Here is a 144179-nt window from a genome sequence, read left to right on the forward strand (position 1 = left end):
AGAATATGTGCTCTTGTTCTCATACAATCAAGTACTGCCTGCCAGTGAATAGTATGTAATTGGAGAAGTGGGAGCGCTTAAGTCCCATGAGGTAATTCATTTGTGTCTGTAGCACAAGCACCAAGTCGTAAGCCACCGTGAAGTGCTGCGCTGGCTGGAAAAGAGGCAGTTCATGTTGCTCTTCTAGTTAAAAAACAAAAAAACAACCCACTGGCAAACTCAGGTTTCCAAAGAAAGATTGTGCGATTATTCATACTTGCACAACTCTGTGGATGCATGTTGAAAAGTAGCCACTCTACCTCACATTATAATGGTTAATCGAGCACCCTGGTCATGGGAGGAGAAATGGAGGGCAACCCACAGATTTCCTGCAGGTCAGTCCCTAACTCCTTGAAGTCAAAGTGCAAAGTGAGGGGGAAAACAAGTTCTCCAACATTCAGGTCACTCTCACTGATAAGAGTTCTAAGGCCACTAGACTGGAATATACCTAACTCACTAGCACGCAGAAACAGCAATCACTGGAGGGGACATCATAGGAGTGGTGTAGAAGTACCAGAAGGCTAAGGGAGAAAGTGCTTTAGGACGGTGGGCTGGGCAGTGTGCCAGTGGGTGGGCTAAGCAGATGTTACTGCACCATGATAAAAGCAAGTATGGATTGGCCCCAGGCAGAACATGTAAGCAACCACCTCTTCCTTTCATTGTGTGTTGCAACACAGAAAGCTGATCGTGGAAGGGGTAGGCTCCATCTGAGTTCACCCTGAGTTGCCCGGCGAGGAGGATTCAACCCAGCAAGCCAAATTCTCCTCCCTCCTGCCTACCGTCCTCAGAGAGATCCCTGGCTGGTCTCATCTTTCTCTTGAGGGCTGGGCTCCTGCAACCTCTGTTGGCCCACTTGCCCTCTCTGAAAGATGACCCTGCTGGTGTGCCCACTGCGTGGCTCAGTGGGAAAGGGTGGGTTGGCTCAGTCGAACCACACAGATGGAGGAAGGGGCAAAAGAGGCAGTGGGTGATCCTGGGAGAAGCGGCCCCCAATTCGCTGTACTCACTACCAGTGACACAAGATGCCCCCACCCAGGCAGGAGGACGTTTTCCTGTTAACAACTGTTAACTCTGCTGCCTTGCCAGGCCTCAGCGGACAGTGCTCCTGCCAGCAAGGGGGAGCGGTCTGCCATCGCTCCCGTTCTGCCACCTGAGGTGGAGTGTCGTTTGGCTTCACGGGAGAACCAGCCAGCCATCTGGCTCGCCTGCAGTTGCTCTCCGAGCAGCGTGGACCTGCAGGTGCCAAATGGCTCCACCAAGAATGATTGCAGCAAGTCCATGAGCAGAGGACTCGCCGTCTGCTCTACATCACCCAGAGAGACTGCTGGCGAGTAGACAGTGGCAGCTCTGGTGCTTCCTGCTCGTGCCCACACCTGCCACGTGGGGGAACTCAGCAGAGGAACTGCTGCAGGGAGGCTTTGTAAGGGCCCTTCTCCACCTTCCCAGCTTCTGCTGCAAGGCAGGGAAAGAAAAGAGGGGTCACGATTTGCTGTCTGATCACCTCTCCTCAGCAGCACAAGCTGCTCATTGGCCGCTTGTCCTCAAGTATAAAAATGGCAACACCAAGCCCACTTTTTGGTTCTAAAAAAATCCTTAACATAACTGCAGGAGATTTTACTCCTGTGAACACTTACTTACAGTATATCATAGAAGTGAGTACACCCCTCACATTTTGTAAATATTTTATCTTTTCATGTGAAAACCCTGAAGAAATGACACTTTGCTACAATGTAAAGTAGTGAGTATACAGCTTGTATAACAGTAAATTTTCTGTGCCCTCAAAATAACTCAACACACAGCCATTAATGTCTAAACCGCTGGCAACAAAAATGAGTACACCCCTAAGTGAAACTGTCCAAATTGGGGATTATTAGCCATTTCCCCTCCCCGGTGTCATGTGACTCGTTAGTGTTACAAGGTCTCAGGTATGAATGGGGAGCAGGTGTGTTAAATTTGGTGTTATGGCTCTCACTCTCATACTGGTCACTGGTAGTTCAACATGGCACCTCATGGCAAAGAACTCTCTGAGGATCTAAAAAAAAGAATTGTTGCTCTACATAAAGATGGCCTAGGCTATAAGAAGATCGCCAAGACCCTGAAACTGAGCTGCAACACGGTGGCCAAGACCATACAGCAGTTTAACAGGACAGGTTCCACTCAGAACAGGCCTCGCCATGGTTGACCGAAGAAGTTGAGTGCACGTGTTCAGCGTCATATCCAGAGGCTGGCTTTGGGAAATAGACGTATGAGTGCTGCCAGCATTGCTGCAGAGGTTGAAGGGGTGGTGGGTCACCCTGTCAGTGCTCAGACCATACGCCGCACACTGCATCATATTGGTCTGCAGGGCTGTCGTCCCAGAAGGAAGCCTCTTCTAAAGATGATGCACAAGAAAGCCCGCAAACAGTTTGCTGAAGACAAGCAGACTAAGGACATGGATTAGTGGAACCATGTCCTGTGGTCTAATGAGACCAAGATAAACTTACTTGGTTCAGATGGTGTCGAGCATGTGTGGTGACAACCAGGTGAGGAGTACAAAGACAAGGGTGTCTTGCCTACAGTCAAGCATGGTGGTGGGAGTGTCATGGTCTGGGGCTGCATGAGTGCTGCCGGCACTGGGGAGCTACAGTTCATTGAGGGAACCATGAATGCCAACATGTACTGTGACATACTGAAGCAGAGCATGATCCCCCCCCCCTTCGGAGACTGGACCGCAGGGCAGTATTCCAACATGATAATGACCCCAAACACACCTCCAAGACGACCACTGCCTTGCTAAAGAAGCTGAGGGTAAAGGTGATGGACTGGCCAAGCATGTCTCCAGACCTAAACCCTATCGAGCATCTGTGGGGCATCCTGAAACAGAAGGTGGAGGAGTGCAAGGTCTCTAACATCCACCAGCTCCGTGATGCCGTCATGGAGGAGTGGAAGAGGACTCCAGTGGTAACCTGTGAAGCTCTGGTGAACTCCATGCCCAAGAGGGTTAAGGCAGTGCTGGAAAATAATGGTGGCCACACAAAATATTGACACTTTGGGCCTAATTTGGACAGTTTCACTTAGGCGTGTACTCACTTTTGTTGCCAGTGGTTTAGACATTAATGGCTGTGTGTGGAGTTATTCTGAGGGGACAGCAAATTTACACTGTTCTACAAGCTGTATACTCACTACATTGTAGCAAAGTGTCATTTCTTCAGGGTTGTCACATGAAAAGATAAAATATTTACTAAATGTGAGGGGTGTACTCACTTCTGTGATATACTGTATGTGTAATCTCTACTGAATACTAAGACTTAGATCTGAATAGGTTGCAACTTCAGGTCAAGGTAAATATATGTACTTTCTTATTCCAATTTTATGTAGCATGAAGTTAATTTTAGAAAACCTAAATGTGTGTGCATGTTTTCAATCTTATAATTAGTTTATCTTACATATATTTTTTTAAAAAATGGATTGTGGGGAAAAACTGATGTTATTAAATCAACAGGCATTAGTAAAACATATGTTACATATATTGTCTTCCAGAATTGATAAGTGAACGATTATGTATCCTCAAGAAGTAAGCTGTTGAATGAATAAACTGAAAGCTGTTGATGTTGCGATGCAAGTGGTGCTACGTCCAGGTGGAAATGTTTGCTACTTGGTGCTCCCCACAGCATGTTTGCTTGGAAGTTACCAATGCGTGCACTTTTGCTGATGCTGTTGTATTTTACTACAACTGATTCAATGTTTGTACTCCAAACTTTTTTCCTGAAACTGATTTTTTTAAAAAATGTAAAAGTAAGGTCTTTCCAGAGTAAGGTGATGCGTGGATGGATTACTGCCAATCCCTGAGTTACAAAAGCCCAAGTTACGAACAACCTGTACCTACAGATTCACTGCCAAAAAGCCTATTACTTTAAAGAAATTACTGCAGAAAAATGTCATCACCATAGAGAGGAAGTGAAAGGGGAGCGAAGGAGACCTCCAAAGCATGCCTTTCTGCAAGACCCATCCAGAGAGGGAATCCTCTTTGGCATTTCCTTGCTGCAAAGAGGAGGCACTGATGAGCTTGGGTGGGGAGCAGGGCAGAGATATTCATGGCTTTTCCACTTTCATGGGAGTCCTGCACCCCTAACCCCCCATGAATGTGGAGGGTCAAATCTACGTGATCCGACTTACATACACATTCGACTTAAAGACAAATTTCCATTTTCTCAGGAATGGAACTTGTTTGTAACCCGGGGACTGCCTGTAATTGATTGGACCAGTATCTTGCCTTTCACCAGAGTTCAGTGTTCAATCTACAATAAGCAAAGGGATCACTGGGGTAGCCTCTTTTACCTGGTTTAGCAGTGATAAATGATGCCCCTCCCATTTATTTATTTAGTTATTTGAAACATTTTTATGCCGCCCCCATCGCAATGAAGCCTCGGGGCGGCTCACAGCAGGATACAAAATACATAAATACATACATTTCCTTTATTTGCATCTGGTTGAAGCATTCCCTTTAATAAAGTTAAATGCTGAGTGCCAGTCAGCTCTGCCACATTATCTGCTTAACCTTTGAGCCTGGGCAGTCCTGAGCCTGAAGTCAACAGACCTTTTTAGAGCAGGGTGGGCGACCTGGAGCTCTTACATGTGGCCTTTGGCATAATTTCAGAAGCCCTTCAGATCTTTGGCAGGCGAGTGAAAGGGAAATCAGGAGAGAGTGAAAGTGGTGGCAGAGAGAAAGAAAAGCTCTGTGTGTGTGTGTGTGAGAGAGACAGACAGACAGACAGACAGACAGGTTGCAATGGGTGACCCACCTTTGGTCTTGCTGGCATCTGCCTTGCCCACCATAAACATGCAACCCCTGTCAGGGTCCCTGTGGGGGAAAGGGGGTCACCGGGAAGGGGTCCCCGAACCCTTTGATACACGTTCTGTGCCATGTGCAAAGCAAAAGCTCTCACAGGGAGCGCCTCCTCCCAGACAGAGTGAGGTGGCTGCCTCAGGCAGACTGGTGTTGTGAAACGGGGCAGATCCTTCGTTTTTAAAGTTCATTATATCACTTTGGTTGGATTTCCCCCAACGTGTGCCACAGTAGCTTGGCCTCCTTAACATTCCTCTTGGCCAAGGTGGGCAGGCAGCAACAGGCCTGATTCCTGTGCAGTGGGGAAGGTGTGGGATGACTCCTGACATGGCTGTGTCCCACTGGCCCTCTGTGCAAAGGCCTTAAAGAGCCCCACGCCTCCCAGGCGAAGGCCCCCACTTCCGGGTGTCACACCAGCTGTGCCCAGGCCTGCAGGCCTCCCCCCTCTAGCTGTATGTGTGGAAAGGACAGATAAGAACAGAAGAACAATGTTGGAGCCTTTGTCCAAGGGATTTGTGTTGCTTGGTTTACATTAAAGAAGCAGGAGAGAGGTTGGACTGTAACTGGGGATGCTGGAGAAATCTGCAGTGGATTCTGCACCAAACCAGCCCTTTATGGAATCTGTGGACTTACCAGTGAGGTGTTCACTTTTAGGTGTGAATTGTGCTAAATCCTGTGCACATGTCAGCATTACTGCGTCTGGTGGACATGGACGAACCTAGCATGCATGGATTTGCAGTAGGGCTAATATGCATTAATGCAAATGTGTGCTGGTGACGGAATCAAAACCTGGTGAGAAGGAAGTCCCAGTTCCTTCAGTGAGCAGTGGAGAAAAGGTGCCTGACGACCTGCAAACCGGGCAAACCCTGCGACATCCCTGACTGCAGCACATCTTTTCATAGCTTTGCCAGGTGTAAACTGGATGTGGGAAGGAGCTGCAGCAGCACTGTGCACGTGGGCTCCGTCTTCGTTGATCATGGATTCAGCAGAAGTTCCGAAATGGGCCTTCATGTGCAGAGAGTTCTCCTTTGTGGCTTCTTCAGGGTTCCTGACTGCATGAAGAAACGGTGTGCAAGCCTTCTCCTGAACGCACGCAGCAAGGAGGGAGGGCCCTCCAGGATGGCCTTGCTCCCTGCCAAGCTGTTTTTCAGTGTGCAGAGAAGGTAGTCTCCCTCCATCCATACTCACAGGTATGGCTCCAGAGGAGGGTGTGCTGGGGCTTCAGGGAAGAGGCGATGAAAGAGGCAGAAAGTCCCTTTCTGCAAGCAGTTTCCTTCTGCTGAAGCGATACAGAGACCGCACATTCCCTTCTGCTTCTTGAGTAAACCAGACCTAATTCCCCTGCAGGAGTGGAGTCCTTGGTGGCACCTGGCCTGCATGCTGCCCAGCCTGTCAGACTGTCCGGTCCGAGTCTTGGCATCCTGCCTCTGTAGTCCTGACCTGCCCTGTTCACATATGTGTAGACAGGCCTGTGGGAATGTGGAGACTGAAGGTGGGCGAGGGAGCGTATCCCCTCTGGGTACCTTTTCCTGCATATTCTCCTATTCTCTGGGCACCCGGTTTCCCTACTTTGCTGGCAAAACTTATTTCTCCTTCTCAGCAAAGGTTGCTCAAGGACATTTCTTCTGGCTTAGAAACACTGTAAGAGATATTGGGCATATAGGAGGCTTCCAAAAATAGAGTTTCGGAAGGTCAAGAAAGGCCCTTCTCCTGACCACGAATGCAAAGCTCTGCAGTTTTAGCTTACACTTGCCGTGCATGGAGGGTCCTTTGTGGTGACCGATCCTGCCAGAGCCACACCAGTGCCTTGCCATCCCCATGCATATTGATTCGAAGGTGCCATTGAGCTCAGCGACAGGACTGGCCTCAGGCGTTTTGCTGCTTGAGGCAAAGGACAGTGTGGGACCCTTTCCCCATCCTGTCGCTTCCTGCAATACTTGTGCTATTGCAATATGTGTGATAGTATCACCCACCACCCCTGAAGTCGCACATGAGTTTGGGGCTCCAGGACAGGCTGTGTGGCAAGTACAGCTCTCCTCCAGCAGAGGGGAGCAGCTGGGGTCTTCAGGATAAAGTCAGTGCTGTCCCCTAGGATCTGCTGCCTGAGGCCATTGCTTCACTCTGCCTAATGGTAGGGCTGGACCTGCTCGGTCGGATTTGCTGCTGGATTACTGTAATGTACTGAGCTTTCAATATAAACATTGGCATTTTTAAGAAAGGGGATTAATTTTCTATCTGTGCTGCCAGGCTTACCTGAATGTTTTGCCCTTAGAACAGTCCAGTGAACCCAGGGATGTCTTAACGCATGGGCCTGATGGGCACTTGCCCGTGGGCCCCATACTAATCTGCGTATGTTAACCCTTGGAAAATTGAAAAACTTCCAAAATTAGCAGTAGTTGTAGTTGTCGTAGGGGCCCCAGGACACTGCTTTGCCTGGGGCCCCCACTGCTGTTAAGACGGCCCTGAGTGAACCCACCCACTGCTTTTCTGGCATCTTTGCTAAGATGAGAGAGAAAACGATAAAGGAAGGTTATTTGGCTTGTGGGTGGAATGGCGGTTCAGGGACTTCAGGGCATAGATGAGGCCCAGCATCTCATTTGAAAGTCTGCATGCAGGTTATCCAAGGTTGCAGCCAGCGGAGCCAGAGGGATCAGCTGAGTTCTGCTTGTCTGCTGTCTGGTAGCTCTGCTGAAATATTGATGAGCAACAGAAAGAAGGGAAGATTTGGAGCACATCCCTTTTTTGAATATCACGCATGCACAGCCATGCAGCCATCCTTTTCCACATTTCAAAGGGCAAATTTAGGGCTGAAGCAAGAGCAAAGCAGTTTTGGCTTTCATTTACTTATATTTGCTTTTCAGCATTTCTGGGGAAGCAAACACATCCTTTACTCCACTTGGCTAGCAAGATTATGTGTGCTCTATTTCACAAAAGGAGCACTATGTTGGCAGCAGCTGTGCTGTTATGGCAAAAAATGGGGGAAACTTCAGCCTTTGTAAAAGTAGCACTCACTCTGGACCAAAGAAAGAAAGGGGAAAGCAGCCTTCCCCACTAAAAGAATTAGCTGTATTTAATACAATTGATTCAGAAGGCTGAGAGTGGGGCTTTAAGATGCCCTTACTTCCATCGGCAACTCCAGAGCAGGATTCCTCCCCCCCCCCACTTTTCATACCATTAATTGAGGAAATTAAGCCACTGGCAGCTGTAAAGCAAGTATATTCCATTCCATGGTTGCCTCTGAGCTGATCATTTGGGAAACCGGGGGGGGGGGGGGGGGCTAACCAGATCTACTCTGAGGGTCATCAGCCAATCTGCTCTGGGAAGAAGGCCTAGAGGCAGAACAAGCCCAACATATGTCATGGCATGCCCTCAAGTAGCAGCTTTTCTGATTTGGGGTCTATATAGCACACTTGCAAGAGAGAAAAAAGGGGGAAAGGCCACCATCAGCTTAATCATTAGAGAGCACTATAATAAGTAAATAAGCAAGCATGAGGCCTCAGCCTTGGCAAATGCCCATTTTCTTCTAGCTTCCTCCAGTAAGGGGTTCATTCAGAGTTGAGAGTCCTTGTTGGCCTGATTTCATAACAGCACTCATAAACGTGGCCTGTTTTGGGGCTGTGTGATAAATCTAGTTCGATCGTTGCTGTGGGTGCATGTATTATTTAGCAATGGCTTCGGAGTGCTGTCTGCAAAGTGAACCTCTTCCAGCTCTGCCAGTCAGTTGCGCTTCTTGCTGTTTGCTGAAGTCCCAAGGTCATAACATTGCAGTAAGAATGCAGCAAAATAACATCCAAGAGAGAATCTGAGCCATAAATGCCACATGTAGAATATAGGTTGGACCATGTATTAAAACTAACCTTAATCTCATTTTAACATCAAGTCTGTATCAAGTTATTTCTTGAAAAAATAAAACAACAGTTTAAGATATGAGTCTCTTAATTTTCTCAGGATATAAAACATAAAACCTCATAAAGACAGCCAGTAAGTAACATTTCAGAAAAACTGTCTAAACTGGGGCAGTCCCACATGTGGCCCGTGGGTGGCATGAGGCCCCGGGCCTTCTCGCCGCCTGGAGCACCCCCAGTCCAGACCCCAGCAATGGCATGGGCCTGATGGCAGCAACCTCGCGTGAGGCTGCCGTCCTGTCCAGTTCTCTTCCTGAGGCTCAAGAGGAGAGTGGGTTGGGCCAGCACCCCTTGCCTGCTCCTGCTGACGAGAGATCCCAGGTCCACAGAGTGTTCTCAGAGTGTCCTGAGGTCGTATCCTGGTTTTCTCCCTTGTTCAGGGGTTAATTAAATATATCAATATGAAATATTGTGAACACTTTATGATATGGAAATGTAATTCATTGTGCAGTTTCATGTCAGAGTCCTCATGTGGCCTTTGAGGTATGAGAAGTTGGACCACCCTCATCTGAACCATGAAGTGTCCCTCTCAGATCCTTACCATGTAAGCTGCACAAAAGATATTGAGTTCATTTGCTTGTGATGCTGACCCATTCCAACAATAAGCCATAGTGAGTTCGCTGTTAGAAGAGCAACCCATAATGAGCCCAGCAGATGTTCAGGCTTCCTGTGGGATGTTGGCCATCTCTTCCCCACCTGGGCACTTCCATGGGAGGAGCAGGTCTTTCCTCCAGGCCATTTTTGGCTTGCTGCAGTTCTTTCTCTTTTATTTTTCCCCCCAGTTGATCACAGAAATTGCCTTCAGGACAGTTTTTGTAATCCCCCTATTGGCAGTTTTGAGCCATCCCCTCAAACCACCCCAGTGGCACTCTGGAAGGCATGCCCTGCCTCTTAAACAAATGTGCACAATTCTTTGGCTGGGGTCACCTTTGGGTGGGGGGCAGGATCCGAGAAGCAAGATCCTGTAACTCGTGGGCCATTTCGGTGTGTCCCTCCATGTGTCTGCCAAACACACAGAAGGGGCAAGACTGCCCCCTCCTGGCCTGCCATGGCACTGCCACACCTTGCTGGCTACAGGCAAGGCCTTCACATATTTCAGACTGCTCTGCAGTGAAACTCCACAAATGCGCCCAGTGCTCAGATAACTTAATTCTAGCCTGGCTACTCATGTTCCGGATGATAATTTCTGCTAATGAGCCACTTAGGTAAGACCAGTGATTTTGACCGAGTCTTTTGCACATAAGATGCCTGACTTTTTGCAATTAAAGGTAACACAAAGATTTAAAAATCGGAACCACAGAACTTGCGGTAATTTGTTGGATTACAGCTAGTGGATCAAATGGACCTCTCACTGTTTCAGTCTTTATAAAATGATGTCATAGGAGGCAGAAGCATGGAAAAAGTACATAACACAGGTTCAGGTACTTAACACTGCTTTCTTGGGCTTTGGTGCTCTGAGTCTAATCTCTTAGAACTGCTTCTCTTACAACCCCGGGGCATACTTGTCTCTGGTACTGTTGCATTGAGACTGGGACAGTATTGAATCCAGAGAATATCTTGAGTCTACACAGACTCATATTCTGGGCCTTTAAATCTCATGGGGGAAAAGGACTGAAGGCTACAAAAGAAAAAATCCAAGAGAACAGGAGGAAATAAATGGGTTGTGGGTATACACATCTTAACCATGTGATTGCTTTAAAATGTTTAGATTGTCTTAAGTTCCCAAGCGTATTTGCATGGAAGCAAAACTTCTCAGTCCAACCTATGACTGTGGGTACGGTCCTATGCATTTTTGGACAGAGAAAGTCCTAAACTGCCAGCATTTCTCATCCGGTCATGTTGACTGGGAGATGCTGGGAGTTGCAGGGCTTTTCCCCTGGAACTGCATTCAAGCCTTCTGCTGAAAGAAGTCCAACACTCCTGGACTGATAGAAGTAATAGGTGTGAAAGGATGATTTGAAACAAGGGAGTAAAGAGATTTAAAAGGGTAACAAAGAAAATTACTTAGCCCAAAGGAGGGGAGGGGCTAAAATCAGATAGCACAAGGTATGGGGAAACAGGCATGTAGACAGGAGGGCCAAATGCTTCCTGATTGTTTATTGACAAGCTGGGCAGAACAAAATGAGCCTATTGTAGCCCACCAGGGGCAGGGCTGGATTGGGAAGAAGGGCCGGTGTTGGGGCAGTGTGGGGTAGGCGGGCAGAAAGAGTGTAAACTCTCAGTACCCTATTAGCCAATTAGGGGAAAGGAGGAGGGAACAAGTGGCCAGGAGCAGGGTTCAAAAGGGGTGTGTGAACATGTGCTCAGGTGAACAGAAAAATGGGAAGGAAACCATTCTTTTCTGTTCCCTTCATTTAAAAAGAACTCTCTGCAAGCCTGGACTATTTTTCTCTTCCGATGGAAAGGAAGGAGTGTTCATAACAGAAGCGCCTGCTCTGCTGCAACCTCCTGTTTCAGGAAAGCAGGTCTGGGAATGATCTGGGCCTGCAATACTGGAAAAGAATAATTGCAGGTGGAGCTGCACAGTACTGATCTAGGTAGACCGATGGGAAGCTGTTCAAGGCAGCTTTGTATGCATGTGGCCAATCAGTGATACCAAATCATGAGCTCAGAAACATAGGAACAGATGGGGTCTTCCAGGCCATCTAGTCTGACCCCCAGCTCCAGCCAGCTCCACTCATGACATGCCTACCAAGTGCAGCGGGGTTGCTTCCTCTCCAGACCAGTACACATCTTCTCGCCCAGCAGGGCTGGATCTCTCCACCAGCTCCCATTCTGGCCCATCCCTGCCAGGTTCTCTGCATTCTGGGGATCCCAAGGGGCTGTAATGCAGACACCCCTCTACAGCCTTGTTATCCATAAGACTTTAGACTCAGGCTATGCTGGCTTCTTGACTTGAGCCTCCGTGCCTGCTTCACTTTTAAAAAACATCTTGACTGATAAAGTATCACAGACTCATAGCATAGTAGAGTTGGAAGGTCCCAAGAAGGCCATTGGGTCCAACCCGCAGCTGGTGCAAGACACCAAGTTTCATTGAGTTAAAGTGGAGATCTCAAAAGCCTACATTTTTTTTTTTTTTTGTGACTGTTGAGTTGCCTTTGATTTTTTAAAAAGGTAAATAACTTGTTGGACCCTTCCATATGGGCAGCATCTGGTGATCCTCTGACTGTCCCATATATTGGGGAACAGGCAGCGATGAGGCAAACATTCACTGCTACTGAGGCACAAGCAAAGGCAAGGCAGTGGAACCAAACGCCGTCCTGTTTAAGGTTGGAATTGGTGCAGTAAAGGGCAACAAGGATGGTGGCTGGTTTGCAGGGTAAGCCATATGAGAAGAGGCGGAACGAGCTGGGTCATTTCATTAGATCCAGTGTGGGATAGTGGTTAGAAAGTTGGATTGGGACTCAGGTGATCCGGATTCTACTCCCTGCTCAGCCATAGAGCTCACTGGGTCAGATGCCACAATGTGCTGCTGTTTGGGCTTGGGTACCTCCACATGTCTGACACAAAGTAAATGGCTTATTAACAATGTTTGCAACCCTCTCATGATCTTAATGGGTTGGAAAGCATCAAGAGAGAAAATTACCTTACAGAACTACCCAGATTGTTCTGGAAAAGGCAGTCGTGGGCCGTTAGGAACTGCCTCACCAAAGAAGGGGCCCAGATTAGTAACACCTGAATACATGCATAGCCTGGTTGGGAATGGGTGTGAAATAAATTGGGCTACAAGTGATCAGTTGTCTCCCTGATAGTTTCTTTGGCAGTCCATCTATCCATCTTAAGCAGGCTGCAAAAAGGCTCTTTTGATTTTCAAGCAGGGTTTCCAGCTGACAGCCAGAAGGAAAAATGGTCCCATTGAAGCCACTTGCCACCCTCATGCTTTGAGGGTGACTATAAAAATGCTGAACACCACTGCTGCTTGAGCAAAAGTTATCCTACTGGTTTACTTAGCACACGCTAGAACCTACCAATGTGCATTCGGAGCCAGGCGGCTACGCCAGCCCTCCCCAGCGCATCATCTGAGAAGGGTGTGGAATCCGCAGCCACTGCAGAATGCCGCAGCCAGATGGCTGCCAGCGCCCAGGGCAGTGATCCTGTTACGGCTTCCTTTTCTGTGAAGCTTTGGGCACGTCTGCCTCGATCCCAAGTCCTCTGTAACTTAGTTAACTAAACCTAAGCACATGCAACCAAACTGTTCCCATATAGTATACCCTTTTGTTTATCCACACCTCCTCTGTTGCTTCCGTTTTCAGATTTTAGACTGTCAGTTCCTTGGGGCAAAGTTCTGTCCTTTCCTATTCTGTAAAGCTACAAGGCAACACTGGTACCTTGGCTCATTTATTTCCAAAGCATGAAACAAATATTTTTGTTCCCCTTCCTTGCTTTTGAAAATGGGTTGCAGTGCTGATGTGGCTTCTTCTGCTATCACTATACCTTATTTATCATGTATTGTTCATGTGCGTATTATTTTGTTGGGATTTTTTTAAAAAAATTGATGTTTTCATTTTATAAGCTTCTTTGAAGGCTTTTTGGGGTGGAGGGGGCATGCAAGGCAGCCTGAAACACATATTTAAAGATAGATTTCAGATGTTGCAGATTACAGGAGGGGTTTTGCCCAAGGTGCTGCTATATGGATGTGCTGAGGAGGGCTCATTTACAGAGGAGATGTACTTGCTGCCTCCCTAGGTTGCATAAACCTTCCCTGCCTGTCATTTTATAAACAAAGCACTTTTCACATTTCAAAATACCTTTTGAAACAAAATACATTTCAAGAGATCTTTCTCAGTTCCCAGTTGCCTTTCTGGGCAATTTCCTCAAACACATCATGTCCAAAACATACTGTTTGTTGCAAATTCCTTTACCAAAAATCCCGCCTCAAGCCACATAGCAGATGGGTAGCCAGGAAGGGCCAACTCAAGAGACATTCCTTCTAAATGCTGGAATAGAAATAGGCATTCAGGAATGTGGCTCATGGAACAAGGCTCAAGGATGAACAAAACATCAGAGGGTGAATAGCATTATGTCAATGGGGCCATCATTTCTCCTTGTCTTTTTGTTTTAGAGTGAGGGGTGCTGGAAATCCAAACTTTGACTCAAGGATGTTAATGTTCCTCAATGGTCCCCCTTCAGGGATGGGGCCTTCTGAGCAGATTTTGTAATCAAAGCAGCTGTTTCTGCAATTGGAATAGCAGTGAAGCACAAAATCTGCTGCCTTTTTCCAGGTCAGCTTATGGGTCCAGTTTAGGTTGGCCACTTGTGAATCATCAAAAGAAGGGTGCATGCATCACTAACACGAGGGCAGCTAATTGCCTAAGATTTGCATGTATGGAGGCAAATGTAGAAACACTGTGCTTCACTGCAGGGTAAAATGACCTGACCTGGGTGCCTCCTGCTTGCTGTTGTTGTTAGTTGTGAAGTTGCATCGACCCATCACGACCCCATGGGCAACATTCCTCCAGGCCTTCCTGTCCTCCCCCATCCCAGGGAGTCAACTTAAGTTCACACCAACTGCTTCAGTGACTCCATCTAGCCACCTCATTCTCTGCTGTCCCCTTCTCCTTTTGCCATCAATTATTCCCAGCATTAGGCTCTTCTCCAGTGAATCCTTCCTTCTCATTAGGTGGTCAAAGTGTTTGAGTTTCATCTTCAGTATCTGGCCTTCTAATTTGCACCATTGCTCAGGTGCAAATTCTTGATGGGCCATTGTTCTTACAGTTCTCTCTCTTTGTCCTGGGCACTGATGACTGCCCTTCCAATAGGACACCTTCAAACAGAGGACAGTACTTCTGCAGCCTTCTAGTGGAGGTCAGTCCCCTGTGAAGGAGGGCACATGGCCACCATCTTGCCCCATCTTCTCTGCTCTGACTGCTAGCAGTTTACCATGTCCTTGGACATGGAGAGGTAAGAGCTTGCTGATGGTGAAGAATCATGGGTTGCAGGCCTCCCTTCTTTCTGGGGAGCTGATGTGCTGGAGAAAACCTGTTGCCATGGAAGCAGGTGGCTAGCATATTTGTAAAGATACCAACTATTATAAAGATGCCCTCAGACTTGTCCAAGGAATCCAAATCCAGCTAAGGCTGCCCATGAACTTCCTACTGCTGGAGGAAGTGGAGATCATCTAACTCTATGGTGGAGTCTTTTTTAGACAGAGTGCATTAGTGCAAATGGTTTGAAAGCAGCAACTATAAATAAACCTTATACTTCTTCTGTGAGTACACTGTGTGCTTGTCATTGCATTCGTAGCAAAATATGGAGACAATTTTATCTCTTTTACGGGGGCTTCATTTAAGAAACACTGCAATGCAACTCCTCCCCACCCATGTCAGAGGCAGTCCAGGCAATGCAAGGATTATAGATAAAAAGGTATTTAGGAAAAACTGTGTGCCCTGCATATGGCCTTCAAGCTTCAAGTTGCATTCAGGCATCAGCAGGCATCAGGTTGTAGTCAGACATTCACATTTAACTGCAAGACAAATGCAAACACAACGCTGTTGCATTGAAACCATCCTGAATGCAAACTGGTAACCTGTGCAACCCAAAAGAACATTGCAAGAAAGTGGGTAAGACAGTCCCATCAGCACTTCATCTCTGCTGTTCTGTTTCCTTCAACATCACTGGTACCCAGGTGAGGAACACATGCCCGCACCACAGGAATGTGCCAAAACACAAAAGAAGGGAGAGGTGCGCAGTACCTGCGGTGTAATAGGGCATCCTCCTCTTTGAAATCCTCGAGGATGTCTTGGCTTTCTTAGGACGTCAGTGGCGGCAAAGATGGCTGCAGGAGTCAGATGAGGCCTCCGTGTAGAGGCCCAAAATGATCCAGTCCATGTCAGGGCCAGGCGGAGATGGGCCCAAGCATTTTGTCAGGATTCCCATCATGCCACAGATACTCGTGGCATGTAGCAGCACCTAACAACGAACGCTGCTGTTTGTCGCAGCATGAATGACACTGTTTGGTCAGCTAATAAGCATATGATACAAATCGGTGAGCTGCTGTCTTGACGTGCTCTCTTGGGTCATCTGTCAGGGATTGCATCCTGTTGGAAAGCCAGGCCAAAACCAGAAATGGGTGGGGTCACCTCTGTGCTCCCCTCCTGGTGGTCTGCTGGAGAAGACCTCACTCTTGCCAGAGGTCTGAACTGACTGCTATCAGAAAATTTGGGCGATTGGATCATTAGGTGGGAGCAGGCATGTTGCCCCCCCTGGGTATAAATGGAGAGCGACAGTAACAACTAGCCTGCCACACTCACAGTACCTTGTTTGCAGAATGAACAATGCAATCATGTGAGGTTGCAAGCAGGATCTTTTTAAAAAAGTGCTCTCTGGAGTTAAAAATTACACAAGAGGTTTTACAGTATAATTTATTTCACCTGTTTAATACTGCCTGGATTTCATGGCTGTATAGTATCATATAAAATAAAGTAAAAATTCATATGGTCAGCTTAAAAGGTATAGGTCTGAGATGCTTTGAGTTTTAAAATGCAGACAGCTTGAATGGGCTGAGAAGCAAACAGACTTTCCATGAAATGCTTTCAGCTTCATGTTGTATGCGTCAGCCTGGGCAAATCAATCTACATTCTGCATTGGTATGGACAGAGAAGAGGGAAACATTTTCTCTTTCTCCCGTAACACTTGAACCCAGGGTCATTTCATAAAGCTGATTGGTGGGAGGTTTAGAACAGATAAAAGGAAGCACTTCTTTGTGCAGCATATATGGAATTTGCTGCCATGGGAAGTGATGGCCTCCAATCTGGATGACTTTAAAATGGGATTGAGCAGATCCATGAGGGAGGAGGCTATCGGTAGCCCCTAGCCTTGCTGGCTGTGTGCTGCTTCCTTGACCAGAGGTGGCCTGCCTGGATACACTGGTTGCTAAGGAGCTTGGGCAGGAGGGGGTCTTGCACCCATCCTGCTTGGGGGACCCTGTGGGCAGCTGGTTTGCCAGCATGTGTGGAGAGTGCTGGACTAGCTAGGCCTTTGAACCAATCCACTGTGGCTTTTCCTATGAAACATCCAACCTATTCTCAAGGCATTTGATGCATTGCACTAATCCAGCATCAGACACACACTCAGAGCTTTGGTGATTAACTTAAGGTATTTTGAACATGATTTGCAGACAGACATCAATTTCATTAAAAGCAGCAATGCAGCTGTTTTCTTCCTGGTCTGTGCTCCCCTGACAAAGGCGCTCCACCCCAATACATACTGGGCTCATGAATTAAAAAAACTGACACCTTTGAGACTGTATTTTCATTCTGTTTGTTTTGGCACTTCCTTTCCACTTTTGTGTTTTCCATGCCAGTTAATAAATTGTTTTTAAAAATTAATCTTGTGTTCACATGCGCCATTCAAAAGGTAGACTATGAAAGCCTCAGCACATGGGCAAGAACAGTACAAGAGAGCTGCCTCTTGGACAGTCTGTGTTGCTATGACTCCTGTTGTGAATGGTTACATTTCATTTTTAGAAAGTCACTTCAATAAACATCACCTCCTTGGAGCAAGGATTTGTTTCCATGGTAGGAAGGGGCTCTGCTTTCCTTTTCAGGATTGTGTTTGTGCCACAAGGGACAGATGGCTTTACAGCAACACAACGGAAAGGCAGAGACTGTCACAATATTTCATAGCTATGTGGCATGAGCGCTTAGCTTTATGAATCTGTGCACAGAACCAGTGTTTTGTCCAACATGAGCAGCTTAATTTGAAAGAAGCCCACAAATATTCAACATGAACTGGTAAAAGCCAGAATACATCATTTTCTTGGAGACTTTCTGAAAAGGAAAACACTACATTGCTTTCCAGAAGTGTACAGCCCAATGTTAAAGTATTACTGTGGCCAGCACCAAGATAAAATTATTACATTGATACCAATCCTTTCTTCCTCTCAAAAGCAACCCAAGGCAGCTTACAAAGTTCTCCTCTCAATTTCATCCTCACAATAACAACCCTGTGTGATGGCTTAGGCTGAGAGGGAGTAAGTGGCCCCAGGTCACCAGTGGATTGCATGGTTGAGCGGGGATTAGGACCTCCACAGCATCGCCGCTGGATCTTAAGAGATGCTTGGGTTAATACAGAGAACGACTCTCCAAAAGCATGCCAAGGAGAGCTACAGAGAGTTTTGGACAGCACCCTGATCTAAACCTGGAAGTCAGTTCAATCGCCACAGCATTGGTTGGCTACATTGATTCTCCCCCTCCCCAGCTGCCCAACAAGTGGTAGGTAGAAGCCGAATCTTCCAAGGGTATTCAAGGGCTGCCGATACCAAACCCACTGCAGGAGTCCATCAGAGTCATTACCAAGGCATAGATGGTCATCAGGTCCTCACACTCCAGAAAAGGCCACACTTCGAATTAGAAGACCTCTTACTGGAATCACTGGAATTAGAAGACTGCCTGTCACCTGAGGATGTATCAACAGCAGCAGTGCTACAGAGCTTTTCCAGCTGTTGCACATGCTTCATACTGAAAACCATTTGCCCTACTGAGTGTCATGTTGCCTAGTCAGTGCATATTTGCCCTCATATGGAATCATAGTTGCCAGTGATAAGGACAAAGACTACAGCCCTGTGTCAAATGCAAAAAACAAACACACTCATCCTCAGAGTTGGACATCAGTACTATATTGATGAGATTTCAGAGTCCAGGTCACTGGGTCAATAGTCCCAGTAGCCAGATTAAGGGAACACAGAGCAATGCTATTAAATATGCTGCTTATGGTAATTATTAGGGGTGGCTCCTTCAGGAGCACTGCATTTTTAATGAAATGCCTACAAACTGCATTCCCTCATGAGACGGTACTGTTATCACTGCAGTAATTGGGGGAAGACCATTAAAGGATATTATGGCTCTCCTGTGGATGAGATATGCAGCTCAGGAACAATTAAGCCAATGGAGCGGGAAAGTGTTAATTCTATCTTTGCAGTCAAAAGACACCTCGCATGCTCCCCCTCCCCAATCTTTATTATGCTTCCTCAAAGTTTCTCTTTCACAGGGCTTCTGGGTGAGATGCCCTGACTTGCACAGACTATATACATTTTAAGGCACTTTTGACCAAATCAAGAGAACTGTACTTTAAACTTAATATAAGGGTGAGATGGTGGGATCTCAAGTATGTTGGAACCACTCTGGATTATTTTATACTATTGATTTTATGGTCTTGTGAGGACCCCTGTAGGTAGCTGTATGCATTGCTTCGAACTTTTCTTCAGTCCTATGTAGTACTTGATTTACGACCACTTACATGTTTCTGATATTTTCAGCAAACTGTTTGCCAATCCTGAGAAAACAAAGCAAAAAATTCTAAGCATGTAATGTTACATTTTACTCACTTAAATCACAGCATCATGACGACTATGGCAATAAAACTGTGTACATCTGCTGTTCTGGTACTAAATACATCAAGCAGTATCCTATTGTTTGTGCATTAGGAGTAATTATTTGCATAAAGGAGATTTTTGCGGTTTTGCAAGCCCAGTGAAATAAGCAGAAATGCTTGCTTCTGGAGGTCAGCAGAGTTTAAAGGAGAGAATTCCACTGACTATCCCAATCTAGAAATGATACTTTCCATTCCTTTTCAGGGATTTTAGAACCATAAAATCCATCTTGTTCCAGTGGGAGTGTAGCAGTATAGACTACTGTCCATTGTCTTGTAAATAAGATCTTTTAAAAATAGGAAACGAGTTTAACTAAAAAGAATAAAATGATCATCTGTAAGCATGCATTTTGTTTAAAATCTTTTAAAAATGCTACAGTAGGTAGTGCCAGTCTAGAGTGGGCCCAGGTGCTGCCGCCATTCTCTAGTCTTTTCAGGCCTCCACGGGCTCTAGGGGCATGGCAAGGAGTCTTCCAATCCCAGAGCCTGGCCCTAGCTGCACCATTGGTTGGGACACAGCCATTTAGGGTCTCACAGTGCGAAATCATAGTAAGGTCTCTACAGTTTCTGTCACCAGAAAGGTGGTTAAAATTTCTGCAGCAACTTCAGAACAGTCAATCTAGAATCCATCACTAGATTCAGATCTGATCAAAGTGAATGCAGACTTTGTAAAACATGGACACTAGGCTTCCAGGCAGAGCAGCAAATCAATGACAATCCTAGGACAGAGGCTGCATGACAAGGGTAGAACCCATTCCTCTTTGTAAGGCCTTTGCAATATTCTAATTTCAGTGACTCACTTCTGATAAGCATCAGTAGCGTACTTCCACAGGCTTCAGAATGTTCTTCTCATTATGTAATTATGGCAACATTTCAGACATTCAGAGGCAGTTCAAGGTTTCTCCCTGCCATGAATATTTAGTAAGTTCCTGTGGCTTTTGTTTGCAGTAGTAATGAGAACACTGAACATTACAAATACTAGCAGGGCAGCAATAGAAGGGCAGCAATAGAAGCCTAATATATTAATACTGTTATTGTTTTAATTTATTGTTTATTTTATTTGATGTTGTGAGCCGCCCCGAGGCTTCGGCAAGGGGCAGCATAGAAATGTTTTAATAAACAAACAAATAAATAATACATTTAAATGTGATTTGTTATTATGGACTTCTAAAAATTATTCAGATGTATAAACACAATTTTGTTTCTTGAGCTTTGGTGCTTGCTCTGGGTTAAAGTCACAAAATAGACACCCTATAGCATTAACAAGACGACTACAGAATTCAGGTTTATTCTACAGCTTTTCATCAATGCCAGTGATACAAGCTATGAGTTTCTATTAAATACAAATTCTGCTTCAGATTCCAAAGACTGTATGGGTTAACCAAAAACAAACCCAAGCTACCATCACTCAATAGTTTTGGACCATGCTCAAGTACTCAGTGTAGGTAGGACGGCAAGGATAGAGAAGTGCTCTCTAAAGAAAGTGTGCATGAAAATTGTTATCGCCATCTCCTAATAGGAAAAATCTTAGGGTTCTTGTTTGTCAAATAATTAAAAATGACATTCAAAGTGCTTAGGTCTGCTTGGGAATATTTCTACAACTATGGTTTTCTTCAAAACCTTGTACATTTACAACAATCCAAAATATCAGGAAGGAGATGCTTTACCAAATGACCGTCCCTCTAGTTACCTTTCCGAACAATAATTTCAACTAAACCCAGCTTTATAATTCACATCCGCTAATTATTGCTCCAAGAATTGTGCAAAGTATTTTTTCTTATACCTCCGCAGCTGCAAGATCAACTAGAATGTGTGCATGTCAATGTAGCCTTCAAGCCTAACCAAAGGAGTTCTTAATCTGAGAATGTGTTGAAGGAGTTTAAACATGCAGGCAAATACTAACTTTGCTGAAGAGGTGATGCTCAAAGATATGTGTAGTTCAAATCTATCACCGGTACAATGCCAACAAGATCATTAGAATTAATTACACTTCCTTGAGTAGCTTACCCAAGGATACAAGTAATCACATACTACCAGAGCCATATTTCAGAGCCAAATGGAATTCCCATAGCAGCATCAGTTTTTATTATCATGATTAATTGCAGCTTTTCACAAATCACTTAATCTTTTGGGTCTAACATCAAAACAACATGTTTTCCTTTTCTGTAGCAGACAGCAACATGCAGCCTCTTTGAAAAGGCAAGCAGCGTCAAGTTTAAAAATAATGCCTTACATCTACTCCATAATATTTTCATATAGATACAGTGGCCTGCTCAATATTCTGATTGTTGCAAAATTTCAAATCAATGAAATGCACTGTGTAAGCATGTACATACATACACACTCTTACACAAGGAGAAACTCTTCTGATTCAAACTGGTGAGTACTAGAACGCATGAACACTGAAGATGGGAAGCAATTCTTCATGCCAGTACACTTTAAATTAGTAATACAATTCCAGTTCCCTTAATAATCCTTTCTGGGCATGAACACAGTTGCTATATTTCCACTGAATTCCAACCACTGCCACTAAAAGCCATAGTTTATGAGGGAATAAATCATTCATGAAATGTCAATACATCTCATTGCACATTATCTAAGCGATTTGATTGGTCCTAGGAAAAACCGTTAATGAGGAAGACATTAAGACAACAAAATATAAGGAGTCTGACTCCATGGACTATATAAAACAAGTTTACTTTGTTTTAATAAGTCAAGTATTTAATACATGGCAGGTACATCTTAGGTAAGAGTGAATTGTCTCCTGTTTGGACCAGAATGTGGTACAGATTCCAAATATATCTAAAGTACTGTAAATTCACTCTTCAATGATTATCTAGTCGCCAAATATAGCGCTAACAGTCATCAGGAGAGAACTGAGAAAAGCACATTAAAGATAGTTCTTTTTTAAAGATATAAAAAGTTATTACTTCTGTAAGCTTAAGCTTACTTTAAAAATTATTTTTCGCTTCCAAACTAATGTCATACTTAAAAAAAAAACCTGCAGTAGCACACACACTCAAAGGAAAACATGCAATTAATGGCTAGTAAAAATCCTGCATAAAATTTTGCACTTTCTGTCATGTGTGTCTCCTTTGAACACCAAACTTTTTCAGTGCATTGGCTGTTGATTTGTAGGGAAACCTGGCAAAAACACATCTTAGAGCATCTATGCTCTTAGGGAATTTGAGGCAAAACACTCCCTCCATTATATTTAAAATGTTAAACTTGTTTCTAGAAGTACAAACAGAATTCAATAAAATGCCAGGATACAGTGAAGAAAGAAATGTTAAGTTCTACCCTGTGTGATACACTTTAAAAAACTAGACAAACAATCTTGGATTTTATTAATACACCCTTTTAAAGTTTTATTTCTGAAAGCAGCTCTTTACGAAAATCAAAAGCAGTTCCTGAGTAACTGCAGTAAACAGTGTCTTTTTATATATAGACTTTTTTTTGCCACTTAGCTCTTCTGGTTTGGTTCCTTTTAACGCCCTAGTTTTCAAGTTTGACCTCTTTCCAAAAAGTCTGCAGGTTCAGTTAGCATCATTTTCAACAGTCCACATGATGCTGACTTTCCCTGCAATGTCTGTAAGATCTACACACTGAGTAGTTGTGTTCCTACAGCTATTGCAAATTCTTCCCACTCATAAATTTTGCCATCACTATGTCTTCACGTCTTTTTCAGCATACGCCGGGACTGCCAGGTGTGGAATTTATTGTAGGCTGTCTGCAGCATCTCTTCTATGTGACTTATCAGCTGAAAGAGATATAAGGCTTGTTACAACTAACAATAAAATTTATCAATAAGTTGATCAACATCGAAGACTTTTATTCCACCCTTACTTCTAATTACAAAAAGAAATAAATGACCCAGATACTCGTGACATTACAGTGTAGAATGCTAGGATGAAGGTATCATTTCTAGGTGGGTTTATTTCCCGTGTTCCAGGTATTTTTACTGGCCAACAATTACCCAGCGATAGTAAACACAAGTAATATGTAGCTAGCAAGTTAGAAAAGAATTTTAAAGAACTTGCACAGAAGGGAACAACTTTATTCTTATCTTGGACCATAATAACCAAAGTGTAATAGAGAGAAGAAAGCCCCCAGTGGAGAATCAAACACTTGATTCCAGCTGTTTTTCTCTCTGGGGAAAGTTCTACTCAGAATGCTCCTTCCTGTTAGTGGAAGGGGAGAAGAGAGGCGATCTTCATCAACTTCCCCCCTTGTTCTGCAATCCCTAGCACCACCTCTCATCCCTGTTCCAGAGGATCCCCCAATCTTCCAGAACATACTTCAGGGGACATAAAATAGCAGTAGCTGAAGATTGCCCCCTCTCCCTCAATACTAGCAGCAGAAATGCCCTACTTATTCAGAAACCTTTCCTGGATGCATGGAACCAGACTCTCCATGGAAAGAAGAACCTGGATCCAAGCCAGAATTTATTCAGTTATGAAAGAGCAGAGAGCACCATCATGACACAGTTTAGAGGCAGGATAGTGATTCCACAAGGTCTTTAGTTACATCTCATTGAGTTCAACAAGATGACAGAGCTGTCCATTTTATCATGTGTTAGAATCAGGTAGATACAGCTCTTTTTAAAAATAAGATTGCTCATTCCAGAAATTGTTTCTGTAGGTCTAATTGTTTACTGTAGAAAAGAAAGTTAATAAAAAAACCTCCAGATCTGTAAAGTTAATGAAACCTGTTCTGTATAGCTCTGAAGCTCCTTAACGTTGTCATTGGATCTTCCTAACAATGGGCAATGATTATTTGTATGCTACAGTAAAGGGGTGGCCAGACTTGCTCAACAGAATTGCCACACACAGTAAATGTCAGATGGTTGAAAACTGCAGGCAGGTGTCCGTGGGTGGCACGCAGGCGCCTGTGGGCAGTGGAGGGGTGGCAAGTGGGCGCCCACAGCAGTGAGTGGCAAGCTGCAAAATAAACTAAAGAGCCGCTTTGGCCACTCCTGCAATAGTACCCTACAATAAAGGACACTACCCTTAATACTAGATTTTTAAGGTGGGTAAGAGAATGGAGTGGCTTTTCTTTTCTTACATTTGTGCTTAAATACTGTCTTCGAATTTTATCTTGGAATGGACAGAGTTTTGTAACTTGAAATTTTTCCAAACTACTCCTCATTTTCACAACCTAAGAGAACGAGAGAAAATAAAATGTTAAATGAAACTCTTTTGCTTTAAGAACTTAGTTCTTTCACATTTCTAATAATGCAAATTTATTTACTGTAAATATCACTACATGTTCTTCTTGAATGGGAAAGCATACTACACTCTTGCTCAGCATGCTACAAGTTTTTAAAAGTTATTCTTTAAACTTGTATAAAAATTAAAATGTGTCTGCTTAATATGCAATGTACTTATATATAATACCTTCATATATTGAAATAATTTCTATAGCATTTTACTTGTACCTCTTAATTTTCAAAGTTCCCTTGAAAATCTAAGTAGACAATACCACATTTTTGGAAGCTATCTAAAAATATGTTTGCTTTGAATAGTTAGGTGCTATATCAGGAGTCCTTTTGTCAATTCTACAGATGGCTATACATAAAAGTTTTCATTGTGTCCCCCAGTAATAGATGTTTTTATGTGACACACTATTCATTCTAGGGAGAATTTTCATTATTAATCAACAGGTCCCAGCACATGAAGCTGAGGCGTACTTTGCTACAGAATAGAATGCTGCAGTGTTCGTAAAGTGGTGATAAGCAAAGCCTTATAGCATAACCTTCCTACCTTCTCTTCTAGGAATGGTGTGTTAACAGGAAAGCAGGACCAGAAGTGTCGTAACAGCTCTCCAACTGCCACATACAAGTGCTTCAGTTCAGACTGAACATCATTTGGCACCATCTCTGTCGTTTGAAAGAAACGGGGATAAGTTCCATTTATAATGGAATCTGTCCACTCAGAAATCAGCTGCAATGCAAGAGGATCCCTTACAAGTACAAAGCCATTCCCCCCACTTCCCTCAAATCAATAGCTTGGTTCTCATGACTGTAGAGAGGAAATAAGCCTCTGAGGCTTATTTTCCCCACTGTGATCTGGAAACTGGATCATTATATTTATTCGTTCTGTTGTGTCCCAATCTTCTTCCATGATGCCTAATAGTTCTTGAGTGTTGCATTAACACCTGATGCATAACCTGAAGTAGCACAGTTACATGGAGCAGTACACCATAAACACACGCAGCAATTTGTAAGTACTCTGAGTGCTATAGAGCAGAAAAGGTTTGTCAGCAAACTATTGGAATGTCCTAAGTGAACCAATCAGAACAAGTACTCTGTCAAACCTTGGACTGCACCACTAGTCATACCTATCAATTCTGTTCACTAGCCATGCATACTAATAAGAACTCGCCTACAATGCCCACATGGCCACATGAGACTATTCTGGATATTTGCTAATGCAGAAGCAAGAAAGGCACCATGCACTTACGATTTATGGCTTGCTGTGTTCCACCCTGCATAAGTGCTCCTCCAGGTGACAGGGCTGTGATAGTACTACTTGCAGCACCGCTTGAGAGAACCTTGAAAGGCACAAGACATTTTCAGTCACTTTAACTGCACAAACAAAGGCGCAATTTACACTGTCAGGGCTTATATAAACAGGCATAATCACTATATGCCACACTATTTTTGCTATACGGAACAAATTTTACTTTAGTGATATATTATACTGACAACTCCAGATATACTCCCAAGTAAATATATCATATTTATAGAGGCCTTACAGCTATAAATATTCTCAGGGCATTTTATAATAATATCAATATAAATGTAAGACACTTCTAAAACAATTCAAATCTAACCAAATGAAATGAAAAGCTAAATCAGAAATCAGCCTAATAAGAAATAGGACAAGCAAGCAAGGAGTTAAGTCCCCAAACCACCAGAAATTAGTATGCTTAAGCACAGTGTATTTGAATTTTCACTGCCTGCATGCTAAGCCTCTGAAGGTGGGAGAAGAAGGGAGAAGAGAACAGTATCATGGGGGCCAGGTGCACAAAAAGCAAAGGAAGGACTGGCAAAGCACTATGACGTTTATAATTCAGCCGTGACATCCTAAATGAAGCAGCTCATTATGATGTGTGGCCATGTATCAAATTAGTCTGGTTCCAATATACCTATGAGACCACCTTCCCCATATATCCCCTCCTAACCTCTGGAACTGACTGAACCTAACAATATCACTCATACTGTAAAGCAGGGGTCTCAAACTCAACTTACCTGGGGGCCGCTGGAAGCAGAGTCTGGGTGAGGCTGGACCGCATCAAGTATTCCACCACCGCAGTGGGGGTGGGCCGCTCATCCCATGGCCGGCCCGGGCGCCGCCGGCGCTTTGAAGGCCGCAGGGCCCCTCCCCCGGGCCCCGCCCATCCCGGCAATTGGCCCGCGGGCCCTGAGTTTGAGACCCCTGCTGTAAAGGCTTTGATAAAGTTATACATGCACTTTCTGAGGATTCTCTTTAAAGAGAAGTGAGTTTGTCCTGGGAGCAATCTTTCTTGTTGTTTTTGGGTTTACAGTGGAAGGCTTGGTTCACATTAACTATCCTCCATGCAAACACTGGCATTTCCAGGTGGGGTTAAGAAAGACTGTCTGAAACTGTAGAGAGTCTCTATCAGGTACCATACGCAATCACAAGCTAGAAAACCCAATAGTGTGAACTAGTTTGTTTCCATATAAGCCCAAATACACAAAACTGGCAAATGCACATTCTTCTAGCCATTTCTGCCTCCTCTGCTGTTCCTCTTGTTGCTCTATATTAAAATTTCCATTATAATCTTCGTGGTGCAGAGATCTGCTCAATTGTGTTGCATACAGTGCAAAGCACACTGTTTGCACAAAAGATAAATAAAGCTGGGGTTACGCATGTGGCTGTTACAATTTTCAAGACTAAAGTGGCTTAAACTATATCTGCTGAGATTATGCAAATCATGAAATCTATTTTTTTAAGTTCACTTCCTAGCTTAATATATTATGCTTGTTAAAAAAATAATTCTGGAACTATTTCACAATATGTAAAGGAGAAGGAATATAAAATGCCTTCCACAAGAATATCCAACAGCTGAACAGCTTCAGTGGCATTAAATCCTCAAAGTACATGAATGCTCAGACTCCAGGTTGGATTATTTTTTTAACAAAACAAACACATTTATTTTACCTGAGTTAGTTTGGGTACGTAGACTTCCATTTCTTCTCTAATACTATACAAAGAATTAATAATATCATGGCTAGTTGCATATTGCTGTGACTGAATTGGTGTTGGACCATGATAATACCTGTCGATCACAGAAAAGTTTATCATTAACTTTCTAGGAACAAGAAATTAATTCTCAGTGATTAAAAATGCCTTTAGGCACCATCTCCTGTGGTGAGGACACTTTTTTGTTTTGTTATAAAAGCTGCATATTGGTTTTTTGGCACCACAAACAAAAATAATCCCCTCTATTGCAAGACATCAATGAAATCTATTAGAAGTTAGGCATTTATATATATTTCATTGTAATCATATATTTGTTTATTCAATTTTTTATGCTGCCCCACCAAATCATAGGCTTTCTAGGTGGCTTATAACATGTTAAACTCCAACAACATAAAACAATACAAGCACAATATAACATTAAATTACAATGACCAATCATCATCATCATCATCATGAGAATTAGGTAAAATCAAAACAGAGAAAAAGTAGAATGAAATGCTCAATTATTTACACACACACACATACCCACACCCAAGAATAGAACATAAAACATTAAAATAAATAAATCTCTCATTTAAGATCATGTCCTGTTGGCATCAGCATAAAAAATAATACATAAAAATTCAGTATTAAAATACTGTTAAACAAAGAAGCCTTTAGGTGATGCCTAAAAGTCAAAAGAGTAGGTGCCAACTGGACCTTGAGTGGAATTCAATTGCAAAGTTGGGGTGCTGTGCTGGAAAAAGCCTTTCTCCTTGAAAACTCCCCCCTTACTTCATTAGGGGGAGGACCACAGTGAACAGGCTGGTACATATGAAGTAAGGTGCTGCCTCCAATAACCCAAACCTGAATGTTATCATGAGCTCTTTGAATTGGGCTCAGACGGCAACCAGCAGCCAGTGTAACCTGTGTAGGACCGGCATGATATGCTCGTGAACGTTGGTCCTAATCTGCAGGCATGCTGGCCCATTTTGGACAAGTTGCAAGGTCCGGAACATTTACAAAGGCAGCCTCAGAGAAAGTGCATTACAGTAAAAAGTGGGAGGTTACTAGTACAAGGATAACTGTGGCAAGGCTCCGCTCATCTAAGTAGGGACACGGCTGATAAATCAGCCAGAGCTGAGAAAAAGTGCTCCTGCAAACCATGCCAACAACTGACAACTTGAAATCCAAGAGTACTCCAAGGCTACGAATCTTATCTTTTAGGCAGAACATTACCCCACCCAGAATAAGTTGAAAACTCCCCAGTTGAACAGACAGACTCCCCACCAAAAGTATCTCCATCTTATCTGGAATGAGCTGCATCTCACTGGCTTACATCCAGCCCATTACTGAGTTCTGAACAGTCACTGTCTCACCTGGGGATGATGGAAATGATGACCTCCCCCAGCAGTTTCATGCAGATCACAGAATCATAGAGTTGGAAGGGGCCATGAAGGCCATCGCGTCCATTTGCAGATAGTCAGCCAGGTAGGAGCAGAACCACTGCAAAGTAATGCCCAACTCCCAGCTTAGCCAACCTCTCCAGAAGGACACCATGGTTGATGACATTGAAAACCACTGAGAGGTTCAGGAGACTCAACATGGTTGCGCTCCCCCAACCTTTCTCCCAGCATAGGTCATCCCACAGGGAGACCAAGGCAGTTTCCATTCCAAAACCAAGTCTAAAGCACAAATGAAATGGGTCTAGATCAGTGATGCCAAACTTAGAAACCGAGTGCCCATGCTGCAACCCAAAACCCACTTATTTATCGCAAAGTGCCAACACTGCAATAAAACCTGAATACTGAGGTTTTAATTCAGAAAAAAAACCCTCACAGCCAGTCCAAGAAAAAAAAAAATCCTTGGCAGCGCACTGACTGGCCATGCGAAAGCTTGGACAAGTTGCAGCTAATGAATTGCAGCTTGTGACCTCATTGCCTAGCGCTGCTACTCCTTTCCGAGCATGCGCATGGACCCTGTGTGCGCTGTTATCTGATGCTCGGCTGCTGGGGCAATGCTGGGGCGACTTGGCTCGCGTGCCGACAGAGAAGGCTCTGCGTGCCCGCTGCAGCACACGTGCCATAGGTTCGCCACCACTGGTCTAGATAATCAGTTCCTCCAGGAGAGCCTGGAACTGCCTGGTCACAACCTGCTCAATCACCTTGTCCAAAAAGGGGAAGTCAGCAATTGGTCACATTGACTGGATCCAGGGTAGGTTTCTTAAGGAGTGGTGCAATAATCTCTGTTTTTAAAGTGGAAGGCACCACTCCCTCTCTAAAAGAGGCATTAACAGCCTCCTGGACCCAGACTCAAATGCTCTCTACAGATTTTCCTACCAACCAGGAAGGGCAAGGATCAAGCGAGCAGGTCAGATCCAAGCACTCTGTCCACATCATCAGGCTGCAAAAGCTGAAACTCATCCAGTAGAATGGAACAAGACGGCACACTGGAAACCTCTGCTGATGGAACTGGAATAAATGTGGAGTCCATGTTGCTACGACTTCAAGCGATTTTATCCTCAAAGTGTCATGAAAATTCCTCACGGCATGCATCTGAGGGTTCAATCAAATATCCTTCAGGGCTAGAGTGCAACAAGCCCTGAACCACACAGAATAGCTCTGCTGGGCAACACAATGAGGACACGATGCTGGCAGCAAAAGAATGTTTCCTTGCTGCCTTCACCGCCACGGAATAGGCTTGATAATGAGTACTACGCCACGTTTGGCTGGATTTGTTTCGAGTTCTCCACCATCTGTGCTCTAGCTGTCTTCCCTCTCGCTTCACTGTCCTCAGCTCTGGCATATACCAAGGAGTCATTTGGGCTCTGCAGGAGGGAAGAGGGCACTTGGGGGCGATCGTGTCAATTGCTCAGGCCATTTCTGTATTCCACAGAATGACCTGAGTGTCAACAGGAATGCCTCCCATGCCAGTTGGAAAATCCCTCAGAGCTGCTTGGAATTTGAACTCATTTGAAAAAGGTGTGCTTGTGCCATTTAATATTAAACTCTGAGACAGTTATTCAGTGCTGCTGTGGTGAGACCCACCAATAGACCAGAAAGCTAGTACGTCCTTGAGCTGAACTGCTTGTTGCCGGACAGATCAGTGGAGATCTTTTCTGTTCATTCGGCTAACCTACCCTGTTTTGGAAATGACTACTTTGCCTCAATTCAAGTTGTGGTGCTAGTTTCCTGCTGAGCCAGCATTGGGTCCCACTGTGACTGTAAAACAGACTTCTATATAGGTTCAGGTCCAAAGTATGTACACCCAGAATTCAAATTTACACTTGAATAGATAAAAATCTATTCAAAGGACTTAAAACAGCACTGTGCTATATTAGGCAGTACAGTCTCTTGTGACACTTCCCACAAGCTCTTCTTGTGTGTCAGCAGCACCTTGGAGCAGCATCCAGCAAACATGAAAGACTGCTGATAAAAAAATGGTCGCAAATGGAATTTGGCAGAGGAAGAGAAGGGAAGCAGGATGGTCCTGACAGACTGGCTCCTTCTGCCTCTTCCTCATCTGTCATCCAGTTGTAATCACTCCATCAGGCAAGATTAAGTGTTTCTATTTCAGATGGTCAGTAACTTCAAGAGTATGTTAATCTGAGTCATCTCCTTTTCCTTTTGTCTTGTGTCTTTTATACAGTAAACCCAGCAGAGGGGACTGTATTAATTCATCTGTAAGCTGCTCTGGGAGGCTTTTGCTTTAAACAGTGTACTTGAATCTATATTCACACAGCTGTGAGGATTTCAGCCAGAGAAATTAGCATTCTGAAGATGCTAACAGACAAACAAAAGTGATAAAGCATTGCATGGGCCAATGAAAAAATTACAATAACTTAAAATTTCTTCAGTTAACTTGGAAAGTGAGAAATAGAGTTGCGTTCAAAGACTTTTAAGTGGAAGAAAAATAGTTGCTAGTGCTATTCCACATATTCTTGTAGATGAGAACATACAATTTTGAACTGTTATACAACACTTCTCCCAGCAGTTGTTACGCATTTGCTCATTCCAGCTCTTGAACAACAAAAATATATTTGAATTTAGCTTCATTTCCCTCATAGGGAAAATGTCTGGTGACAATGTAAACAATCCTTCCAAAAGAGGAAAAAAGTTTCACTATTCAGAAAGGCACCTCTGGATCCAACTCAAAGATGTTCTAGCTTTTCATTTTCTCTATTTCTCCACTGTGCATCTGGTAAGTTTTAAGCATGAAGGCAGGAACTTTACTTTTTGCCATACAATACATAATTGAATGCCCTGTACTCTTCAGTATACTTCAGTTAAAAGAATTTTTTTTCCTGAAATGAACAGAAAAAGCCAGCAGGGAAAAATGCTCTTTTCAAGCAACAACGTTTTCACTGTTATTATAAAAGAACCAAAGCATGGTATTTTTGCTACAGAACATACCTATCTGATTTCTTTAAGTTTAGTGCAATAGTTTTAATGCTGTTGTTGTTTTCCAAATCTTCATATTCAATGGACTCTTGCAGCTTTACCTAGAAGATAGATGTAGTCAGAGCTTTGATAAGGATGTAGCAGTTACATTCTGCAGGAAGGGACAGAATCTGCATGCTGTTCATTTAGAAGATACACAGGCAGCTTTACCTTTTTTACTGGCGGCTGAAAGAAATCAGAATCCCTGGAATTTCCATCCATACTGCTGGTCTCACTGTAGTGATCATTTTGTGCTTCTCTGAAAACCGTGAGTTCAACATTGTATTAATTTCTTGTTAACCATTCAGCACAAGTTTGATTAGAGTTCAGATTAGAATTAAAGCCCCTGATCCCTGTGCACACACAGACAGAACTCTTATATGCGCATGGACTGGTGTGAGTGGGTGGGTTGGTGGGCAGGTACTTCCCCAGCAAAGGTGGAGTGGGAGCACTGAAGCAGAGGATGGAGCTGACAAGTTCTTTGACAAGCACAGAATAGTCTGGCAAATTTAAAGGCCATCCCATTTGCGCAAATCATGTGACCTAAAATGCATCTATATGTTTCATGTGTGCAAAAAATATGGGCATTTGCAGAATTGGAAAAAAAAATTGCTGAAATCCACCACTGCTTATCAGAATAGAAACACTGTGAAATCCTGTTAAGCTTAAACAGAATTATGTATCCTAGTGATGAAGTTTAGCAGGTGGTTTGTGTCCTGCCATAGTGACTGTATCTCCATTTAGATGTAATAAACCATGAGCAACATTTAATGTTGTGCAATAGGGCTTCTGTCCTTGCAGAATCAGAACAACCTTGCAGCTTATTAAATGATCAGGAAGGTTTTCCTTACAGCCCTAGAATTCTCATGTCTAGTTCTGTGCTGAAACTTACTGTTTCCTGAGGCCAGCTGCAAGAACCATGGCACTGTGATGGTTAAAGCGTTTTATAATGGCAGCATTGCTACTCTCCTTTATTGATTTTGCAGAGTTGGAAGTGGAAGGTGCCAAAGAAATACCATAACCCTGAAAAGGAAGCAAATATGAAATGTCTGAGTATTCTATGTCATGGTTGATGAGAGAAAAAAAAATGTAAGCAAGAATTACTGGTCTACTGACTTTATGATGGGGTCTAGAGCAGGGGCTGTGACAAATGCACTTAGGTCGCTTACAGAGACTCATTGTTTTGTGCTTGACTGAAGCCATCAAAGCAGAGATATTTCAGCTAAGCAATGCAATGTAACTGAATGGTTAAATGCCTCTGGAACCCACTCCCTATGTCAAAACTCTGCCATACAAGGCAAGACAAATTGACAGCTATACACTGTTCCCAATAAACAATTGAATTTTCAACAGTAGTTCCTCTCAGGCGCAATACTTTACAGTATTCTGACCTCATGCTTTCCTGAACTGTCAAGCTACAACTTCCCTCATTCCTAGCCAGCAGGGAAATGGCACACTACCTGTGTATTATAGGAACCGCAGCCAACACATCAGGAGGGTGTGAGGTTGGGAAGAATGATGTATAGGATGACTTTTAAGGAAATCAGATCCCAAACTTTTAATTACTCATCCCTTCTTCAAGTGTACATAATTAAGCCTGGTTTTCTGAGGGAGTTATTATGCTTTTAGTGTCCAAATCATGATTCATTACTTTCAAGTAATCAGGAAATTGGTTGCAGTCAAGAAAACCACCCCAATTTTCAATTGAGTCAAAGGGAAATATGAAAAACAAGCCCTTTCCGAATACAAAAGCTCATGCAATATATTGCTGATAGGCAATTTCTCTCATGACTGTGTTTTAGAAGCACACTAGATATTACTTTAGGCTACCAATACATTCAACCTCTTAGCAGTTTACTGACCTCTTACGTAGTCTAAATAGGGGCACTTGCTTAAGTACTTGGGCCTTGCAGGATCAGGCAAATACCCACTTACTCTAGCATTCTTTGCAAGATGTAGCACTAGGAATCTTGACCCAAAATCAGCTAGATATCCACCAGCAGTGCACACTCTACCGGGATTCACAGTTTTTACAGATTTTCGTGGTCACGAGGACTATGTACCTCCTCATATACTTGGCACTAGAGTGCCAGACCAGTAGAACTAATGCCTAATTCATATATTATGCAATTATACATTTATAATTTTAAATCTCCTGTACTTACTTCATCTAAGGATTTATCTTCCAAAGCTGTTAAATCTAATAAAGGATTTTTCACTCCTTGAGACACTATTGTTCTTAAACCTAGGAGGAGAAGAAAAAAATCTAAAGCTTGCATTTGCAAGTCTGTATACCATATTGAGACAGGCCCTTTGAACTCTCAGTAAAATCATAAGCTTGGTAAGTAGGGCAGAGCAGTAATTAAACCTGCACAATACCAAACAGTGATGTTTAAGTCTCTATGCATGACCACTTCCATAACGAATTATAAAGGTACTGGGTCAGTAATGAGGCTGCAATAAGCCTCGATACCTCACCATGACCACAAGGGGTGGATTCACACATCATGGAAACCAATCACAGTAAATTATCACAGTGAGTTCATCTGAAGTAGCAAGCAGCCACAATGAGCCTGCCAGACAATTGGGCTCATCATGGTTTGCTGTCTTCCCTCTCATTTCTCCAGGCTGTATACTGTGGGATATTGTAGAGAGGAATGAGGTTTCTCTCTTTGACAAACATCAGCCAACTTCAGCCTGCCACAGCTATCAAGCAGTCTTTGGTGCCCAAACAGGGCTCACATCCTGAAGTGCAGCAAAGAAAGTGCAGGGGAGCTGAAAATGCCCAGGTTCTGCCTCTAAGACCTTTGGGGATAGAGGTAGGAGGAGCCAGGACCTATCTTGACAGCTGCATCAAACTGGGGCAGCTGACAGCCACGTTCTCAGGCTAGCTGCTTGGCAAGAGCAGCGACCGTCACTGTTGCTAGGCAGTTCTCTTGTTCTGGAGTGGCTGTATTGTCCAAGTTTAGACAACAAAGAAGCAACTGTGGTAGGGAGAAATGCTGGAACAGACCATTGTGTCTACCTGTGCTTGTGAATCACAGTAAGTCACAATGGTTCGTCTCTGCAACTGGGCTCAGAAGGTGCTACTATCTACATTAATTTCATTGCCTCTGGGATCTACCCGCAATGTCTAAATTCAAGCACTAAGGCAAAAGAAATGGAGAGCTGCATACTGTTCCCAATAAATATTTTAGAAGTTTCAACAGCAGCTCCTCTTTATGTTGTTTGAAGCTCACAAATAAGTCTAGAAAACACAATGCATGATTACCCAGAGAAAACAAAATAATGACATACCCTTTTCATCCATTTTGGCACATTCTGCAAAAAGGTCTTTTGATCCTGCATTCAGCCGGTCCCTATGGAAATAGTGAGACTGGAAAAATCGCGTCCAGAACTCTTTCTCCGTCATATTGTGAGGAACATTTTCTGCATATTTCAGTTTCACTGGAAACACAACAGTTATAAAAACTTAGAAACTATAGGGCCATTTCAAATTCATTATTTAAAATGCTCTTACACTAATCTGCATATCAGATTTGCATATAATGAGTACAAAGTGTACAACATGTCAAAACATGGACAGCATCCTCTACTGCCAACCAAGGGCAGACAGACTTAAGGAGGGTAGGGCAGGCTATGTGACAAAGAATTCTGTTGTCTGACACTGCTTACAGCTTTGTCTGATACCTGCTTGCTACCATCTCAAACTTTGACATGGCAGCACACGAACTCCTATGAGCAATGCCTGTTGGACCATATGCCCTGGGTTGCCTCCACTTGCTCAGTTTGTCAAGGACCTTTCCCACTGCTGCCTTCTCTACTGGGAGAGGCACCTAGTTAACACCAGCCAGGTCAGGCCAAGAATATATTAACCATCATGATTCGGAAAAGTACGAACAGTTGAGAAGACTAGGAACTGGACTGCTGCTGTATACCGTCAGCTGGCTCAGGGAGTCTAATGGTTAGACCAGCAGTGCAAAGAGTATAATATTCATTCAACAGCTAGCAGGACGCACTAACAGAAATTTAGCTCAGAAATTGTCTTATCTCTAACCAAAAAAACCCTCATTCTAGATTAACTCTTTGCACCATCCTGTATTTGCCATTTAATACTACTAACCGGGTGATGCAATTGCAAGGTTCCAGAGAACAACTAGTGGACCACATCTATTACTTGGGAACAATGAATTCTGATATGATGTGTTCGAGTGTGCAATTTAAATTAATTCTGCCCTTGATTTATAGCTATTTATATAAGATTAATGATTCTGAGAGCTCCATGGATACTTGGCAAGTGAGACACATACTTTAAAGTACATGCCTTTAAATAAACAGGAACTGGAACCAAACTTCAAAACAGAGACTATGTTATAAATTCTAGTGCCAACTCAGCAGGATTCCGGAGCCCAAGGTCTTGGGAGTCACCCTCCTCCTTTTGTGATAAATTTTGGGTGTTATCAGAAATTATGGCCTCAACAATGTTAGATAGTGGAAATGGCTTGTTAACAACTGACACCTGAAGTAAATAATTGGCTCCAAGGATTGGGAAATGGGCCATCTCTCCCTGGTCACCTGACCAGTGGTAGCGAGGGATAAAGGACAGAGTACAGTGACACTTTTGTTCCTATCTGCGACCTATCCTCTGTGTCAAAGAATGCTGTGACACCTTGCATATTGTGACTCTGTCAAAGGTAGAGTTTCTGTGTATAGCTCAGAAGAGGGTTAGCTTTGTTATTTTGGGTCCAACTGGTTCAACAAGCTCCCAGGACTGGGAGGTATTTGGTGGGCAGCAACGTGTAACTTGTACAATTGCTGCTCTTCAGCTTCCCTCCTTCTTTCACCCTTCCCCTGTTTTATTCTTTTAGCTGTAATGTTTTAGCATCCTCCACCCCTATGTTTTACCCTTTTAATAAACTTGTTTGTTCTCCACACTTGGGCTGTCCTGTGCTGAATCCACCATCTGGTCTGGGAATTGAGGGACCGGGGAATTTCTGGGAGGGAATTTGCCCAGTTGGTCAAGGGAAAGGGGAATCCCGGACTCCTTTCTGCTGCACCTAATGCCAAGTTAACAGTAGAAGAGCCTCTAATACTCTAGTGATACTAATAGTTAGGATGGGAAACAACCCTTTACAGAGGTCCCTTTTAATAGAATTGGAATGCTAAACCTCTTTCCTTTTTGTCCTCTCAAGGAAGTCATCTGAGGCCAAGTCTTCTTAACTAACTGGTGGGGTTTAAGGAAGAGAAGAGTATGAGTGAAGAAGAGCAGGGGAAGTCCTCTTTCTATCTTCATTCCCTTACTTCCTCTAGAGACCCATTTCTCAACTGGAATTATCCCTAAGTACCACACCACCACTAATTATTCCTTTGCCTTTCCAAATTACAACCAAGCTGGAATACAAGAGGTAGAAGAGATCAAAGCACACAAAGAACTTTTTTGTGCTCCACTGATTTATCTCTCTTCTCTTTTAGAAGTGAGATTATGACATGGAGAGACACAATAAACTTTAGACACTAAGACAGTTTCCAACCTTCAGTTTAGGAGCGTGTATTTCACTTATAAAACAATTCAAGCACAGTTGCCCAGTACTCACACTTGATAATCTTGAATTAATAATCACAAGCAACAACTTCATAAGAAATATAACTGTTAAGTACATCATTGAATCTTGATTTATTCAACTTAGAGGACACTCAACGGAGGAAAGTGGAAGGTCACTTTTGCAAATTTCCTTCTGTTGCAGCCATGTGTGTTGGTTGAAAATCTCCTCCAGATATTGGGGGGGTGGGGGTGGGGCTCCTAAAGCACTCTTCTGAAGGGTGCAAGTGATGGCAGCAGAAGGAAGGAATCAGCAAAGGTTGCTCCCCTCCTGATAGATAAACCATCTTGCATAGGCACAAAGAACGTTTTCATCTGCAGATCACAAAATCTGGATTAACCCATAGCTACAGTACTAGAAGTGTGACCAAATATACCAACATGCAAAGATTCAAAGGTCTAATTGAAGAGGAAATGCCTCCAAATGAATTTGGAAAGTGCAAAGCAAACTCGAAAGATAGCAGAGATGCTACAAATGCAAATATAAAATTCAGTATCATTGGTTATTTACCTGCTGGATAAGTCCTAAATATAGATTCAATGATATCTGAAGTCAAATTATATCTCAGGCCATTGCACCCATCTGTTTGAGGTCGAACATCAGCCTGCAAGAAAAAAATAGAAATATTTAAAAAAATATTGTTTGGTCATTATCACATGGAACCAGTACCTATGCTAAAAAGTGTGCTAACAGAGTCGAAGTGTTGGATCATCCTGCACTACATATCTGATTTATACTGAGAAGCAGAATTTAAACATGTCAGTGCCTAAATGCAGCAGCTTGGGTTCTCATGACAGGTTGTGAGCATTGTAGGGAGGGTGCACAAGTACGAGGCTATTTCCACATTTCCACCATGCAAGCCACCACTAGATGATGATGTTTGGTATATAGACTGCATTTCTGGATTTTTCAAAAGAAAATTATTCATTTTGTGAGGCTCAAACATCGGTATTTTAAATCTGTTCTTTAATTTTTCCGGGACATTTTAATGGAATCCATATTCCCCAACTTTCATCTGAGCCCATATGAACCTATCTCTCTTACTTGGAATAGATTTTTTTCTTTTTCGTTCCTTCGTTTTCCTTTCGTATAAACTGCTGAATACCTCAAAACTTAACTGAATGGGTAAGAAATTTTAGAAGGAATACAATACTTGATTGGTATTATAGTTAATTCTTTTAGGGCACAATCCAAAACATAGGCCCATGATCCTCCAAACTTCGAGGATTATAGGCATCCTGTGTAGGGTGGAAGAAGCAGAGAGGTGAAGGGTGCCTCCATGTTCCTTGCACCATGCAAACCACTGAGGCAGCCTTAAAGTGTGTGCCTCAAGAGTGTGAGAAGAGACTGAGGCACTGCCAGGATACTGCATACACAGTAACCCCACTCCAAAAAGTCTATCTCTGAGGTTGTTCTTGCAACCACTGAGCCAGTGTAGGTGGGTGGAATGTGCTCTGAGTTTGGAGCTCCAGGTGCCAACTCACAGCAAGTTTCTGAGATAAGAGCTGGGACTTAAAATAATCCCAGACTCCATTTAGCAGCCAGAGTATTGTGCTGTTAATTATTTTTACATAAATTGTGATCTCCCTTTACATTTTATATAATTGACTCTTCTTTGAAATTAAGCATGAGTTACTTGAGACAAACAGTTCGGTATTTGTCCAGTTCTTAGTGTGAAACTACTTTCCTAGTTTCTCAGCTGTGTAGAAATTAACAACTATTAAAAATTGTCAGTTGAATTAAATATCCCTCCTCCTCTTGACTAACATAATGGCTTACAAAATCAAGTATATTTGTATAAGAACCAATTATGTGACAAAATATATTAGATACTTAGTTAAAGTACTGGGTGTGGAAGAATCAAACATCAAATAGCCAAGAGAACAGGACAGACTTCCACCTGGTGCTAAAAGCGCCAGCCAACATGCCATTGGTAAAGTGTCTGTCACCGCAGAAGACTCTGTCCTCAGCAACAACTTGCCTAATCTCTGAAGCCTCTAAAGATGGTAACTGATGGGTAGGTTCAGGCCAAGGATGGTGGTTCTTCAAATACCACGGCCCAAGCCCACTGAGCACTTAAAAAGTACTAAAGGCATCTTAAATAGAGCTTGGAGTATCTGGGAGCTAATGAAGAAAAGTGAAGAACAGAATGTGTTCACAGTGGTAGGTCCCAGTCAACAGTATAGCCACTGCATTCTGAATCAGTTGATTTTTCCAATGTTCTCCAAGGGAAATCCAATACACAACACATTAAGTAATCTTGTAGTCAGGATGCTATGATGGCACAGGTAACTGTGGTGAAGTCACCTTGCTCTGGGAATGAATTACACCAGCCAAAGCTGGTGAAGGACACCACAAGCTACTGATGTCATGATTATGTAACACAATACAAAGTATACCAAGAACTTGAAAAACCTATAGCAAATATATTTCAAGTATCAATGACATAGAACATTAAAAGTATGTTAGACTTTTTTACTATTCTCTTTTTATTTCCTTTTAAAGAAATTGGTGTGGCATCCACAATAATGATGCCCTGCTTATAAAAACATTTTCTACGTCCTGCAGTTCTGCTGCAAAATAAAGGGTCTAAGACAAGAGAAAGATGGTAGAATTAGAGACTGCTATAGAAATGTCAATATAGGTACTCAAAGATATTGAAAGTTGTAGGATGGAGGTTCTGTATGTGCAGAGGAGATTTTGTGTGCTTGTTTGTGCGGAACTGGCTGGGCTTGCTTACTCTTACCTGGGCACTGTCAGACCCCACACTGTATCATCAAGGCAACCTGAGCCCTCCCTATCATGGAGCTCATTGAGACTATCTGTGCTGGGGCAGCTGCAAACAGCAACAATGTAAATAACAGCACCAGCCAACACACACTTAAGGCTTGTGTGGAAGAGGGAGAAGGAAGATAGGAGGAAAAGTAGACAGGCACTAGATAAAGCAGATAGGTGAGGGGGAGGCAGAGAAGAAATGGCAAGTGGACAGAGACCCAAACAAAAGGCTAGTGAGGTAGGATACAAAGGAAGAAAGGCTTCTTATATGGGAAAGCCCAGCTACCACTCCTCTGGACTCTTGTCTGAAGCTGTTGAGAGAAGAGACCTCTCCCTCTGCCTACATTACCCCTTTAAGAGCAAACTTCAAAAAAGGGTTTCAGTGGACTTCATTGCCCTGGGCTGGGGGGGTTAGTATGTTCTTGTGCAAGGTAGCAGGGAGAGAGCTGAAAATGGTTTAGCAGCTACGGACACTGTTTCTCCTCATGCATTTGGCAAAGACTACTGTGGGTGGATTATTTACCTGCCTGGTATCAGTTCATACTGTAAGTAAAGGTGGAGAGATTTTTCCCAACAAATGAGCTATTCCTCTTATGTCCTGCTTGGAGACTACCAATGTTATGAGTACAACAATCCTATTACTTTTTGAGCTAAAGCAAATTCTTAGTTGCTGTCTCTCTCAAGGAGTCAACAAGTTTGTGTGACATAGTAACCTACCTTGTAAATAAGCCACACAGTGTAACTTGTCTGCAGAACCACCCAAAGTGTGTCTAACGGATGTTCAGGTTATTCTCCCCTCCCTTTTCACCACCAGTCCTCCAGCTGGTATCCCAGGAGGCTCTGTACCAGAAACTGCCTTATCATCCCCCTACTCTGATTGCAACCCTGTTTATGTTTGTTCTCCTCGGCCTTTTTTGAAGTCTCATGTTGCCACCAGTGAAAGTTGCTCTGCCAACATCCAAGAAGCATTTTGGAGCAACTTTATTGGCATGTTAACCTTAAAAAATGGGGGGGGGGTGAGCAAATGCCTTCATAATGTTATGGTCTTTTGAAATTACACAAATGCACACTTGCAGCTGTCAAAAATATATGCAGTCTCAATTGGTCTACCACCTCATCAGCTACAGTTGTCAAACTGTAACAGAATAATAAGGTAAGAGAATAGAGTTGACAGCTTTTAACTGTCAAGATGTCAACCAGAACAACTTACAAATTGGGGAAAAATACTGCAAAGCTAAGTGCACCAAAAGGGGGTAGCCTGTAGATTCCCCCCTCAGCAAGATAATTCACTGAGTTTTAAATGTTACACTGACACTTCTCAATGCTCAACAACTTTGGGACAATTCCTAAGTGTCCATCTAGTCTAGAAAGGAAAGAATTAAAGTTCACTCCCTTTTCATTGCTCCTTCTCAGAGCCATTTAAAAGTGGGAAGGGGGTACCTCAGGATCATCACTGTGCTTAAACAGGTTGTCAAAGCGGCTTGTTGCCCAAAAGCTAGTTATCTACAATGGGTTGCCATGTCATGCAAACGCAGTTAATGAAGCGAGGAAATTCTGATGTGCCTTTGACATAAGACTCATACATACTGTGCCACAGTTCTTCCCAAAACTTTTGCACCTGAAATATGAAAACTTAATGGACTGTGTTTCAATGAAGAATGAAACACTAGCTGACAAAAGATATTAAAAGAACCTCTGTATGCACAAAGAACTGCACAGACATATGCATCAAACTTTTGGAATCCAAGCCATAGTTTTTCCACCTTGGCTAAAACATAACAGGCACCCACAGTTCAATAACATGTAGTTTATGACAATACATGTGTTTGTGCACATTCACATGAGATCCTATGTATGTATATACTGTTGTGCATGAAATATGTATTTCAATATAGCAGGATTTTAATTATAGTAGAATTTAAAAGCAAAACTGTTTTTGCACTAGCTACACTCACTTCAGAAGACTAACAATTGTGGCTTAGACTCTAGTTGCAATTCAAGTAAAATTCCATGTGAAAAAGTTTTTCCTATCAAAAGCCATGCATGTACCTAGAATAAGTAAAATATGTATAAGTAAAACCATACATGTAACATACCAGAAAAGCAGCTGAAATGCCCACTTCCTGCTTATTAGTTACTGTAGCATTATCCATGGCATTTATGCTTAGACGGTTGGACCAGAATTCCTCAGCACTGATCACTTGACTCACAACAAGGTCTTTATAAAGTTGGAACAAAAGAGGATCTTCCTGAAGCATTCTGGGAAGAGAATTTTACAGACAGATTCAAACATTGAATTGGTCTCTAGGAACTAGAGTTTCTGTGCAATTTATAAGATAACAGCAATGACAATATTTTGGGTACTAAAGGAGTTAAACAAGTCACTAACTTTTTTCAAAATTGAGATGATATCCAGTAGTGTCAACTACTAGAACAAAATTTCTACTTGTAGAAGTTCGTGTCATGTCTGTGCAAGTGTCAAATCCAGCAGTTTGATTCCAGTTGTGCAGAATGATGCACAAGCCATTACAACTTTATTAAAACTGGTGGTGTTTGCATTAATTGTGCTAGTTCTGATAGTAGTTGGACATGATGGTGGAACAACAGAAATTATTGCGATGTTTTTGGTAGCAAATCACTGGATATAACTCAAAGTATCAATTATGTTCATAAAACACAACATCCTACAATCAGGGTTGTGTGCAGGTTGACATGGAACCATTGATTGGTATGTTGTGTGCACCCAGCTGTTTCTTAAACAAGAACAACACAGATTTCACAACCCAAAATAAACTTTGGGTCATCTTCATGGGTTGGTTGCAGTTAAAGTTTTTTTTTTTTTTAAAGGACAGCTGGGTTTACACAATGCACTTGTAGTTCAACTCATTCTCAACCCTGAGTGTGGGTTGCTGTGTTGTGTGAACCCAGATTATGTATGATAAAATAGTCTAAGAATGAAGGAAACTACATTTCCCTCATATCACTTAGGAATCCTAAGAATGCAGCACAATCCTTAGCACATCAACTGTAGAGTTTTATTGGTCTTGCTCCTTAGCAAGTACATTTAAGATTACAGCTTCTGGTTCTGAAGATATGAAACACTGAGGGGATAATAATATTATGTCTCAGGAATACTACTTTTTTCTCTTCTTAACCAACTGTCACCTACAGGCAATTTAATGAATTAATGCAGTGATGAATTCTGCTTATTTATTTTACAAAATAACTGCTTTCTACCATTTCAAATTCTGAAATAGTTTTGAGCTTTAAAACAAATCTCTAGAATTGTTTGCCTAACATCTGTTCCAAACTTAGCTGCTATGAAGTATAAATGAGAATTTATACTTGCTATGTTGTGTTGCATTTCTGACTTCCAGTTTGAAGGACCAGGAACAAGCAATTTGCTCCTGTGTTTCTCTTCCCTATGGTTTGAGTAAACCAGGAGGGGACACACCAGGGTTTCAAATTTGACACATGGTTTCTAAATGTATTCTTCAGTTTCATATCAACAAAAACACAATTAAATTGTAATACTATACAAGTCAACTAAAGAGTTCAATGGGACTTTCTTCCAGGTTATAGGTCTGCAACCTTTTTTTTTTCGCCACTGTTACCAAGCAATTTTTGAATATCCATTATACTGACCTTCTATGTGCTTCTTAAGGGTTTCCTAAAAATAGATGGCTTAAGTGGAAGCCTTTCAGAAGAATTTCACTACAGAGTTGATGTGATACTGCAAGCCCAGATACTCAAGATATAATATTATGTTTTTACTAAACCAATGAAACCTGATTCAATAAAAGCTAGTATACTCTACATTGCAGAATCAATGAACAGCAATGTGTCTCTAACTACAGAGACCAGTTTCATCTCTTCCATGTCAAAGAGATATATGTCCTATGCCATTAGTGAAGCAACTATGCTTCTGGAAAACAATTAGAGACAGGAACCCCAATGTTTTAACTATAACACTCTTGGCATTTCTGCAGAACAACTTCAACAAACTAAGAACAGACATTAGATGGTATGAACATTATTTTTCATTAGCCATCTTACCTGTTTTTTTCCTCAAGTTCTTTATTGGCTTTCCTCTTGAACTTGGGTAATAGCTGCTGAAGAAGATCCTTTACTGCATCTCTCTCTTTTACTGCGGTACTTTCATTAGAGAAATGGAAGTTGGTTGTATCTCCTGCATGCAGTACCAACTGAAGCTGAATCTTAGCTTTTCCTTCAGGACTGATTTTCTGACCTATATTTAAAGAAAGTAATTTACACAACAGAAGTTCCCCAAAAAACTACTCATGTGTAACAATAAAGTAACTGCCTTAAAACTGCCTCTTGTTTTTACTGCATTGTTTTTTGACTTACATTGTAACAGCTTTAATTTGTTGAAAGTACCGTGCTTCCCCGAAAATAAGACCTATCCTGAAAATAAGACCTAGTACTATTTTTGGTACTTGCTAAAATAAAAGACCTACCCCAAAAATAAGACCTAGCTGCGTTTATTCCCAGGGCTAGTGGGGAACATAAAGAGCCTTTTTAAACTTTATTTTTAACTTAACTTTAACTTAATGCACTGTGCGGAGGAAACAGGTTTATGCAGCTCTGCTCCCTCCGCTCCCTGTGGAGCAAGCAGAGCCACATAAGCCGATGCTTCCTCTATAGCGCCAACTCCTGTCACAGGCGGAGTGATACCAAATGTACTCCACCTGTGACAGGAGCCGGCTTATGCGGCTCTGCTCCCTCCGTGGTACAGAGAGCTAATAAAGAGTGTTGCAGGGGATGTGGCAGTTGATTATTGATGATGGTTACTGATGATTAACAAAACCCTTTTCCCTTACTGATAATTAACAAAAAACTTTTCAGTCAGCACCTGGCACCTGCCCACAGGAGTTGGCGCTATAGAGAAGCCAGGCAGTGGAAGGAGCGGAGCTGCATGAGTCAATGCTTCCTCTATAGTGCTCGCACCTGTCACAGGTGGAGTGATACCAAATGCCCTCCGCCTGTGAGGAGCCGATAGTGAAAACACACATCGCTCATTCTGGCCAGCAATTGGTTACCAAATTGCTCTTGGGAAGGTATGGCACCCCTGATTGCCCTGATCACCCTAGTCTTAACTTTGCCATTCACTTTGCCAATCACTCCTGCCATTCACTCCTATTGTACAGTCTTCGACCTGTACAATATTATGGTATTATGGTATGGTACAATATTTAATGGTAGATTTAACCAGAATATTATTTTGACCTCCAGACGAGTGCAAAAAGAAAGAACTATTCCATCGAGTACAAGAAAAGAATCATAGAGGACTCGTGTGGCAAGAATACAGCTTACTGCAAAGAGAAGTTGAATCTCCGATTGGTCCAAAAATGGTGAGCAGATTACTGTGTTTCCCCGAAAATAAGACCTAGTGTGTTTTTGTGAGCCAGAAAAAATATAAGACAGTGTCTTATTTTCGGGGAAACACGGTAATACTGAACACTGTGATTCAATAAATGCACAGTTCACATAATCAAAAATCAACCCTGATGGACACTGGTTAGACAGATGGCTTTCCTAATAATTCTGCCTAAAATCACCCTAGGGCAGTGGTGGCAAACCTATGGCATGTGTGCCGCAGTGGGCACGCAGAGCCCTCTCTGTCGGCACACGAGCAGAGTCACCCCAGCATAGCTCCAGCAGCCAAGCATCAGATAACAGTGCACACAGGGGCCATGCGCATGCTCAGAAAGGAGTAGCGACGCCAGGCGATGACATCACAAGCCGTGACTCGTCTGGGCTTTTGAATGGCCGGTCAGTGCACTGCCAAGGAGATATATATATATATATTTGCTTGGATTGTCTGTGAGTTTTAATACATTCATTTTTATTAACACAAGATTTTAGCTTCGAGTTTTCTTAAGAAAAATTGAAATTTAATATCTAAGATTTAGTAAACAGATGTTCTAATTAAGAGACTGAGATTCTTTTAATATTGTGCTGTCCCCCTGGCATATTTGAATCTGCATTGCTGGCACTTTGTGATAAATAAGTGGGTTCTGGGTTGCAGTTTGGGCACTCGGCCTCTAAAAGGTTTGCCATCACTGCCCTAGGGGAAAGTCTGTGGATCGTATTTAACTTATTCTAGTCCCCTATTCACATAAGTCATAGACTCTTATCGAGTTATAGTCCATCTTCATAATTGCATATAATTCCACAAGCACTGGAGAGTCCAGTGCTGGAAACTGCTCATATAAGCACTACCAATTATTTTTCACAAGTGCCGCCCATGGCTTACAGAACAGAAATTTGGCCATTTGATAAACTGTTGTCAGCACCATGACAAAACAGCTGCAGTGGGGGCATGGCAAAGCACATGTATCCTGCCAGAAGCATGAATACAAAGCAGAGATGGGGGCCTGAATCCTAACACTCTAACTCAGGTTGCATTAAAAATGCAAAAAGTTTTGAACTTCACCCCTCAGCATTCTTAATCATTGAATCCAAAGTCCAGAACATCTGGAAATTCATTTCTGCCCATCCTTTCACTAATCAGCTCCTTTAAATCAACAGGTTTCAGTACCAACAGAAATTGATTTCAGTTTTCAGCACTCACAAAAACTGATCCACCACCAGCCAAGGGGAGTGCTAACTAGAGACCTTGGCTCATGCCAAGGAAAGAGCTGGTCACACTCTGGTGCCTTACAGGCCCCAAACTGCTTATACTTGCTCAAGACAGATAAATGGTAAATTTGCATTGAGCTTGATCTGAGTAAAATGGCTCATTTGTTCTACCCTCACTCCAACTCCTCAACATAACATATACTGCCACAAAAGATTATCTGACACCCCAGTCTAATTTATTTTAATTCATAACCACCTGGAGATAATCCACTGTGAAATCCAATGTTGTCTGCCAACCAGTCAACAGGCACTATGGGTGGATCAGATTTTCCCTTCCCACTGCAGCTCCCCACCCCAAGTTACTGCGCAATTTGCAAAGGTTTGGAGCAGAGTTGATCTGGGTGCCAAGGGAAGTAGATGGAGTAGACATCGTATTATGAAACACTGGCCAATATGCATAAACTGATATACAAAGGAGCTCAGTATTTAATAAGGTTTTAACTTTCTTTGACTGGGATCCTGTCTTTCTTGTATGTTTCAGTACTCGATGAAAGTGGCATGATGAGATAGGTATTAGGCATTCACTAGAGAGTTTTTACTTACATTTTATGTCTGCATACATATGGCTGATTGTGAATCGATCTTTTCCCTCAGGTGCCCAGGCTATTCTTTCAGCCATAAGATAAAGAGCCCCATCTTGTTTCTTTTGACGCACCTTCTTTACTACTAGTAGAACTTCTTCAGAAGATGTTGCCATTGTGGCTGTAGGATCCTGCATTAAAAAAGCAATGCAGTATTCTTTTATTTTTTTTTTAAATGGGTAGTATTCAAACTTGCTTCCTAAGTTTTAAAAGTTTTTAAAAGTTAAAAGTTAATATATTAAAGTTAAGTTTTAATATAGCATTTCCCATTAGCGAACAGAAGTGACTTGTGACAATGTGTTTGATAATTCTTATGAGAAGCCTGTTATTAAGTTAATATTTTTTGTCTTTTAATCAAGTTAATAACTGGAAGTGAACAATTTGAATAAACATGGGCATAATCTAGGAACACCAGAACTGACCAGCTCCCCATTTTTTTTTTATCCACCCCCTTTTCCCTTTCGAATAACATCAAGTTGGAAAGTCAGATGCTACTTTAAGAGCAGGACAAACATACACTTTCTTGATACTGGTGGGGTGTTTCTTCTGTATGATTTATATCCAAGAAAAGAATGTTTCATTGCTATTTGAGGATCATGCTTTCTGAACTATATAAAGGACAGACAAAATAGCTAGCCTCCACACTAAGACAGAGCTGACAAATGGCATTTTCAGATTCTGAATGCAAAAAAGTGAGCATCCAGGTCTGAGATCTGGTGACATAGTGGTTAGGAGTGTCAGACTGAGGATATCTGGTCACTAGTTCCTACCTGACCACAAATCTCATTGAATAACTTTGGATCAATCACTGACTCTACTGATATATGTATTATCCCATCAATCCATGCCTTCAAATAGGGTTTTTAATCCAAATAGTTTCTAATTCCTTTCTTTATTTCAATATTTATTTTAACAGTATTATGCTGAGCTTACTAATGATCACTTAATAATCGTGATTGTTCATAATTTTATTCTTATTGGGCTTTATAAACACAGTCAGTATTTATACCATTCACAGGGATTTTCGAGTAACACCTTAATTGCAGAAACATGAACAGTTAATAGAGTTTATGAAACAATGAAAGATATCTCTTTGTGTTCGATACGTTTAATGCTATAAATATTGGTTGATGGTACTATATAGTTAAACTTCAGGAATATGAAAGTTTTGTTGGACTTAACTACTTTATTATAATAACTCTGACTCCTGTAATTCTGGATGGATGTTATGGGAAGATTTAATACGAATTAAGGTGCTGAATCTGCTGGGATTGTGAAAATCTACATTGTTGCAGCATTCAATAACTATTTAGAAAACCCCTAAACCTCTGCCAAGTTTATTTTCTGGAAGGTCCAGTGATAAAAATCAATAAAGCTGCAAATGTTCAAATGTAGGGGAAAGGTGATTTCTTTGCATTTGAGGCCATGATGCCACAGAAACATGCTTAAGATACAATGTACATCTGCAAATATTTTGTAAGGACATATGGTCCAATTCTACATACCTCTAAAAGAAAGATGAACCAATTTCTTTGTTCTCTGAACTAAAGCTGATTACCCAGTTAACTGCAGATTACAACAAGGATGTTGCAAAAAGTGGAAGCCCCATGTCAATTCCACCCTTTCATTCTGGAATGCATAAAAAAAACTTACTGATGCCCTGGTGTCATCATAACTTGCATTTTTCTACCCTGCTTCATTTCACTGCCTGCTTCAGGTGCAGCACAGGCAGGGAAATACATAACAATCAAATATAAACACAGATAGAGTTGATGACATATTCTGTAGAGACAGAAAGCTCGACAAGGGGCTGTTGGTTTTAAAGATGCTTTTATCTTCAAAGTATCCAATATGAGGCTAGCATTAACATGAACTACACTGTACAAAGTCATCCCAAGCACAAAGCCAATAGTGCTTACTGGCATAATGTTTCCATGGAAAACCAGTCATACCACTAAATCATATTGACATTGTCCTAGGGGTGACTTCCACTAGCACAATGTAATTTATGTTAGCACTTGTGTTGAGTTGGATAGTATCCTTAGATGGAAGCTCACATGAGTGTAGATGGTTCCTGAAATAACCAGGCCCTGCACCATTCAGAAACTGAAAGATTAGAATCACCACTTTAACTGAATCAAAAAACAAGTAGGCAGCCCCATGCAGAGGATCAAGTGAAGTTCCCAAACTGGCTTTAAAGTAAAATGAATGATTGCAGATATTCATTTTTCAGTCTTTCATCAAACATTTCTACAGGCAAATTATGATAGCATTATTTTACCTTGAAAAACCAAACAATAAAACTTCTTAAAGGCAAATGAAAATGTTTGAATGGCTGAATGAAAAGACAATTTTAAATAGCTAACCCAAGTTTTATGTTTTCTTAACGTAAGTCTTCAACAAAAGATTTCCCAAGGTCACTTTGCCCAATTTGAATATCCCATCAAGGTTATCATTTTGTGCAGGATGTGTGTGTGTGTGTGTGTGTTTACTTCTCTAAAAGGTTACAGCACAATCCTAATGCAATGTTTGCAAAACCCTACGCTCATCCAATGCAGAGCAGCAGGACATTACTAAAAATCATCTCCCCCTCCTTTCTGGAACAGAATTCCAATTATGGGATTCACTCAATAGGAGAAGCAAAGTTTGGTTCTGCAACTGACACACTCAAAATATCAAAGGCTCAGGCCAATTGGTGTTATATGCATTCCTGTCACTATCGCTACTCCATTTCCTAAACTTTGTTATTCCACATGGACAGTTTTACATTAGCTCAACAATGGAAAATACATTATGAATCAAAGGGTTGGACAGGGCCATTTGGTCACAAAGCAGGACATCATTGGCCTCAAGAAGAAATTATCAGCATTACAAATACACCAAAATTCCCTTTTTGCTAATGATTTCAATTCACTGTGACAGTAAAAAGAAAACATTTTCTACCATAGTTTGAGAAAGAAATATTTTAGATTACTTTCTTTATATCGTAAGACTTCAGTGGAGATTTATGAAAACCTGTTAGGAAAAATCCTTTGGCTGGTAGTCACTGTTGGATTACCCATAGGAAAAAGCGCTGTCAAGCCACAGGAAAAAGCAAAGCCCCTGCTATAACCTCAGAACAATCTTTAAAGGTTGCAGAGGGGACTCTGCCTATGAAGAGATTCTCTGCACTCTCTAAGTTGGTATGGTTCTTTCAGCACCTACTGAGGCCCTGGAGCCCTGAAGACTCCTAGGGACAGAAGCTGGAGGGCGGGTGTTCTGATGGGAAGGAAAGGGAGAGGTGATGCCAGCTTTCGCCAAATCCAGGCAGTGCCTCAGGCTCCTCCTTCTGTTTTTGGGGAGAAAGGAAACATTCAGATGACTGAAATTGTTTTTGGGGGAAAGGGGCACGCAGGGATCATCTTTATGGGCATCCAGCTGAGTTCTTCCTGTGTTCACCTTCTGAGTTCAGAAGTTTATGGGCAGCCACATGGGACTGTGTCCTCAGCAGGGTAGATTTGATATAAATCATGATTTAAATAACTTATCAATAAGACTACATTTAAATCCTGGTTTTCTACACAATTTGCATACACGTCTGTCTCACCCATAGGTAGAGGAACTTCATTAAAATATTCCCAAACTGGGTCTCTTTTACAGCCTGCCACCAGTATAGGTTTTCTCCTCCCGGAAAAGAATAATATGATAAACCTCAGGCTAGACACAAAGAGATAAAGACTTGGACTATTCCATTCAAAAGGGTTCACTTTTATTTTTTACTGCCCCTCCCTCATCACAGTTCTTGGGCAGATCTATTCTACTCCAACAATCTTTTTCTAATCATTTTTTTAAAAGCTCAAGAGGTAAGGGATTGACTCTGTGTACATAGATTTGCAAAGGAACAATTGGATTAAGGTCTTTTTCTCAACTCTGTATGTTTACTTTAAAACATTATTGCTGTGAAGAGGAGGTATGTGATCTCTGCAGGCACAAATTCACAGCTTTCTGCAAAACCGAGCATCTGTGATATCTTCTAGATAGAAAAATTGCCCAGTAATCTTACAGAAACCTCTGGAAGAGCATGATATTGTGAATGGATTAATGGATTAATTAACAAAAAAATTAAAAACTGCATAAAAATACAGCCTCGTGCTATATAATTAAGAACAGAACTTTATTTCATGATGAATAACCTTTGGACTAGCATGTATCTTAAATAAGAAACTATCTTTAGATATTTCCTCAAAAAGCATTTTATCCAAAAAAATCTGATTTAAATAAAAAAATCTGATTTTTAATTTTTAAAAAATCATTGTTTTTTATCCACCTTGGTCCTTAGGCCCCCCAAAATTGTCTGTGGAGACACAAGATTATTTGGAGCTCCACCCATGGGAACTCTGGACTGCGACTCCCAACTTGGAACCTATGCACCACCCACCCTTGCTGCTGGAGTAGAAAGACCCATGCTGGATGCCTGAGTGAGACTTGAAATCAGTCTCAGGGGGTGCACGGGGTGAGGATGAGGCAGGGCTGATACAGCCAAACAGCACCCCAATTTCTTTCCTTCTCACTCTGCAGAGCTTCATCTAGATGGTCAAAAAATGGCTAACTAGATGAAATGTAGGGTGTAGAGTGGCAGAAATTGCCCTAGCACCCCATGCCATATACTAGATGCACATTAGCCTTCAAGCTTTAAGTATAGAGGACACTGGATTGTACCCTTAGGTACAATCTTTGGCCAATGTAAGATTGCTTCAATGCAAGTTTTGGCAACAAGCAAACAAAAAAGCCCCCACCCCCCTCCAGGCTTTAGGTCACAAAGCTATAAAGGGCAGTAGGCAACCTACGTCCTTCAGAATGGCTTGGGCAACTTCTCCCATAATCCCTGAACAGAGACAGTGCAGGCTGGAGCTTATGGAAATTATGGTGCTCTTTAGAAGCATTAAACTATATTACCTATTAATGTGTCAGCCAGTAGGCTGAAAGCTGCTTTAATGGTTATTCACTAAGATCACTGGAGTTTAAGTCAGATGAGTGGTTAGACACAAGAGTCTTCATAGCTGTAGCACCCTGTTATGGAATCTCTCCCCCAGGAGACTAGCTTACTGCCTATATTATTTGGTGCCAATCAAATAGTTTCCCCTTCTCCTGGGCATTTTAGATACAGATTTTACAGTATTTTCTTGTAGAGTACTGTACTAAAATAACTATTTTTGCAAATTCTATATTTATGCACTTATTACATTTCTATACCACCCAGTGGGTGAAGATCTCTGGGCTTCTCTGCATATTATTTTCTAGGCCAATTATTGCTTTTCTTGCATACTACTTTTACTCTTTTATTGTTTAATCCAGATAACTTTTGTTTATAGATGAACTAAAAATATTGTACATTTTGAATAAATGTACTATACATTAAGATCGATTGTTTGCATTATTGAGATGAATTATTCCCAAATCCCAAAACTGACAAAATCTTATATTTCAATTCTGTTATAATCTCCAGATCTCTTGAAAGCCTACAAAAAGTTTGCTCCCCGCCCCCCGCCCGCAAACATGCTTTTGGGGGAGAATGCATGAACTGACTTTTGCAACAGTGATTCACACAGCAAAATACAAGGATTTAAAAATGATGCATCATCCTATATTCCTTAGCACCCATGTCCTTCTCTACAAAATTCTGTCCCTACTCTATTAAACCATTCCTCACATAAATGAGGGAACCCAGTTGGGGTGCATATAATCTCACAATACTTCTCCTCAAGCAACCTCTACCAAAAAACCTAGCAAACAGAAGTACTGATCCCTCATTTGCCAAATATACTTTAAGAAGATCAAAGAAGGATGTATGTTTTCCTCCATGATTTTTCTTTAAATGGGAAGTTTATTAGCTACTTACCTGATAAATGCTGAAGTATCTGGTAATACAGCCACCAAAGGCAACTGTTTTTTCTGGAAACACTGGTTTTCTTTCGTTAATTTTATACTTTGCACTGCACAACCATGAAAATAAAATGCAAGTATACTTCTCAAATATATTTGTCAGAACACTAGTCTGTTCATCCCCAAGATTATGCTCTACAGTTTCAGGGTCTAGGTCTCAAATCCCTTAACCATCAACACATCACCCTATCAATTCATTAACCGACCCTTTCCTTTTACTTATGCTACAATTGACACAGTTCTTGACGAAGGGCCAGAAAAAAAGAAGAATGAGAAAGCAAACAAGCTAGTCAAGAAGCCTCTACTTCCTTGTAGAGGTCTACAAGGGTATTGTCTACAATATAAAGCAGGACAAAAGAAAAATAATACTCAGATGAAAAGCGAAAACTATTCAGAGATGGAAAGTGAGACGCTTAAGAAAAACGTGCTCCCTCACCTTGTCAAACTAGATTCATACTGTATCTTCCAGGTGCCTATAATGCACACCCCGCCCAATCCCATGCACCACAGGGAGTCTAACGCATTAGCAATGAGAAAGAAAAACCCCATCCAGTCTCACCTCGCTTCCCCGCCCCAGTGGAAATAAGCGAGACGGGCCTCCCGCCCCGGAACCACTGAGTCCAGATACGCTCCCTACCGTGAGCACAGCTCCGGAGAGCCCGGGGTGTTACTACTAGTTCCTCTTGTTCCTGCAGGAGATACAGACACGCTCTCTTCAAAAGAACCAGGGCACCGAAGCCCAAACGCCTCCTCGCTCACAGCGCAAAGAACTCCTAGCCGCCGTTGCCGCCGCCTCCTCCCGGGCCATGGGGCGGCCAGGCAGCTCGGCAGAGGAGCACGTGACCGGAAACAGAAAGCTAACCCACACCAGGAGCAAGACCACGTCACGTGACAGAAGAAGCTAATACCACGGCCATGACACTTACCTGCTCACGTGATGAAACCTGTCAGTCGCCAGGGCCCTTTCCAGGTCACGTGAAGGCCTGCTTGCATCGCCGCCGCCATGACAGTGTCCTGGGGAAAAAAAGTGGGGGGGAGGGTGACGGTACAATAACAACACGGCTGCGCCTGCCTCATTCCTTACGAGACTGTTCCTTACGAGTCCGGTACAGCGGGCGACTTCGCTTCTTTTTTTCCCCATCCGTTCTTCTTTCGGTATCTCAGACGGGCCCGGATCCGTTCTAGGTCGTCGTCGTCAGCGCCGCGCTGGGGGGGGAGGGGGATCTTGCCTGAGCAACGGTCCGAAGGAGGGGGGAGCGAGGGGAGGGGAGAAGAGTGCGCGCCTTCGTCACGTGACGGAGTGCGAGAAGGGGGCGGCTGCGGGGTGACGTGACAGCGTGTCAATCTCGCGGGGGGCGGGCGCGCCGGAGTGGAAGCACGCGGAGAGGCCGGCGCGAGGTGCAGTCACGCGCTGCCTGGGTGCCTTCAGGGGCGGAGTGGGGCGGCTGTCGCTGGGCTAGTCTTCGGCCGAGAGTGGGAGTGAGCGGAGAGGCCGCGCAAATTGCGAGGGTGCCGCACCCTCCCTTTGCTTCATTTTTCTGTACCGAGGCGATTTAAGAACGGAGAGCCTGCAACCGGCCGAAAACTATATTCGGCATTGTTTGGGTGTGGGTTGGAAGAACTTCTTTTAAGGTACCGCTACTTCGGTTGAGAATTTGTGTTGGGTATGCAGGAGTCCTCTTCATGGGCTTGCTCTTGCAGCTTGGTTGTATATAACTGAAGTTGTTCCCTGTCTCATGCACACTTTATCTTACGCTATTGTTTATTACTCCGTAGATTGAAATTCTGGTCGTGATGTATACACGATATAAAGAGGAGACAATTCCTTATTTGACCAAGACACTTAGCCATCCCCAAATTGTAGTGCAAGCCTGTCTTTAAACTTAAACCAAAGTGCAGTTCGCTTTTTTTCTGTATCAGTCGCATCTCTGGAGCAGTCCTTTTGAGACTGCTCTGGGCTAGAAATCCTTTTAGAGATCGCTGTAGGAGATAAGACACTTCATGTCACTATTATCTAATGAGGGATGTAAGGAAATTCAAACTTATTCAGCCTGCTTTTGTGCCTTTGATCTGAAAAAGTAACTGTAAGAAAAGAACTGGAAGCACATTTCTCGCTGGATATGGTTCTTATGTGATGGCAAAGGTTCAGAAATCACACCCTCCCCCAGCTTGGAGAAAGGTTGGTTAATTCTGGCCTTTTCCAACTCTACTATTTTGTGATTGACCAGATCTTGTTGGAAAGCAGCAAGAATAGGTTGTTTCCTTAACCTATCTTGAATCTTAGGATAAATCTTTATTAAATTTGCACACTTCTTTTCAATACACTAAGAATTAATGGTTGCTAACAAGTTGAAAAACTATATACAGTAACAGCTAAGCTGAATATTGCAAGGAAGGCAAAGACTGGCCCTTTACTGTTGTGCTCAGGTCTTTGAGGTACTCTTGGTGGAGTCAAGATTTTATCCTTGCACCAAGATTAGTAGCAAGCAAAAATTTCGTCTAGCTACTGTGGCCTGCTAAATTTGTGTGTGCTTGTGTTAAGATTTGAATGTTCTTGCTTCTTAGTTCTTCGCTGAACACAAGCTACAAAAGCAGCCTAAATAAGGAACTATTTTGCACATCCTTTTTCTCTAGCAACTTTAACATTGTAAGGGGGTTTTTGTAGCCAATATGTTCCTCTTTTAAGAAAATGAACTATTTTCAGTTAGGTAGCTTAAGAAGCCAACCACAATGGAAAATATTTTTGAGCACTACTAAGACATGTTTTGACAATCAGCAAGAAGCAATACTTAAATTATTTATCAAAGAGAGAAAGTTGATCTATATAGAATATATGCTGCTGGTCATAAAAAATGTTCAAAGCAGTTTATGTACCAGAAAGCAGCTCACAAACATGTTGATTGTTTACAGTCTGAGCCAGGGCAAACTTCTATAAGTATTTCTGCCTTGAACAAAGAAACAGATTTACCTCAGTTTACACCTGAAAGCACCTGTTTTTCACTCATGCAAACAGATTTGGATAAGACTAGTCCAAGCTGCTGGCTTATGGAAGTTGAAATCCTCATAAGAAGGAACTTGATGGAGCTGACTTTCTTCCTCACTGATGTCGGTGATGGCTTCAACAAATAGTAACCGGACCACCAGATTAGATTTAGAAGTAGACAAGATAACATTGAGTGGACATGGAGGACACAGCTGTTTCTGCTGTCAGGTGTTCTTCATGCAGCTAATGGAACAAAAGTAGCTGCATATAGGCAAGAATGTTGTTGGTCTTTCATGGATATATTAGCAATGCTAGATCCTGTGTAATAAAAGCAGAAATGAATATTTAGGAAACCAACTTTTACTTGAAGCAGTGAAGGAATCGTATTTTATATTTAATTCCTATAGGTGGGAGTGAATATGAAGCAGTAACTGACTTGTAGGAGTCCCTTGTAACTGAAACCGATGATGTCTATGCCAGTTATACCTGAATCTTGCAGCCATGTATTGGCAGAGTTTGAATGCTTCAATCCACTGCTCTCTGCTCTCAGGCTGGATTCTAGTCGTCTAAAGGTATGTTTGAGTTATGGTTGGAATTATGATGTTGATGTACTCATACAGCATTTACAGTTTCCATATATTTGTAATCCATGGCAGTTGATGTAAGGTCCTACAGGTTTTTGGATGGCAACTCCAAGCATTCCTGAAAATTGGCACCATTGAGGCTGATAGGAGATGAAGTCCTAAACATCTGGTGGGCATCAATTTAGTGAAGACTGGTCCTGGAAATGTTAGATGTTTAATACATTCATAGGCAAAATCAGTCTATTGTACAATCTTAATAGAAGTTTTGCAGCTAAGGCAGGGGGAGTTTTTAAGCAAAGAAAATAATTAAAAAGCAAAAGGAAATGTTATGCTTTGAGGATTGGCAGGGGAGATCTTCATGGTGAACCATTTTTCTCTTATTTTTCAAAAAAAATTGAAAAAAATTCTCTTAACCATATTATTCTCATGTTCTTTATGTTCTTGATTTAATAAAGTAGGAGGGAACATGTGATATTGTACTGATTTGAGTGGGAAATGGGAAATTGTTTGCTATAGCCTATATAGCATATTGGTAGGTTCCATTTACTGATTAAATTTATATCCTGCTTTTCCACCAAGAATGACATTCCAGTTGGCTAACAGTGATAATACCAATTAAAACAGAACTCTAAACAAATAACATGAAAAAATTAAAATTAGTTAAACTTGTTTTTAAGTTTGATCAAGTTAAGATTCTGACAATTCAATGAACTGTTTGACTTTGCAATAAGCTATTGTTAACATTGCAAGAACATGCCTCAGTGAAAACTGGGCCTGCATATTGTACTTTTGCCCCTTGGAGAAGGACTTCAAAAGCTTTTTTTTCTCTTTTAGATTAATCTTTAAAACCTGGTTTTTAATTTTATCCAGCAGGTGTATGGTTAGTGATCAAAGAGCTGGAACTACAGCTCAAAAAATAGAAAAGCAAGGGAGCTTTGGTGGGTCACAACTAGCAGAGGCACTGAACAGCTAATATATTGGCATCCCAAACTGCCTTCCCTTGCTTCCCACCAGAATGTCCCCTTTGCCCCCTTTCTGAGGCTAAATTTCTCATACAAGTAACTTGTACGGCTCTTTCTGCAGTGGCTCTGTGGAGGATATTCTGGGGTTGGATCACTGACTCCCTGTGGGTTGGAGCACTCTGTCCGATCTCGGGTTTTACAGGTTTCTTAACTACTCGCCTATTTCAGCAGATTTCAACTCTCTTCCCATAATGCTGTTGGAGCATATTCACTCTTAACTTTGGCCTTTTTTCTTGCTTTGTCTCTGCCTACAAATAGGCAAATGGGGTATGAAAGCTGAAGGTGAAAAGCTGAAAATATGTGTGTGTTCAGGTTGAAAATAGTTATATACATTAATGGCTTTACCATCAATTTAGTCTAAATTAATAGAGATCTGTAATTTGAACACATGAAATCCTGTTCTAAATATCAGCTCTATATAGTTGGTTAGTGACCAGTGGCATTTCTCGATGGAGGGCTCCTACTGCTAAAAAAAAAAATAAAATACAAGGCATTAGGCAGGTGCAGGTGTTCTGTCCCTTTTTCGTGAACAGTTTTTTCCTGATAAGAAACAAGGCAGAAACTGTTCAAAAACAAAACATTATCTGGTTTAAAGTTCCATGAATAAGTTTGGGTGATGCACAGTAAAACTTTTGGAAGTATCCCAGGCCAGAAAATGGCTGCATTGGAGGAAGAAGGTATGCATAAATCCATGTAATGCACAAGTTCATGCAATACTAACATCCATATAATACTAACTGGTGAAGAGCTACATGCAAAATGTGCCATTCATTTAAAATTGAGAGAAAATTTTATTTATTTATTTATTTATTTATTTAGGAGACTTCTATGCCGCCCCATTCGCCGAAGCCTCAGGTCGGCTCACAAATATAAATAAACTTCCTTAAAATAATATAAATTAACAGTATAAATTAAGTCGCCCTGGCCAAAGAATAAAATGAATAAATACTATTAACAATTAAAATGACATTTGAATAAAAAGGTCTTCGCCTGGTGCTGAAAAACAAATAACGACGGCTCCAGGCGGACCTCTCTGGGGAGCACATTCCATAGATTGGGCGCCACTGCAGAGAAAGCCCTCCTCCGAGTACCTACCCTCCTAATGTCTTGTTATTGTGCTAAGAAGCCCCTGGTTCTCTTATAATGGCTTGGTAGTAAGAGTGATTAAGTTCCTCATGTCTGCTGGGGTTTTCCCCTTGAAAGTGGAAGTAAAACTATCCATGATAGCAATATTTTTATGCAGCAGTGTGATGATTTCTTACTGTATCCTTTTTTTTGAAGTGCACATGCATAGCAGTTTCTCGAAAATGGTTGGCATTGGGTAGTTCAGGTGGTGGCCTGAACCTCATTCACAAGGAGAGCTGGAAACAGAGGCTTTTTCTCAATCATAAGGTAAGATTGAAGGGAAACTTTAAGAAATCTCAGGCTAAGAAAGATGTGTAACCTTCAGAAGCTGAGAATCTTCATTAAAACATCCAATAGTGAATGAGTAAAACTTTCATTTAAATATGTAAAACTTCTTTGAGTACTGCAACAGAAATAGCGCTCAATCTTTTTGGTTGCTTGTTTGGTTATTAAATGGCTGAGAAAATCCTTTTACAATGTGAATAGTAGCTAGTTTAGAAACAGTAACTAGAACTGAATCAAGGAGCTGGTGAACTGGTAAAAACATGTTTAAAAGAGGCTGGGAGTGAGTAATCAGTATGGAAGATTTTGTATAGCAGCTGTGGGTTGGAGATTTTTAAGGAAGTGAATGTTAATAGGACCAATTTGATGACTTTGTCTTGGTAGGAAGGTGCCATTTCCCGTGTTGCATTTTGCTTGCATGATGAGGACTATGTTGCTGTAGCTACAAGGTGAGAATGCTTTTTTTAAATCTCTTGTCTCTGGTTATAGTACTGGGCTATTATGCCTCTGATAAAAAGAATTGAGATCATGAACATGAGGAAAGAGATGAAGGAAATGTACAGCTTGTGCATTTTCTTACATCTGTTCATATTTTTTCCCTCTTTCTTCTCTCTTGTGTGCAAGGGAGGAGGCTAGACACTTCCACTGACTGCATCTGACAGATTGTGATTTATGCAACTGCATTTTCAGATCCTGGTTTGGAGAGAAATTGTGGTTTGCACAAGTCATTATTTACTGCAATTGAATAAACTGTGGTTTGCACCAAAACTAGAAATGGAATCTTTCCATCTACTCCCCTTGTGTGCAACTGAGGGAGGGAGAGGGACAGCAGAACCCAAGGTTCCCATCAAATTTAGTCTTGTCACTGGAAGCAGTTCAATGTCTCCTAAGTGGTCTTCCAAGTTAAGGATGGGAAAGATGCATTACATTGCTGATTTGAAATCTATGTCTGTTTCTTGGAGTTATTTACAAATATTATTCTTGTAAATGTGGAAAATAAGTTCTAAACTTTTAAAATACACTGGGTTGGAACTCCTTTCTAGAAGAAGTCTCATTTCTGTTATTAAAAGGAGTTCCTTCTATTCTCAGGGTTACAGTCCTCAGTGCCTCCACATCCCACCCTGTTGGAAGTTTCTTCAGCCCTCCAAAACAGTTTTCATGAGGCTGCAAGAACAAGGAGAAATCAGGCCCCCACCTTCAGTGGAAGTTTTCTATGACCCAAATTCCATTCCTGGGAACATTCAGTGAAAACTATTAAAGGTCATTAGGAAGCTGGATGCATTGTTCATATTTAAAGTGAATTTTCTTCCCCAAACATAAAGCTTTAGAATTGCCTCACTTTGTTAATGTTATGGTTTTATTGTATATGTGAATGTTTTTTGATGCATTACCTGTTTAGCATCCTGGAATCCATTGGATGAAGGGTAATATAAACATGTTAAAAGTAAACAACAGTGTAAAGCTACCTTGGGTTCCTTGCAAGAATTAGTAAATTAGAGTTGAGATAGTATATAAATGCAGTGCCCTAATAATGATGATAAACATTTTTCAGTCAAGGCCTTGTTGTTGTCTGGGAATTGAATCAGGAACGTCGTGGGAAGCCAGAGCGGATTTATGTTTCTTCTGAGCACAAAGGCAGAAAAATAACAGCTCTTTGTTGGGATACTAGTGCACTTCGTGTTTTTGTTGGTGATCATGTGGGGAAAGTGTCTGCTATCAAGGCTAATACATCTAAACAAGGAAAGGTAAAATGTTTTGAGTGAGATATTCAACAAAAGAGCATTTCCACAGATCATGGCTGGCCTCTGGTCACCCAGAACCTATCCCCCTTCTTGCTGCATGGTCAGGAGAGAAGGGCTAGGACTAGTACCTTGTTCTGTGCTTCTGACAATGTTTGGTGTGCCTCAGAAGTGAAGGCTTGGCACCAGGCTGAGCTTGGCAGGCACAGTACTTCCGTGATAACAGAAGGGCGGTGTGGTTCCTTCCAATCGGCTCTAGGCTCAGGAAGTCTTCTAGGGCTTACCATATTTGCTAGAGTGAGGAGAAAGTATTGGCATGATGAGTGTAACTAGAACACAAGTGGGCTTTTAAACTGTATATATGGTTTTTGTTAGGCATGTATGCCCAAGGAGGCATTTTGAATAAGAATAAACATGTCTTCCCAAAAGGAGTAGTTTTGAATAATAATCAAAAGGTTTCCATATAGAAATGAATACTCAGACCTGCTTGATTTGATACATGTAGCAAGGTGTCTTAGCATTCTTGAGAATTTTCCTTTTATTATAAGACCAGAAAAATTATAAAGTCTGTAGCATGATAATGTATGCTTTGTTATAAAAAGCAAAAACATTGCAGAATTCTGGAAGCTGCTACATAGTACATGTTTTTCTTTTCATCCAGTGTGTGTTGATATTTAAATATGTGTTTTCATTGATCATTAAACATTGGTGGCAAGTACAGCTCCAGAGTTCTTCTCTCCATTTCAAAAATAAAATGAAGCTAGATGAATTTTTTGTAGTGCATAGAGTTTTTTTGTTCTCGGCTCCAAGTAATCAGTTTAGAGCATTTTTTTTTCATGAAAGGAGTTCTGTTATTTCTGAAATGACCCTTTGTCTGTTGCTTTTTTAATTCCTCTAGGCAACTACTGCATTTGTGATGTTTCCTGTTCAGATTGTAACCACTGTTGACTCTCGAGTTGTTCAGCTTGATTATTTGGATGGAAGGTTGCTTATTTCTTCTCTTACTCGTTCTTACTTATGTGACACAGAGAGGTAATTAAGACAGCATAAAATATTTGTTGTGCAAATGTAATGTCTCATTAATCATTTGCGGGCCTACTTTTTAAATTATTTTGTGTCTTTCAAAGTTCCTTTCAACAATTTAATTTTTACTACTATCATTTCTCCTGCCTACTGATTCCTTGGGTGTTGCAATGGTTTTCCTGCGTACCCATTTACATTGTGCAACTATCCCTTCCAAAGGTTTTTAAAGCTTTGTTTTTGCTTTTCACTTACCTTGTTCAACACATGTTCAACACATGTTTATTGATGTGAGCCGCCCCGAGGCTTCGGCGAATGGGGCGGCATAAAAATGTTTTAATAAATAAATAAAAATAAATAAATGTTTTTTCCTAAAGATTCACTCTTTTTGATAAAATAGGGAAAAGTTTTGGAAAATTGGCAATAAGGAAAGAGATGGTGAATATGGAGCTTGCTTCTTCCCAGTTGGAAAGAGTTGTGGAAGCCAACAGCCACTGATATACTGTGCACGTCCTGGTTCAAGGATGTGGGAGGTGAACTTTGAAGGGGAGGTGCTAAGTACGCATCAGTTCAAACAACTTCTGTCAGTGCCTGCTCTCCCTGTTGTTACTCTAAGGTATTGGTCTTGATATTGAATCACTGGATCTTTCTTTCTTTCTTTCTTAAATTTGTTTAAAGGCCATTAGCATCACACTCTGGGCAGCAGTTACAATAAAATTGCCAGTAAGTAACATAAATAAACATACAATTAAAATAAATAAGGTAAATTGATTCAGTGCAAATTGATTTAAAAATAATTAAGTGGTGCCACAAGTGCACTGGAAAAAAAGTTTTTGTCAGGCACCCAAAACTCAGCAGAGTAGGTACCTGATGGTAATGTTTTCCATTCTTTGAGTGCCACCACCGAAAAAGCCCTGCTCCTCGCAACCTCCGTTTTAAGCTGCTTGAGGAGAGGAACTTGTAGGAGGGCCTCTGTTGATGAACTTAGAAGACAGGCAGGAATACATGGAGTAAGTGCTCCCTAAGACAATGTGGTTCAAAGCTGTTTAGGGCTTTATCTGCCATATTCAAGGTATTGAATTTAGTCTGGGCTGGAACAGGCAGCTGGTGCAGCTGACAAAGGAGAGGCATAATATGTTCATAAGAACTAGTCTTTTTCAGAACTGCCATGCTCTGTTTGGGATCATCTGAAGATTTTTTTTTCTCATTTCTTCTTCGTTTTGGTTCCTACAGTGGTGGTAGAGATGCTTTTCTTTGCTGGATATATCCAGATCATGTGGCTGGATAGAAAGCCCTTGTCCTGATAACAGTCAAGACTCTTCCTATTTATTTATTTAATCTGTTTTTATACTGCCCAATAACCAAAAGGCTCTCTTCTGTGCTTCTTTCCATTAAGAGTGGTGCTATATTTTGGGGGAGTTGCGGAGATACCTAGAGCAGATTCTGCTGGAAGAGCATGTGATGGACTCTTGCTTAAGGAGTCCAGCATGTGAAAGCCTGGAACCTGGTGACTGTGGCTCCTTACATGCTGTGTAAATAGCAAAACCTGAGTACCTGCCCAGCAGTTAGTCATTTCTGAAAAGTGCCATGCATATGGTTTGACTGTGCAGGCATCCTTTTACACAAGTGACTGCGCAGACGTGAATTTGGTTCCTGCCAACAGCCATATGCAAGCATCTGGCTCTCCGGATGCTTTGGCCTATAACAGCCATCAGCATAGGCACTGGTGAAGGTCATGGGAGTTAAAGGCAAAATGTTTGGAGGGCCATGAGTTTCCCATTCTTGCGCTAGACCAAGTACATATAAGAATATCAACAAGAGTTCCTTTGAAAGAAAACTGTATAAAACTTTGTTGTAAAAATGTAGTACAGTTCTTTCTTGTGACTTTGACATTTTGCATTTTAACAAATAATATAAAGACTGTGTTTTATCAATTGGGCTAATACACAAATGATGTTTCTTTTTAAAGGGAGGATCCAGCATATACTGTTTCTGGCTGCTCTCCCCAGTCTTTGGCTTTCCCCAGGCTGCTTTATTTAAGGTAAATATGTAAATAGTCGCTAAATATTTTAGCAGCAGTACTTCAGTGCAACTGCAGATTAAATTTAATTAACATATTCTCAATTCATGTTAAGTTCTCTCCTTCACAACATGTTGATAACGATTGTATTTGCATTGCAGCAGTACTCCTGCAAGGCAGCATATATTCTTCTGTCACCCTCTCTTTTGTCCTCAGAAAGACCTTGACATAATTTCAGCTCAGTGGTCAAAATCTAGTGGGGCACGCATGCCTTTGCTGCTTCCCATTCACCCCCTACTACTTTTCCACCCCACTTATTCTTTTCTGCAGCAGGTGGATTTCACTATACGTGGGAGGCCCCATTTATACAAAGGAGATGTAGGACTCCTAGAAGAAGCTCTGAAATGTGAAGAAACATTTGTTTCTTGGAGGAGGCAGGTTAGTGAGCTCCCTTGGGCAAGCACTCCTAGTACTCCAGAAATGAGTGTTTCTGTTCGTTTTGGGTTGTCCCTAGTAGTGCTCTTGTGGTAAGTTTTAGGCCCCACTTGTGACAAGGATTCTTTGGGTAGCAGGATAAGTGGGGCCAAGTATCTAGTTCAGGGGTCCTCAAACCTTTTGAAAAGGGGGCCAGTTGAAAGGCTGCGGTGACCATTGCGGGCTGGTGAGGTGGGGGTACCATCAGGCACACGCGAGGCGGCACTGGGTGTGCGCAGTGGTGGCTCGCTCGCTCAGAGATCTCTCAGCGAGTCCAAAACCATCTCCGAGCGAGCGAGCCACCACCTCCCCACCCACTCTGTGAGACAGCAGTGAGTGCATGCATACAGGAGGCAGGCGGCGGCTTGCTCACTCAAAGACCATCTCCAAGCGAGCAAGCCACCACCTCCCCGCCTGTGCAGCAAGCACGCATGTGGGTGGGGAACAGCGGCATGGGCCGGATGGAAGGCCATGGTGGGCCGAATCCATCCTGCGGGCCATAGTTTGAGGACCCATGATCTAGTTGGATGCTGCCCAGTGATGGTGACTGGTCCAAATGACCTAGTAAGCTTTACGAGAGTGAATTTTGATTTGAACCCAGGTCTTAAAGTCTTCAGTTAGTCCGGCATTTTGACCACCACGATATTGCCAATTAATTCATGCAAACAGCTTAAGTGAATGTTACTGTAATTGCAGGCAATTGTTCTTTTTTGTTTGAAATAAACATATTGCTTTAGCAACAAGTATTACATGACGACCAACCAATAACATGGTAATTTCTTTACAACCTCTTTACTGTAATCATATAAAACTGTTTTTCACATTACTCTTTTTACAGTACATATCTGTGCAGGTTTACTTGGCAGGAAAAGGGCAGCCTTAATGTGTGGCCATGAATATTATTTGTCTGCCTTGTTTTTGTGGGGCATTCTTTCCATCAGTTACTCCTAAAGGAAGGCAAGGCTTCCTTTCCAAAATGTCAAGTGTTTTCCTTTTGTTTGAACACTTAAAACCATGTGACAGCTTTGGTGGTAATGAACTTCTGCATCATGTTTCTGCTTAATCTTTTTCTTTACAGTGAGCACTGTGTAATGACATGGACAGAAAGAGGCATTTATATTTTTATCCCCCAAAATGTCCAAGTTTTGCTCTGGAGTGAAATAAAAGGTAAATTGCATGTTCTGTAGTGTACTTGATTCTTAAAAGCTCATTTTATGTGCTTTTAAAATTATGCATATTTTTGTAAGTCCAAAAGTCTATAAGGCTCACTTCTAAACATCCAGTACTTATGTGATAAATTATATCTAGTAAAATTTTGAAACTTAATTGAAAATGGTGAGAAATAATACCATCTCTATGTGAACTTTTACAGAACAGCTAAACAGGGCTGTCATGAATAGGACATTTTGGAAGGCTTTTATTCATAGCGTCACCCTAAGTCAGAGATGACTTGATGACACATACCAGCAAGCAAACTTAGAGCCCAATGGATGTGTTTCGGCAGATCTTTTACTAATCAAGAGTGTAATCATTTGGAATTGATGTTTGTGGGCAGAGCTGGTGGTGATTGCCAAAGAAATGACATTATGTTAACCTTAACCCTTCTTTTTGACCTCCTTTTACTTATCCTTGTGGTTCTGAAGGTAATACTTATACCTAAATGGACATTAGGCACATCGTAACAGGCTACTTTGCATGTCAGAACAGCAAATTGTGGGTAGTAAACAGCCTGTGACTGGCCCTATTTGATGTGCTCTGCCTCAATGCTGCCTCCAGTGTCTGTAAAAACTTCTGGTTGGTGCTGATTGAGCATGAAATGTGGATCCAGACCAATGGATTGTTTGGAGCTAAACAAACCAACAGTTAGCCCATGTTGTGGGCCCAAATAATCCATGTTGTCATGCTCAACAACCTTTGATCAGAGTGCTCTTTTACAGAAATAGGCAGAGCAGATCCTCCCAAATGGTGAGTTAAGAAACCTATAATTTGCCTCTGTAAATGTGAACTGGGCAATTGTTCTTTTTAATCCTATTTTTTGTTTAGCCTGTCTGTGATTTGTGACCAAGATGACCTTTTGATAGCTGACACAGTTGCACTTCAACTGAGAGAAGTTTTTAAGGTTTACTTGAATAGCTGATACAAGTTAGTCCTCACATGCAAGAATGTCTTCCAGTAATTCAATGTACTTGGATGTGTGTATCAGCATTAAAGGTATGCTATTACATAGAAAAGCATGGATGAAGAATTTTTGGCCACTGTGTGCTTCTTGGGAACTGCTACACACAATGCAGATCACATATTAGACTTCCCTAAATGTTTGCTTTTTTTCTTAACAGCCATGTATGGTAAACATGTAAAGTAGTCCTCTGCATGCTTTAGAATCCAGTGCTGATAATCACAACATGTAACTGGGAAAGCCTATAGATACCATTACAAAGGAAGTTGTTATTAGCTATCCTGAAAGAGGGGAAATTATCTTATTAGCCTTCATGTGTTTGTAAGGACAATATCTTGATAATGGAAGAAATGTTTTTTCATTGAACTGTAAAATTTGTAACCGTTGTTATTTGTTTTTCGGTGCCAGGCGAAGACCTTTTTATTCAAACGTTATTTTAATTGTTAATATTTATGTATTTATTTATTGGCCAGGTTGACTCAAATTGTATTGTTTTTATATTGTGTTTATTTATTATTGTGAGCCGCCCCAAGGCTTCGGCGAATGGGGCGGCATAGAAGCTTCCTGAATGAATGAATGAGTTGGCAATAATGGAGAGCTGTATTCAGACTGACGTTTCTGATAATCTCTTTTGCCTAGATATCCATGATATTGTGGTTTACAAGAATGAACTCTTTTGTTTACACACTACTGGAAAAGTCTCGCATCTCTTCCTCCTGCCAGTTGAAAGATGCATAGAACGCTTGCTTAGGAGAAACTTCTGGAATCTTGCAGCCAGAATCTGTTGTCTTTTCCAGAATTCTATTTTATTGTGTCGGGTAATCCAAATAATTACCTTCTGTAAACACATTCAAACAGATGTCTTCTGTTAAAGGAATTTCAAAGGAATTCTGAGAAATAATCAGTCTTGCAGTATAAATGTTAACTGTTGTCATACTAGCTTAGACACTAACTTAAGATAATTCATATAAGGTAAGCTTCCCGTCCACTGTTCTCCCTACAGCCTTTGCCAAGAGGTTAGGGAGCTTGCTTGAAGAGAATGTGCTATTGGGTGCAAAGGATTGCTGAGGAGAGCACAGTATGGTGCAAAGTGTAGGGGATTGCTAGGGAGATGAGAATTGCCCTCATTTTCCCCCTTCCCAGCAAGGCCGTATGTGTCATGCTACATTGCTCAAGACGACCTCCACCCTCTGCAGAGGCTTTTTGCTGTTCACAAGTTGCTGCAACAGACCCGGTTCTCTAAAAATGCCTCTTTAACCTTGTCTGTATTTGAAACCTGACATATATTGTGCTGGGGAGACCTTGTCACCTCAGACAGAATTGCCCCTGGCAGGGCAAATGCTGCATATGAAAGGTCTTTGTTTGACTGATTTCCCCAGTGGGTTTGAATCAAAATAAGAATAGATTTGAGCCTTGAGCCTGTACAGGTAATATAAGACTTAATCTTTGACCATGTCAGAGTATGATAGTAAAATCTGCATGACAATGCTTGGCCTGTTTGAGGGTATAAATTTCAAATCAGCATAAAAAAGCTTGTTCTTAATGGATTTTAATGCTTTTTCCCTGTGGTTTTGGTGCCAACTCTTGTCTTTCAAAAGAAATGCCCCATAGTTAACCTCCTTTTTGTACCTTTGTGCCTGAAATATGGGGGACAATTTTTTACTAGGCTGAATTTGACAATGTCCTAGGAGGACTAGATTGTAGATATACTTTGAGTAAACTGCACAAGAAAATGTCCAGGTACACTACAGAAAGGGATGAACATAAATTTATTTATCCCTAGATCCAAGCCATTGTGTCATGTTACAGAAGTAATAAGTGTTAACTGCTTTCATATAAAGTAGTGCTCCTCCATTGTTTTAACACATTAGTAGCTTATATTTAGTAAATTTTATTGGTTTAATCAGACTTGCATCTTGTTCATTGTTAGGCAAGGAAAGTTCTTCCCATAGATAAGCTAGAACATTTGAAATCACAGTTGGATCTTGCAACACAGAGTGATATCATTGCTCAACTTGAAGAACTGATTTCAAAACTTGAACCTTTGGATTCTGCATGCAGTAGCAGGAGAAGCAGCATTTCTTCACATGTAAGCATATTCCTGTATAAAATGTTAGATAAAAGATAAAACTTGACTGCTGACTTTTCATTACCCATGTTATCTTTTCTTTAAAATATGCTACTTACTAGCCATGCATCATTGGATGTTTTTAGCTATTCAAACATGTAATTGATTTTTTATAATAGAATTGATAACATTAGTTCTGTTTTATGTTCCAAGATACTTCTGGTGTGATAAAAACATAAGTTCTGTACTATATCAGACCAAAGTCTAGCATTCTGTTCATGCAGTAGCCAGCCTGCTTTGGGAACCCAAGAGTGCAACTTGAATACAGCTGTACCCTCCTGCCTGGTTCACCTGGCAACTGCTGTAGCAAGGTGTACTGCCTGTGATACTAGCCCTTAATATTCTTCTACTTATGAGTTTGTGCATGAATCCCCTGTTAAAGCTATCCAAACCATGGATATCACGACTACATTCTGAATTCCACCGTTTCACTATGTGCCATGTGAAGAGCTATGTCAAATTTGCTCACACAATGTGCTACAGAGAATTTTTATATTATGATTATTTTGCCCATAAAATATAGTTGGCCCTCCACATTCACAAGGGTTAGGGCCGCAGGACCCCACAAATGTAGAAAAACCATGAATATCTCTAGACAGCCCCCCCAATTAAGTGGTTAACACTTAATACTGTTAACCATACATGTACTGGTTTGCTTCTTTCTTTCTCACTATGCATGTGTTTGTGTCTTTGTGCCCACTGGTGTAGCTGCAGCAATGGCTTCACAAATTTTCCTTTTTAATTCATATACTGTATATACCAGCATATAAGGTGATTTGCATATAAGATGTTGATATTTTGGGCTGTTTTTCTGGTGTTTTTCACCTTATATGCTGATATATATGGGTATTTTTCTGAAGCATGCTTCCTGATCACTTGTTCCACATGTTATTACCATATATATTGGCATATAAGGTGACCCCCATTTTTGCTTTGCTATTTCTTATAAGCTGATATATACAGTAATAAAGTGTGAAGCAGGCAATTGGGAAGTATTTTTCAGAAAAATGCCTGTATATTGGGTGTATAAGGTGACTTGCAAATAAGACAAGGCCACAAAACTCCAAAAGAATTCCCATTTAATTCCCAAACCTGTGAATAATCAAATCCATGAAAATTTAACCCATGAAAGTTGAGGTTTGACTGTAGTGTGAAAGCATGAAGCATTTACTTTTTGCAAAGCTGAATCTTCTGTTTTTGTGCACAATGGAACACTCAGATGCCATTAAATCTGCTGCATTTAATTGCATGTACACATCTACTGTGTTTTCTTATCATGCATATATAAGAGTATTATTATACTGTTGATCTCTAGAAATAACAAAGGACCATTCCATCTCTGACTGTGCCCATAATGTTCATTTATTTAAATAGAAAAGTTTAAAAATGTAATGCAATCAGTGGGCCTTAAATCACCCTTGTTTTTGGCTAAACCAAAGCATAAGTCATTTGGTATATAACAAATTCTAGATGTTGCTATTTAAGGTCAGGACTTTAAAGCTTATATTATGATTTCTTAATAGGAAAGTTTCAGTGTATTAGATTCTGGAATTTATCGTGTTATTAGTCGAAGAGGCAGTCAGTCTGATGAAGATTCTTGCTCCTTACATAGCCAAACCCTATCAGAAGATGAAAGACTGAAAGAATTTCATGCACACCAGGAGGAAGAACAACTGGAACTTGGTAGTATAAATTTTTCTTAAATACTTTTATGCACATACAGGAAATGGCCAGGTATTTGCTATAGGCTCTGAAAGCAGAGCTGCTTATTCCAGTCATAGCTCCAGTAGAGGCTCCTACAAATTTCGATTGCTTGTGTTGCAATAGTTCTGAATGTTGGTTGTGTTATCGACTCTAAAACATAAGGATAAATAACAGTGAGAACAACATCTCTAAAGGCAGAATCCAGGAGAGAGACTGACAAACCCCTGAACTCAGAAGATTATCAGCATCCAGCACGAAGTCAGAGGAGCGAAAGATGCATTCTGCACCTTCCCATTCATCCTACTCTGCCGTTTTACTAATTGGACATTTTTAACTATCCAGTTGGGGAACTCCAGGGGAGGAAGGAAAGGGGGGGAAATAGCTATTTCAGTTTCTCCCTCCCTTCCCAACGCTCATTTTAACCCCTATCCAAAGTCAGTTTTCTGACCTCAGAGCAGAATTCTTTCTGTATTGGGGAGGGCGACTAGAGGTTGGAGCATTATGTTTGATCACAGAACTGGGAATCTGAATGATCCTGTGCCCCTCCCCTCCCTGAAGCCCTAGTGCCATAGGATCTTTCATTAAATTAGTCTTGATGATTTATAGATTTGCACAAACAAAACACTATTTTGGTTCCTTTATCCCTTAGTTCAAGTTGCAGTTTTGTTGTGAGTGCTTTAAAACCAGGTTAAAATAAGCTGAACAATAAATAGTTTCCCCAGAGGGGGAAAATATGCAAAGTTGTTAACATTGGAGGTGCAAAATGCAGGGCCACTTCCTATGCTCCTTGAAAAGCATGACAATTACAATTGGCTAGTCTCTGGCATCCCAAAGAAGGCAAAACATCTGGTTGAGGACATAGCATCTGGTCTCTCCTAAACATGAGCTGTCAATTCATTCCACTTATTAAATTTTTAATTTTGTTTGTTAGACAATGTATCTCATGCTTCTGTGGTGGTCGACACTGATCGGAATGAACCTTTTCTTCCATTCAATATTCCATTGTCATTTCGTTCTCCATCTCCTCTCGTCTCTCTTCAAGCGGTTAAGGACAGGTAAAATCATGTGTGAATTCCCTACCCATTACATCATCCTTTTTATTTTGTCAAATCATTAAACATAACTTGTTAATCTATATGCCTAGCTTTTACAAGCTAGCTAGATGTCTCTTCAGTCATTAGAAAGGTATTCAAGAACAGTGAAGTGGTCTTTGCATTTTGCCCATGAACCTGCAGCTTTAAAGTATGGGTAGTGTTTCTGCAAAGTGTTTAAATGTCTTTAACTATATCCAGTCAGCATGGCACATTCAGTCCTAGTCATTGCTGGTCTGGAAAGGGTGAATTCCTGAAGCTAGAGAGTGTAGGATTCATTTTCTTTGCCATAGGAAAAAAGGCAAGTTTTTACAATCAGTAGAAACAACTTTTTGGGCATGTGCCAAGGAAGGCCTTTCTTGATGCAGGACTTAAGCCATTCAGAATCACGACAGCAGATCTGAAATGGGATTGGACCAGTGTGTTAGTAGATAAGATAAACTGAAGGCCCCACCCCAGACAATGACCATTATTCATTGCTGCCTCAAAGGCCACATTTGAAAATTTTGGGAACCAAATTTATTTTTAGGAAAAATCATATCTGTAGAAAACAGTTCTGGGACAAGTTGCAAGCCTAGTCAGAGAAAACATGATGAAAGGAACCATAAAATGTCATGTGGTATGTAGACAATCAGATGAGTCTATCTCAGCATAGGAGAACTGACCCCAGAACTGCCAAATAATTATTCAGTAAAAATCAAATTTCTAATACCATTGAGAAGAACAGATCTAACTCTGTTTATGCTGTGAAATTTTCCTTTTCTACAGCAGTTGTGCCTTCTAAAAACTGCTCCAAAAAGTTGAGGGATTCCTAGCAGTGGTGTGGGATTGGGAATGGGAAACTCCAGTAGGATAGGGAAATTGGAAAAGTTTGGTAAGGAAAGTGGAAGTACCTTTCTGCTTATGCAAGATACTTTTGGATTTACATTTTTAAATCCTATTCAGTAACCAAAAATGAGGGAACCAAAATTGCACAGTAAATGTATAGATCTCATCAAGAAATCAGATGTGAAACATTGCACTAAACCTTCTTTGCTTTGGGGGCCAATAGGAATATTTCCATTTCAATGCTATTTACAATAGAAATTTTCAGATTTTCTGAGGAAAACAAGCTGGAATGCTTTTTATGTGTATTGTTAAAAAACCTCTGTTTTCTGTATGAAATGAGTGGCTTCATAAAGGGGTAAATTTAATTAACCTTTGTCTAGATTCATCTGTTCATGTATATCCCTTACTGGTTATATTTGTTTGTATATATGAAGCCTATACCCTTGATATTAAGCATTTTGGTACAGTACACCCATAAATGATCTTTAATTTCTTTTCTGCTCAGATTGACAGGCTAGAGGAGTAACTGAGAGAAAAATTTGACCTTTCTCCTTTGAAAATATAAATGCTGGTAGTTATTTGGATTTTCGCTGTGAAAACAGATCAGTATAACTATTGGCTTCTATATTTTCAGAAGGATTGTAGACATTGGGTTGGTTTACAAGCTCAAGTAAGCCACCATGGCGTATTTAAACCACAGTGGACTGAGGCATATATCAGTGTGTGCAGGTGGTGATTCTGAATTTTCAAGCTGCAGCTTGTCATGTTGTCTGAATCTGGATTGCATGTTTGGTGTGCATAACTCATGGCCTGTTCTAGGGTCGTGGCATTAAAAACTGCTCAGTGCAGGCTACAAGTCATGGTGAGTGTGGTGATCCTGTGGAGTGGGTCAGTGTTTCTTCATTACAGAGCTCTTTAGTGCAACCCATTTAATAAATTTTAATCTTGTGAAGTGTGCGGTAATGTCTCCAGCATGCTGTTTTCAGGCAGTTAAATATGCAGACTTGAGGGCTTTTCCATCATACACTGCATTTTATCATTTTTCTTCCACTCTTCATTTCATTGGACATAGGAATTTGAAAGCTTTCTGGGCATTTGAAAGCTTGCTCACTACTTTGTGAGTTGTATTAGCTCCTAATAAAGTATCCAGTCAATATTCTGGGTTATTTTTGCACATTAGGAACAATACAAATGTTACAATATGCTTAACATTTATTAAACATATTAATATTAAAATAGTTTGCACAGTGTAGAAACAATGCATGTAAACCTGAATACCTCTGCCAGCTGCCTGATCATATTTAACTTTGTTCATTCAAACACAGTGTGAAGTCCTGAGATATGAAGGAAACTTAACAGAAATTAATTTCTAGCAATCTGTTCAGGATTGGAACATTCTCATCAGCTGTATGGGTGGTATTTCATAAAGATCTTGACTAGTATTTAAATTTTTCACATAGTAGCTCAGATTTCCCTGAACATACAGCTTAAATTTAGCAGTTGGCTTATGTGAACTACTAAATCTTTAACCGTAAAACCTGCATATTTTCTCCAGTGTTGCTTTGGCTTAACAATAAAAAACATTGGATTGAAAGCTCCACCCAAGTCAGCAAAAAGACTTAGATTTAGCTTTTCTTTGCATATTTCTATTACCTCAGTCAGCTTATGTATCTGAAGAGAACAGTGAAATCTCATGCCAATAATTAACTGTTGAAATACCATGCAGCACCTTGGTCTGTCTTATGGTCCTGAACTTGCTGGTGATCATACAATGTTCATATTTGATATTTAGTGTTTCTAGTTTTGTACGCAAAACCACAGAGAAGATTGAAAAGATGGGTACCCTTCATGTGAATCCTGATAAAATGAGACAGGACATAAAAGCTGAAGAAGAACCACCACCAGAAATGAACTCTAGCATTGTAGCACCGCCTCAGGAGAAAGAGTGAGTAAAAGCTAATTTTAGCTGTGCAAAATCCATTTCAGTAAGATCATAAGGCAGAAAAGCTACTTCTTTATCAGTTGGCTACTAGGGCCTATGCTTTGGGTTAATGCTTGCTGCACTTTCATGAAGATGCATACCTGAAGTACCAATTTCCATTAACATGCTAAAATGCCGCCATAACACAACTTGTTACTGGAACAGTTACTGAAATTCAGGCATGCATTGGAATTTATGGTATGGAGCACAAAGCTTAGAAAAAGAAGACAGACATACTTGATAATAGAAATATAAGTACTATGTTCAGAACTCTCCTGCGAATTCTTGGTCATTGTTTTTAGGTAAGACTGAAATGCTATATTTGTAATGCAAGAGACTCAGTAAGCAAATAAATGGTGAAGTGAGAGAATTGAAAATCATTTACTGCTTCGGATTGATTTTACAGAAGCTACAGATGTTTACTAAACAAAATTTGGGGGTGAAGGGGAAGGAATTAAAAAATCCTCCCATTTGCTAAAAAGTGTTATCTTTCAAGGGTTGAACTACAGAGCCATCTGCCAGAAGAGGACCACCTCAGAGAACTCAGGACAGCAACTATAGAGACTCTGTAAGTAAGACAGCAAGTGCTTTGAGGATAACACAGCTGGACAGAGTGGGGGAACCATGTATGTTGCCCCAAGCTTTGAAGAAAGGGGAAGGTCAATGGAATAAATTTGTAGAATATGTGAAGATGGATCCAGATTTGTCCCCATTCTGGTCTTTTGGTTTACAACTCCTATTATCTCTCCCCCATTAGCCTTTTTTGCTAAGTCTGATGGTGTTGTGGTTTAATGTATTCTGGAAGATCAGAAAGTCTTCTATGGGAAACCTCCAAGTGTTGGCATTTTATCAGTGATATGTCAGATAGAGATAAAAATAGCAGTTGTGAGTTGCAAATGTAAAAACACATGGAAAAAGTATAAATATGTTGGATTCTTAGAGTACATAGAATTACTTGAATATCCAGAAATAATGCAAAGGAAAGAAAATAGTGTACCTGGATAACAGCTGTCTTAGTTGAGCAAACTAAGTGCTAACTAACTGTAGTGTTAGTTCAGCAGTGTATTTTGACAGTAGTTTTGTTCTGGTATTTAACAAGTTATAAGTTGAATATCTCTTAATTTTTTACAGGGCAAGACTCCAGGATCCACTAGTTTTGTTACAACCACAGTGCTTGAGGACAGTTTTGCTGGACTGGGTTCCATTTCTAGAAGAAGCATTTCGATTCAAGGCAGTTGCCAATTTAGATGATAGTTTATCTAAGTTAGACAGAGAAATGCCTTTGCAACCAGAGGAAGAGCATGTTTTTGAAGAAAATGTGGAACCAGATCAACATAATGAACTTGCAGTTGAGGAACAGAAACCATCCTTGACAACAAACTGTGAAAATGCTGCACCTGAACAACAGGAAGACATTTTGGAAGAAAATACTGAGTCAAGTAATCAGATTAACAAAATACTGTGCAATCAGATAAGTAGATCAGAGATAGATTTAAACCAGTCTTTTCAGATTTGTCCTCCATGTTTCATAGCACAAAACATTCAGAAGGATCTGGTAGAGCTGACAACTTTATGTTTTGAATCAAACATTTACGAATATTCACAAATAAATGGGGAACAGGGTGCGCAGCCAGAAGATTCCTGTGCTTTGGCTTGTAGATTCATAAAGGACTATTTTTTTCTACTGGATTTGGAAAGGCTGAAGAAATGTATCTTAACTTACCATAGCAATCACCCCAAGGTCTGGGAAACATATATGGAAGGACTAAAAGGTAAGTAATTCAGTGTATTTTGCATCTGTTACAATGTGAAATCATGTCTCCCAAGTGTAACATTAGAGTACTTCACACACTTTCTCTAATTCCAGTGCTTAAACATGGGTAATTTTTAAAAAATATTTACTAAATCGCATTGGGTTCAATGTAATATTTTTATTCCACATCCCTAAATTGAGTTCACTCAGGATCATTCTGTATATGGAAGGGGTGCATGATAGTTTCCATTTCCTTTCTCTGCAGCCCCAGTACTTTCTCCCCTGCTGTCCCAGAGGGTGCATCAACTCTCCAAAGCAGATTTTTGGGGGAACATATGGGACTGCAAGGGAAAGGTCGAGTGCCTGCCCCTTTAAAGGAGGCGGTAATACGACCGGTCCTGAAGAAAGCGTCACTGGATCCAGAGATGGCCACTAACTATAGACCTGTGGCCAACATTCCCGTTTCTGGGCAAGGTGTTGGAGCGAGTGGTGGCAGGACAACTCCAAGCACTCTTGGATGAAACTGATTATCTGGATCCTTTTCAGTCCAGCTTCAGACCCGGGTACAGTACTGAATCTGCCTTGGTCGCCCTGTACGACGACCTGTGCAGGGAGAAGGACAGGGGGAGTACATCCCTGTTGGTTCTTCTGGACCTCTCGGCGGCTTTCGATACCATCGACCATGGTATCCTTCTGGATAGACTTGCGGGATTGGGGGTTGGAGGCACTGCTTTGCAGTGGTTACGCTCCTATCTTTACGGTCGATTCCAGAAGGTAGTGCTGGGGGACCATGTCTCTACGTCATGGCAGCTATGCCATGGGGTACCACAGGGCTCCATTCTATCCCCTCTGCTATTTAACATCTATATGAAACCGCTGGGAGAGGTCATCAGGAGGTGTGGGCTGCGGAATCATCAATACGCTGATGATACCCAGCTTTACCTCTCGTTCTCCACTAATCCAGGTGAGGCAGTGGCTGTGCTGAACCGGTGCTTGGCCGAGGTAAGGGAATGGATGAGGGCCAATAAACTGAAACTCAACCCAGACAAGACGGAGGTCCTGTTGGTTGGCGGATCGGGTTTCGGAGAGGGTGGATTTGACCTGGTCCTGAATGGTGCAACACTCCCTCTTAGGGATAAGGTCCGCAGCTTAGGAGTACTCCTCGACCCGGAGCTTTCTTTGGAAGCTCAGGTGACAGCAGTGGCGAGGAACGCCTTCCTTCAGCTTTGGCTGATTAATCAGCTGCGCCCCTACCTGGAGTACGACTGCCTGGCGACGGTGACACACGCGCTGGTGACTTCCCGCCTAGACTTCTGTAACGTGCTTTACGTGGGGCTTCCCCTGAAGACAGTCCGAACACTTCAATTGGTGCAAAATAGAGCTGCCAGGTTGCTGACGGGGACGGGGCATTATGCTCACATGACTCCAGTCCTCCGTCAGCTTCACTGGCTTCCCATTGAAGCCCGGGCCCAATTCAAGGTGTTGATTATGACCTACAAAGCCCTAAACGGCTTGGGTCCTGGCTACCTGAACGAGCGCTTACGTCCGTATATGCCCGACCGCCCTTTGAGATCTGCGGGAGAGTCCCTTCTCCGGGAACCCTCCATGAAAGAAATTAGGAGAGTAAGTACCCGGAGGAGGGCTTTCTCTGCGGTGGCGCCCAACCTATGGAATTCACTCCCCAAAGAGGTCCGCCTGGCACCGTCGTTATGGGTTTTTCGGCGCCAGGTAAAGACCTTTTTATTTAAACATCATTTCAATTGTTAAAACATATGATCTGGCCTGGGCAACTTCTTCTTCCTTCTCTTTCTCATCCTATATTTTTATTTTATACTGATAATTTTAATTTTGTATTTGTAAATCAATGTATTTTTTGTATTTTTATATTTAATGGTAATTTATTATGTACTATTGTATTTCAATGTATTTTATCATGTTGTAAGCCGCCCCGAGGTTTCGGCAAGGGGCGGCATAGAAATGTTATAATAATAATAATAATAATAATAATAATAATAATAATAATAATAATAATAATAATAATAAAAAAGGGGGAATCAGTAAAGAATAAAATTATTCCAGTGAATCAAAAGGTTACTGCTGAAGAAAGGAACACTTTTCCATCTACTGGAGGGTTTTGCTAGATCCAGTGCATTAACTGAATTTCACTTGTTAATTCATCCAGACTATCTCAAATGAATTTCTCAGGTTTACCCTTATTGGTATGATAAACACTTTCTTGCTTAATAAATGCTATTTTGGGTTTCAGAACTGACCCTGACTAGCCCAGTCACTATTGCATTGGAAAATGGCGATATGTTTAAAACAATGAAATTGCTAGTTGATCTGGGTCCCTGGAATGCTCCTGTGTTGCTGGCACATGCTCAGAGGTACAACCTTTTTACTTGTTTGAATGGATCTTATTGAATCTTAGGTCAGTAAAGTAGTTCCTCAGTTAGTACTGCTTCTGTCTGTAGAAGTGGGAGGGGGCCAAGTCTCCCTTTCTCTGAAGCCCCCTACATATATTCAGAATCTTTTTCAGAGCATAGGAGACCCTGCAGAGCAGATTTTCAAGGGGTGCATGGGACCAAGGGGAGAAAAGAGGAAGAAAGTCCTATTTGAGTGAATGTACATTTTGGTACGGATGTCCCCACTCTTTCTTTTATTCGTTTTAAAATTTAGGTTCAGGCAAGCTTCACTATTATTGTGATAGGCAGAAAATTCGTATTCGTAGTATTAGTTTAGTTGATGTGGGTGAATTGATAATGTACAAAATGAATTATATTTCTGAGAAGAATTGTTTTGACTAACTGTCTTCTGTGTCTATCTCTCCTTTATAGACTCTATGAAAAATTTGGAGAAACTTCTCTAAGGCCCCTGATCAAGTTTTATCCCTCTATTTTGCCTTCTGACATCAAACAAATTTGTAAAAGCAATCCTGAGCATTTTCTAGCATATTTAGACAGTCTAATCAAATCAAAGCCTGAAGATGAATGGTATATATTGTGCTCTCTTATTCTGGGGAAGTGAGCTTAAGGATGGGATGCTAGGGAATGATAATGAAAATATTCGTCCCATTTTAACTAATATTGGCCTTTCAGTGAAAAGGAAAAGCTTTGAAATGGGTACTATTAGCAGAAAAGCTGTAAACATCAGAATTAAAGGTATTTGGCACCTTTTTAATAGAACTAAGCTTGGCATATAATAAAGCAATAAATATTTGCCTCTGTTTTGTTGCCTCCTAATCATGGAATTAGAATGTCTAAAAAGGCAACACTACTTAAAATATTAAAATACGTTGTAGTAAGCTAAAGCTAGTCTCAGTTGCTTAGCTGTTGTAAATATTCTTTTTTGCCAGTAAGCAAGCAAGCAAGCAGACAAGATGTCTGTGATGGGATGGTAGACAAAAGTTTTAAATAAGTAAATAAATTTTCAGTTTTGTTACAAGAGTAATTTTTTACTACTGATCTTTTTCTAGGCTTTCTTTCCTTAGATCTCTTCTGTATCCTGAATCACTACATTTAGATTGGTTATGCTTGGCAGTTTCACATGATGCCCCCCAGAAAGAAAGTACAATGGATGCCCAAGGAAATCCACGGTATGAGTTGCAGTTATCCAGGCTTGCTGTTTATACACACTTTTTGAAATCTGTCTTCTAGGATTTATATTTGATATTCAGATCATATTGTCAAATACTGAATTAATAAGCAGAATATGCATGAACTTCATGAACTTGGTTGCAATGCTTCTGCTTTGTTCTTCCCTTTGTGCTAACAGAGAAACAAACCAGGGAACTGCAATTAACCAGGGTTTCTTGCTACATGTGAACCCAGAACTGTGCCTAATAACTTCTGGAAGCCAACTTTTTATCATGGTTTTATTTATTTATTTGAACAGTCTATTTCTGCACCAGTATGTACCAGAGTTTGTAGCCAATTCCAACAATTAAAATAATAAAGACAGCAATGAAAGAGATACAAACTGAAAGCAGTACAGTAAGTGAAATAAAGCACTGCAGTGGCTAAATCCAAACATCTAACCAAGACAACAGTTTTTACTTGTCTGACATCACCTTGGCCTTTAGACGTCTTCTATACCTTTACTGGTGAATCCTATTTTTCTTGGCACTGCTGGGGCACCTGTACATACTCCCAGTCCTGCTCTGATCACGTGTCTTTTTCTCATGCTGCTAGACTTCCATGAAATTCTGATACTTGCATAAGTTTGGAATCTGCTTCTTCCTTCTTTTCCATCTCAGCAGCAAACTGTTGAGCTTGAGGGACAAACCTGGGTGAGCTGCAAGGTGTTGTAATTTGGAATAAGTGCTCTGACAGCTAACAGCAGTGATCCCATATTCAGACCAGAAGTCCATGAACATGTAATATTTCCATATAGCTATAATGGCTATCATAGTTAACTTCTAAATCCTGACTTGTATTCTTTGCACATGGGAGCATTTCTAGAATAGAATTCCACTCAGAATGTTCTTGGCAGTAGGAAGAGCTGCCAAAATCATATTTCCTTTTACAAATCTTTGGTATGACTGCACTTGGAATACTGTGTTCAGTTCTAGTCATCTTACTTGAAAAAGGATGATATTGACATGGAAAAAGTACAGAGAAGGGCATAAAAATGATCAGGGGACTAAAGCAGCACCCCTATGAGGAGTGGCTGCAACAGTGGGACTGTTCAGCTTAGAAGAAAGGAGTAAAGGGAGACACAACTGAGGTGTTTAAAATAATGCATGGTGCGGAGAAAGAGACATTTGTCTCCTTCTCCCATAACACTTGAACCCACGGTCATCCCATGAAGCTAATTGGTAGGAGCTTTAGGATAGAGAAAGGAAGTACTTCTTCATACAGCATATAGTTAAACTGTGGAATTCACTGCCCTGGGAGGTGGTGATGTCTGGCAATCTGGATGGCTTTAAAATGGGATTGGACAGATTTATGAGCCAGAGGTGGCTACTAGCCTTGCCTCGCTATGTGCTACCCCCTTTAGCAGAGGTGGCATGCCTTCATACACCAGTTGCTGAGGAAGTTGGGCAGGAGGAGATTTTTTACCCATCCTGCCTGAGGGATCCTGCAGGCAGCTGGTCTACCACCATGTGTGCAGAGTGCTGGACTGGGTGGACCTTTGGGGTGATCCATGGTTTTTTTATGTTTTAAAGACCTGAGGAGATGGAATCTGTTGATATTTTCCCCATTCCACCCAGCATTACCTCTGATTCTAACCTTTGACACTGTCCTAGAGAGTTCTTGAATCCTCTGGCACAGATTCTCTTGGTTTTGGTGATGGCATAGGGCATTTTAATTGACAGACTTTGTCCCTAGAGGGATTTACCCACAGCAGCTTCCACAGACAGAAGCTTACCTGCTTATGGGAAACAGAATATGGATCCAATGCAGTAACCATGGTTCCCAGCCAAACAAAATAGGAAGTTATGTTTATCTCTGACTTTGTGGATTATTTCCTTGTCTGTCTGAAAGAAGCAAAGGGCTATTTGTGTGCACTTAAGTTCATTCATATTCTAGCTCATTAAACCAGATTTGCTTGGCTGAGTGTTGCTATTTATGAGGTTCCCCAGGAGCACTTTTGCTAATCTTGATAGAGCTGATGTAGAAGTCATAACAGGTAATTAATTTGGATACTTTGCAATGAGTGAGTGGATATAGTTCTCTGATTGTCTTTAAGAACCCTTCAAGCAATAGTTTTATTTTGGACACTTCCAAACTGATTCTTTTTTCTTTCTTCTTAATCATTCTGGTTTTGTCCTTTCATGGTATTTTGGTCCAATAATTTAGGACATTACTGAGGAAAGATCCTTTTCATATTGTTAGTGGGGGGATAAGAATTGAAACACGGTGGCATTTTAGTAGTTCTTTATACAAGGGTCTCAAGAGAAAGTTTTGTTTCTTGACTTTTGTCTTTAATATTTCAGGCCACGTTCACATTTGTTTACCTGGGGATATAATCAACTGATTTTACTGTTGCTTAAGCTCCCAGCTGACACTGTAACAAAAGAGAAGATGTCTGATATCTGCAAAAGCTATGGGTAATGTAGAAGTTCTTAGTAAAATAACTGTTGTTCTTGAAACTTTGTTATAACAGCACATGTTTTTCCTTTGTGTTTTGTTCCATACTGCAATAGTCTGCTCTGCTCACACAACTCATCTTCAGTTGTCCAGGATGTGTGTTATGCATGTGCCCAACCATGCTCTCCCTGCATGTTCCAATAGCCAGTGAATTGCTAGTTGGAGTACCTGCTTGCCTCTGAGCTTTCAGGTTGCCTGCCTGCCTGGTGCCTGTCTGTCCCTCCTGCCGCCGCCTGTTACAGCAATGAGAAGCAATAATGAAGCAACAATTATGTTGCAGTTAAAGCTTTATCTGTCTCCTCTTTCTCTCCCTCCTTCCCTCCCTCCCTCCCTCATATTCCCTGGAAACCCTTCAACCCTTTCAAAAGGCAGTGTCTTTATTACCAGTATATATAAATTAGCCATTGCTGGAGTAGCAATCATAGCCCAGGTGTGGATAGCATTTTAACAAGAAGGCTATGAGTTCTGATCTCTGCAGAATAGGAGAACAAAGAAGTGATCTTCTTTCCTTTTCTTCCTTTGTGTAAAACATTAAACTAAATTCCACATGGAGGCTGACAAGCTGTAAGAAATGAACAAAGTTTACGTATTAGGAGCACAGTGCTGAAAATGTTAGGTATACGTAAATTCTATATCCTGTAAATGTTGGATTTAGGTGCATAGCTATGAAGTTGTGTTCCTTTGATTTCAGTTAGGCCAGCATTATCTTGCTTCTGCCCTATTTTCTAAATTTATAATGAATTTTTAAAAGACTGAATGTAGAGAAATATTTCAAAGGACAATAATCATGAAAGTTTATTATACACTCACAGCCCACCAAAATGTAAGGAGCATCTTGTAAGGCGCAAATAAATATGAAGAGTACATTTACTAGTGGATCTTACTGCATCAGCTTTTTGTATTGTATGTTAAGGGAAGAATCACTCCTTAATTCAGTAGAAGTGGGGTTGTTTCGGGGTGGGGAGGTCCCTTGAACATAAACATGAAAAAAGAACAGGAAATTCTTGGAATACCTTAGTGTTGGGTTGCTTGTTGTTTCAGAATCAAACAATAGCTTGAACCCCTTTCTCCAAATTTGGCAACATATGCTTAGCCTGTGACCTAAACTCTGAATCTCTGCTCAAATGGGGAAGGCAGATGAAGTTATTTGTCTTGTCATGGAAGTTTGTAGTAAATTATAATGCCAATCAGGTTATAATTACTTACAGTAAGTTTAAGTATTTATTTTGATGTATGGAACTCTATGTAATATTGTTATAGCTACTGGCCTGGATATCTTTCTCTCTGTTTGGAGCTGGACAGAAGAACTGAAACACTTACTAATATTATTCATTTGGATGATATGAACTTGTTGGATAGAGAACGTGGTTAGTATAACTTACTTTGATTCTGGAATGAAATACCACATAATCTAACTGGCCTTTACATTTATTCTTTAATATTTTATTGATGTCAATACAATATGGTTCAATGCAACAGAAATGTACTACAAATACAAAAATAAGCTGGATAGCATTTTAATGTCCAATAGATCACCCAATGTATTTCAGATAGAGAGAAAATAATAAACATTTGAGTATTTGTCATCCACTTCCTCCTAAATGTATGTAAGGAATTAATATAAAAATAGGCTGCCTCTACTAGGATTTTGCAATCCCCCATTGATTGATTGTGAATTTTGAAAAACCTGATACTCACCTGCATGAACAGAGCAGCCCTAAAGTAGTGGGTAGGTCCTATGTTGGAAGAATCACCATGTCCTAAGTGTTGCTATCTCGCACCAGCTAGGGCAGAAGGGAAGGTGGTGACAGTTTTTAATTCCTTTCCACTGGAAGCAATTTACTAAATAAGCTTTCAGGATCACATATTTTCCAGCTATGTTTGGGGTGTGTGTTAAAATGATAGGACATGTGGCCCTGTGAATTTTTGGTCACCCTGAAACTGGTCTAGCTTTGCACATTCCAGTTTGCTGTCAGGGCAACTATAGTAGCAGAAAGGTTTGCCACAATCCACAGGTGACCTCCATGTATAGACTCCCTGTCTGTAGGTGGGTCAGTGACTACGGCATCCATTGGGCCCTCAGCAGATCTCCTGATAGGCATAGAATTGCTTTGTAAATCAGGGGGGTGTTTTTTTGTTTTCTTACAGATTTATGTTCTGTACTATATCTTAGAGATAATATTTTTATGAGCCATTTTATATGCAATTCTAAAATCCAGCAGATGTGACTAATTAAAGCAACCATAGTAGGTTGAACATAAAATAAGGAAGGGGTCTCTATTTTGAGTGCTGGAAGATAATAAAAAGAGAGACAAGGAATGAACATAAGCAAAATGTGAACAAATTATGGAACTCTTAAATATGAGAATTGAATATGGTCCTGTTTATCATGTACACTTGCTTTTGTTAACTAGAAATGTTCCTTATTTTTTTTTAATAAATCAAGTAACTGTCAAATTTCCCTTGACCTGTGGGCTGTTCTATATGTGTTAACTGTGGGTTAAGATATTTGTGCTAAGGGATGCAGCTGGCGCAGTGGTTTAAACTGCTGTGCTGCTATGCTCGTTGATCAAAAGGTCCCCTGTTTGAATCTGCACAATGGGTTTATTTATTCATTTCATAAATAAAAGTAAGAATTTCACCAAATATAGAATGAGCAATATAACTCTTATTTGTGGAAAACTAAGCTTGTATATTAAACAAACTACAGTATCTTAGCTGTGTGTACATTTTCAATAGCATTCTGTTACCCTACACATCTTGTGATACATCAAGTGGAAGACAGGCCTTTAGCCTTGCTTTGTGATCTGCCAGGTGCTGGACAACCCTCCTATTTTTGTAGTCTCTGGTAGGCAGCAAAACTGAGTGACTTTTGGTTGGTTGCTGTACATGGCTTCTGGACTGTGTTTATGATGGTGGTTACAAGCTGAACAGGCCTGCTATAGTGCAACATACAACTGCCACTAAAATGGATAGGACTGGGTAAGTCAGAATTTTAAAAAGAGAGAAAAAATGTTAAGCAGATTAATCAGAAACATTCTATCCATGAAAATAATCATGTAATCTATGTGTGGTTACGAAGTTATTTTAACAAATGCACAAACATAAAATGATACCAGCTAATTGATACTTTCCATAAATACTTTTCTCATAATTTTTTTGTCTTTAGGGGCAATTCCAGAGACAATGGAAGAATGGAAGTTTCTTCTTTGCTTTGTGAAAAGTCATCATGATAGTGCTTTTCATCCTGCTATGCAAAATGGCGGTGCTGTTACCAACGGTGTTCCAGATTGGTCAACTTGTATTACTGTTGAAAATGTGGGTCTCTTGTTGGCAAGAGTAATCGGGCCAGATTGTGCTTTGCAGCTGTTGCAGGAATGTGGCCTGATGGCTGAATTATCCCAAAGATTTGTCAAGGTCTGTGAGATACTAAGAATTGCTGACAAAAGGCAAAGGTAGGTCTTGTGGGAATGGAATCTCATTGGATGTGTCCAGACATTTTATTAAGCCATGATTTAGTGTTACCATGTATAGCCATGAGCCTTAGGCAGCCTTGCATGCTCCCTCTTTCCTTCTTGTCTTATGATTGGAAACTTCTAAGCAATTGCAGTTAATTGATCCTGTCAAATTATGATTTGCAAAACTGTGTTGAAACCAGGATTTAAGCCATATCTCTGGAAGGAAGATAATTGGATTTCATGAGGCTTACTAGCATGTACTTTTAAAGGCAGGTATTGCTTCTAATTCAGCAGCATTAAAAGGACAGGAAAGTACAAGTCCTGTGAAACAACTCATGAGCTGCACTAATTTGTAGTGTAGAAAAAGTGTGTCACATTTTTATGGGTCAATCAATTTGATGAAACACCTTGCTGTTTAAGATTAACCTTTATTTCTTTATATTTTTTTTCTCTTCACTTTTGTTTCAGAGCCCTGATTCAGTCCATGTTGGAAAGATGTGACCGATTTTTGTGGTCTCAGCAAGCATAGCAAACAATTCTGGAATGTAATGAATGTTATAAGAAACATATTCTTCCTGTCTAGGCAAAGGTGAATTTGGTCAGATTCACATAAAATCCTAATGAACCTACATTTTCTATTGGCTTTTCATCAGTCAGTATTTGAGAGTATATTCCTAATTGCTTATTAAATCTGACAACGCAGCAGGAATATGTGTATTTGTTAAGTGCGCTGAGCGATCAAACTTAATTTTGAGATAAAAATGGTGTTCCCTGTATATAGAAAGAAATTGTTCACATTCAGAATGTAAATTGTAAATTCTAGTGATACCAGAAACATAAACTGACTTGCATAACATCTCAAGCAGATTGCCACTTGGTTTGCAAGAAGCTGCACTTAAATGAATGTATGTAATTGCATGGTTCTTTACTTCTATGATGGAAAAGTCAACATGAACCTTTCAAGTTAAATAGAAGAATCCAGTAATTGATTGATTTTGTGTTGTTGATTTTGTGCAGTGTTAAATTAAGCATGAAAATATATTAAATATATGGTCTTCCAAATATATAGCACTACAAAATTCCACTACTTTATTAAAAAATTGAAGCAGTAATCAATGAAGTTGAGATGATAGTGGTTAAATATGAATGAAAATAGGCAGTGACAGAATGTGTATATGTTATAAGCTATTTAACATTGCAACCTTTAAAGGATTACATATTATGACAAACATCTTCCCCTGCACCACCAATTATTTATAAAATATGCTAAAAAGTATCTAAACATTTATGGAAAAATCTTTTGTACTTTTTCTTGTTTGTGTCCTTGCAAAATGAAGACCTTCATGTATAGTTCAAGGGGGCTTAAAGGATTGCATTGTAAAACTGGGATAGTGATCCTTTGAGTTGAGAAAGGTTGAGTTCTTTTTACAGTTGCATTATTGTATTGTTTCAGAAACAAGGTATTTAAAAATCCCTTAAATACTTGTCTTTATGTTGGCTATCTGACTACAAAATATTTATGATTGGTTTTCCATGTGCAAATTAAGGCTATTCAGTTTATGATGCTTTGTTTTTTATGCTTGCTAATTGCTTGGATCCAAAATAATTGAAGGCTATTTCTGTTTACACAAATTGACTTTTCTTCTTCCACGGCTGGAAAAGGCCATTAATGGGGCAATGGGGAGAGGACAATCCATATTGGTTTTTCAGGGAATGGAAGGAGGTGCCAATGGGAGGCTGTGTTAAAATTGGTAAATCTCTCTACATTGTACTGCATGGTATACATTGAGATGGTTTGTATCCAGATCAGTTATACTTTAGAGGTATGGCATGTAGAGCTATGTAGTTCTGCGCATTACTAATAGTTATTGAAATTGGGTAATTAGGGATAGGGAAAGGTTATAGATGTCTATTATTATTGCATTCCAAGTGAGTCTTCTGCTGAAATCCAAAACTGCACAATTACATATCTTCAGGCTTTAATATTCAGCATGTAAGGGCATGCATCTTATACTACCACTAATGCAGTATTGTCCGTAGCTGTTCTAAATCACTAAGCATAAAATAAAGTACCTTATTTTGAGGTCTTGTTTGTCTATGCCACAACCTCAAGTGTTCTATTTGCCACATGCAGGAGTTTGATGCCAGGATCATCTCTTTTCTTAGACTGTTGCTGTTCCCTTGAGTTTTGGGGCTGACTTCATTGCTATTATGAAGGCTGTTTCCAGAAAGGGTGGTTCAGAAACCTGCCGTGTGTGTAAATCTCAGCATACTTAGTTTTGAATCTGGGTTCTACTGTGCAACTGAGTGTCTACTACCACACATTTCATTTGGAATAAATAGGGTTCATTTTAAGATAATTACCAGTGACAGAGTTCATGAAATAGTATTTTTCAAACAAGAACCTGTGCAGCAGCACATGGTATGCAACTGCTAAATGCTAATGAAAACTTATATTTTGTACTTTGTTATATCATATTTGTATTTTTACAATAAATATTTGACTTCTAATCATACACTATTTTATGGATACTGTTAGTAGCATTGCTTGTAACCAATCAGCCTCAGTTTTAGTTAATGTGGAACTTAATAAAATTAATATAATCATTACTTGTTTGTGCCTTTAAAAACATTGGGAATAAAGAATGTTGGCCAAATATTTCATTATCATTGTTATTTCAATTGTATGTGTCTGTTCCCATTGCAAAAAAGCCATCTCAAAGCAACTTACACAAACACTAAAGAAATCCATAATTAAATATAAAAGCACAGATGGAATCAATATAAACACAATCAGCACAATAATATGGATAAAACAAATAACACAAAACATAATTTAAACAATGAAATACGAGAAGTGTTCAAATACACAATTTTTCTTCCACTTAAAAGTGGAAGAGTGTGAACACCAATTATTTTGCCATAATGAATGCCAAAATACCTGGAAAAAATAGATAGTCTGCATCTATGGCCAAAAAGGTAACAGTTGGGTTCAGGAAACACAATATCCTACATTTAAATGTTGGGTGTGGGTGGTTGTTGAACTGTAGGTGGTTGAAACATAGGTTATCTTGTTGGAACCCAGTCATGATAACAGATCATGATTCCTTGTTTGTTTGTTTATATTTCTATCCCACCCATCAGCCCAAAGGCTTCCTGGCCAGTTTGCAAAATAAAAATAGAATAATTGATATAAATGATCATTATAAAATTACAATTATAGTTCGTATAAATACAATAATATAACTCACCCACCAAACTGCTGTTAAATCTAGAGTTACAGTAATAAAATACCATAAAATAGAAATAAAAGTCTATTAAAATATTGGGAATTTTTTTTTCACCTGGCGCCAAAATGAGCCAAGAGTGGGTGCCAGGTGCGCCTCTTTGGAAAGCTGATTCCACGGATGGAGTGTCACAACCGAGAAGGCCCTTTCTCTGGTAGACACTCCTTGCTTCTGTCAGAGCAGGGCATGATTCAAAGTGCTAACGTTGACATTTAAATCAAATTGGTAACCAGTGTAATTGATAGATGACTGCTGGATGTTTATGTCAGCCAGTCCCCGTTAGCAACCTCACTGTTCTACTTTGAATCGGTTGAAGTCTCCAGACAGTTTTCAAAAGCAGCCCCATGTAATGTGGGTTATAATAGTCCAGGTGAATAGTTACCAGAGCATGGGTAACTGTTACTAGGCCCTGCCTGTCCAGAGAGGGTCCTAGTTAGTCTAAGCCTAAGCTGATGAAAGGTGCTTCTTATCACTGAGTTCACTTCTGACTCTAATGACAATTCAGGTCCTAGGAGCACCCCCAAACTCTGAATTCTGTCCTTTAGGGGGATTACAGCACCATCCAGGATAGGTTGAATATTTCCCAACTGGGCAGATGAACCACCTACCAACAGCCCTGGATAGAGCTTGTCTGGATAGAATCTCAGTTTATTGGCCCTCCTCCCAGTCCATTACCAGACCCGAGTGAGTCCAAAAGCTCTGAGGCGGGCCGGATAAATGAGCACGGAGGGCCGTAGCTTGAGGACCCATGCCTTTGTGTGTGCCTGACCTGCCTTAAAGGTCATTTGCGGTTAGTAGGGTAGTCAGTGACTCTGTCCCATTGCCAGTCGAATCTTCAAGACCCAGTCCAGCTGGCTTCACTATATGGAATGCAGACAGGATGGCACCTTCTCTTTGCCATGGGCAGCAAAATGTCTTGGGTTAGACCTGCTTCACATTTGGTCTCTGATTTGCCTTCTGGTTAAGTTTATAGGATTGCTCCATATGTTGAACTTGCAGGATTGTCTCTTGCCAGCACTGTAGGAGCAGAGGCATTGCATCATGGCTGCTGGATCTGGGAAGCTGCGAGAGGGAGAGGTAATAGTAAATACATATTTTTAACCGAAGCACATATGTATTAGCCAATGCAGGTTTTGCACTGAAATTACTTAGGCGAGATCTGCAGTGTACATTTGTTGTTGTTACATTCCCTCAAGTCATCAGTGATTTATGGCGACCTTATGAATAAATGCCCCCAGAATGTCATCCTTGACAGTCCTGCTCAGCTCTTGTAAACTCAAGGCTGTAGCTTCCTTCTAATTATCTCATAGTTGGTCTCCCCCTCCTTCTTCTATCTTTGGGTTTTCCTCGCAATACTATCCTCTCCAGTGTGTCTTGACCTCTCATGAAGCAGCCTTAGCATACCATCTTGATTTCTGGTTTGCTTCCAAGTGCAAGCAAGCAAAGAAATACAGCTGTGTTTATGCATAAATAAAAGCATTATTCCGTTTCTCAAAGTCTGGAGGGAGGCTGAAGCGTTTAAAACTTGTAATTATGTCCCTACATGAACAAACAATGCCCACCTGGCTTCTCGCTCTTCCTCACCCACATGCACATACACGATTAAAACCACAACAAAAACGGTGCATTTCTGTGTGAGACACTCTGAGAGGTCGGGCGGGCGGGCGAGGGCGCTACTGAGCCTGCCAGAGTCCCCCAGGCCCGTTCTGCTGAGACGCTGCGCAGGGAAAACGTGTCGGCTGCCCGGGCCCGTTTCTGGCTCGCTCTCCTTTTGGGAGGAGAAAGGGAGGTTTCTTCTGCAAGAGGGAAGGCTGGAGGCGGTTCCTGGCCCGCGCCGAAGCCGCCTCTGCTTCTGTGGGGCGGTGAAGGTTTGTCGCCGCCCCGTACCGCGGCGCGCACGCAGTACTCGCGGCCGCGGCCTGACGGTGCTCATAAGCCGTTTCCGGCCGCCGTGCGAGGAAGGCGGGAAGGGAGGTGGGGTGCGGAGCCCGTAGGAAGCGAAACAGCAGCTGCCCATTGTCCGCCACCAGACGGGCGGGAAGAGATAAGGCCTGGGGGGCTAAAGCGGAAGCGGGACAGAGAAGGGGGAGTATCACGGGGATGAGGAACAGGGTGGGGGCGAGCTCTCGCTGTGGGTACGAAAAGGGGATTGCGGGGGTGTGCAGGTTGCCGACGGAGGGTTGCCCCTGTCGAAAATTTCGACTGCCGGAGAGCTTGCCAGGACAAATTGTATGTGCAGCAGAGTCCCAGAACTTGTTTGCAGTGCCACGGTTCAGCTAGGAAAACACGTGCAGCAGTCTCAAGCAGAGTTTTCCTTTTAATGATACGTGTCGCGTTAGTTTCTTTCTGCCTTCCACTTCCCCCAGTACAGGGAAAGAGTATGACTTCTCGTAATGTCTGAGCCCCAGAAGCTTTCATATTACGAACTAAAGTAGGGGACATTTTGCAAGTAAAGTTGGTGAAATTCTTCCCCTGCCGTTGAAATTTTAGACCTGTATTTCGTTATCCTTTTCTACTCTGATTTGCGTTTGTCTGCACCTGAGCATAGTGAACTGTCCTATCCTTGCCTATTGTACAGAGTAAAGAAGTGTTCCTTATTTCAGGCTATACTAGAGGGAGAATGGGTGTTGCTAGCTCCAGCGACATAACTCTGGCCATTATGAACTTTAAGTTATTTAAAATAGAGAAATTGGATCTCCCCCACCCCCCTCTGCTGAAGAACATGGGAGGGGGCACTATGTGAATAGCACATGTATTTGTCTCTATGATTTCTTTGTTTTCATGTTATTTCCTATGTGCAGGAGTGAGTGTGAAATTTGGTACCAACACTATGTACAATTTTAGTGGTTTTGTCAGCATCTGAACTGGCTTTTGAGGTTTGGGTAAAAGACACAAGTTTATACTGTTGGAGAGGGAAGTATTATAAGGCTTTGCTTTTGGAGTGAGAGAAGGCCTAAGAGGCATAGACATACATACATTGGCAAATCAAATTAAGAATCTCAACTTATAAGTGGGCTGTTATTAGGGAAAAAGGGGTTGGATATGCCTTTGCTATTTTAAATATCTTTTGGTTTTTTCCCCCATTAGGAACCTTTTTTTAATGGTGGACTGGCAGCTAGACTGAATTAGTCAAATATGGACAGGAATCCATCACCACCTTCCAGTGATTCAGAAGAAGAGGTGGTAGTCGCTGGGGACTCTATTGGAAATACAGTGTATAGTAAACACTGGCTGTTCACCGTCCTGACAAAACTAATTGAGGTATGCTAAATATATGGGGTAGTCTGTCTTACTTGGAACAATTGAGAACTCCATGGCATGAAACTTGTAGGGATAAACTAGATGTGATGGTGGCGAACAGCTAGTTCAAATGATTGCTGCAGCCTATGGTGGGTTTTATTGCACACTAATACCTGTTCTGAATATTCATGCTACAATGGATAGTGACCACAGCTTATCATGACATCCACACCCAGCAAGGGTGGGTTGTTGAGATTAATAAACCATCCAGAACTCTAAAGCACACTATGGGTTTTGGGTGGTTTGTTACCTTGTGGGATACAGATTGTCACAACAAACCATGGTGACTGCCTGTCATGGCTTGGATATTCAGAAGGGTGGCTGGTATGTCCCACAACCCACATTAGCTTGAATAAGCCAAGCTGATTATGCGAATTCTGTGAATATATTGCTAGATTATAATTTCGGCCTAACATTGCCTAAAAATGAATATCTCTGTGTTGTATAGATACATAGGTATAAACATAATATATATAGAATATTTATATTACAAATACATTACATGAATTACAAACGTATTATGAAATGTAATATATCAAATTTATAAAATACACAAAATGGCCTCTTAATGCTTATGGCCTCTTAAAAGGTAAATCTTTTCCTATATTTTATAAGAAGCTTAGGTGGCATTACCTGTGTGATGTTTTATTATATTGAAGGCCTAGTTGTATATTACACAAATGTATTTGCCACTTTCCATAGAGGTATCATTGTAGTGAACATAAAATACACTGGTATCCAAGTACTGATAAAAACAACAGTACAGATTAAGAAAAATACCTCTGCTATGTGCTAAATACCATAGCTAGCTGGGTCATGTTTCAGAGAAATCCTATGAAAAGAGGCAATTAAGAAGTTATCTAAACGCCAGGACTGTAGGAGGCTGTCGATTGTCAATTAGTAAAGTATTCTAGAAGGTGGATGCTGAAACATTAAACTGCAAGTAGCACCCTTCGAAGTGGTAGCAGAGATCAGGCAGGGACAGTAGGGATGAGATGTTCTATTTCAAACATGTGCTGTGTTCCTGCATCTCATTTATTTCTTACTATGGTCTGTAGGCTGCTTTGATGATATTATTCCAGTGTTTTTCCGTCTACACTGGCTCCCAGTCCCTTACTGAGCCCAGTTCAAGATGTACTGTTCTAAACATCTTGGGGGCAGATTACTGAAGGATTTATTTCTTTTCTATTTGCCAGCCTAGACAGGATGCCCCTGTCAAATGAAGTTGGGCAGGTGGTTCCAAGAGAAGGGGCCTTTTCAGTGGGGCTGCCCTGATTGTAAAATGCCTTTGTCAGAGAGGTTCTCTGAGAATCTTTGTTGTGGACTTATGGGCACCAGGTGAAATTGCTCAGGTATTTTATGACCTTTGTCATAAAGATCATTGTAAGGTTGATTTACAATCCCCAGTATATTTCTGTGAATATTGTCATTTTGGCTGGTTTCATTTAAGTTGGTTAGTACTGTAGAATGTTTCTGTATGTGTTTGATATTTAGGTTTTCATGTTGCTATTTTAAGTTTTGTAAACTACCTGGGGGTCTGTATTCAGCCAGCACAGCATACATGTTGAAATAAATAAAGGCAAAATTATGTTTTCAATATTCTGTATAGTACAGTATTAGTACTGTTTGGAAATAATAGGCATTTTTTTGGCTCTGGGCAATTTCTTAAGGAAGGCTAAAACTGTCACCTAAATTTTTCACATTTTAAACTTATTTAAACAGAACAGCATTATTTGGAGCAGATGTTTGATTTTGAATTTTGCACTAATTGACAGCTTTCATAAGTTATATGGTAGGCTCTAAGTCTACTTAGAGTATTAACTTGGCAATAGAATGGTATTGAGTTTAGTAGGATCTGCTTCCTTGATCCAAAGAGTGTCCCTCAAGTTGTACAGAAATTCAAAATAGTTGTGTGTATGAATGTAACACAAATGTAGCAGAAATTGTTCAGCTTAACAGCATTCTAATGCTGAGAAGACAGTTACTGGTATCTAACTTCCTGCTTAACTGTCCACTGTTAAGTGTGGAATGTGGCCTACTTTCTCTAGCAAACAATGTGCAGAAGGCAGGATCAGTGTATGGATGGGCCAGGCCAAAGTGACCAGTGACGGAGTTTGCTCTTGCAGGTATTATAAAATCGTAGAAAAATAGAGTTGGAAGGGGCCAAGAAGGGCATTGGGTCCAACTGACCTGCTGTTGTTGCTCACCATCCCACTCAGATGATTGTCCAGCTTCGCCCTGAATGTGTCTGGCATGGGAGAGCCCACAACCTCCCTAGGCAACTGGTCCCACTGTCATAGTGCTCTGGCAATTAGGAAACTTCTCAAATCTAGCCTGAATCTGGGTCATTGCAACTTGAATTGAGTATTCTGTGTCCGACACTCTGATATGAGCAAGAAGAGACCTTGTCCTTCTCCATGTGACACTTAGAAAGTGATATCATGACCCCCTCAGTCATCTCTCCTCAAGGCTGAACATACCCAGTTCTCTCAAGTCTCCTCATAAGGCAGTGTTTCCAAACCCTGGATCATTTTTGTTGCCTTCTTCTGGACCCTTTCTAATTGTTCTGCATCTTTCTTATAAGCCGCCCCGAGGCTTCGGCGAATGGGGCGGCATAAAAATGTTTTAATAATAAAAATAAATATATCTTGGTGCTCAGAACTGGACACAGTATTCTAGATGAGGTCTGACAAGTAAAGATTATAGGAAAATGATTATTTCTCATGTTTTGGAAGTGGTAATTCTACTAATACATCCCAAAATAGCATTTGCCCCTTTTGTGGCTGCATCACATCATTTGCTCATATGTAGCTGTTGTCCACAATAACTCCAAGGTTTTTTTTTCTTTTCAGTTCTGTTGAGAGAGTTATTCCCATCTTGTATAGATGAATTTGATTTCTTTTTCCTAGGTGAAGGACCTGGCATTTGTCCTTGTTGAATATCATTCTCTTGCTTTCAGCCCAGCATTCAAGTTTATCAAGATTGCTCTGAATTTTCATTTTGTCTTCCAGAGTGAAATGTATAAAAACATTTGGATTGTTAATGGCTGGTGCTGGTCTCTTATGAAGGAAGAGTGGGTTGCTCTGTATTGTTGGGTGCACACTTCAGTAAAGAGCTTTTATTTGTTTGAATCTTGCTGGTGGCTTGTTGTTTTTTGCAGTTAGAAAAATGAACTTTCAGCCCGATCAGGGTTAGACTCCCTGACACTGGTAAGTATACTTGACAACATTCACTGTGGTACTTTGGTTCCTCAGTCAAAGTGCTCTTTTTATTCTCCTTATAAGGTTATTAGCTCAAAGGAGGGTGATTCTGAACAGAACAATGCCAAAGAACTGGTGGAACTGGATGAAGATATGGAGAATGACATTTGTAAAGTATGGGACATGTCAATGGATAAGGTATTGGTCATTTTTGATGTATCATTGAGTGCTGAAATTATCTCTGGATATTTTTATCAAAGAGAGGAGGTGTACATAGTACTGCCTGGCAACAGAGTCCCATTACCGAAATGTTTCAACAGTGGTGCTGTGTTCTGAGGTTTTAGTGCAATTTTAGTAAATTGGGATGAAGTGGGGGTTTAGGACTAGGTTAATAATTTAGAATACTTTCTAAAATAGACATTTAGCACACTTGATGGACAGAGGGCTCTGACTTCAGGGCCCTAAATTTTTCTAACACCTTACTGGCAAGAGGCAGGCAGGGCAGTATGACAGCAGAGGTTTTTAGACTCCTGGTCCTCAAGTTTTATTGTTTTCAATTACATGGGTATCTTGGTGGTCAGGGACTGGAATTGAGAGCCATGTCTCTCCTTCCTCCACACCATCCATACAGCTAGCTTCTTCCCTTCTGTCCTTTCTTCAAAGTTGCTGAGAGGAGTTGCTGTGGAGTTTTCCACAGTGGCCATTGAGGGAATTTCTTCTTCCTGAAGCCATAGAGGTGTCTGCGGCCTCTGAGTTAAGGGAAGGCTCTGCAATCCTGGGACAAGCAGGGACTATAGGATTGTCCTTTTGATGTAGGAAGCCCTCAGCTGAGACAGTATGAACATGAGAGGGTATTGCTTTTGGACTTAAATTCAGGATTAGTAAGTTGTATACTATGTATGTAAAAATGTGTCAGCTGTCCCAATTCTGTGAATCATGGAAACTTGCTACTTTCACAGCAGAAAAACTAGAAGGAAGCTGATCGGCTTTTAAAAATAGATCTTTCATAACTTGTAGTTTACCCTGAAATGGAATCAATTTTTTTTTTTATATCAGAGATGCATGCTTACATAGCATAGGCTTCAGAAGTAAGAATGTAGCAGATACCTTTGAATGAGAAGTTTTCAGCCATATTAGAGAACTAGAGAAAAAATTACTTATAGTTTAATATAAATAGTAGTTGCTTGAAAAGTTAGCCTATTTTTAAAGAGAGATTTAAATTCCAATTCTCATGTAACTATTATTTACTTATTATTTTTCTTATTTTCAGGATGTTGCTTTATTTCTGCAAGAATTTAATGCCCTTGATATATTTATAGGTGTGTTTGCCAAATCTAAATGCCCTCGGCTCATTGTAAGTCCTATTCTGAATTTGTGATCTGTTTATTAATAACATTTTGTTCTTCTGAATTTTTGTGCCTATGTAGACAGAGGTGTTGCTAAGATCGGATGTTGCTGCAGGCCCAGAGTTCCACTTCAGGCAGGGCCTCCAAGAGATCCCCACATAGCTACAGCTTTAGAGTGCCCTTCCATGAGCTCTCTGTTTAGCTTCCCCCCACTGTCATTCTGCAAATTTTATTTTTTCATGTTTTCAGGAGACAACAGATTAAGGGCGATCTTTACCTTTTTGTTCCTATGTATTCTTTTAATCGTATTTTTGTCTGATGTGTGCATTATTTTTACTTTAGACAATTTATGTTTTTTGCTGTTGTTGCTGTTAATATTTTTGAGGAACTGAAATCCCAAAGGAATGCAAGGTGAAAAGTAATATAAAAGTTTCCTAAATAAATCAGAGTTTTTCTAGGTGCAATCCTATGGCTGTTGGATGCTGCCAAGGCAGCCCCCATTGAGGCTGGGATGCTGAATTTGAAGCATGGCTTTTCTGCCCTCAGAACCTACATTGGGGAGTGGGGTGTTGCAGAGGGTGGGGAGGGAAAGAGTGAGGCATGGCTGTCCTACAAGAAACCCTGCTGGTGCTTCTGGCTTGTCTCCTCATGAGCCAGTGCATAGCACTTGGGCAGCCAAAATTGGCTGTTTATGTATTTTGCAGGGAAGAGGAATACTGGGGCAATCCTTGCCTGGATGTTCTTTCCATTCTTCATTGGATGCCTGTAGTCCTCCCACTTCAGTTACACTGAATGGCTTTATTTTATTATTTAGTGTTGTCCCCCATGTTTCAGCTAAGAGATTCCTCCAGAGCTGCATGGAATTAAAATCCTGGAAATGATACCATATAATTAGGGAAATGTTGGTGTGTTTGTACATTTTTTCTAGCCTCTGGAAGTTGGTGATGTAATGCTGGTTCTTCCTCTGGAGGGAGGAGGTGCAGGTAAATGCAGGAACTGGCTGATGGTATAGATACCAGCCCATAAAACTAGCCATTTCTGCTGATCTGCATTCTGTCCTGTGGTAGATATCAGTATGTTCAATTGCACTACAGTGGAAAGTAGTGGTGGAAAGGTTTGATCTTCGTGTGAAATGGAGTCCTTGATTAGTCAATGCACTAAATAAAACTTCTAGAAGCATCTGGATCTGGTCTGTCGGAAGAAGGTGTCTCTCTACTCTGATTTCATATGGCTGTTCAAAGTCAAATGAGGGTTCTGTGTGTGCTTGACCAGAGACAGATAATGAAAGGGGATAAATCCCTGCATCTTTTGGTCCTTACTATCATTTTTGTTGGCAGTTCTTTTCTTAGCTAGCTTTATGTGAGCTGTAGTCATTCTGTTCTGTGGCTAACTCAATTGTATTTGGCATTTCAGGAAATCTGTGTGGGAATACTGGGAAATATGGCCTGTTGCCAAGACATATGCATGTCCATTAGTAAAAAAGAGGTGCTTGGGTAAGTGGCATTTTCTTGATTTCTTAATTTTTATGAGAGAGTGAATGTGGATTAGGCGTAATTAGGAAATGATTTGAAAATAATACTTCCAGTATCTTACCACCCTCATGCAAATATATTGTGCAACCACACTTGGAATGCTTTGTACAATTCTGGCTCCTGCACGCAATAAAAGGATATGGTAGAGTTAGAAACTAAGTCCAGAAAAGGACAGCTTAAAAGGTCAGTGGGCTAGATGAAACCCCTTATGAGAAAGGATTAGAACATCTGGGTCTGTTTAACTTAGAAGGAGAGGGTGTGATGGGAGATATGATAGAGTAATATAAAATCGCACATGGTGTGGAGAGAGTGACATTTTTCTCTTTTTCTCATAATACTAGAACTTCCAGTCATCCCATGTAGCTGATTGGTGAGAGAATGGCTTCTGTTCTTAATGACTGTGTACTAACTCCAGTGTCAAGAACAGTATACCCATGTACACAGTCTCCTGTACTCTTTCCTGTTTGGCGCTTTCCCACAGGCAGCTGTTTGGCCCCTAAACAAAAGGCTGAGCAAGATGGACCCTTGGTCTGATCCATCATGGCTGCTGTTACGTCCTTAGGATTTGGCACCTTAAGTTCTTCAGGCTCTAGTTTCTGCTCTTACACCTGTTAAAGCCCTGTTGACGGACATGGGTCCTTAATAGAATGAAAGGAAGACCAGTAGCTGGTGTTAACATTGGTGAAGTTGGAAAGGAGCATCAGTAGTTATAAGGGCAAGTGGATGTAAGATAGGTCAGGAAGTCTTTGAGTCTGGTGAATAAGAAGCTATAGTGATAGCTTTTGCTCTGGATTGGCAGGGGTCAGAGTCAGAATGTAAGGGCCATGAGTAATTGAGGGGGAAATCATACATCGAGACCTTATATTTTATGTTTTGTTGTGTGGGGTGCAGAAAGGAGGAGGGAGAGCTAGGAATGGTTGAGAGAGTGTCTTAGGAAATGGCAAAATTAAAAGGTGCTTGTTCGAAGGAGGGCAAGAGCAATGAAGAAAGAAAATATGGTTTAAATTGAAAATAAGGAAGATAAAAGAGGAGAAAGGTACTTTGGTAAAAAGGAGCGAGAGGAAGTAATCATGTAATAGTATTGGGAAAGTTTAGGTAGGACTGGAAAAGGGCCCAGGTAGTTCTAAAATTTAGTCTTTGGGGAGTTAGCATTAATTAATTAATTCATTAATGAGGCACGTAGTAGAACTTGTCTTGGGTAAAATGTTAGCTGGGCATTTTAGCAGGGTTGTCTGGGTGTCTGCCTGAGTGGATAATGTTATGGACCAAGCTGAAAACACACATGTATGTGGCCATCCGTCCAAGCTTGAGATTTTCAAATGATAGAATAGTGAAATGATCGCTCTCACTGTCATTGGTTTTGATGTGTGTTCAGATGCACCTGCGCACACCCGGTGCTTATTTTTCCCTCTGGTGAGGCCAGGGCAGCTTTCGCTTACCTTCATGTTGTTGACAGTCGTACCTCCCAGCCTTGAAGACTGTCAGTTTTTGTTGTGGGTGAGCTGTAGCATGTTTCCTCAGTGATCTTTCACTCTTTCTTTTGATAATCATATATTCTCAGAAAGCACAGGAAGACCTGTGCTATCTACTAACATCTATCTACTGTTGCTGTTCCAAAGCTCCCTTTGGTTTATGGAACTAATTATACGGTCTGGATCTTGGACAGTTTATTGTGTTCGATCAGATGTTTTAGCTTTGCTGTGTGAAAGAGAATATATGGTTGTGTAGTTGACAAAAACAGTTTATTCTTTAATTAGAGAAAACACATGTGATGGAGCATTTTCTTTGAATGCCAGAAGTCCCAGGTTTAGTCCACAATATCCCCAGGTAAGGCAGAAACCCCCCTGACTGGCGCTCCAGAGAATCACTGCCAATCAGTATAGGCAGTGCTGAGTTAGGTGACCAGTGGTCTGGTCTGACTGAATATAAGGCAGCTTGTTGCATTCCTGTTCCCTGATCTGCCCACTGTAACTGTAATTACAATGGCTGATGTCGTTGTAATTGCTGTTATCATTCCTTCCTGCAGCTAAGGCAGGGCTGGTGTAGTGGAATCGCTAAACAGTATCAGAACAACCATAGGCAAGTACTTTGTGGAGTCTGGCCTAAGTGACCTTGCTAAAGGCTACTCAGCAAATTGGTGTAATTCAGAGTGATAGGTCTGTGTCTTTTATGATTGTATAACGGTGTTGTTGTAATGTGTGCCCCCCGACTATACCAGCTTTCTAATTTTGCAGTGATCCATTTCTGAAATATGTGTTTAGGAGATGATGATGTCTGTTTGAGCAAAGATTCAGAAGTGATGGGAAATTAGTCCTTGCTGTCTCCTCTTTGATAGCATGTTTAGATGATATTAGCAGTGTGTTTTTACTTTTCCAGACAAATGGTGCTGCAGCGTTTATGTGATTCTGATTCCCCAACTCTGCTTGAAACAAGCAGGTAAGCTATTTGTTAAAATATCTCAACACCGAACACTGCTAGGTATTGTGCTCTAATGCATATAAATAAAGGATTAGTTCGCCCCTCTTTTGTTTTCTAAATTTGGGGTTTATTCCTTTCTTTGCTTCCTCTGGAGTTAGTACTACAGAACTTGGTAGAAATCCTAAGTTTTCCCAGTTCTTATTCTTCCCATACTTAAATGTCACAGCTGAATTAATTTCATTTATCTTAAGTAAGATTTATAGTTTAATTGTATATCTAATAGGCTTGTTTCATTTACACAATTGCAAGAAAAAAATTAAGATTGCATTCCTATACATGTTTACTTGGAAATAAGTTCCATTGAGCTCAGCGTAGTTTAATTCTCTGCATTTGAATGATTGCATCCTGAATCTGTTTTTTTTTAAATCCCATGTCAGTTAAATTTACATTTTCTCTTTAGGTTGTTGCTGACTTGCCTCTGCCAATCTGAAGTGGCCAGTATTTGGGTGGAAAGAATCCAAGAAAGTCCATCAGTATATGACTGTATCTGTTTTATCATGTCTAGTTCTACAAATGGTAGGTTACCTAATCATTTGAAGAATTGATTTGTCAGATCAATGGTTTTAATAAAAAGGGTACAAGCTTTCCCTACAACTGAAGGAAGGAACAAAATAATTCCCAGTATGCAAGCATACTTCTGCATCAGTTCCAGTTCCACCAGGTCCAGTTTTTCTCTGCCCCACGTGGCTTTTTTTATAAAGCACATGCAACTTGATCATTGAGGGTGCAACCCTCTTGGTTGCCACGCGTTAGATGGAGACTGCCAATGTTGGCAGGGCAGGAGGAACAACAGAGGCCATTTTGTTTCTCTGTCCTCTTTTTATTTTTTATTTTGTATTTATTTATTAAAACATTTTTATGCCGCCCCATTCGCCGAAGCCTCGGGGCGGCTTACAACAATAAATTAATATAAACATTAAAAATCCAAAAAATACAATATAAAATAAGCCGCCCTGGCCAGATAAAATCAGTTAATACTAACAGTTAAAATACCGCTTAAATAAAAAGGTTTTTGCCTGGCGCCGAAAAGCAAATAACGACGGCGCCAGGCAGACCTCTCTGGGGAGCATGTTCCATAAGTTGGGCACCACCGCAGAGAAAGCCCTCCTCCGAGTAGCCACCCTCCTAATTTCCTTCCCGGAGGGTTCCCGGAGAAGGGCCTCTCCCGCTGATCTCAAGGGGCAGCTGGGCATATATGGACGTAAGCGCTCCTTCAGGTAACCAGGACCCAAGCCATTTAGGGCTTTATAGGTCATTGCCAACACCTTGAATTGGGCCCGGACTTCAATGGGAAGCCAGTGAAGCTGACGGAGAACTGGAGTCATGTGACCATAACGCCCAGTCCCCGTCAGCAGCCTGGCAGCTCTATTTTGAACCAACTGAAGTATCCGGACCGTCTTCAAGGGTAGCCCCACATAGAGCACGTTACAGAAGTCAAGACGGGAAGTCACCAGTGCATGTGTCACTGTCGCCAGGCAGTCGTTCTCCAGGTAGGGGCGCAGCTGATGAATCAGCCGAAGCTGGAGGAAAGCGCTCCTCGCCACTGCTGTTACCTGAGCTTCCAGTGAGAGCTCCGGGTCGAGGAGCACTCCCAAGCTGCGGACCTTGTCCCTAGGAGGGAGTGCAACCCCGTTCAGGGCAAGGGTCACTTCACCCTCTCCGAAGCCCGATCCGCCAACCAACAGGACCTTCGTCTTGTCTGGATTGAGCTTCAGTTTATTGGCCCTCATCCAGCCCATTACCTCGGCCAGGCACCGGTTCAGTACAGCCACTGCCTCACCTGGATTGGTGGAAAACGAGAGGTAGAGCTGGGTATCATCAGCGTACTGATGATTCCGCAGCCCACACCTCCTGATGACCTCTCCCAGCGGTTTCATGTAGATGTTAAACAGCAAAGGGGACAAAATGGACCCCTGCGGTACTCCATGGCATAGCTGCCATGGCACAGAGCCATAGTCCCCCAGCACCACCTTCTGGAACCGGCCGTTGAGATAGGAGCGGAACCACTGCAAAGCAGTGCCTCCGACCCCCAATCCCGCAAGCCTATCCAGAAGGATACCATGGTCGATGGTATCGAAAGCCGCTGAGAGGTCCAGGAGAACCAACAGGGACGCACTCCCCCTGTCCTTCTCCCTGCACAGGTCATCGTACAGGGCGACCAAGGCAGATTCAGTACCGTACCCGGGTCTGAAGCCGGACTGAAATGGGTCCCGATAATCAGTTTCATCCAAGAGTGCTTGGAGTTGTCCCGCCACCACTCGCTCTAACACCTTGCCCAGAGGTTTTTAAAACCTTTCTACTCAATGAGCCTCTGAGCCCATTGAGTGAAGTTGCACTGGCAATTGATGAGTAGTGCTGAGAGGCTGCAGAATACAATGAATCTCGGCCTCTCCTCCTCCCAACCCTACCTGCTCTCCAGCATGCCTTTTTTCCTCTCTCTGTCCTCAAGAGGAGCTATCTGTAGTAGTTGGGAGCAGGTAAAGATGAGGATCTGAACTGGAACTTTCAGCCTAAGGTTGCAGCTCTGCCTGTTTATGTATTTATTTTCTCTGCTGCCCAATTACTGAAGCTGTCTGGGTGGTGTCAGCAACATGACCTTGGAGGTGAAAATCTTTAATATCCTATGCCTCCCCGCCCCCCAACAATGTTCTGGGGGCCATAGCATTGCACCCTTAACTCTTGCCTTCAAATGAGATTCACACATCCCCATCTGAACAGTGTTCATTAAGGCATGAGCTGTAGCTGCCAGCATTCTGATATGGAAGTTGAATAAAAATAATTTCCACTCGTATACTAAATTTGGTCTTTTTTATTATACCCTGTTTATTTAAATTCATGGTGTTGGCCTGCTGCTCAGAACTCACTTGAGTGCACATGCTTACTGCTGAATACCAGATTTTGGGGTTGTTCAGTTTTAAATGCTACAGTGCCTTGCAGGAGTATTCATGTCCCTTTGATTTTCCACATTTTATTGTGTTACAACCTGAAATTGAAATGGATTCAATAGGCATTGTTACCACTTGATGTACACAAAAGTCTGAACTCTGTGAAGGTACAAACTATTGTGTCACAAAACTTAAATAAACAAAACCAAACTTGCACTTGTTGGTTGTGTAAGTGTTCAGCCACTTTGCTGTAATAGGCGTAATAAGCCCTGGGGCAACACGCTGCCTATCTAATTAATCATTATTATTAATGCATACATCCAGAAGAAACTATACTAAAATCTTGAAAGAATGTTAAAGTTTTGCTTTATAACATGTGACCGAAAGTATTTTTGGTGGTATTAGTCCATCAGTATTGAAATTATTTTTAATTTTTATTACAGTGGAGTTGCTGGTGAAAATTGGTGAAGTGGTTGATAAATTGTTTGATTTAGATGAAGAATTGATGTTAAACTGGATTAAAAGGAGTTCTCAGCCATCAGTGAGGCAGCTTACAGATGATTCTTCCGATGAGCTTCCGGATTTCAAGATTGTACCTTGTCTGCTTGAAGCTACAAAACAAGTCTGGTATGTCTGTGGCTGTACATACATGGATATATATATGAATCGGTGTTACAGCTCCTTCACATTGTACTGTGTTGGAAAAAAGTAAGCAAAAATGTAAAACAAGTGATCAAATATATCTGTTCTTATTCCTGGCTTTTTTACCATTTATTACACTCCCCCCCCCACCAACCTTTCCCAAGAAGCTTGAAATAACGTACATGATTCTTCCTTCTCAGTTTCTCATAATATTAATCCTGTCCGGTACAGTAGGTTGATTGGCCCGTGGTCATTCAATGAACTTCATTGCTGTGTGGAAGTTCAAACTGAAGCTTTTTCTGGTCCTGCTCTCACTTTTGACTGATTAAACCACATCAGCTTTCACCTTTTGAGAAGGATCTTTGAAGTCACTTTTATAAAGGATTTCTTATACATTCACAAGAAAAATATATACCTGATTAAGCAGAGTGGGGATATTTTATTAGTAGAGACTTTTTGGCATGCTTGCACCCAGTTTTGATTATCTAAAATGCTCTTCAAAAAGTTCCATAGGTGAGTTGGTCTTTGGAAGTAATTTAACCACAGAAGTTGCTGCAGAAGGAAGCTCATATGCTGTTACCTTTAGTAACTTACTACTGATTCTGCAGCAGTTCTCTGTGTTAGATATCTTGGATACCAGTCACAATTGAGCCTTCTGCATGAAGCAAGTTTGTGCTGATGCTTTGCTTGCTTGCTTGTTCTGCTACTGTCATGACAAGCTGTAGAAATATGCAGTTGCTCTTAGCAGCACTCTATTCACAAGGCTTAGGGACCGTTTGGACCTTCAGCTTATGTGGGACACAATATGGCTTGAAGGCTTCTGTGTTGTAAAGTCCATGGTCCACCTGGATGCCCACACAAAGGAACACAAAATAACATGGATATCCTATTTATAATAGGAATATGCCGCTATATGCCTTTCTCTAGGTTTATTTTTAATGGTTGGTGAGATTTATTCACTTAAGTGGGGAACTTATTTAAGTATTACTGGAAATGGAAACCTGAATAAACATGTCTGTTTAGCCAGCTTGGGAGTAATTGACAGAGTGGTTAGATAGAAATATTTTGATAAATCTATCTTGCATACGCACAAGGATTGAATGGTAATAGTTCTGAACTGAATTTGTAATTCTTGACTGCAGCTCAGATAACAATTCAGAAGGACTTGATGTCTATATGCATATTCTACAGCTGCTCACTACTGTGGATGAAGGCATTCAAGCAATTGGTAATATTTCTGACTTGTACTTACATTGTGACTGTATCTGTAAATAGTCCTTTGGTCAAGATTTTGGTCACATGTTGACTGACTGGCATTTGTCTCGTTCTCAAGTACATTCTCCTGATAGTGGAAAAGAAAGTTGGAGTCTGCTGTATAATCTTCTTTGCCATGAACTCTGCCAGCCGGATGATCCACCAATTATTGTTCAAGAACAAAAGACAGTGTTAGCTTCGATTTTATCTGTGCTCTCAGCCATCTTTGCTTCACAGACTGAACAGGAGTATGTCAAGATGGAGAAAAGCAAGTTTTTTTCCTACTTATAAAAATTTAAACCCTTAAACTATGTTCCTTAAAATGTTAGAGTATAACGGTGTTATAGAGAGAAAAATTTTCAGTAGTGCAGGAAGGGTCATACTGGTTGATGGGGAATGAGGAAAATTTACAGGAATGTGCTCATCCAGCTGTAGCAAAATTATCTTTATTATTACATTGCATTTTTACCCCGCCTTTCTTGTGAGGAACTCAAGGCAGCTTATAAGGTTCTCCTCTCTGTTTTATCCTCACAACAACAATCCTGTGAGGTAGGTTAGGCTGAAAATATGTCTCTGGCCCAAAATTGCACAATGGATTTCATGGCTAAGAGTGGGCTAGAACCCAGATTTCCTGAGTCCCAGTCCAACACAGTAACCACAACACCACGCTGGCGCCCTCTCACCAATTTGTAAATGGTAACTGTGTGACTTTCCAGTTTATATAACTTTGCCATGTTGCTGGGTCCTCTCCCTTTATAAGGGCTTGTGCTTCTTTGTGGGTGAGGGCACGATGGCCATTTTGCCCCATGGAAATCCTTTAGTTGTATTTGTGATAAAGCATGTAAAAGTAAGTGTTGATTTTCTATCAGAATATTCACATGTCAAGGCCTTTTGTTCTGTTCGCTATCATAGACTGCCCATGCCACCTCATATCAGCACATAAAGTTTGTTTTTACCTGTTTTGTATATCAGATATGCCTCTAATTGAAAGCTTGATTAGAGTCTTGCAAAACTTGGATGAATGTGGAAAGAGATCTAGAGACAGCTCCAGTGAATCCAAGTCAGAGAAGGCTGAGAAGCTGGGAACAACTGAGGAAGATTTCCATTTAAAAATATTGAAGGACATTTGTTGTGAGCTACTCTCCCATATGCTTCAGGAGTTATCAAAGGTAAACATCATACAAGCTTCCAGGGGTAGAAGAGATGGTACTCAACCTTCTTTTCAGTTCACCCTGGCCTTTTCACCATTGCGATGATCCCCACAATCCTTTGGTCAGCTTTGAAACATCTTGTTTTCCAAGGTGTGGGGACTGGATTTCATCAAATGTGGATGCTTTCACAGCACTACTTCACCACATCAGAAATGATGGGGAAACTTCTCTTGCATGTGGCAGACTTGGATTTAAAAGCAATTATGTGAACTGAAACTCTATTTTGATGTAGCTGATTTAAATACTTACAAAGTAGAGGACAAGATGTTTTCAACTAGTTAAAACTTTTGTTCTCTTTATGAACATTTTAACTTATTTTGGTTGAAGGAGAATGTACACCTGTCCTCTTTTGTTTTAAAAACTGGATTCTCAGTTCTTGTCTAGGAAGTCCTGCAATCAGAACATTCCCGATGCAGTTCTGGTGCTGCATTCGGGCTGACCCAGAGGTCTGGCATTCACACCAGGTTTCCGAGGCATACAGGACAGTCATGCAGTACAGCCATCTCCATTCACCAGAATATTGGATCTCAATCCTCATATAAGGATCTGTTACCAATATCAAAGTGTGTTGATCCCTCTTGAATCGCTTGGGCTCCATCATGAAGTTTTTCATGAGCACGTTAGACAAGTTCACTAGCACTTCAGTTCCATTTATCAGCTGTACAATAGCATAAGCATGCTGCTTGATCCAGTGTAGTGTCAACAGAAATATGCTGTATTTAAATATGTATATGAATTAATAATGATTTGGTGTTTTCAGGAGAACATACTGGAGGGGCTCAAACAAGGTCATTTAAACGAACAGAAATGTTGCTGTGCGTTTCAGAATCTCCTCCCTTTGTATTTATCTTCGGTACGTATGATCTTGGAAATACCTGAAAAACTGTATTTGACATGACGATAAGGATAGATTGAGAAGAGCTTTTGACAAAACGACATCGTCTGAAAGACGAGAGGCCTGCAGTCAAAGATTAGGCTGGAAAATCAGTATCACCGCAGTCCTGCCCTCGCTCTCCAAGCTACACAGCCTGCTTCCTTTGGCATTGGGGCCCAGTATCCAGCAGTCTCCAAATTTCTTTGTTATACCAAAGCTTTAGTCCATGAAGTTTGTTTTTACCTGTTCTATGTGTCAGATATGCCTCTAACTGAGTGCTGCTGCCAAAATAAAGGAACTCATGTTGCGGAACAAGCAGACTCTTAGATTGCAAGAGCAAGGAGGGCAGGAACTGGGGGTCTGCGCAGCCCTGCTGCAGTCAGTAGCCTGGTCCTGTGAACGTGTGCTAGAAAGTGTGCATAAGAGTCTAACTGTACCTAGATGGCTGCAGTAGTTCCTGTGAGCCTGAAGGGAAGACAGAAAGCCTTATACCTTAGGAAGACATTTTTGTGCGTGTTGTAGTTCTGCTACCTCTGAAGTGAGCATTGCTGTACCTGCATGCATCTGGCAGCCTGAAATTCCAGAGAAGCCACAATAATCAAGAAGAATGATATCAGAAAGATCTGTATTTGTATGGGTATGATGGCCTTCCCACATCAACTTTTGTATGAGGTTGTGGATATAATTGCAAATTAGTGCTACCATGGGATAAATGGCTATCTTGGTCTCCACTGCAGAACACTGTATCTGTTTAACGCATCCTTTTACAGAGTTGTTTGTCTCTTGCTTTTTGAGCCAAAGCAGTGATTTTCTTCCCACACTTTGCACATAAATGTGTGTTTCCAAGATAGCATTTTAAACAGTAAACAATTTAGGAAGTCTGTCTGCAGTGTCATAGCTGCTGCTCGCTATTTGTATTCACTTATACAAGTGAAATTGGACTTCTAGGAGATCATGAAAGGAATTAGACATTGAGTAAGCAAAAAATAATCTGAACTTCAATAGCATTAGCTGGTGCAGAGTCAGCTAAAATATTGAAAGGATTTAAATAATCCATGTGGGCAGCTCATTAACCTGTTCAAGCTGCTTGGCTAAATACTCTGGTTTTGGCTCTCAATTCCTGTATCCCATCTGATATGTTCATTGACACGAATATTTTATCTCCAGGTGGAGAGTTTTCTTGAAGTGCTGCATGAAGCTGATCAGGCCCTTGCTGACAGCCTAGGAAAGAGATTCCCAAGCTTGAAACTGCCAACATAGGAGCACATGAACCGTATTTTCTTATAGGGTGACTTTGAATCTTTCATTTAAGAAAGCAGTGTGTGAAGAGTTCGGAAGTTTAAATGCTACATTTCTGACTTCTTTGGAAGAAGAGCAAGATGAGAATCTGCATTGAACAAGGGTGGAAGTGATCAGTAAAGGCAAGGAAAGCTTGCTTTCTTCCACAAGTCTACCTTTTCAAATGCTGTACATGAAATAGAAATGTTTTTATATCTTAGTAGCCTTTAAGTCTGTGGATCTTTCTTTTGAAATAGTTGCACCTATTTTTAATTAGTGTGTTGTGTTACCAGTTAGCAATTAAGAGTGATGTCATTCCAGAATATGTTAAATATAAAATGATTGGATTTGCATATGATAGCTGTGATCTGCTCTCTCCTTACTTCAGTTTAGTACCAGTCCTGTGTCTGGGTGACCACAGGATCTTTTTGAGTTTTGGAACTGAGTTTTCAAGGGTGAGCCCTTGCCTCTTCTTCCTCACAGGAGTGGAAAGGAGCCTGCCAGCTTCCCCCCATTCCCAGGTCACGGCTGTGCTTCAGAGGAGAAAAGGGGGATCATGCTGGGGGCGGGAAGGTGAGGAAGCCGGGGCCACAGGCCTACCTTGATTCCATCTGATTCCATTCCCTGACACTTTCTAGATGGCCAGAAACAGCACCTGGCACAAGATGCATCAGTGGTGAAGAGTGCCATGTCTTTCTTGGAGCATAGGATGCACGTAAGCCTCCAAAGTTGGAAAATTTGAGGCCATGAAACATAAGACTGTGCCCTTAAAGACATAACTTCTTAGTCATAAGGGAACTGATGCATTTTGAAAGGAGAAGTCTGAAACTGAAGAATTAGATTATTTCTAGATTCTTGAGTAGAATATATATACTTCAGCCATTTATATGATAATCACTGTGTTATTTCCCTGTCGCTGAATGCTGCTCTGACAAAAGTTAAGATGCAACAGTTCTGGTTCATATTAATGGTTGATGATGAAATGGCTACCATCTTGTGACTCTCTTGCCCAAGATAGATTGAATGCAGGTTATGCCATTTTACCAGTCTAACTTCTTGAAACATTGGAAGTAGCATGAAAACTGCACAACAGCTTGTTTAGTTTCTTTTAAGATAGAATTGGAAAAAGTGGACCAAACAGATGGCAGCTAGGTCAGGAACAGCTTTTTGAGAGCTGTGCATAACATGCACACAGAGAGACATACACACACATGTTGATCCTTCAGCATTAATTATTGTATTCCGTTACATTCTGCGTGCTCTGAAGGTCAGCCAAAGTGTTTTTAAGAAAGATAAAATGTTTGGAGCTACACACAGTTGTATGCTAATTTCCGAAGGGATGGAATTATACCTTGTTGTGGCCTTGCTGTTTGCAACTTGTACCACTGCTGGGATTTTGAGCCAGCAAGAAAAATGAATTAAATGGGCCCAAAGGTAGGGAATTGTGAATGCAATCCAGCAGAAGAAGGCAGCTGTTCCACTTGTTCAGGGGAGCAGTAAAGCTTCCCCTTGACGCAGTAGCCCCCATCCTTCCTCCCAAGAGGCAAGCAGGTATACTTGGAAGGGCTGCTGCTAGAAGGAGTTTTTACCGCTCCCATGTGTGAATGGAAATATGTTTGGATCTCACATGGTGTTTCTGGCATTTTTACACCCATGGCTGCCAGTGAGACTGGTTTTGTGTGTACTGGAAATGTATTATTGAAACTAAAATGTTACAATAAAGTTTTTTAATGCGTGCATACACACAAACACATACATGAATATCTGGAAGATGTTTTATGTTTTGTTGAAAAAGTATTCCTCAGTCACTCAGACCCACAATGAATATTATTAATATTTTATATGTTTATGCTATTTTGGCAGCTCATTTCACAGTAGTTTTAGGAATCGAGTACTGACTGGTGCGTTATGTAGCCCGGCAGTGAATGTTTGGGTGCTGTCTGGGTGCCTCAGTCTGCACTCCCACCCACAGCGTCTGTTACTTAGATTTGTCCTCTGCTTTCCCTGATAGCAGCTCCGGCGTCGTTTTTTAAAGGCAAACCCCCAGTGAAAGTCTTCCATCAAACCAGAGATCCCATGGACGGCACGATGACATGGCATTGCGTATCCAGCGATACAGTGATATCAGAAAGGGCAAGCGGACCCTTCTGGCCGGCCTCATTCTGAGCGGAAGAGGCAAGAGGAAATGTGTCTGTCCGTTGCCAGAATAACCTCACCAAGGCTGCCTGGCACTCTGGGCGGCCCTGAGGCAGTGAAGCATCCCACATAGCAGGGTGGGAGAGGCTTTCTAAGGAGATCGGCATACTAGCACTGAACGGGGATCAGGAGAACGCAGGCACCAAGTGCAGCGGGTGGAGTTCAGGGGTTGCACGAGTGGACATCCCACCAACATTTAGATTGCCGCATCAGTTGCAGTTTCCGAACCATCTTCAAAGATAGTCCGATATGCAGCACATAGAAGTCTGACTGGATGTCGCTAGTGCGTGATCAACTAGGGCAGGGTCACCTTTCCCAGTAGGGCCGCTGCTGGCATACCAGCTTAAGTGGGTGTCATGCATCCCTAAGCATGCTGGCAAAAGGAGAAGGGACGGCAGAGGATGAGGTGGCTGGATGGAGTCACTGGGGCAGTGGGTGTGAGCTTGGGTGGACTCAGAGATGGTGGAGGACAGGAGAGCCTGGAGGAGTGTTGTCCATGGGGTTGCGATGGGTCGGACACGACTTCGTGACTAACAACATCTTTCCTAAGCAATGCAGCCACCTGGGCTTCCCTAGTTGGTTCAGATTCCAAAAGGCATCCGAGGCTGCATAATTGGGGAGTGCTACCCCATCTCGGTTTAGTTGCAAACCTACTTCAGCCTTTGCTGGATTAAATTGTGGACTGTGTGCCGTCATCCACCCCAATAGAACCTCCAGATTTGGACTGATTCACAGGTTTGACCTCCTCCCTGGAATGTATAGATGGAAATGAGATAGAGCTGCATGTTATCCACAATCTCCTCGTGGCTTCACTTAAGTTTTATGTTGATGTTAAAAAGCATGGGGTCCAAAATGGAGTCTTGCAAAGCCCCAAGGCTCGCAGCCATGCAGGGGTACAAAAGCCCTTCAGTGCTGCTTTCTGAGGCTTCCTCCCGGAAGGACCAGAACCATTTTAACACCGTGCTTCCCAACCCCAATCCAGATAAACAATCTACAGGGATACCACAGCTGACGCTATGCTTTCACCTGCACGTGGCAACTTATGGTAGCAGTTGTGATCACCAGCTGACACTGGTGTAGAAATGTCGGTTGCTAAGTGGAAGATTCACTTGGAAATGGGTCATACAGAAGTGGCATTGAAAGTTATTTTATGGAAGCTTTGTAGCTGAGTCCACAGCATTCAAAGTGTTTTTGTTCCTCAGCTTTGGTGAAGTCATAAAGAGTTTTATTTCTACTGGAAGATGAAAATGTGGCCAAAGGTGGATGCTTTTGATGAGGCACTGCCTTATTCTGAGTGAAACCAGTGCTGTCTCATTAAGTGCAGTTGACTGACTGGTACCAGCTCTTCCACATATTTCCCACATTTTTCACATTACTGATTTACTGTATTTCTTTACATCTTATAACATGGGAAGCAAATGTATGTGATTCATTTAATCGTGTATTATTATTACTACTGCATTGCATTTATACCCCACCTTTTTCCCTCTTGTGAGGAACCCAAGGCAGCTTACTAGCTTCATTTTATCCTCACAGCAACAACCCTGTGAGGTAGGTTGGACTGGAGAGTGAGAGTAAGTGACTGGTCCAAAGTCACCCAGTGAGCTTTAAAGCCGGCTGGGACTCAAACCTCGACATCCCAAGTCCTCATCCAACAGTCTAACTAGCCAGCACCCCACACAGCCTGTCGAAGAGAAGCTGCAGGAATCCAGAAACAAGGACTCTGCACATTTGAGGAGTACCCCAGGTCTAAAATGAGATGCCTAGCATGTCTTGGGTTCAAGTGGGAACATGCACAACTTTCCACTGGGGTCCTGTGTTTTTAGCATATAAAGCAGCCATGGCATTCTTTACCTGGTGGCGCTGGGCCGTTGAGTGTCATACATGCTAAACATGCACTTATCCCTGGGCTGCTGCAGCCCTTCCTCACTTCCATATTCAGCTGTCAAGTGCAGAAGAAATAAGCTGCTAGCCCCATCTCTAAAACTCAGCATGCAATCCATAGAATTGAAAGCCCAGTGAGTATAATAAAGGACAACTGCAGCAATTGCCATTTCTTTATCTATAGTGAAGGTTATACACTGGGCTGAATATTTTAAATTGATTAACTATATTAAGTTGATAACAAAAGCTTACAAATAACCCTATGATTGCACAACATCGGAGACGTAACTGGGAGAGGAGTTTACTTTCTGTACCTGAGGTCAGAAGCATTTCTCCATGACATGATACAATTTCTCAAATAACTTTGACATTCCACAGAAATAATTGCAAGATAAGGGGGAACCATCCTTTGACTCACAGGTTGCAACTGTGTGTACTGGTCATGTCAGGTGTAATTTTCACTCAGTCTGAGTTAACAGAGGTATATGCTAAGCAAATTTGACATTTTATTGTTTGGTTTAGAAGAAGGTGCCCCTTAGGGTAAGGGGAACTGGAGTTTCTTTGCTCTTAGTAAGACGTTGCTAGTGGACTGTTAGATTCGGCATGGAAACAATCTGATGCCCGACTCTGTGGCTAATCCTTTATGTATAAATCTACAATTCTCACATTTTCATAAGGCTAATGTGTACCAGTGGATGGAGGGTTGAACATGGGCATTTCAAGGACTGAACTCCAGAGTGGGAAGTCAGCTGGGCTGCACTGTATAGCCTAGGGTTATCGCCATCTTCTGCCTGGGCTTCCGGTGCTTGAAAAGGAAGCAATAACTACTTTTGCAAGGGGTTGAAAGAAAGAATTAGCAAAGATTTGAAACATGTTACAAATAATGCTCCATAAACATTACTTTGCAGTGTAGTGCAAAGCTAATGCTAAGTTGTTTAAATATATTGCATACAAAAATAGGTTACTGCAGATAATCTTGATATGCATAATCCATTCTCCAGTATTTTTGTTTATTTAAATTATTTTTGTACTGATTCTGAAATGCTTATGTTAAAATTGTTAAAACCATGAATAAACATTAAGATTGTGAGCAGCCGCACAAAGCTTAGTTAGGTAGCTCACTGCTCTCATTGAAAAGAATGTGAAAAAAGAAATAGGAAATCCCTACAGCTGAATTCTGTAATCCGTGTAGAGAGCCAGTGTGGTGCAGTGGTTAAGAGTGCAGGACTGGGACCCGGGCAGTCTAGGTTCGAATCCCCACGCTGCCATGGAATTCACTGGGTGTCCTTGGATTCCAACAGACTCCTAGCCCAACTTACTCTACAGGGTTGTTGTTGTGAGGGTAAGATTGTAAAGAGGAGAATTAGGTAAGCCACCTTCAGTATTTCTGAAGGAGAAAAGGCAGAATACAAATATAATAAGTAATAAATAATTGTTCGGGGGACCCTGAAGTCATCCCAATCTATCCAAAAATGGATTGAGTCATGCTTTCTCTTTGGTAACCAATTTATCAACATTTACAGTTCGTTCACATAACTACAGTGGGTTGGATCCAAAGCTGCACAAAGCAGAAATTCTGCAAAGTGAATGACACCACAAGCAACTGTGGCACCGTGATCATCACCAATGCTTCCTGTGCCCTTGAAGGGAGACCCTCCAGAATAGGCTGCGAGGTGGTGCTGCAGTGAGGAGGAGGAAAAGCGGAAGACTGCTCCCCTGCACACTTCCAGCGAAGAAGCTCTGCTTGACCAGGCTCTGCCAATCATGAGGGCCAGTCTGTATCCCACCTAATTCTCATAATTCCCGTTTGCATCAGAGGTTTTCCTTAGATGAGGCTCATGGTCTTCCACTTCAAGGCACAGGGATGCTGCAGGCCAGGAATAATCTTTGTCCACTCACCACCTTATTTTGTCGCTTATCCCAATGTTGCACTGCTGCAAAGAAAAAGGATTCGCTAGACCCGGCTGTCCCCCATGTTGAGCTCCCTGTGTGAACTGAACTTCACCAAATGCTCCCCAACCCTTCAGAGGGAAGCCCAAAACTCATTTGGTAGTCCAAACTTCATTTTTGAGCGCAGTAGCATATAAACCTCAGTTGCTTACTCATTTCCCTCTGTTTCAAACTTTCTTGGGATCTAGAAACAACGAATGGGGAACAGCAGTTGATGGGCAGGAGCTCCCTGAGGTTTCAGGCAGGGCTGTGGGACCCCACTACCTGAGTAGTTTGGACCAGTGGGGGCGGGGTGGGGGCTGAAGCCGGGACCTTCTGTGTTCAGCGGGCACGCTGAGCTACAGCCCTCCCCATCTCTTACTGAACCTAGCCTTTGAAGATGCTATTTTTTTCTGTTAATGAATCAGACACAAAATGAGAAGTATCAGGCACAGGGCAAGAAAGTACATTAGTCCTGGAACACCTTTGGGACAGTTTGTACAGGATAGCCAGCCAGGAAAAAGCACAAGGGAAAGAAGAAAACCCATCCCCCCTCCTTGGTGGAGAAGACTTAGGAAGGGATGTTTCCTCTGGCACAGATTCTTCCCCAGGACTGCTTGATCCTGCCTGCCTGCCCGTCATTTGTGCCCAGCCCCGGTGGCTGAGCCAGGTCATGCTATTTTCGCTCCCTCCATGGCCCAAGGAAAGGACACTTTCATGTGAACATAGAACGTTCTCCATCCCCTGCAGTGTAACTGGGGAGCTTTTGATGACCCTCCATTCACCCAGGGGGCACAACATGGAGGAAAGTCAGGTCAAGCCACTTCCGCTTACTGCAGAAAGTGACAATTTAGTGTTGCCATACAGTCAACCTACAGGAGTTTTTTTCCACCTTGTTTCTTGTCCTGCTGTTCTCTGGAGGTGGGTTCTCCCCACCCTTAGTTTGAGAGGGTTTTGTAAGCAAAGGTGAGTGAATTACTCTTTGTTGCAGTGAAACAGTACCACTATGATGCAGTCACTCCTTTGAGTACTGACCTTGTATCAATATTGTTTTTGTTGCTATGCAGGGCACTTTTTAAAAAAGCAACAGAGGTAGAGGAGTTGTTATAAGTTTAACAGGCCATCTGCTATCCCGCCTTGAAGAGGAAATGTTTCCATCAATTACTTTAATTAATTCACAAAACTATTTCCTGGTCTGCTTTCCCAGCACAATTTCCCTATCTACTGTCAATAGGATTGTAATGAAATATAGAAGGAAGTCCATGCTGCTCCATCTCGTAGAAGCAGCCTTGTGTGGAACCTTCCATAGCTGGTGACGCCAAAGAGTTGGCGATAAGTCAACACTGTCACTTCTTTAGGCTTTTTTTAACCTTTGAGAACCTCCCGTGTTGCACGTCATTTCACGCCATGGAACCTTTCAGGGACAGTCGTATCAGTGATGACTTCTAAAGAGCCATCTCTTGACAGCAGCAGTGAAGCACTGGGTCAGGAGAGTTAGGTCTTTCCAACTCACGTTTCTAAGGGATCATTTATGTACTCAGATTGGTGGAAGGGTGGCTTCTCTGGCCACTGCCTTTTCCATCGGCCAGCCCCACACGCCATCTGCAGCACCTTCTGCCCCTGCTCTGTGGAGGATCAAGACTATAAGAAGAGTTGTGCTGGACTAGACCGATCTAGCCATCATTCTGTCCCCCCACGACCCATCAGATGCCCATGGGAAGCCCACAGTGGGATATGAAGTGGAAAAGCCGATTCTGGAAAGGGGGGCAGAGAGCAGAGAAGCCCACCATTTTATTTATTGATGGAGGCATTGTTATCCTGCCCTTAAGAAGCTCAGAAGAGTCCTGCTGGAGCATAACGAGGATCGATCTAGTCCAGGATTCTGTTCATGCAAAGGCCAAGAGCTTGCCCACAGTATCCCACAAATGGGCCATGAGTGCAAAGGCCCCTCCTTCTCCAGCTTCACCAGCAATTGAAGTACATGGGCATATACATAGGCTTATGTATATGTACATAGGCATATGCACACAGGCCTCGGAAACCCAAGAAGAAAGAGTTTATTCACAAATCAAGGTACATTATATTATTAGCTGGAAGCAAGCAAAAAGGATGTAGCATAACACACAATATTGCTGTGCAACACTGTCCTATTTTCCTTTCTGTTGTTGGGATCCTGGAAGAGCAGCAACAGAGAGACCCCAAAAGATAGCCTGCACACTGCACTTCTGCAGATCAGGTCAGTGTCGAGGCTCATCACCTCTTACCCTTTCGAGACTTACACACCTGCAGCCCCTGAAGGCTAAGAAGATCTCATAATTCAACATGCCTGTGTTCAAAGGCCAGTCTATCAACCTTGCGGCAGATACTGTCTGTGCCTCCCTTGAGATAAGTTGAGGCAAATAGACAGTGGTTCGTTTCGCATGCCTTAGGGATCCTCCCACGTTCCTAGATCCACTCCCATTACAAGAGAAAACATTCTTTTGGAAAGCATATAAGTTTGATAAGATAGAACACCTGCAAGTTATTTTAGAACTCTGCATCATAAGACCTATACCAAAATATGCAGCGTGGGAAGAAGAGTTTGTGTCATGTCACGATCACTTTGAAGTACAATGATCTTGTAATGCCATTTCCCATAAAACTAGTTGCCATTGATTGCCTTGTCTTCCATGAGTTTGTCCAGTTCCCAAATTGGTGGCCATCATTACATCTTGTGGAAGTGAATTTGATAATTTAACAGTACTCTCTACAAAGAAGTTTCCTGAATTTTCCACTGATCAGCTTCATGGGATGACCCTGGGTTCTAGTATTATGTGAGATGCAACTAAATGCTTTAAAACCGTAATATATAACAGTAACATCCAACAAACAAAAGAACACCCATAGTGGAGACTGCAAATGAGATACAATCTTTAAATTTATTTATTTATTTTATTTACAACTTTTATATGCCGTCATCACGTGCCTCGGCATCTCGGGACAGCTTAGAACACATACAATTAAAAACAATAAAACAACAACAAATTTCTTAAAATTTGATATAAAAACAAAAACAAAAAACAAAAATGTGACTGTTAACAATAAAATATTAATTTTTAAAATAGCGATTAAATAAAAAGGTTTTAACCTGGCGCTGAAAAGAATATAAACTCGGCGACAGGTGCACCTCTCCAGGGAGTGCATTCCACAATCTGGGTGCCACTGCAGAGAAGGCTCTGCTCCGGGTAGTTGTATTTTTTATCTTCTTTAAAGAGGGCTCCTGGAGCAAAGCCTCTCCTGCAGATCTTAAGGGGCATGAGGACATGTAAGGGAAGAGGCGCTCCTTCAGGTATCCTGGTCCCAAGCCATTCAGGGCTTTATAGGTTAAAACCGGCACCTACCAGAATAAATACACCATTGCAAACTTGTAAAAAGGGCAGAGTGAGCAAACCAGCACCTGAAACACTACAGGGAACTTGAGAGAGGGAGACCATTGATGAAGGAGGAGCTATTTAGGGAAGGCCTCCTTAAATTGAGGAGGCTGAAAGGCCAGCCAGGGGGCAGTAGGAAATGTGGATGTGGCAGGTGGTGTCTAGGTGGCTGCTGCTTGGTGATTCTCCTCTGGTCCTGAAAGGAAAGGCCGACTTGCCCAAGGAGATGTGGCCAGGACACGGGCCGGATGCCAGGATGGATTTGTGCCTGCAGACAAATTAGCCTCTACAGGCATAGCAGTTTACCTAGGCAGCTCTTCATATAAGTGCATTTAAAGGACCTCAGCTTTGTTCTGTTTTGTTTTCTCTCTCTCTCAGTTTGGCCATAGCTACAGAAAATTGAGCACATCCATTTCAGCGACCTTCAGCCTATTTATTGCCTCAGCAGCCACTTCTTTCCACATCTGAAGGAATACAAAAGTGTTGAATTGAAGTTACACTATGACTGTTTACCTCAGGGCCACTTCACCTAGGACCTTTTCTGACCTGGCATTACCCCGAATTGGACTTTACAAGAATTTATAGTGCTGTTTGGAGCACATGCCAGGAAGCTGCTTCTGTAATTGCAGCATAACATGGTCCCTGGCTGTGTTTTGTCCACACTGCACAAACATGGCTGCCGCTGTTCGGATTGTCATGAACTCTCGCGATGCGTATTGCCACGGAAAGCCATGCTTGGTGCCTGAGTGACGAGGAGCCCCTCTCAGAGTCTTAATGTGAAATATGTCGCAGCGATGAACCCAGTTTATGGATGCCAAGCCTTCAAGTAGTTGAACATTTGTTTAAACTCAGAACAGAGACAGCTACAAACCTCCTTCAGAGGAACACGCCGATTTCCCTTATAAGGGAGAAAGAGCTTTCATAATATCATTAGCTTGGCTGCTCTGGCTCTGGGGTTTACTCAGATGTGAAAGAAGTGGAGTTAATTAAAATTAAACAAAGCCCTCCTGTCCCTGCATGGTTGAATCCCTTTCCTGTTTCTCTTGAGATGACAAAGAAGTGATACATAATGAGAGTCCTGGTTTTTGTTCTCCTGTCAGGCAAGGGTAATGAAGGAAATACGATGTCCAGGTGCAACACGCTCAAAGCAGAAGGAATGGGACCAGGTACATGTTAACATGGGCTCAGAGAAGCCCCAAACACACATGGTGTCGCAGCTTGTAAAGATCAGGCAAATGGTATTCCCTTTCCACAGACGGAGGTCCTGTTGGTTGGCGGATCGGGCTTCGCAGAGGGTGGATTTGACCTGGTCCTGAATGGTGCAACACTCCCTCTTAGGGACAAGGTCCGCAGCTTAGGAGTACTCCTCGACCCGGAGCTTTCTTTGGAAGCTCAGGTGACAGCGGTAGCGAGGAACACCTTCCTTCAGCTTCGGCTGATCAATCAGCTGCGCCCCTACCTGGAGTACGACTGCCTGGTGATGGTGATACACACGCTGGTGACTTCCCGCCTAGACTTCTGTAACGTGCTTTACATGGGGCTTCCCCTGAAGACGGTCCGAACACTTCAATTGGTGCAAAATAGAGCTGCCAGGTTGCTGACGGGGACGGGGCGTTATGCTCACATGACTCCAGTCCTCCATCAGCTTCACTGGCTTCCCATTGAAGCACGGGCCCAATTCAAGGTGTTGGTTATGACCTATAAAGCCCTAAACAGCTTGGGTCCTGGCTACCTGAACGAGCACTTACGTCCGTATATGCCCGACCGCCCTTTGAGATCTGCGGGAGAGTCCCTTCTCCAGGAACCCTCCATGAAAGAAATTAGGAGAGTAAGTACTCGGAGGAGGGCTTTCTCTGTGGTGGCGCCCAACCTATGGAATTCACTCCCCAGAGGTCCGCCTGGCACCGTCGTTACTGGTTTTTTGGCGCCAGGTAAAGACCTTTTTATTTAAACATCATTTTAATTGTTAAAATATATGATCTGGCCAGGGCAACTTCCTCTTCCTTCTCTTTTCTCCTCCTATATTCTTTATTTACTTATTTTATACTGTTAATTTTAATTTTATATTATTATGTGTGTATCTCAGTGTATTTTTTGTATTTTTGTATTTAGTGGTAATTTATTATGTTCTATTGTATTTCAATGTATTTTATTGTGTTGTAAGCTGCCCTGAGGCTTCGGCAAGGGGCAGCAAAGAAATGTTATAATAATAATAATAATAATAATAATAATAATAATAATAATACGTAAATGAATCTATGTGCTAGTGCCAAACTGACAATGACGATGGCTGACTGGCAGCAGGGCAGGAGGAAGCTGGAAGTCAGCTCCATGCTGCAGTAGTAGCGGTGGCGCCTAAGTTATGGAATGCGCTCCCCAGAGAGGTCCGCCTGGCGCCGTCGTTATTTGTTTTTCGGCGCCAGGCAAAGACCTTTTTATTTAAGCAGTATTTTAAATGTTAATATTATTGAATTTTATTTGGCCAGGGCGTCTTGTTTTATATTGTATGTTTTATATTATATATTTGTATTTTAATGTATATATTTTAAAATGGTATTTTAATTTATTGTTGTAAGCCGCCCCGAGGCTTCGGCGAATGGGGCGGCATAAAAATGTTTTAATAAATAAATAAATAAATAAATAAATAAATAAAATAGTAGTTGAGACCCATTCACAGGTTACGTTTTTTGTGTGCCCATCTACAAAACTTTACTGTAATAATAACAGGTTATGCCATGCAAATACACCTGTCAGTTCTCTGCCAAGGACACAGTGGGTGGCAGTCCAGGTCTGCCCTGGTGCAGTGTGTGACACAGCACTTGGATCAACATGCCCTCCTCCAGAAAGAGCCTTTCTTTGAATCTTCCCGCTTTCACTCTCATTTTTGGTACCTGAAGGGCACAGTCCCATTGTCCCACTGCAGATGCTCAGAGCGTGATGACCATCTGATGGCAGGAGTGAGGTGTGGTGGTGGCAATCTCTGCCACGGCTGGCCATGCGCCCTGCATTTAGTGCTGGGGAGGAAGTGGGGAGGCGGCGTGGGGGCTGCCTGGAATCTGCATAACTCCGTGGCCCCAGCCTCCCCCCTGCTCACCCCCGTGCACATCTTTTTGTGTGTTTGCATGTGGGGGACCAGCCAGCAATGTTCTTTTGACACCAGCAGCAAGGAGATGGGGCAGAGCTTGGCCATTCCAGCCCCAGACCATGTCTGGAGGCCATAGAATTGTGTTCTGAAGTGTTTCCCTCCTCCAAAGATTGTCTTGGCACAGAATCATGTGTGCCTACAAATAAATAACCCTCAGAGGTGCCTTCAGGATCCACATGTGAGGATGAGGCTGCTCAAGAGTAGCTGAACAGAGGAGCTGAGCAACTTGTGGCCCTCCAGATGTTTTGGGCTGCCACTTTCATATCTTTCACCCTGGCTATGCTGGCCAGGTTTAATGAGAATGGTTACCCAACATATTTGGCGAGCCACAAATTGCCCATGTCTAATGAAGAAGAGAGCAAGCATCCACCAAACAGGCTTCTGAAACAAATACAAGGTGAGGGAACGGTCCTGGAGAAAGAAGCTCTTTGCACAAGCCTAGCTGGCGTATGTTTTAAGCATTACCAGATAGAACCCCACAGAGTAACCTGACAAGAACGAGCATCAGGGGGCTGTCAATGGCCTGATAATCTAGAAGCCACCATTGGTCAGATATGGATTTGAGAATTAGCTCACAGAATTATTTAATGCTCCAGGTCCAGAATTCTTCGGAGGTTCTTGTGTGCTCAGGTGCAACTTGACATGGGCAGGCCTTATTATGTGGCACTAAGATGTGATATTTGATCCGGGAGTGGAAATGGGCTATTCATACCGCATTGTTATGGGCCCCATTCTAGACATAGGAGCTCCACTTTGTGCACATGGAGGTATTTCTGCAGATATTCTATATGGAATCCTGTAATTCCAATAATACCTTCCCTACCTGGACCCTGCACACGGAGAGCTCTCTTGCCTTCCACAGTGAAGAGGATCTAGAAGTGATTCACTCACCCATGTAGAAGAGCCACTCTAACTGTACAATATTCCTGCCAGAGGAATCCTGCCAGAATCCTGGAAGAGGATTCATGATTGTGATGACTTGGAAAACCCATTGGTTATTAGAGAGGTACTGTGTATACCTTCAATTATTTTGCAGAACTTTTTGTTCAAGAATGGCTTCTTTTGCCAATCAGATCTTTTAAACACCCCCAAGTTCAATCAAGAGTTTGGGGTTTTAGTATACAAGTCTGATCCCTGGTATTTTACCATCGCTGGTCTTTTGAAAGCAACATGCAGGCGTTCTCTGGCATCAAGTTTTACCTATGGTAAAAGGAAAAGCAGAATCCCTCTGACCAGCCGGATGGAGAATATTATGCATCACATATGAGAAAGCTTTGCTTTGATGCTGGCTAATTAGTTGTCCCATTACAAAGCTTGTCTAACTCTTATGACAAGTTGAATGAAACAAGAAGAAATTAACTTCTGTTGCCAGGATAGCTGAAAGAAGAATGGAACATAATTAATGAGTTTGTAATAAAGTGTTCAGCTTTGCCAGTGGAGCATGGGAACCTATCTTCTCTTTTCAGTCATGGTTTCATTTAAAGTTGCACCTTAATTTTGACAGTGGAACAATTTTCTGATCCTAGAAACAGATTTAGAGAAGCGTCTTGGTGTGACATTATCATGCACACTGTACGTAGAAAGTAAAAGCTGCTCCTTTTAAAGAAAATACCAACAAAAACTTCAATCATTTTTCAATCATAACAAAGTAAAATAAATGTGTAAATATTATCACAATATTATTAATTCTGCTATGTTATGAAATGAGCTCTGTTAAGTTTTTAAAGTATAACTTTTTTGGGGAAAAGACAGTTTAGAAATTAAGACTTAATCCCAAATCATCTTAATCTTGCAACATGGGATGATTTTCTTATCCCATGACCACATTTTGTTATAAAATGTACACATAAGTACATTTACTTATGAGTACATTTACTAAGTGTACACATTACTAAGTACACTTCTAAGACAGTATCGCATGATGGGTAGTAAACAATGACTCCAAATTCAACCTCCTGACTTTAGAGTTTTCTTTCTGGAACCCAAAAATACTTGAGACGAAAAATGCCTCCAAATCTGCATGGCAAAAGGCCCACAAAAATGTGGGGTGCTTTATTGCAAGTATCAGGGCACTAAATGAGGTCAGAGATTACTTTAGGGTTTGGGAGGCCATCAGAATTCATGCATGTATGCAATGTACACATTGCATAGTTGTTATTGTTCAATTAAACAGTAACACTATATATATGTTTACATGAGTGTGCAATGTATATATTTTACAATCATTATAGTGCAACATAAAAGCTTTTAATGTATATTTTAACTGAGAATGCTGATATAATGAAGGTTTGAAGACATCCATTCTTAAAGCCACTTCCACAAAAGAAGTAGCAGTTTTATAACAAGATTTTCTGAACGAAACAAATATTTATTCTGCAAATAAGAGACATCTCCCAAACATTCTGGTAGTAGCTCATTATCAAATATAACAATGAAAGAAAGAAAAAACCTGGTGAACAATCATTTAAACTTGACAAAGTTTATCTTTTAGGGCTGCAATTCTAAACCCATACTTTAGGGAGTATGTCCCACTGAACACAATGGGAACTTTTTTGAGCAGACAGGCCTAGGATCACACTGTATATTCCTAAAACCCACTTTCTAAAAATATTTACTTAGGAGGAGTAATTGCAACTGAGCAGTAGAACTTCAAAAATGTCATTGTAAATAACAATGACATACATATCATTCTTTGTTATGTATCATTCTGCATCGATAATTTCATTATACCAAATGTGTGGGTACCAAATGAGGCAGTGATTCCATGTAGGCTTCACAATGGCATTTCCTAGGTTGTTTTGTGATGCCTGGACCAGAACCTCTGAGTTAAACCAACAACCCAGGATTAAACCAATTAAAGCTACAGGGATCATCAACCCTTGGATGCCTTTCTGGGTGCTGTTGGGCTGACAGTGTTCTCTGCACCTTCCTGGTTGAGGATGGACAAAAGTACTAGCACCGTAGTCCTTTCTGAACCTTGACTAAGATCAGGCGAGGGCAGACAATCTTTTCTAGTTATTTTTCTGACATTGCATTTATATCCCACCATCTCTTCTTGCAAGGAGCCCAGGGCAGTTTGCACAGCGCTGCTCTGCTTCATTTTATCCTTGCAACAACAGTCCTGTGAGGAAGGCTGGGCTGAGAGTTTGTGACAAACGAAGAGAGAGCTTCCTGGCTGAGGGGGATCTAGAACCCAGATCTCCCAGGTCCCCAGTCTCTCACCATTATGCATCACTGCCTCTCGTGGTGAAGCACACATCCGCGCTCAGTGAGGGGCAACGTCTCCTTAATATGCGTCATGGTGGGTGGCAGAAGGGCAGTCAGCTTCTGTGGGGAGAGCCCTCGTATCAGGATCATTTGGTCAGCCGCACGGCTCTTTGGAGCAGCTGGCTGAGCACAGATGAGGAAAAGCACGCACAGGCTCTGGCTGAAATAAAGCAAGAAAGGGGCTTCCGGCTGTGTTCGAATTGGCTGAAGGGCTCCCACCTGCGTGGCAGGGCTTCAGACTGTGCTTAATCATATCATTTCAACTACAAAGCCCCGTTGATTCTGCAAGACTTTAATGTCTCTCTCTTGATGTTAACATGTCGCTCATGTTTTCCACTTGGTTATTGTGGCAGAACACTCTGCGGCGCCTGTCATTCGTGGTGATTATGAATGCAATTAGTCTGAGTCTCCACAAACCGGTGGCGTGCTCTGCAGACTGGCTGCACAAGCCCTGTGTGCTCACTCCTCAGCCGCAAGCCCCGCTCGGTTTAAGGGGACTTCCTCCCTGGTAGGAGTCCTCATGCTTGCAGTGGTGCAGGGGCATTCCTAGGTCGCACAGCAAGGGTGGGGTGCTTGGCTCCCCAGCATTTCTCGGCACAACAAACCACAGTGATTGCATGTGCAGAATGGCCTGCTGTGTCAGCCAAACCACGGTGCATTCAGAATTTAGAAACTGCAAGAAACAATGGTCTGTTCTATGTTGCTTTGCCGCGGTTTCTCTGGTTGTCCAGACCTGGTGATGTGGTTTCCATGGTCCTGATATGCAGACGGCACAGAATGCCCTGGGATGGATGGATGGATGGATGGATGGATGGCAACTGCAGGAGCTGCTCCAGGCATCCAGCATGGGACTGGATTGCAGGTGTGGGGGCTGATGGCCAGCATGGGAGGAGTGAGCAAATAGGGCAAAAGCCATGTTTGCAAAGAACCCATTTGATCGTCTGCCAGGTGCATCCAGGCAAACAACCATGCACTGCAGAAACTACCCAGCATTCCTCATTGTGATGTGTGAACCCAGCCTCTGTGTATGTATTTGTGTGTAATATATATTAAAATAATAAATTACACAGACAATATATGGCATATTCTACAGAGAGGAAGGATCCAGTCATAATCACAGCAATGAAATTTAATCTTAATCTGAATCAATCAATCAACTGGGTATAGATGCTTTAAAATGTTATGATTAGATGTTATCAGTCTTCCGTTATCAACTCTGAATAAATAATTCAGTCAATTTTAGAAAATTTTGTTAAAGAACAGAAGTTAGTTTGGGAAGACCCATGATCTGGAAAGGTGGCTAAAGGAACTGTGGAATTGGCACAGATGCCAAAATAACCTGCCAGGCTTTGGGCATGATGCATCTGACTGGAGGTAGCCCTGGGTTAGATTTTGCGGCTCTGCATCAGGCAGCAAAATATTTGGAGCTAGCCCTGGTTCCTTTGCTGGTTGTGCTTCCTGGACTTTCCCAGGCAATTAACAAAAGGTACACCGATTGTACTGGAGAAATGCAGTGCTGCATTTTGAAAAATGTAATTAGATCCTAAGGAGAGAGAGGAATTATGTGCCTTTAAACCTGTTTTGCAAAAGAGACTTAGTGCTTCATGCCTTTTCTCCTAAAAGTGCCATCTGTTGCTTTTCCCCTCAGTTGCCCATGTGCAAGCTTGGGAGAAGATGTGCACGTGCAGAAATGGGAATCTGGATCACCTACAGTAAGAGGCCTGCTCCATCGTAATACCACCATCGAAGTTATTTGGGTAAAGCCCTCCTAAGATGGCTTCCAGCATACGGGTTTGTTATATATAAGGAACAATAAGACATCTTAGTCACAAGATTAATTGTGCCACAAAATTAACCCAGCCTTTTTTTTTTTTTTTTTTTTGCAAGGGGCGGAGTAAAATAGAATAAAACTTACACGACCTGGATGACCCTGATAAATTTGGAAAGATCCTACAACTGCCTGTTCATCTCCCTTCTTTACTGTAGCTCTCAGATAATTAAGCTTGCCTTCCAGGGAGCAGAAGATGAATAGCAAAGGAGACCCAGAGGCAGTGCTCGCCAGGGGGTGTTGTGTTAGAGAAACCTCCAGACAGTCCCATCAGGCCAGAGGGCTGCACTTGCCCCTCTCTCTAGACCAAATTGGTGGCTAAAAGGACATTCTTGTCACAATCCATCCTTTAAGCTGCACTTTTGAAGCTGCAATTCCATGAACACTTGAACTCAATGGAGCTCACTTCCGAGTAGACATGGATATAGGATTGCAGTGTTGCATTGCTAAGTGTGCAAATCCATGTTCAGGTCTACCCAGAACTAGGCCCAAATGAGTTCAGTTGGACTTACTCCCAAAGAAGTGTAAACAAGAGTGCAGTTTTAATGCAGAAAATTATTTTCATTATATACAGAGTATTGAATATATTGAATTGCAGTATATTATTGCCTGAGAAACCAAACTCAGACCAACGCCTCCTTTCATGTTCCAGGTCACTATTCAACACGGCCACTTATGCAATGAGGGGACAACTCTGAGCGCTCCAGGGGCCAATCTCCAGCCCCTGCAATCCCCTCGGGACCACGCTCCTGCTGCTGTGTGGCTACAGTGGCAAAAGAATCCTCAGTTTGCCAATGACATTTGGCAGCAAAAGGGCCACACTTAGCTGGAAAACAAGCTGAACATGGCACTTTTGGGTACCTGCCATGATTTGCCACTGAATTTTGGCAGCAAAAGTCAGACTTGCATTTTTTTTTTTTTTGGCCAAACATGAGCCATACAGGGTGGAAGCAGGGGCATGGGGGGGAGCATTCCCACGGTCATGGCAGGTTGCATGGGACTCTCTGGCCACAAGCTGCCCATCCCTGGCTTATGGCACTGATGTACTGCGGGTGACAGTGACCTGCAGTGTAGCAGAAGCTGGCATGAGGAACACAGAGCGTACGAGTGGGTTTGTGCTGCCGGCTACACAGGCCCTGCTAGATTCTGTTCCGGTGCTTCTTCTCCCTTTACTGTTTTGATCTTTCCAACATGCTGAGCTAGTGGTCTTCTCTGCCTTCATGTGAGTTCAGTTTACAAAGAAAAAGAATTAAAGCCATCTCATTTGCGTAGGTAACCCAAAGACAACTTTAAAATGGAGAGCCACTTGGCAATGCGACCTATAAGTAAGCAGGCAGAAAAGACACCTTCAATTAGAACAACAAGATGAATCTAGAAACCCGAACATCTCCCCTGAAAGCATCCATTTGCTCACATAAAATAGTTTTGCTCTGTGAATTCTCCAGAATTAGCATGCAACTACTCATGGGTGACTTGGGCTTCAGGGCAGCCTCTGTTCTCTCCGCAGATAAACACTGGCTCTTTGGCTGCAAGCACGAGCGTGCTGAGAAGAAGGCTTATTTAATGAGAGTGATTGTAGGAGGATAATGTTATTAGACACAGAGGTACTAGCATTTCTCAGAAAGGGTGTTAGCTGCCTTCTGTGGCCAAGCTGATGCTCATGGCAGAACTCTGCTTTTCCTCCACCTGGAATCAGTCTGCTGACCCAGTTTGCGGCAAGGTGAGGGTTACGCCAGATGTCATGAGACTGATCATCTAAAGCTGTGATCAGAGGCAGCCTTCTCAGTAATGCCAGAGCTGACGTACATGTGCATGTAGATTAAATTGGGGGATCAGATCATGTGCCAAACCTGAAGGAAAGACCCCACTTGAGGGAGGCCCATTGGGATGAGAAACACCCCTCATGATGTTAAGTACAGGCTTGCCATATCCAAGCCCTAAACATTTGTGTAAAGGGGGATTGCAGAACATCTTTCAGCCCAAAGGCCACACTACATTTCGGAGAAGTTCCCAGGAGCTGCGCCCCCGTGGTGGGTGGGGCCAAAGGCAAAAGGGGCGGGGTCAGAATGCCAGCATCTTTAGCTTAAAGTGCTGGCCTTCTCAAATGAGGAGCGGGGAATAATAAAACCAAATTGGCTTCTGGGCCTGAGGTTCTCTACCTCTGGTATAAAGGGATGGAGATTTCCTTGTAATCCTGCATCATTTTTCCTGTGAATGACATCCTCCTATCTTTCCAAGCTTTCTGTGTTTACATGCTTTCCCAAATCCTAGCCAAGGCTGAATCATTTCTTAATATGGTGGTGATGTGGTGAAGCAACCACTGTATTAAGAAATACCTTTCTTAATATGGTGGCTGTATTATTTATTTAATCACAAAGACTGCTGTGATTGTATTTAATCATGACAACTGGTTATGTCTCGTGATTAGGGTGATGGTTCAGTTACCCCAGTTCCCAGTTTGAAGGTGTTCTATGAAGTAGCAAACTGTGAGAAGATGGGTCATCATGTCAACAAAGGTTGCTTTGTTGTGGCTTCCATGTATGTCAAAAGTGGATGGGTGAATCAGCCTTGAGACTATTTCCTTGCGTTCGAAGTTCCCCTATGAGAAAAAAGCTTTCTTCTCTACACATGTTTATGCAACCTTACAGCATATCTCATCCATATTAAAGGCAGGTATCCTGTGCTCACCTTAATGAATCCAGCATACATTTTACTAAAAAAAAGTTGTCTGTGTATCTCTTTGCCTCTTTTCTTAATATGCCATATATATCAAAAATGTACATCTGCCATGAATTTTTGTGACAGTCATTCACATGCTCTTCAAGTGATTATATTAGCATCAACATTTTGCATGTTATCAAGTTGCTACTGGAAAATCCAGATATTCAAAGATGACCTCATCATCACCATTTGGTGACATAAATCTGAAAGGCTCCACAAAGGAGTTACCGATGTAACTACTGAATCTGATAGTATGACCTGATATGAGAAAAGGAAGAACAAAGCTGGTTGCTAACATTAGAACTTATCCTGAGAGTTACACCAGAACATCTTGCAGGTATGGTGGACAGATGCCCAGATTTTATTCCATTTTCCTCACATTCTGAATGGCACCTCTAGACCTGCAGTATATTTTTGTTTACCCTTTATCTCCCATGCATTGCTCCCCTCTGCCTCCACATCTAAGTTATTTTAATTTTTCACCCTCCTCCTACAACTTTCTTCTGCTTGTGCTCATTGGAAGGTCAGCTTGAATCTGATCAAGTAGCTTTTTGTCCACAAAGGTAATGCAACAAAAATGTGTTCATCTTAAGTGTTATAAGATCCTGTTTTGTTGCCACAAGAGATTAATGTGGCAACTCTTTTGAAATATGTGCTATCAGATTCATAAGAAAAGTTTGGAGGTGGGCTAAAATTATTTTGGGGCAATTACAGTACAATTACCATACATCCCAGTGTAGATCCTGAATGAGAACCACATCAGCTCTGTGATCTATACATCAGGGTGGGCAGAAGGTAGATATCCAGGTATTTTGCACTTCTAGTCCCAGGGACCTATGCAAGCATGGCTAATGGTCAGAAATGCTGGGAGTTCCTCCAAAACATCTGGAGATCTACCTTTTGCAGCTTTGATGCACACAGCACAGAGGCAATGTGGTCCTTGCTCAGAATCTGTACTGGACATGCATGCTAATTGTACAAAGAGGCTGAAAATACAGTCTTTGACCACCTGATTCTCTCTCAAACAGAGGGGAATACTTCTTTTTTTAAAAAAAATCCTGAAATCTCAGTTTACACTACTTCCTGTGGCCCAGCCATCCTCATGTTCTCTCTGCTTGTCTGATTCAGTGCCCTCTGTGGAGCTGGAGGCTGCCGCCAAACATGGACTGAATTAAAGGAGCCCCTTGGGGGGAAATTATGTTTGCTTAGTGCTGTGTCTTGCTGCTGTTGCAGAAACACTGCATTTTTAAGACTCTCTTCCTTCCGCAACTATGTGTGGCTCCTCTCAGCAAACTCAGGCACAGCATATTCTTTTCAGAACGGAACATGACCAGGAGAGCTGCAGTCTCCTCAGCCTCAGTTCAGGTGGAGTAGGCACTTGTGGGCTCTTTAAAGCAGAGCAACAAAACAGCCAGCGTTGAGTCCCAAGTGGTCCTGGGACCCCAAAGAGTTGGTGTTCCAATGACAAGATGAAGCAAGATGTGCCAGCAGGACATGTCCTCTTGTAAAAACAGCATTGTGCCTTAACTCATATGATGCTCTTTGTCAACAGTGTGAGGCTGGATATGTTACTTGACACAGAGTCAAATTCCCATTATCCACAAAGGACCATTTGCCCTGAGCAAGACTTATTTTATTTCCCCGTGATGTCAGTTCTGTGTTCAGATCACATCTTTTAACAGCCCCCTATAAAAGTCTGTGCAAATACCCAGGGCCATGAATTCTGCAGAGAGGGTGGAGAAGAACAGGCAGCTAACAGGAAGCTCTCAGTGCATCAAAAAGCTGAGCTTGGTCATAATTGGATGAATTCATGCTGTATGACTTCTCAAACCAGACTACGGGACACTGGCTGCTCTCTGTCTTTGTTCCTAGGGATGTTCAGTGACTCCAGGTTATCCCATTCTCCCCTGTGAACTGGCGCTCCAATTTCATTGCATGCGGTGCTTTAATATGGATCTGCTCTGAGGACATAGAGAAGCAGCCCAAGATTAAAATCCCATTGCACTGCTGTCTTTCTCAGGTGTATGAATGGGCAGACCAGGCTATGAAGAACTTCTGAGGACCCAAGGAATCCTCTTGGATAGCCTGCCCAAACCTGGTGTCCTCCAGGTGTGTTGAACTGCAGCTCCCAGCAACACCAGCCAGCCTGGGCTCTGACCTTAGTGGATGGGAATGGTGGGAATTGTACTCCAAGACAACTGACGGGCAGCAGGGTAGGAAAGGTTGCTCTAGGCTGACCTCTTGCCCTGAATAAGGACCCCCTTTATTACCTCGGGCATTTCACAGAGTGGTACCTCAGTGCATGGCATGGAAACACCTGGCATCTCAAGGTCAGGTTCCCACCTGAACCCTCGGAGAGCTGCCGTGGCAGAGGAAGTGGACCATGTGCCTGAGGAATAAATGCAGAAATACATCAGTGCTTCAAGGCAAGTATCTCCCGGTACCCCTTAACACTTGCTCTTCTGTCGCAGCTGCAAGCAGAAGCGAAGTTGATTTTCCACACTCATGGCTGGGGGAGCGATATCATGCTTTTTCTGTGTAGATTCCACTTTGTTCCATTCACATTGCTGGACGCAGCTTTCCCCTGCAGGCAGGAAACAGGAAGGGACAACGTGAACAGTCATTGAAGATACCAAAACAGAACTTTTCCCCAGTTCGTCATATACATATGCATATCAATATGCCTACACCTACTCTAAAAATAAGTTCTATACTGACCAATAGCCAAAGTTCCCTGGGCAGTTCATAGTGATTCATAAACACAGAAACAATAATAAAAAAATAGAAAGACAGCAAAATACAGGGTAACATTCCAATGTACACAGTTTAAATCAGTTTAAACAACTAAAACAATTTCAGTAAAAAGCTAAGCCTGTCACAACAGCTGACATGTCCCATCGTAGGCCATGAAATGCCTGGGCACAGAGGGCAGTCTTAACCTGGTCCTGAAAAGATGAGACTGCTGGCACCAGGAAGGCTTTGGTGAGGAAGCCATTCTATCATTGGGGGTCTCTTCCCTGTTGGCCCCTTCTGGGCTGCCCTTGGAGTAGGCAGTCAGAGGGAGGACTCAGGTGTAGATCAAAGTGTCTAGGTAAACTGAGCTCCAGAGAGACATTCTGTCAGTATTGCAGTACCAATCTGTGTGATGCTTCATAGCTTGACACCAGCATGTTGCATTGTCCTTGGAAACATACAGGAGCCAGTGTAGGGGGTTTCTGGTCCCCAATACATATCTGGCTGCCACATTTTGCACAGGCTGCAGTTACTGAACAGTCTTTGAGGGCAGCCCCACCGAGGGTGCAATGTATTTAATGCATTTAATGTATTTAGAGCCGTGGCTATTTACTTCACAGTACCATGTGTAAGACACAAACCTCTGCATTCTGGTTGGGGAATGCTGGGAGCTATAGGATTTTTCTTCTGTCAGAACATGCTTAACATTCTGCCTTTCTGTATTAAAGAATAGTTGCCTGATTTAATGTTGGCAATAGTCTCAAACAGCCAAATCTAGAAGAAGGAATGCCTCCTTCCATATATGCCTGCCTATGCCTAAGAATATCTTTGGAAGGCCTTCTCTGAGAGCCCTCTCTAAAAGAGGTAAGGAGGGTGGCTACCAGGGGAAGGGCCTTTTCAGCTGTGGCACCTTGTTTATGAAACCAGCTTCCCAAAGAGCCTGGTGTCGACTCACTATTCTTTCTGGTGCCAGGCAACCCCCCTTTTCATTTTCCAAGTACTAGTTAAGTTTGATATTGTATATTATGTTTTATATGATATTTTGTCTTGGATTGCTGGGCATCCTCTGGTCTGAGTTGTGGTGGTTGCGTTGTTATGGACTAGGTTTGGGGCCTTGGGGGGATTATTGTTGGGGTTATATTTTTATATCTAAATATAGTGTTCAGTTTATATGTAAGTTTTAATTCTATTGTACTTTTTATTGTTAACCATTTCAGAGAGCTGTTTGGCTGATGAACAGTATAAAAATATTCTAAACAAACAAGCAAAGAAGAACTGGAATGTGTGGTGAGCATTTTCAAAAGAATAAGAAAAAGAAACCTGCCTTTAAAATACACCCCCCACATGCGCACACACTTATATATACTTACACACAAGCCAGGGATATAAAGGATCTGAAAGGAAAGACATGGAAGTTTTGTGACAGAGATCTGCAGAACAACAGAGGCTGCTATCAAGTCATAACACAATGGGGCAAGCCACATCTCTCAAACTGCTGGCCATGGCATTTGCTGCACGCGTGCACCCCTACACACATGCGCATGTGCACACACAAGTGGAGTCATGCACCAAGTGCGAGGATATTGAATGAATGCATTATCTTCACCGTACTGGGCTCAAAAGCAAACCGCTTTCTGGAAGTTGTTGTGTGGATGACAACAGTACCTGGTAAGCACGCCAGGGACAAAATACCTTTGATTCAAAAGAAATGGGGCTCGGCCTGTACTGAAAAGACCTGTGGCTACCATGAGCCGTTAACCAGAAAATGACCATAGGAAATGCTCTTCAGAGAAAATGAACATACCAAATGCCCTTAAAACACACTGTTTTGTGCAGTAGTGTGTGCGTGGAAGACCAGATGTGCCATCACATGTCCCTCCTTTGGAGACTCGGCAGAGATTGAAGGCCAAAGTATACACTTTGAAGGAGACTGGTGACTGGATCTTCCGATTTATTTGTTGTTTCTTTTTAAATCAGCCATTCCCATGATTTAAAGTTGGTCTGCTTGATGGATGATCTAGCACAGGTCTGGGCAGAAGGAAAAATCTCCAGAAGCTGGGCTTGTAGGAGCTGAAGTTCAAAATATCTGGAAAGTACCCCATCCCTATCTCTGCCTTGCCCCCCTGGAGCAGCTACTGGGTGTACTAACCCAATGCTGTGGCCCACTTAAACCTCCTTTTTTAAGAAAATGAAAAATATATTGGGAAATCAATTGCAGATCTCCAACAAAGATCTGTTTAAGTTTTGAGTGTAAATATCTTTTTTCTTCTTTGGGCTGTTATTTTATTTTTAGAAATTAAGACATATGGGATTTAATAAACTTCTGATGTCATTATTTAATATAGAATCTTACGGGTCCTTAAAGTTTAACACATTTTTCTGGCATAAGCTTTCATGGATAGTGTCCACTTCACTTTTTTAAAATGTCTGGCTTTAGATCCTCTCCCTATCCCCTTGAGCCCTCTGCAGTGAACAAGAACCAAATAAAATGCAAATAAAAATAAAAGTGTTCATTGCTTCTGATTTTAGTCAGTGAATATGCTTGATTTTCATATTTGCATATGTTTTATGTTTCATGAAACTAGCTTGGGCTATTGGCTCTTCAATGAACAAATACCTTCATGGATATCCATCTCAAGGCTTTGGATAATGGGAGGTGAAATATTACATTTCTGCTCCCAGCTCACCAAGCTGTTATTTCAATTAGATACAAAGAAATGGGGGAAAAACCCAGTGCAGCAAGATGTGACCGCAGCGTTACTACTGTTTGCTATAGTTCATAACTAGTTTGCACTTCATTTTAAAATCAGTGAGCAAACATTATATGTGACTGATCTCACTGTTGACAGGAGCATATTTAAAAGAAAGGCAAGTAAAATTAATATTTCAAGAAAAAGCCAGCAAAGTACACAAGGGGAGAGTAAATCTGGAATCCATAGTAATGACTTTTATACACATTAGGGATCAAGCGATAACATTATTTCCCTTACACATTTATTACTGTGATCTCAAAGATATACGCTGAGGTTTACTTGGCAGCGCTGTTTCTATTGGTACGTAATAGCTGGCGACGACCAAGAATCCATTCAGAACTAAAGGAAAACAGCTCCTTCCTTCCTCTCTGTTTGCAAAGAGCTGGTGTTGTTATTCAGCACCACGGATAGATCAGCTACAATGCACCAGCCTACAGCGATCAGCAAAAGAATACTGCGTGAGAGAGAGTTTTAAATTAAAACGAAACATTGTTTTCTTTCCCCTGATTTTTTTTCTTTTTTCAGAGAAGGCTGATTAGATCAAGTAGCAAGCACTTTCTGTTTTGAAAGTGAACGCTCTTTCTAAGATCAGTCTCTGCCTGGCAATGGAAGGATATTTTATTTATTTATGTATTTGTTTATTGAAAACTTTTATATACCGCCCCATCACTGACGTCTCAGAAAAGGGGGGACTCTAGCCTCCCTTGGAAGGGAGCACCACAGTCTGGGAACCCCTTTTGAGTTGTCACCAAGCATGACTCTGAAGGTGGTGGTCTTGAAGGAAGGACCCCGACAAAGACCCAAAGGCTTGGGCAGGTTCATGCAGGAGAAGGCAAACTTCCAGGTGGCCTGGTTCGAAGCCAGATGAAGTCAGACCAGCACTTGGGATCTGCCCAGGCACAGTCAGGTAGGCACTGACAGTGTCGTTTACAAGGGAGTCCTGTGTTCCCTGCAACAACCCTCAGTCAACAGTCTGGCTGTAGCATTTTGGACCAGCTGAAACGTCTGAACAGCTTTGTTTGTTTGTTTGTTTGTTTTTCGATTTCTATCCTGCCTTTTTCCTACAAAGGGCTCAAGGCAGCTTACATCATTCTCCTCCTCCATCTCATCCCCACAACAACAACCCTGTGAGGTGGGTTGGGCTGAGAGTCTGTGACTGGCCCAAAGTCACCCAGTTGGCTCCATAGCTGAGCGGGGACTCGAACCCAGATTGTCTGAGTCCCAGTCCCATGCTCTTCACCACTACGCCACCCTGGCTTTCAAGGGCAGGCCCATGTGGAATGCATCACGGTGGTCCAAGTGGGCTCTAACTAATTGCACTTGGTGGGCAGGGTCTAAAAGGAATGAGTGGGCAGGGTCCCAGTCTCAGATCAGCTCCATTAGGGCTTGGGAAGAAAACACTGGGACAAATCATTGCCCCCAAGAATCATTTTTCCTGTTTGCAAAATCATGCAAGCATAACAGAATCATATATATGTGTGTGTGTGTGTGTAGGACTTTTTAATATGAGTGAAATATTGGTTATCTGTAAATTTATTAGAAATGAGTTTTCCTTTTAGCAGGGATTGGGAAAGAGAATCCTCCATTTTATATTAGAAATGAAGGAACTATTTAATAGTTTTGTCTACTTTTTGTTTGTTTGTTTTGTTTTAAGTCATGCGTGTTGCAAACTCTGGAATTAAGCCAAAGAGTGTCAACAGAATTCATCATTTATATGGAAGATCAAATATATCAGTTAGAACATTCCCAATAACATAAGTACTTGTGAGAGTTTCTGCATCTCTGACACTTGTCTGTAGATACTGATTTTGCTTACGGGCTACCTGTGTTGCATTTCAGTGGATGCATTTTTTCCTGTGCAAGAACTAAACCTTCCCCAAACATTTTAGCCAAACTCACATTCTTTGCTTTTAACTTTTGCCAAGTGTGCCCGAGCTCCTTGGCACTAAAAGCAGACTAAAGACAGACCTTTTAGCGTAGTCCTGAAAATTTCTGTTGTTCTGGAAAAAAAGAAAATAAAAGAGACCATGTCCGGGGGTCCGGACATGGAAATCCCATCCATGGCCCATGACAAAGTCCACTGGATGCCTAAAGGCAAGTAAATTTTTTTCAGCTTCACTTGCCTGCTTTGTGCACTTATCTAGCTATTGTTGTTCCTCTGAGTAACCCCAAACATTCATTCATCACCAGTGATGTGCTCGGTACTGAACAGTACATGGAGGAAAGGAAGGCTCTGTTTGGAAGGTATTTCATTGCAGGCACAGAGTGGGATCTGTCTGACAGCAACTACAAGTATTCCTGCCTTGCTTGTACTGCAGGTACACTTTAATCCTTCTCTCTGTGAAAGGGTTTAAAGTTGCTACCAAAGAATTCTTGAAAAATGCAAAACAGAGAGAGGCATAAACTGCCACGTTCCCCTGCATGCAAGTCAATCCTAGTATTGCTCCTACTATGGAAAAATCACATCTGTGGGATTTTTTGTTGCACACCTGCTAAATAGGGCCCTACCCGGGGAGTGGGGGGGGGGGCAACCCCGCTTGGCTATCCCAATTCCTTACAAACTGAAGAAAGAAATTGCACTTTAGCGGAAGGGAACGTCAGTGAAAGCCTGAGGGAAGCAGAGGGATGCAGTGATGCTGTTCAGACGAGGGCCTCTTCGAGATCCTGCCCTGCGGAGCGGCGTGCGTCGTTCTGGGGCCCGGGATCGCGGGGTCTCCATCCCCGGCGCCCGCCTGAAGGCCGGCGGTCAGCCCGCCCCCAGGAAGGACAAGAGGCGGCGAGGCTGCAGGGCCACCTCCTTTCCAGGGAGGCGGGGAGGCCCCCCCCCCGCTTGGCAGGAGATCAGGGGGCGGCCTCGCTCGCCCCCTGCGCCCTCCTCCCGCCCATAAATAGCCCAGCGGCGGGAGGCGCGCAGGCAGACGCTGCTCCCGCAGGTCCCGCTCGCAGCCGGCGGCATGTGCTCCGGCCGGATTGAGGCTCCCCGCAGGGGGCGATCCTTCGACTCCACCAGCGGCAGCTTCGACGAGCATCAGTTCCACAACGTGGTCGGGAGCGTGGCGCCTCTCTCCGTCCTGAATGGGGTAGGTGGGCGGAGTGCTCCGGTTCCTGGACCCCGCAAACCAAGACTTTCCCTTGGCTTGCTGAAAGCGTGAGCAGATCCGAACGGCAAAACAGCTGGCTCCTCTTTATTGTAAGGAGAAAACCTTGGTGAAGCCGAAAGCAAATGAAATGCTTTGGAATTTGAAACCTCCTGGGGATCCCCCCCTCCCCGTTTTTGGAAGTGGAAACTCTCAGTGTTTTGCCCTTCGTTTGCCCATCTGAAACAATCTAAGTTGGCAGCACTGTACCCATTGGCTTGGGATTCACTGCTGAGTAGACTTGCCTGGGGCTGCACCGTAAGAGTCTGGCATGCAAGCGACTCTTAAATTAAGCGACTCTTAAAATTTAAAGTTTAAATGCAGAAGCGACTTTGCTCAGGTTGATGTGTTCCATTTGCACATGATGCTTCCCCAGTCTGTCCATAATGACAGTTGTGATTCCGGGCTAGAAGGCATTCCTAACCTCATCGCTTAGTAAAGACACTTTTAGAAAGGGAAAGGGAGGTAAAAGGAGGGGATTGATCTTCTCCAGCTGGGTCTGGCAGCTGTTGTGATGGTGCTTAGAGTAAGCCCCCCCCCCCAAAATTCAGTGAGTAGAAAAGAACTAATATGCAAGATTTGTTCCTGCCTGTTTTCGATTCTGTGCAATGTGAAAATGTACTGGCAGGTTGTATTCACATAACTGGTAATCCCACCTGGATAATTCAGGCAATTTACCTAAGCAAGGGCCTGTATGGCTATGGGCAGTTCAGGCTGGCACTATTGCACATAGCTAGAAGCATGAGGGGAAAGTATGTATAGGCTCGTATCCTGAACACTTTGGTGGAAAGTCACCTGTAGGCAGACTGATTTATGTTTATTTCCAGGAAGCAGGAATGGATTGAGTTGCCCTGTCCATGTGCATTTTTAGGTTGCGATCAGCTGATCCCTTCATCTCATTCATTCCATACGTAGAGCGCAATCCAAGCACTCTGAGGAGGGCGTCTTTGCAGATGATGCCAATGGACATCCCAGCAGAGAACTCTTTATAAAGATCTCAGCAGGCATTGCATGCTCTTGGGCGCAGATTCAACCCATGCCTTACCTAAGTCTTCACCACTTCCCTTACTGCCAGGGCTCAGATGAGACCACTTGCTGCCAATCCCCATCATGTCAGTATAATATAAATTGCAAGTGCTAAGTGGTACAGGTTCCTAAGAATCATTGGGCTGGTTCACCTAACTATAATATTGTCCACCAGATATGGAGAAATCCATGAGCAAGACATGTGCCATACTCAGGGCCAGCCCTGCCACTTAGTAGGGTGAAGTGCTCACCTCAGGCAGCTGATGCTGAGGGGTGAGAAATGGAGGACAGAGCTGTGTTTACCACCAAGCCTTCCTGCATCCCCTACCTCAGCCTCCTGCCCCCAGGTGTGAGGCAGGCTGCTATCCCACTGCCAGTGCTGAAGAAAGATTCGGTTGCTAGTCCAGTTGGCGACAGAATGAGGGACAGAGCAGGGACACAATCTTGTTGTTTGCCCCAGGCAGCAACTATCTTGGGCCAGTCCTGGCAAGATCCTTCCTGTGATGTTAACTACCATTATATAGCGATAAGAACTACACCATCTCTGAAAATGGAGGCTGCACTTCGGAAGGGCTGTAACAGCTCATAGTCGCAGACAGATTCAATCTTAAAGTTTCCGTGTGAGCCTTTAAAAAGTTATCAGTGGTGGTGGCTCCTAGTGAGCAAAGTTCCATAGATGAACTGCATCCTTTAAGAAGGTGGCCTTCCTTCGATTTATCTTAAATCCAAAGCCTGCTAATTTCAACAGATTTCAGTACAAGTTATGTGTTGAGAGGGATACAAATAATCTTTCCCACTCATTCTCTTCATATCCTTTATGGTTTGTTTTTCATGTTTTTAATTCAGTTGTACGTCACCTAGACAACTTCAGTAATCAGGCTATCTAAAAGTGCAAATAAAGAAAGAAAGCAATATTAGAAACTTGGTTAAATCTATCACCTATTTGAAGTCATTTGAAGGTAACGCCTTCCAATAAACATTAAGCTCCTTTTCATCTCTTTCCCCCAGTCGTTTCAGTTGCTTTATTTTGCCCCCTCTCCAGCTTTGGTATGTCACTACCATCTTCTCTTATCCTACTAACCTATCTGGGTATCCCACTTTTATCAGCCAAGCAGTTTGTAACAGAAAGACACACAGAAACATGCTACCCAAATGCAGGCTGTTATTCAAAGGAGCCATCTGAGACCCACCCCTGTCACTGAAAGTGATACAGGCTGAGATTAACACACATGGCCATCCTGTGCTTGCAGCTGAGGTGGCCGTGGAGTGCATTATGTGCTGGGTTGTTATGGTTTAGCAGTGACCTGGGACTTGCAAAAGACAGTGCTGGGAACTGAGATTAGGAGGTAAGAAGGAGATTTACCTTTGCTGAACTTACTGCTGATGTCAGCAGTTTGAAGATCCTCTCTTGAGATGCCTAGCAGATTGGAAGGTGCTGGGAGGAGGGTGCTTCCCCACACATCTATGTTTGTAATGAGTGAGTTGCTGGGGAGCCGCCATGGCACTCCTTAGTCACTGATCCCCAGGCGATTTCAGGGGCCACGTCAGCCAAACCAAATACGATGCAACCGGAGCTGCTTCAGAATCAAAGCACAAGCCCTTGTTGGCTGTTTTCTTCCTTGCTGAACAAAGAACTATACACTTCTTCAGGATCTACCCAGAACCAGGTGTTTATCGAGGAGCATCAGATATCCTGGGAACAGGTTTACACCCAGCTCCTGTTCATGAAGGGGAAGCTATCAAGCAGACTCCCTGTCATCTGAAAAAGTTGGTCAGCTTTATGAGATCTATCTTTATTTTTGCTTGGATGGAGATGCAGTGCCAACATCAACTCTACATTAGAATTGAAAAAGAGTCCTGCAGCTCTTTAAAGATGAACAGCTTTATTATGCTGCAAGATTTCTGAGATTATAACAGAATAAAGGGCAACATCGCTAAGGTGCCCATGACTCTTCTTTGTGTTTGGGGTAACAGACTATCAGGCCTCCCCTCAATGACTAATTTTAAAGTGGGTCTCTTCTGTGTTCTGTTTTCCCACTAACAACATTCTCATCTGGTACTTATAACCTAAAAGAGGCACATAGGGAGGACAGGTGTCCTACTTTATAGAGGACAATCCTGTACTGAAAGGTGTCCTCTATTGGAAGGGTGGTTCATTCCACAGTCTGTTTAAAGACAGGGAACCAAAAAGAGGGAAGGAACGCAAAGGCCTCAAAGATGCCCATCAACAGTGAGCATCTGGACAGCAGGTGTGTAGGCAGGTGCACAGGTCACCTGTGCACAATCTGTGGTCAAATGTGATGCGTTTCAATGAAATCACAATAACAACACTTTTATATTTACATCTATACATATAAATCATAATATGCATATGTTATAATCTGTGTGCTCTTGTTCTCTTGTGGCAATGCCTAAGTGATCTCCTAGAGGCTCAGTGGTTATTTGTAGTGCCATGTATGAAAAGGGCCAAGTGGTTGCGGTTTGCATCTCATGACAACGGGATAAACCAGGTTGTTTAGCCAATGAGTTGATCAGCTGTCCACTTAAACAACATTGTGTGTTTTTGTACTGCTGAAGATATGCAGTTAAATCAAATGGACAATGAAGGCATCTAAGTCACTCCTCTGAGGTTGGTTTTTATGATATCGGGACAACAGCCCATGTAAGTGATGCCGTAATGTCTGCCCCGTGCCTCTAGTTTCCTTTACTGTGGGAGGAATTCTACCCCTTTTTTAAAATACGGAGCGAACTTAATGCCATTCCTTTGGAAACGGGATCCAGACAAGAAGATTCTAGAATGGACCGGAGTACAAAAATCTACTCTAAGTGGGAAAGATGGCAATTTTGCAAATCAGCGAATAGGCCTGATGATATAAAAGGTATGCAAAGCCAAACCCACTTTCCTTGATGGGGGATAACCTTTTCAAGCAAATTTCTGGTGGAAAGGTTGCCCCTCCTCTCCAAACAATTGGAAAATATAAAATTAATTTTTGAAAATATTTTCCATGTACAGATAAAATAATTTAATGTATAACAGGGACAGTCTCAGGTATAATAATCATGTGTATTAATCTGACTGTATAAACTCAATTTTAGCTATACCCATCTGTCTATATGCTATGAGCCCTGGTTAGTCAATTTGTTCTGCTTTAATAAATACAGCTATATTTCTGGGGATAAGGATTCCCAAATAAATAATGAAATCCAGGCATCACTGTAATTGCTAGTACGCTAATGTATAATGTGATATATTATCTCCAATCAGCATCAATTCAGACTTTGACCATTAATTGACTAGCCAGACAGTTCACCAAAGGTATTGATCAGTTGATCAAAACTAGAGTAGATAACTATAAATAAATAAATAGTGAGAGGTTATCCATATAAAATTTATTTTAATTTCTAAACTTTGTACAAAGCCTTGAATGTTACTGTTCTACCAAGTAGCACACACCAAGGTTTCCTAATATTGCTGTATTAGAGTGAAGCCCTGAGAGATCCAGTTTCTAGTCCCCGCTCAGCCATGGAGCCAACTGGGTAACTTTGGGCCAGTCACTCACTTTCAGTCCAACCCACCTCACAGGGTGTTGTTGTGGCGAGAAAAGGGAGCTATGCAAGTTGTACTGGTTCTTCAAAAGGGGGCAAGATGATGTAAATGCAACATAGTCATTGTCATCGTTGTCGTCATCATCATCAAATATCAGTGGAGAAAGGTGCTATCTGGTATCCCCCCCCCCCAAGAAAAAAGCTGAGAAAGCATTAATCATAGTCCTAGTCTTAGCAGGTAAATATAAAACGTTAACTCATTTCAAAAACTGATCAGTAAAGCTGAAATTACTGAATGTAGAAAAAATGATTTGCCAATGAATTTGCTGTATGCCTTTTCAGCATCCAAAGAGACAATGGGCTGTTATATCTGAGTTTAAAGCTATTAAATCAATAATGAAACGAAGATTATCAGCTGCTTGTGTTTAATAAATGTATTTAATAAATAAATCTGCTTGACCCAGTGTTGTAATAACTTGTTCCAATGTATTGGCCAAAACTCAAAACTGCAATTAATATTTTAATAGCTACATTAATCAAGGAAATAGGTTGGAAGCACAATAAATGTGGTCCTTGCCAACTTTAGGAATCACTGTAATATAAGCATCATTCAATAAAGAAAGAGGGCCTGATTCAAAAATATTGCTTCTTTAGTATAGAGGCGATAAAGTTTTGGAACTAAGAGGCTAGAAAATATTTTATTCCACTCGATTGGAAAAATTGGGAACTGCTGATTTCCCATCACTCAGTGCTTCCATAATTTCCTCCATATGCAAAGGACCTTTGAGAAACTGCTACTGTGAGGAATTGATGAACTGAAGATTAACATGAGAGAAAGAGCATGTATCTATATCATGGTTTGATGTTTTGCTACCCCTGATATGCCAGACACAATGTACCAAAAAACCTACTGGAATGCTCACATTTCCTCAATATGCCTTTGTCAATACATTGCCCAGCTAGAATCATGAAGATCATCAATTTCAATTATCACTGTTGAAGTAACAGAGAGAGATGCATGGATCAAAGTGAAAGCCCTTTAAATCATATTGATGTATCAGCCACACAGATCTCCCTAGAACACTATTTTCCCAGCCAACTTGCATCTACCTTCATCAAATGGATTTCTTGTAAATACACACACACACACACACAGAGAGAGAGAGAGAGAGAGAGAGAGAGAGAGGGGCATACATCAGCATTTACTCTATTAATTCAAAGGTTTGTTTAAATTCTGCAGCCCCTTGTCATTCTATGATATCACACTGAACACAGAAAAAAGAAAATATATTTCTTATCTCTCCTCACATATAATTCTTATCAATTGTATAACCATTACTTACTATTAGATGTTACAATATATAAATCCTTAATGTGATGCATTTAAATTCCAATATTGAATAAATCAAACATATAAAGAAGATTTTAAAATAACATTGGCAATAAAAACCACAAAATTAAATATCAAATAACTCAAATAGTGGCAATGCCCTCTCTGCTACAAAGGTCTCCAAAATATGTGGAATAATAAAA

The 144179-nt window shown here is 41.9% G+C and overlaps 4 protein-coding genes across 16 annotated transcripts in view; 3 read left to right on the forward strand and 1 right to left on the reverse strand.

The window, feature by feature from the left end:
• Nucleotides 1-20396: 20396 nt before the first annotated feature.
• Nucleotides 20397-54574, reverse strand: GTF2H1 (general transcription factor IIH subunit 1). Of its 6 annotated transcripts, XM_044426063.1 has the most exons (17): nucleotides 54424-54574; nucleotides 54251-54338; nucleotides 48908-49031; nucleotides 47365-47533; nucleotides 44215-44407; nucleotides 42255-42417; nucleotides 37894-37987; nucleotides 35081-35230; nucleotides 33949-34028; nucleotides 32676-32806; nucleotides 31955-32042; nucleotides 31757-31845; nucleotides 27324-27441; nucleotides 25599-25689; nucleotides 24900-25015; nucleotides 24202-24294; nucleotides 20397-22897 (listed from the first exon to the last, which is right to left on the reverse strand). In XM_044426063.1, exons 4-17 carry the CDS (start codon nucleotides 47516-47518, stop codon nucleotides 22811-22813), a joined length of 1647 nt encoding a protein of 548 aa, XP_044281998.1. In that variant the 5' UTR covers nucleotides 47519-47533; nucleotides 48908-49031; nucleotides 54251-54338; nucleotides 54424-54574; the 3' UTR covers nucleotides 20397-22810. The 6 variants fall into 6 exon arrangements, with proteins under 6 accessions (XP_044281998.1, XP_044281997.1, XP_044281999.1 ...); XM_044426062.1 differs by lacking the exon at nucleotides 48908-49031; XM_044426064.1 differs by lacking the exons at nucleotides 54251-54338; nucleotides 54424-54574 and adding an exon at nucleotides 53962-54205.
• HPS5 (HPS5 biogenesis of lysosomal organelles complex 2 subunit 2) lies at nucleotides 54374-88443 on the forward strand. 4 transcript variants are annotated; one of them, XM_044426056.1, is made up of 23 exons: nucleotides 54374-54430; nucleotides 56715-56879; nucleotides 59195-59305; nucleotides 59705-59769; nucleotides 60873-61065; nucleotides 61958-62091; nucleotides 62480-62695; nucleotides 64049-64120; nucleotides 65652-65740; nucleotides 67389-67567; nucleotides 68680-68838; nucleotides 70401-70560; nucleotides 71513-71636; nucleotides 74293-74445; nucleotides 74978-75049; nucleotides 75613-76253; nucleotides 78501-78621; nucleotides 79072-79227; nucleotides 79710-79829; nucleotides 82173-82286; nucleotides 83587-83693; nucleotides 85496-85781; nucleotides 86253-88443. In XM_044426056.1, the coding sequence occupies exons 2-23, from the start codon at nucleotides 56772-56774 to the stop codon at nucleotides 86311-86313; spliced, it is 3441 nt and encodes a 1146-aa protein (XP_044281991.1). In that variant the 5' UTR covers nucleotides 54374-54430; nucleotides 56715-56771; the 3' UTR covers nucleotides 86314-88443. The 4 variants fall into 4 exon arrangements, with proteins under 4 accessions (XP_044281991.1, XP_044281992.1, XP_044281994.1 ...); XM_044426057.1 differs by having other exon boundaries at nucleotides 54397-54509; XM_044426055.1 differs by lacking the exon at nucleotides 54374-54430 and adding an exon at nucleotides 54725-54956.
• A 2367-nt stretch (nucleotides 88444-90810) lies between these two features.
• On the forward strand, nucleotides 90811-110829 carry SAAL1 (serum amyloid A like 1). Of its 4 annotated transcripts, none has more exons than XM_044425937.1 (13): nucleotides 90811-90939; nucleotides 92159-92332; nucleotides 95656-95769; nucleotides 96842-96925; nucleotides 98331-98410; nucleotides 100826-100885; nucleotides 101328-101443; nucleotides 104256-104439; nucleotides 105597-105682; nucleotides 105788-105976; nucleotides 106681-106877; nucleotides 107680-107772; nucleotides 108961-110829. In XM_044425937.1, exons 2-13 carry the CDS (start codon nucleotides 92207-92209, stop codon nucleotides 109051-109053), a joined length of 1422 nt encoding a protein of 473 aa, XP_044281872.1. In that variant the 5' UTR covers nucleotides 90811-90939; nucleotides 92159-92206; the 3' UTR covers nucleotides 109054-110829. The 4 variants fall into 4 exon arrangements, with proteins under 4 accessions (XP_044281872.1, XP_044281871.1, XP_044281874.1 ...); XM_044425936.1 differs by lacking the exon at nucleotides 90811-90939 and adding an exon at nucleotides 90978-91156; XM_044425939.1 differs by lacking the exon at nucleotides 90811-90939 and adding an exon at nucleotides 90981-91045.
• Nucleotides 110830-137891: 27062 nt separating this feature from the next.
• TPH1 (tryptophan hydroxylase 1) overlaps nucleotides 137892-144179 on the forward strand; it is a 21060-nt gene continuing 14772 nt past the window's right edge. Inside the window, exon 1 of one of the 2 annotated variants that reach the window (XM_044425842.1) lies at nucleotides 137892-138017. In XM_044425842.1, the coding sequence (XP_044281777.1) occupies nucleotides 137892-138017 (126 nt within the window). The remainder of the gene's footprint in view (nucleotides 138018-144179) is intronic. The other variant, XM_044425843.1, reaches the window with a different exon arrangement.

The sequence above is a fragment of the Varanus komodoensis genome, unplaced genomic scaffold (assembly GCF_004798865.1).
Source record: "Varanus komodoensis strain SLA01 unplaced genomic scaffold, ASM479886v1 scaffold16, whole genome shotgun sequence".
Taxonomy (NCBI): domain Eukaryota; kingdom Metazoa; phylum Chordata; class Lepidosauria; order Squamata; family Varanidae; genus Varanus; species Varanus komodoensis.

Excerpts from the sequence above, each read along its gene's own strand:
- GTF2H1 (XM_044426062.1), bottom strand. The coding sequence starts at position 47,518 with ATGGCAACATCTTCTGAAGAAGTTCTACTAGTAGTAAAGAAGGTGCGT. Across the intron at positions 35,231-37,893 it reads ATTTAGGACTTATCCAGCAG|TGAAACTGAAATATGCAGAA; the intron begins GTAAATAACCAA and ends TTGTGTTTCCAG. Across the intron at positions 32,043-32,675 it reads GCAGCTGGCCTCAGGAAACA|AGAAGCACAAAATGATCACT; the intron begins GTAAGTTTCAGC and ends CACGGTTTTCAG.
- HPS5 (XM_044426056.1), top strand. The coding sequence starts at position 56,772 with ATGATGTCTATGCCAGTTATACCTGAATCTTGCAGCCATGTATTGGCA. Across the intron at positions 78,622-79,071 it reads TTGCTGGCACATGCTCAGAG|ACTCTATGAAAAATTTGGAG; the intron begins GTACAACCTTTT and ends TCTCCTTTATAG. Across the intron at positions 83,694-85,495 it reads CTTGTTGGATAGAGAACGTG|GGGCAATTCCAGAGACAATG; the intron begins GTTAGTATAACT and ends TTTTGTCTTTAG.
- SAAL1 (XM_044425937.1), top strand. The coding sequence starts at position 92,207 with ATGGACAGGAATCCATCACCACCTTCCAGTGATTCAGAAGAAGAGGTG. Across the intron at positions 95,770-96,841 it reads GGGACATGTCAATGGATAAG|GATGTTGCTTTATTTCTGCA; the intron begins GTATTGGTCATT and ends TCTTATTTTCAG. Across the intron at positions 107,773-108,960 it reads TCCCTTTGTATTTATCTTCG|GTGGAGAGTTTTCTTGAAGT; the intron begins GTACGTATGATC and ends TTTTATCTCCAG.